This window comes from Triticum urartu, chromosome 5 (genome assembly GCF_003073215.2).
Source record: "Triticum urartu cultivar G1812 chromosome 5, Tu2.1, whole genome shotgun sequence".
NCBI classification, from domain to species: Eukaryota; Viridiplantae; Streptophyta; class Magnoliopsida; order Poales; family Poaceae; genus Triticum; species Triticum urartu.
This window is the reverse complement of record NC_053026.1, coordinates 284341734-284485912: the sequence shown is the minus strand read 5'-3', so window position 1 is coordinate 284485912 and position 144179 is coordinate 284341734. Positions and strand designations below refer to the sequence as shown.

Here is a 144179-nt window from a genome sequence, read left to right as displayed (position 1 = left end):
TAATTTTCTCATAATCCCTATCGTCAACTACTGTTTAGTTTATTGTTTCTATCAAAATGCATGTTCGCAACAACTATAAGTTCCAAGTTTTACTTGTAAAACCAAATTCCTTATTAATACCATGCACATTACTCAATACTCCGTGTATGTATGCTTGTTTTGTGGATCTATAATACAGTGTGTGGTGAAGTAGCCCACGTTTGCACCTTCTCATCTCCTGTTTTATCTTACTGACGTGGTTGATGATACGAACAACATGCCATGCACATTAACCAAAATAGATACAATGATTGTCTTGGGCCTTCATCTATGCTTGTTTTGTTGACATGGTAATCCAGTAGTGTGGTGAAGCTCCCTGCATTATGAACAACGCCAAATTATGTTATTGATATTTTGAACTTACTCTTTATTTTCTAATTTGAAATTGGATGGAATTGAGAGCACAATTACCATCTTTGTTTATACATGTGCAAAACATGTCATCTCTCTGTTTGTTTCAGGGTGATATGCCTGATGGCATGCACAAGTCTGCTGAAGGCTGTGAGATAAACCCAACATATATTGCAGCAAAGAAGGCAAAACATCTTGAAGATAGTGAGACAACCCCAAAGTCTTGTCTTGATGTAGTGTTCAAGTTACTTGAGACTAGCAGTTAGACAAGCTCACGGAATTCACTGTCTGAATCACTTCGACTTCTTCAGTCCCAAGTTCTAGCATAAAGGCATTCTACAACTCAACTTTGACTTGAAGTCCTCAGGCCTTAGTTGGCCCACTGATATCATGGGCCTTTAAGAGGCCGAAAGCTTAGTACAGGCATCAACGGGCCGAATTATACGGCATGCCTTTAATAGGCCCAAAGTCACGTGGGCTGAACTGTTGCCACCTTGATCACGGGCCGTTAGAGGGCCGGATGTCGCGTCGGACCATATATGGCCCATGGGCAACACAGGCAATTCCCGGGCCAAAAGACACACCGGGCTGAAATGGGCCCATGTCTACGTTGGGCCTCTAACAGGACGAAATGTCACTGGGCCATAATTGGGCCCAAATATTCGGCGAACAATTAACAGGTCAGATCTGGCTTCGGGCCGTAAATGGGCCATGTTTAACAGGCCGTTAGTGGGTTGTCCCACTAGTACCTGAGTAAATACTATGGGCCTTTGACTGGGCCGCCTTTTTAACCTATATGGGCCTCTGTTGGGCCCTGCCATGTGTCGACATATCATAGGCACGTCTCCTCAATTGGACAGACGACATCTGGCCCACCGAGGAGCCGACACGTGTTTCCTCCAACCAATGATGATTTTACACGTGGAACATCCCCATTGGTCCGGGTTGTTAATGGGCTATCAGATCTAAATCAGAACCCAATAGCTTAACGGCGACCCATTATGGTGGATGCCACGTGTGGGTTACCCTTGATGAAAGCACTTCCATGACGCGCCATTTATCGTCATGGAAGTGGACACTTCTGTGATGATAATTTTGGCATTGTCATGGAACACTTCTACGACAACACAGGTATGACTATCTTGATTCTGTCATAAAATCATCATGGATGTACATGCATGACAAAAAACGTGACCTACTATGACCAACACGTTTCATCACGAAAGTGATTTTTTTGTAGTGCACCTTGCTGAAAACCACTTGTCATTTCCTTCTGCTCCTCGTTGGGTTTGGCACTCTTACTTATCAAAAGGACTACGATTGATCCCCTATACTTGTGGGTCATCAAGGCTCTTTTCTGGCACCGTTGCCGGCGAGTGAAGCGCTCTTGGTAAGTGGAAATTGGTAAGGAAAAATTATTACTACATGCTGAAATTTATTGTCACTTGTTACTATGGAGAATCATCCTTTGAGGGGTTTGTTCGAGGTATCCTCACCTTAACCAGAACCACAATTAGTTGTCCCTCAACGTACTGCACCTACTGCAAATATTGGTTATGAAATTCCTTCGGGTATGATACAACAACTGCTAGCTAATCCTTATGCAGGAGATGGAACTGAGCATCCTGACATGCACTTTATATATGTGGATGAAATTTGTGGATTATTTAAGCTTGTAGGTTTGCCCGGATATGAAGCTAAGAAGAAGGTTTTCCCTTTATCTTTGAAGGGAAAAGCATTGGCATGGTATAGGCTATGCGATGATATTGGATCTTGGAATTGGACTCGATTGAAATTGGAATTTCACCAAAAAATATTATCCTATGCATCTAGTTCATCGTGATCGGAATTATATATATAATTTTTTGCCTCATGAAGGAGAAATATCGCTTTAGCTTGGGGGAGGCTTAAGTCAATGTTATATTCATGCCCCAACCATGAGCTTTAAAGAGAAATTATTATTTAGAATTTTTATAATGGGCTTTCTCGTGATGATCAATCCATGCTCGATACTTCTTGTACTGGTTCTTTTATGAAGAAGACTATTGAATTCAAGTGGGATCTTTTAGAAAGAATTAAACACAACTATGAAGATTTGGAACTCGATGAAGGTAAAGAGTCAAATATCAAGATTGAATTTAATTGTGTTAAATCTTTTATGAATACCAATGCTTTTCAAAAGTTTAGCACTAAATATGGACTTGATTCTGAGATGGTAGCCTCCTTTTGTGAATCATTTGCTACTTATGTTGATCTCCCTAAGGAGAAGTGGTTTAAATATCACCCACCTATTAAAGAAGAAATTAAAGAACCAGTCATAGCTAAAGAGGAAACTATTATTTATAATGTTGACCCAGTTGTTCCTACTGCTTATATATTGAAAAACCACCCTTCCCTGTTAGGAAGGAACATGCTAAGGTTTCAACTGTGGTTCGCAAAAGCAATATTAGAGCACCTAAACCTGCTGAACAAATTAAAGTAGAACCTAGTGTTGCTACGGTTAAAGATCTCTTGGTAGAAAATATTGATGGGCATGTTATCTACTTCTGTGATGAAGCTGCTAGAATTGCTAAACCCGATGAAAAAGATAAACATAGACCTGCGATACATCTCCATCGTATCTACTATTCAAAACTCTTTTGCCCTTGTTTTGGACTCTAATTTGCGTGATTTGAATGGAACTAACCCGGACTGACGCTGTTTTCGGCAGAGTTGCCATGGTGTTATTTTTGTGCAGAAATAAAAGTTCTCAGAATGACCCGAAACTCCATGGAGATTATTTTTGGAATAAATAAAAATATTGGCGAAAGAATCAACCAGAGGGGACCCACACCCTGTCCACAAGGGTGGAGGGCACGCCCACCACCCTGGGCTACGCCCTCTGGTCTTGTGGGTCCCACAAGGCTCCACCGACCTCAACTCCAACTCCATATATTCATGTTCAGGGAGAAAAAATCAGAGAGAAGGATTCATCGCGTTTTACGATATGGAGCCGCTGTCACCCCATATTCTTCATTGGGAGGCCAGATCTGGAGTCCGTTCGGGGCTCCGGATAGGGGAAATCATCGCCATCATCATCACCAACCTTCCTCCATCACCAATTTCATGATGCTCATCACCGTGTGTGATTAATTCCATCGTAGGCTTGCTGAACGGTGATGGGTTGGATGAGATTTATTATGTAATCGAGTTAGTTTTGTTAGGGTTTGATCCCTAGTATCCACTATGTTCTAAGATTGATGTTTCTATGACTTTGCTATGCCTAATGCTTGCCACTAGGGCCCGAGTGCCATGATTTCAGATCTGAACCTACTATGTTTTCATGAATATATTTGTGTTCTTGATCCTATCTTGCAAGTTATAGTCACCTACTACGTGTTATGATTTGGCAACCCCGGAGTGACAATAGTCAGGACACTTCTCGATGATGACTGTAGTTTGAGGAGTTCATGTATTCACTAAGTGCTAATGCTTTGGTACAATACTCTATTAAAAGGAGGCCTTAATATCCCTTAGTTTCCAATAGGACCCCGCTGCCACGGGAGGGTAGGACAAAAGATGTCTGCAAGTTCTTTTCCATAAGCACGTATGACTATATACGAAATACATGCCTACATTATATTGATGAATTGGAGCTAGTTCCGTGTCACCCTAGGTTATGAATGTTGCATGATGAATGCCATCCGACATAATTATCCATCATTGATCCATTGCCTACGAGCTGGTTTCACGTTGATCTTTGCTAAGTTACTTCTCCGTTTTCTCTGTTACGATTGCTATGAAACTGCTACTATTACTTTTGCCACTGTTACCGTTACTTCCATACTACTTTGCTACTAAAAACTTTTCTGCAGATATTAAGTCTTTCAGGTGTGGTTGAATTGACAACTCAGCTGCTAATACTTGAGAATATTCTTTGGCTCCCCTTGTGTCAAATCAATAAATTTGGGTTGAATACTCTACCCTCGAAAACTGTTGCGACCCCCTATACTTGTGGGTTATCAAGACCTTTTTCTGGCGCCGTTGCCGGGGAACATAACTCTATTCTGTGATTCACTTGGGATTTATATCTGCTGATCACTATGAGGATTTTGAAAGATCAAAGAACCAAGATTTTTTCCCTCAACTACGAGGGGAGGTAAGGAACTACCATCTAGCTCTGCACTTGATTCACCTTCCGTTTAAGTAAACTTGTGACACCTACACGTGCTATTGATTCTGATATGTCACATTGTTATTGATGATGCCACTTCTGCTATGCATGATGCTTATGATGATACCACTTCTATGCTTGATAATACTGTGCCACTAGGTGAATTTCTTGATGAACAACTTGCTAGGGTTAGAGAGAATGAAATTACTGAAACTGATGATATTATTGAAACTGAAGATTATGATTCTCCCCCTAGATATGAATTTCCTGTTGTAGCTGAGGGTTATATTATGGATGAGGAAACTGCTAGAGGCTTTCTTGCTTGTAATGATAGGGATGATCTTAAGAAACTGTTAGCTAAGCTGAAAGAAAAGTCTTTGAATGCTAGAATGCAATATGACCCTATGTTTGCTACTTCACCTATCTTTGTTACTGATAATGATTATGAATTCCCTGTCGATCCTAAGTTAATTACTTCGGTAGAATCTGATCCTTTCTATGGTTATGAATCTAAAACTGTTGTGTCACATCTTACTAAATTGAATGATATAGCCACCCTATTTTCTCATAAGGAAAAATTCGCTATTACTATATTCTTAAATTGTTTCCGTTCTCATTAAAGGGTGATGCTAAGTTATGGTTTAATTCTCTTGCTCCCGGTTGTGTGCATAGTCCTCAGGATATGATTTACTACTTCTCTGAAAAATATTTCCCTGCTCATAAGAAACAAGTTGCCTTACGAGAAATATTTAACTTTGTGCAAATTGAAGAAGAGAGTCTCCCACAAGCTTGGGGGAGGCTTCTCCAATTACCTAATGCTTTGCCTGATCATCCTCTCAAGAAAAATGAAATACTTGATATCTTTTATAATGGACTAACTGATGCTTCCAGAGACCACCTGGATAGTTGTGCTGGTTGTGTTTTTAGGGAACGAACTATTGAGCAAGCTGAATTGCTATTGAATAATATATTGAGTAATGATAATGATTGGACACTTCCTGAACCAACTCCTAAGCCAACTCCGAAGAAAAGGGGTATTCTATTTCTCAGTCCTGAAGATATGCAAGAGGCACAGAAATATATGAAAGAAAAAGGTATTAAAGATGAAGATATTAAGAATTTACCGCCTATTGAAGAAATACATGGTCTTGATAACCTGACACATGTAGTATAGGTGAAATCTCTCCATAGATTTGATGAAGGTGATATTCCTCATAATAAGCCTGCTAGTTAATGCTTGGATGAGTTTGATAATTTTATTGTTAAACAAGAAAACTTCAATGATTATGTTAGTAGACAATTGAAACGTAATGCTTACATGCTTGACCACTTAGGTGATTATATGAGTAGAACTATTATTGATCTTAAGCTTATTAGTAAACATGCTTCTATGGTTACAACTCAAGTAGAACAAGTACTTAAGGCACATGATGGTTTGCTTAATGAGTTGAATAGTAAGAATAATGATAATGCTGTTAGGGTTATGACTAGAGGTGGTAAGATGACCCAGGAACATTTGTATCCTGAAGGCCATCCTAAGAGAATTGAGCAAGATTCTCAGAGAGTTAATATTGATGCACCTAGTCCTAAGAAAAAGAAAAAGAAAACTAATAGGACTTTGCATGCTAGTGAACCTGCTATAGACACACGTGAGAATCCCAATGATATTTTTGTTTCTGATGCTGAGACACAATCTGGTAATGAACATGAACCTAGTGATAATATTAATGATGATGTTCATGTTGATGCTCAACCTAGTAATGATAATGATGTAGAGATTGAACCTGCTGTTGATCTTGATAACCCACAATCAAAGAATCAACATTATGATAAGAGAGACTTCGTTGCTAGGAAACATGGTAGAGAAAGAGAACCATGGGTTCAGAAACCCATGCCCTTTCATCCTAAGCCATCCAAGAAAAAGGATGATGAGGATTTTGAGCGCTTTGCTGAAATGATTAGACCTATCTTTTTGCTTATGTGTTTGATTGCTATGCTTAAAATGCCTCCTTATGCTAAGTATATGAAAGATATTGTCACTAATAAAAGAAAGATACGGGAAGCTGAAATTTCCACCATGCTTGCTAATTATACTTTTAAGGGTGGAATACCAAAGAAACATGGAGATCCAGGAGTACCAACTATACCATGCTCCATTAAAAGAAACTATGTTAAAACTGCTTTATGTGATCTTGGAGCCGGTGTTATTGTTATGCCTTTCTCTTTATATCGTATACTTGAATTGAATAAGTTGATACCAACTGAAATTTCTTTGCAAATGGCTGATAAATCAACTGTTATACCCATCGGTATTTGTGAGGATGTGTCTGTTGTGGTTGCAAAAGTTACTATCTTAACATACTTTGTTATTCTTGATATTCCTGAGGATGACAGTATGTCGGTCATCCTTGGTAGACCTTTTTTAAATACCGCATGCGCTTTTATTGATTGCAACAAAGGCAATGTCACTTTTCATGTTAATGGTAATGAGCATACGGTACACTTTGTGAAGAAACAACCTCAAGATCATAGTGTCAATTCTGTTGGAAAATTTTCAACTACTACTATTGGAGGTTTTGAATTCCCTCTTCCCACTGTCAAAAATAAATATGATATTCTTATTGTTGGGGACATGCATATCCCCGTTGAGGAAACCTAGTGTTATTCGAAGGTTCTCTGATTTCATGTTATTCGGAAGAAGTTTGTTCATAAGACTTGATCAACCTTGTTAATGGATTCCATTTGATGGGCATGAGATGGATGAATTTAGAAGGCACAACTTTCTGTACCCACCTTTTACTTTCTATTATTTAGAATAAATAAAGCAGAGATAGTATTTTCTATCTATTTTCTGAATTATCCATGCAATAAAAAATGTCCCGAAAATAAAAGTTCTCCACATGCCCTGAAAATTTAGTATGATTTTTTATAGAATATTTGTGAATTTCTGGCACTGAGAACACACCAGGGGACCCACCACCTGTCCACAAGGGTGGAGGGCATGCCCTCCTGTCTTGTGGGTCCCACGTGGGTTCCCTCCACTTATTCCAACACCCATCCACTTCGTCTTCCTCCAGAAAAAATCATCCCGTAGCTCAAACCCATGCTCTAGCTCATTTTGCTGCCATTTTCGATCTCCTTGCTCAAAGCTCCATTCACAAAACTGCTATGGGGGATTGTTCTTTGGTATGTGACTCCTCCAATGGTCCAATTAGTTTTTGTTCTAGTGCTTTGTTTATTGCAAATTTTTGCTGCTATGGTGACCCTGTTCTTGAGCTTGCATGTCAAATCTATATGCTCCAAAGTAGTTTTGATGCATGATTTAGCCTCTAGACACTTGTAAGAGTAGTTGCTATCAATATTCTTGGGTTTGGTTAACTTTTATTTTGAGTCACTAAAATTTCAGAAATTTTTCAGAGGAAGAAAAATGTCTAGGAGAATGTACCAAGGTGGTTCTTCGAGGAAGCAAGAACTGAGGTTCGCGATACATGAGCTGGACCTTGAACCACCAAGGGAAGCTCAAGTGTGGCCTTGTGAATGCCTGTCAGATGAATTTATGGTTCAGGCAGGCTTCAAGGATGAATTTGATGCGTATGCACAGAATGCCAATCTTGAGGACTTCGTATCAGATCGAAGGAAATATGCCCTAGAGGCAACAATAAAGTTGTTATTTATATTTCCTTATATCATGATAAATGTTTATTATTCATGCTAGAATTGTATTAACCAGAAACTTAGTACATGTGTGAATACATAGACAAACAGAGTGTCACTAGTATGCCTCTACTTAACTAGCTCATTAATCAAAGATGGTTAAGTTTCCTAGCCATGGACATGAGTTGTCATTTGATGAACGGGATCACATCATTAGAGAATGATGTGATTGACATGACCCATCTGTTAGCTTAGCACTATGATCGTTTAGTTTATTGCTATTGCTTTCTTCATGACTTATACATGTTCCTATGACTATGAGATTATGCAACTCCCGAATACCGGAGGAACACTTAGTGTGGTATCAAACGTCACAACATAACTGGGTGATTATAAAGATGCTCTACAGGTGTCTCCAATGGTGTTTGTTGAGTTGGCATAGATCAAGATTAGGATTTGTCACTCCGATTGTCGAAGAGGTATCTCTTGGCCCTCTCGGTAGTGCACATCACTATAAGCCTTACAAGCAATGTAAATAATGAGTTAGTTACGGGATGATGCATTACGGAACGAGTAAAAATACTTTCCAGCAACAAGATTGAACTAGGTATGATGATATCGATGATCGAATCTTGGGCAAGTAACATACCGATGACAAAGGGAACAATGTATGTTGTATGCGGTTTGACCGATAAAGATCTTCATAGAATATGCGGGAGCCAATATGAGCATCTAGGTTGCGCTATTGGTTATTGACCGGAGATGAGTCTCGATCATGTCTACATAGTTCTCGAACCAGTAGGGTCCGCACGCTTAGCGTTCGATGATGATCGGTATTATGAGTTTATGTGTTTTGATGTACCGAAGGTAGTTCAGAGTCCCGGATGAGATCACAGACATGACGAGGAGTCTCGAAATGGTCGAGACATAAAGGTTGATATATTGGAAGACTATATTCAGACATCGGAATAGTTCCGAGGTGTATCGGGTATTTTCCGGAGTACCGGGGGGTTACCGGAACCCCCTGGGGGGTTATTGGGCCTCATGGGCCTATTGGTGGAAGAGAGGAGGCAGACCAAGGCAGGGCACACACCCCCTAGCCCAAACCGAACTGGACTAGGGGGCCGGCCCCCCTTTCCTTCTCTCCTCCCTCACCTTCCCCTTCTCCTTGTTGGAACAGGAAAGGGGGGGCGAATCCTACTTGGAGTAGGATTGCCCCCCCCATGGCGCGCCTCCTCCCCCTAGCTGGCCTCCTCCTCCCTCCCCTTTGTATACATGGGAGGGGGCACCCCAAAGGCACTCCAAAGTTTCTCTTAGCCGTGTGCGGTGCCCCCCTCCACAGAAACACACCTCGGTCATATCATTGCAATGCTTAGGCGAAGCCCTGTGCTGGTAACTTCATCATCACTGTCGCCACGCTGTCGTGCTGACGAAACTCTCCCTCGGCCTCAGCTGAATCAAGAGTTCGAGGGACGTCACTGAGCTGTACATGTGCAGATCGCGGAGGTGCCGTGCTTCGGTACTTGATCGGTTGAATCGTGAAGACGTTCGACTACATCAACCGCGTTACTTAACGCTTCCGCCTTCGGTCTACGAGGGTACATAGACACACTCTCCCCTCTTGTTGCTATGCATCTCCTAGATAGATCTTGCATGATCGTAGGAATTTTTCTGAAATACTACGTTCCCCAACAGTGGTATCAGAGCCAGGTCTATGGGTAGATGTTATATGCACGAGTAGAACACAAAGAGTTGTGGGCGATAATAGTCATACTGCTTACCAGCATGTCATACTTTGACTCGGTGGTATTGTTGGATGAAGCGGCCCAAACCGACATTACATGACCATGTTCATGGGACTGGTTCTACCGACGTGCTTCGCACACAGGTGGCTAGTGGGTGTCTGTTTCTCCAGCTTTAGTTGAATCGAGTGTGACTATGCCCGGTCCTTGTTGAAGGTAAAACATCACACTTGATGAAAAATCGTTGTGGTTTTTGATGCGTAGGTAAGAACGGTTCTTGCTAAGCCTGTAGCAGCCACGTAAAACTTGCAACAAGAAAGTAGAGGATGTCTAACTTATTTTTGCAGGGCATGTTGTGATGTGATATGGTCAAGACGTGATTATATAAATTGTTGTATGAGATGATCATGTTTTGTAACAGAGTTATCGGCAACTGGCAGGAGCCATATGGTTGTCGCTTTATTGTATGAAATGCAATCACCATGTAATTGCTTTACTTTATCACTATGCGGTAGCGATAGTCATAGAAGCAATAGTTGGCGAGATGACAACGATGCTACGATGGAGATCAAGGTGTCAAGCCGGTGACGATGGTGATCATGATAGTGCTTTGGAGATGGAGATCAAAGGCACAAGATGATGATGGCCATATCATATCATTTATTTTGATTGCATGTGATGTTTATCCTTTATGCATCTTACTTTGCTTAGTACGAAGGTAGAATTATAAGATGATCTCTCACTAAATTTCAAGGTACAAGTGTTCTCCCTAAGTATGCACCGTTGCTATAGTTCATCGTGCCGAGACACCATGTGATGATCGGGTGTGATAAGCTCTAGGTTCACATACAACGAGTACAAGCTAGTTTTGCACATGCAGAATACTCGGGTTAAACTTGACGAGCCTAGCATATGCAGATATGGCCTCGGAACACTGAGACCGAAAGGTCGAGCGTGAATCATATAGTAGATATGATCAACATAGTGATGTTCACCATTGAAAACTACTCCATCTCACGTGATGATCGGACATGGTTTAGTTGATATGGATCACATGATCACTTAGATGATTAGAGGGATGTCTATCTAAGTGGGAGTTCTTAAGTAATATGATTAATTGAACTTTAATTCATCATGAACTTAGTACCTGATAGTATTTTGCATATCTATGTTGTTGTAGATAAATGGCCCGTGCTACTATTCTGTTGAATTTTAATGCATTCCTAGAGAAAGCCGAGTTAAAAGATGATGGTAGCCACTACACGGACTGGGTCCTTAACTTGAGGATTATCCTCATTGCCGCACAGAAGAATTACATCCTGGAAGCACCGTTAGGTGTACCACCCGCACCAGCAATTGCAGACATTGTGAATGCCTGGCAGACGCGTGTTGATGACTACTCGATAGTTCAGTGTGCCATGCTTTATGGCTTAGAACCGGGACTTCAATGTCGTTTTGAACGTCATGGAGCATATGAGATGTTCTAGGAGTTGAAGTTAATAGTTCAAGCAAATGCCCGGATTGAGAGATATGAAGTCTCCAATAAGTTCTACAACCGCATGATAGAGGAGAATAGTTCTGTCAGTGAACATATACTCAGAATGTCTGGGTACCACAACCACTTGACTTAACTGGGAGTTAATCTTCCTGATGATAGTGTCATTGACAGAGTTCTTCAATCACTGCCACCAAGCTACAAAAGCTTCATGATGAACTATAATATGCAAGGGATGGATAAGACAATTCCCGAGCTGTTCGCGATGCTAAAAGCTGCGGAGGTAGAAATCAAGAAGGAGCATCGAGTGTTGATGGTCAACAAGACCACTAGTTTCAAGAAAAGGGCAAAGGGAAGAAGGGGAACTTTAAGAAGAATAGCAAGCAAGTTGCTGCTCTAGTGAAGAAGCCCAAGTCTGGACCTAAGCCTGAGACTGAGTGCTTCTACTGCAAAGGGACTGGTCACTGGAAGCGGAACTGCCCCAAGTATTTGGTGGATAAGAAGGATGGCAAAGTGAAAGGTATATTTGATATACATGTTATTGATGGCTACCTTACTAATGCTCATAGTAGCGCTTGTGTATTTGATACTAGTTATGTTGCTAATATTTGCAACTCGAAACATGGGCCACGAATTAAGCGGAGATTGGCTAAGGACGAGGTGACGATGCGCGTGGGAAATGGTTTCAAAGTTGATGTGATCGCGGTCGGCATGCTACCTCTAGATCTACCTTTGGGATTAGTATTAGACCTGAATAATTGTTATTTGGTGCCAGCGTTAAGCATGAACATTATATCTGGATCTTGTTTGATGCGAGGCGGTTATTCATTTAAATCAGAGAATAATGGTTGTTCTATTTATATGAGTAATATATTTTATGGTCATGCACCCTTGATGAGTGGTATATTTTTATTAAATGTCGATAGTAGTGATACACATATTCATAGTATTGAAGCCAAAAGATATAAGTTTAATTATGATAGTGCAACTTATTGGTGGCACTGCCGTTTAGGTGATATTGGTGTAAAGCGCATGCAGAAACTCCATGCTGATGGGCTTTTGGAATCACTTGATTATGAATCACTTGATGCTTGCGAACCATGCCTCATGGGCAAGATGACTAAGACTCCGTTCTCCGGAACAATGGAACGAGCAACAGACTTATTGGAAATAACACATACTGATGTATGCGGTCCGATGAGTGTTGATGCTCATGGCGGGTATCGTTATTTTCTGACCTTCATAGATGATTTGAGCAGATATGGGTATAACTACTTGATGAAACATAAGTCTCTGAAACATTTGAAAAGTTCAAAGAATTTCAGAGTAAAGTGGAAAATCATCATAACAAGAAAATTAAGTTTCTACGATCTGATCATGGAGGTGAATATTTGAGTTATGAGTTTGGTCTTCATTTGAAACAATGCGGAATAGTTTCGCAGCTCACGCCACCTGGAACACCACAGCGTAATGGTGTGTCCAAATGTCGTAACCGCACTTTATTAGATATGGTGCGATCTATGATGTCTCTTACTGATTTACCGCTATCGTTTTGGGGTTATGCTTTAGAGACGGCTACATTCATGTTAAATAGGGCACCATCAAAATCCGTTGATATGACACCATATGAACCGTGATTTGGCAAGAAACCCAAGTTGTCGTTTCTTAAAGTTTGGGGCTGCGATGCTTATGTGAAAAAGCTTCAACCTGATAAGCTCGAACCTAAATCAGAGAAATGTGTCTTCATAGGATACTCAAAGGAGACTGTTGGGTACACCTTCTATCACAGATCCGAAGGCAAGATAGTTGTTGCTAAGAATGGATCCTTTCTAGAGAAGGAGTTTCTCTCGAAAGAAGTGAGTGGGAGGAAAGTAGAACTTGATGAGGTAAATGTACCCTCTCCCTTATTGGAAAGTAGTTCATCACAGAAATCAGTTCCAGTGATTCCTACACCAATTACTGAGGAAGCTAATGATGATGATCATGGAACTTCTGATCAAGTTACTACCAAACCTCGTAGGTCAACCAGAGTAAGATCCGCACCACAGTGGTACGGTAATCCTGTTTTGGAAGTCATGTTGCTTGACCATGATGAACCTACAGACTATGAGGAAGCGATGATGAGCCCAGATTCCGCGAAATGGATTGAGGCCATGAAATCTGAGATGGGATCCTTATATGAGAACAAAGTGTGGACTTTGGTTGACTTGCCCGGTGATCGGCAAGCCGTAGAGAATAAATGGATCTTCAAGAAGAAGATTGACGCTGGCGGTAATGTTACTGTCTACAAAGCTCGACTTGTTGCAAAACGTTTTCGACAAGTTCAAGGAGTTGACTATGATGAGACCTTCTCACCCGTAGCAATGCTTAAGTCCGTCTGAATCATGTTAGCAATTGCCACATTTTATGATTAGCAAATGGATGTCAAAACTGCATTCTTTAATGGATATCTGAAAGAAGAGTTGTATATGATGCAACCGGATGGTTTTGTCGATTCAAAAGGTGCTAACAAAGTGTGTAAGCTCCATCGATCCATTTATGGACTGGTGCAAGCATCTTGGAGTTGGAATATACGTTTTGATAGTATGATCAAAGCATATGGTTTTATACAAACTTTTGGAGAAGCCTGTATTTACAAGAAAGTGAGTGGGAGCTCCGTAGCATTTCTGATATTATATGTGGATGACATATTGTTGATCGGAAATGATACTGAATTTCTGAATAGCATAAAAGGATACTTGAATAAGAATTTTCAATGAAAGACCTCGGTGGAGCTGCTTATATATTAGGCATCAAGATCTATAGAGATAGATCAAGATGCTTAATTGGACTTTCACAAAGCACATACCTTGATAAAGTTTTGAAGAAGTTCAAAATGGACCAGTCAAAGAAAGGGTTCTTGCATGTGTTACAAGATGTGAAGTTCGGTCAGACTCAATGCCCGACCACTGCAGAAGATAGAGAGAAAATGAAAGTCATTCCCTATGCCTCAGCCATAGGTTCTATCATGTATGCAATGCTGTGTACCAGACCTGATGTGTGCCTTGCTATTAGTTTAGCAGGGAAGTAACAAAGTAATCTAGGAGTGGATCACTAGACAGCGGTCAAGAACATCCTAAAATGCCTGAAAAGGACTAAGGATATGTTTCTCGTTTATGGAGGTGACAAAGAGCTCGTCATAAACGGTTATGTCGATGCAAGCTTTGACACTGATCCGGATGACTCTAAGTCACAAACCGGATATGTATTTTTATTAAATGGTGGAGCTGTCAGTTGGTGCAGTTCTTAGCAGAGCGTCGTGGCGGGATCAACGTGTGAAGCGGAATACATAGCTGCTTCAGAAGCAGCAAATGAAGGAGTCTGGATGAAGGAGTTCATAGCCGATCTAGGTGTAATACCTAGTGCATCGGGTCCAATGAAAATCTTTTGTGACAATACTTGTGCAATTGCCTTGGCAAAGGAATCCAGATTTCACAAGAGAACCAAGCACATCAAGAGATGCTTCAATTCCATCCGCGATCAAGTCAAGGAGGGGGACATAGAGATTTGCAAGATACATATGGATCTAAATGTTGCAGACCCGTTGACTAAGCCACTCTCACGAGAAAAACATGATCAGCACCAAGACTCCATGGGTCTTAGAATCATTACTATGTAATCTAGATTATTGACTCTAGTGCAAGTAGGAGACTGAAGGAAATATGACCTAGAGGCAATAATAAAGTTGTTATTTATATTTCCTTATATCATGATAAATGTTTATTATTCATGCTAGAATTGTATTAACCGGAAACTTATTACATGCGTGAATACATAGACAAACAGAGTGTCACTAGTATGCCTCTACTTAACTAGCTTGTTAATCAAAGATGGTTAAGTTTCCTAGCCATGGACATGAGTTGTCATTTGATGAACGGGATCACATCATTAGTGAATGATGTGATTGACATGACCCATCCGTTAGCTTAGCACTATGATTGTTTAGTTTATTGCTATTGCTTTCCTCATGACTTATACATGTTCCTATGACTATGAGATTATGCAACTCTTGAATACCGGAGGAACACTTAGTGTGCTATCAAACGTCACAACGTAACTGGGTGATTATAAAGATGATCTACAGGTGTCACCGATGGTGTTGTTGAGTTGGCATAGATCAAGATTAGGATTTGTCACTCCGATTGTCGGAGAGGTATCTCTGAGCCCTCTCAGTAATGCACATCACTATAAGCCTTGCCAACAATGTAACTAATGAGTTAGTTACAGGATGATGCATTACGAAACGAGTAAAGAGACTTGCCAGTAACGATATTGAACTAGGTATGATGATACCGACGATCGAATCTCGGGCAAGTAACATATCGATGACAAAGGGAACAATGTATGTTGTTATGCGGTTTGACCGATAAAGATCTTAGTAGAATATGTGGGAGCCAATATGAGCATCCAGGTTCCGCTATTGGTTATCAGAGATGAGTCTCGATCATGTCTACATAGTTCTCAAACCCGTAGGGTCCACACGCTTAATGTTCGATGACGATCAATATTATGAGTTTATGTGTTTTGATGTACTGAAGGTAGTTCAGAGTCCGGGATGAGATCACGAACATGACGAGGTGTCTCGAAATGGTCAAGACATAAAGATTGATATATTGGAAGACTATATTAGGACACCGGAACTGTTCCGAGGTGTATCGGGTATTTTCCGGAGTACCGGGGGGTTACCGGAACCCCCCGGGGGTTTATTGGGCCTATTGGTGGAAGAGAGGAGACAGGCCAAGCCAGGGTGCGCCGCCCCTAGCCCAAACCGAATTGGACTAGGGGGCCGGCCCACGTTTCCTTCTCTCCTGCCTCACCTTCCCCCTCCTCCTTGTTGGAATAGGAAAGGGGGGGCCAATCCTACTTGTAGTAGGATTGCCCCCCTGAGGGAGTCCTGGATTAGGGGGTCCTCAGATAGCCGAACTATATACTTTGGCCCGATTGTTGGACTATGAAGATACCGGATTGAAGACTTCGTCCCGTGTCCGGGTGGGACTCTCCTTTGCGTGGAAGGCAAGCTTGGCAATTCGGATATGTAGATCACCTCCCTTGTAACCGACTCTGTGTAACCCTAGCCCCCTCCGGTGTCTATATAAACTGGAGGGTTTAGTTCGTAGGACAAGAACAATCATAATCATAGGCTAGCTTCTAGGGTTTAGCCTCTACTATCTCGTGGTAGATCAACTCTTGTAATACTCATATCATCAAGATCAATTAAGCAGGAAGTAGGGTATTACCTCCATCGAGTGGGCCCGAACCTGGGTAAACATTGTGTCCCCCGCCTCCTGTTACCATCCACCTTAGACGCACAGTTCGGGACCCCCTACCCGAGATCCGCCGGTTTTGACACCGACATTGGTGCTTTCATTGAGAGTTCCACTGTGCCATTACGTAAAGGCTTGATGGATCCTTCGATCATCGACAACGATGCGATCCAGGGTGAGGTTTTTCTCCCCGGACAGATCTTCGTATTCAGTGACTTCGTACTGCGGGCCAACTTGCTTGGCCATCTAGAGCAGAATGAGAGCTATGCCCCTAGCCATCAGGTCAGGTTTGGAAGCTTGAACTATACTGCTGACATCCGCGGAGACTTGATCTTCGACGGATTCGAGCCGATGTCAGGTGCGCCGCACAGTCACGACGAGCATGACTTTGCTCTGCTGGCGGATGGTGTTAGGGAGATCACACTTGTGACTACTCTGGCCCTCAATCCGGCGCAGATCGTGCCATTCGAGGACGGGTGGATGGACCCTGCCATGGAGGTCGCACACTCAGCGGTGATAGAGCCGAATACTGACTTCACCTCCTATGAGACCTGTGTTGCCGGACCCTTGGATTCGTCCCCGGCCACAGGCTCCGAACCGCCTGCGTCCGTGCCTATCGAATCTGATTGGGCACCAATCATGGAGTTTACCTCCACGGATATATTTCAGCACTTGCCCTTGGGCGACGTGCTAAATTCATTGAGGTCTCTCTCCTTGTTAGGAGACCCTTGACCGAACTATGTTCGGCTCGAGTGGGAAGCGGACGACGAAGAAATTCATTCCCCAGCGAAGGATAGTCCCCTCGAGAAGCAACCAAAGCGACGACGTAGGTGCCGCTCCAAATCCCGCCTCAGCAAAAACAACGATAATACCCCGACCGACTCCAAAGGAAACGACGACCACATGGACCCAGCGATGGAGCAGGATGAGCCGGCGGACGGCGAACATAATACAGAGCCGCTGTTCGATCACGGGGACATCGAGGGTAAAGCTCATCAACCTGTCTCCAGAGAGGAGAACAGTCTGGACGACGATGCACACATCATCCTGGAAAGACACTTGGAACAAGAGAACCTCCATAGAAGGCTTATCGCCACCGTGAGGAGCCTGAAGAAGCAGAAGCAAAGGCTTAAGGCCGCGCAGAATACGGTTAACAGCAGATGGAACAAAGTGCTTGACACTGAAGAAAAGTACGGCGGCAGTCGCCACACAAAGAACTATCCAAAGCGCAAGCTGCTGCCTGAATTCAATGACGAGGCTTTAGAGCCCATTCAGCCGAAAAATAAAATGGCCGATCAGCCGGATTGACCACCCCGTGGTCGCGACAGGGCGGCTAACAACGTCGCACACAATTCAGCGCACGATTTACGTGAAGACCTGCAGAAAAAAGCCGGTATGGCCAGGTCCATCTACGGATCTAGGAAGCGCGCTCCAGCATAGAATCAAGGCTGCCCAAACGACTATACTGACCGAATAACAGCTCGGAACTAAAACCAAACGCTACAACCATCCGAAGAATGCCATGACACATCCAAATACAGGGGTGCTGCGCACCCCCTATGCTTGACCGATGAGGTGCTGGACCATCAATTTCCAGAGGGATCCAAACCCGTGAACATAGAGGCATACGACAGAATGACAGGTCTGGATTGAGGACTTTATCCTTCACATCCACATGGCTCACGGAGATGATCTCCATGCCATCAAATACCTGCCCCTAAAGTTGAAAGGACCAGCTCGGCACTGGCTGAAAAGCCTCCCCGAAAACTCAATTGGAAGCTGGGAAGAGCTTGAGGATGCTTTTAGGGCCAATTTTCAAGGGACCTATGTCTGACCTCCGGACGCAGACGATTTAAGTCACATAATTCAACAGCCCGGAGAGTCAGCCCGGAAGCTTTGGAACAGATTTCTCACGAAGAAGAATCAAATCGTCGACTGCCCGGATGCCGAAGCCTTAGCGGCTTTCAAGCATAGTGTCCGGGACGAATGGCTCGCCAGACACCTCAGCCAAGAAAAACTGAGGACAATGACAACCCTAGCAAGCCTTATGACCCGCTTTTGCGCGGGCGAAGACAGTTGGCTGGCCTGTAGCGGCACCAGCAACCCAGGCACATCCGAAGTCAGGGATGGCAACGGGAAACCGCCACGCAATAAAAGCAAGCATCGAAACAACGAAGACAGCCCAGACAACACGGCGGTAAACGCCGGATTCAGGGGCTCTCGACCCGATCAACGGAAAAAGCCATTTAAAGGCAGCAGAGATGGACCATCCAACCTAAACAAGATTCTAGACAGATTATGTCAGATTCATGGCACCTCCGACAAACCTGCAAATCACACCAACAGTGAATGCTAGGTCTTCAAGCAGGCCGGCAAGCTAAACACCGAACACAAGGGGAGGGAAACACCAAGCGAAGACGAGGATGAGCCTCGCTAGCCGAACACTGGGGGACATAAAAAATTCCCACCAGAGGTCAAAACAGTGAACATGATTTACGCAACCCACATACCGATGAGGAGGCGCTAGCATGCACCCCGAGACGTATACGCCGTGGAGCCCGTCATCCCCAAGTTCAACCCTTGGTCGGCCTGCTCGATCACTTTTGATCGCAGGGATCACCCGACTAGTATTCGACACTGAGGATCGGCTGCCTTGGTGCTAAACCCAATAATTGACGGATACCATCTCACCCGAGTCCTTATGGATGGCAGCAGTAGTCTTAATCTGATATATCAGGACACCGTCCGCAAAAAGGGGATAGACCCGACAAGAATCAATCAAAGCAATACTACCTTTAAAGGAGTAATACCAGGCCCAGAGGCCCGCTGCACTGGCTCTCTAGTACTAGAGGTTGTATTCGGATCTCCCGACAACTTCCGAAGCGAAGAATTAACCTTCGACATTGCTCCATTCCGAAGCGGCCACCATGCACTACTCGGAAGAACGACCTTTGCTCGTTTTTATGCAGTACCGCATTACACTTATCTTAAGCTTAAGATGCCCGGTCCATGTGGCATCATCATAGTTAGCGGAAACACAGAGCGTTCCTCACGTATGGAGGAATATGTGGCGGCTCTAGCAGCCAATCACTAAACGGCCTCTCCAACCAGAAGAAATGATCGGTTGTCAACACCGCGGACACGGTTAGACGAGTCCGGCGCACCACTAGCTGTAATAGCTCAGATAAACCTGAGATTGGGTCGATGGATATATCCCCATAGGTGGTGCTAGGGGCTTCCCGCATGTAAAAAGGGCTACCGTTCGGCTTGACCCTATTTAGATTGCATTTTAATGATCCATTAAAAATAACCAATTTTTTGCACGAAGACTCTCACCTGCATTTTTCTCTTTTACAGATGATCATCGTGCTACACCCTTCCAGAATACGGCACAACAGAGACACAGGCGCAGACGTGCAGCAGGGCCCCGCTCAGAGGCTTCTTTTTAGATTAAGACCCTGTGTAAACCTTTTTTACTATCTCTTGTTGATTCACCCCTCCGGATACTCAACACAGCCGAAAGTGATGCTGGCGTTATAGACATTTCATCACGTCAGACTAATGCAAGTACCTGGAAATTCAGGGCTCGTAATCGAGGGTGTTACTCAGCCCTGTATATGTTGTCAAGTCCAAATACCGTAGGGAGTGTTCGGCGTCGCGAGTTTGGCCTTATATGCATCAGCTCCGAATCATGTCTTTGGTCAATAGTTGGGTTTTCCCGGCTCCCTCTTTTTACCTTACGTTCCGCTCTATCGGCTAAGGTGGCACCGGGAGAACTACTGCGATTGTGCCCTGGTTCATCTGGATGAGCACCTCAGTAGAGAAAGCTGAAAACTAACTGTCATGATAAAGCGCGAGACTGGTCAACCACTCGATGACTCAGCGGAATCTTCACGATTCCTCCGCATTAACGAAGGACCGGTTTCCCGGTCATGTATGTACACGCACCGTATTCAGATGAGCGCGGAAGTACCAGGGGCTATATAGTAGCCCCACCATCAAACTCCTATGGCTAAGTGAAAGTGTTAAAGCTATATAGTCCAATTGCCTTGTTCGCCGCGCTATCACCTCCTTAATGGACCAAGACGTTGGGTCAAGTGTGAATACGCGCTTTTCCGAACACCCCCGCATTATGTGTGTGGGGGCTGAAGCCGACGACTGCAAACTTTCAGGTTATATACATACATAAACAGCCGCACATGAGGCATCATAATACTTTCACGCAAAAGTATAAACACGGCCTTTATAATCCAAATAGCATTGTTTTTACAAATGGTATACATGTCACTCGAACATGATACTCTTTGAGCACTGAGCCTCTATTAAACGAGCGCCTTCTAGGACTTCTTCAAAATAGTGCTCAGCTAGGACCTGGCCTACGGCCAGATCCCGGGTTGCAATAGCGGTGGCCTCCATCTCTGCCGAGTATGTCTTAACACGGGAAAGAGACATCCGTGCACCCTCTATGCACGCCGACCTCTTTACAGCGTCGATATGCGGCACAACACCAAGGAATCGTTGCACTAAACCAAAATAACTATTCGGCCTTGGTCCCTTCGGCCAAAGATGATCCACGACAGACCTCATGGCAAGTCCGGACAACCTATGGAGCTCGGCCCACTCGGCCATTTGCTCATTTAACAGCAGCGGACGCGTTGGAGCACTGAACTGTGACCAGAACAATCTTTCCACTTCATGATCTTTCTGATCTTTGAAAAACTCAGTCGCATCAGCAGCACTCATTGCCAAGTCCAAGTATGCGTCTGCAGCACTCCATAATTGATCCAGAGGGGCATACTTCGGATCTCCGAACTTCGTCCGCAACAAAAAGGGCTTCCTAGCCGTGATATCTCCGGCTTGATGGAGCTCCTCCTTCGCCGCTCTGATTTGAGAGCGGGTTTCCTTGGCTACTTCCACGGCTTTTTTCAGGTCAGCTGCTTTCGCTTGGCTTTCCTTTTCAAGAAGATCATATCGGCTGGCGGCATCTTTCAGCTCAACAACCATCTTGGCTATCTTATCTTTGCTCTGGCGATGAGCAGCCTGTTCGGCTCTTAAGTCTTCGGCCGCCTTTAGGGCGGCCGCATCACTTCTCCTGGCTTGTTCCTTGGCTCGGGCAAGTTCCGCCTGAAGAGTCTCCACGGCGGCAGCTCCATCTGCAGTCACAACATATTATAGATACTAGCATCATGCTCCTCTCAATATTTGTTGACCACCCGAAAATACATACCCTGTGCCTCGTCAAGCCGCTTGTTCACAAGCGCAATGTCGGCATCTGCCACGTCAAGTTGCCGACTCATTCCGACAAACTCAGCAGTCCGGCCAGCCACCGGACCCTCAGCCGCCTACACATGAAAGCAGCGCGATCATTACCTGGGACTATGATCCTCTGTTTGTCGCCTCTAGACAACAACCAGAGTCTCAGGGGCTACTACCTGTATAGAGCACACCTAGCGTGTGCGGTACCATCAATTATATATATATATATTACTTTGCGTACCTCAAAGCCTCTTAGCAGGCTCGTAAAAGCCTCATGCAACCCACTTTTGGTGGATGAAATCCTCTCAACCACCGTACCCATTAAAGTATGATGCACCTCTGAGATAACCGCTTGCTCCAAAAGACCCATCAGTGCGTCCAGTGGTGTACCGGACAATCCCAGACTCTTTCTATTGCTCTCCTTAGAGGCCAAATACTCCGGACTTTGGGTGGCCGAAGGGTTACCTTCTGGCCTTGGCGGATCAGGAGAAATCCTCCGTGATGACACCTCAGGGTCGTCCGCCCCAGCAGGCGGGGAGATAGGGGGAGGCGTTTCACTCTCCATCATCTCTGGAAGAAGATCCCCCGAAGATGAATTTTGTCGAGAAGGGCTACGAGCCGGACTTCAAGATATATGTCTCGGTTATTGTCCTCGGAGATAAAGTAGGATATATTTACCAAAGGTACTCTTGTTAACTTATAGCTCGGTGGAGGGCTGGACCCCTTGCGGGCACTGTGCGGTAAGGACGCCCTTCGGGGCAAAGCCCCCTGGCGAAGGTTTCATCCCTCGTTTGGAAACCTTCGTTTCCAAGTTTCAGAGGCGGTCCTTCTCCTTCCTTGGGAGAGGGGATTCTAGATTCTTCTCCCCGATTATCCTCCTTCATGGAGACACTAATTCCCCCGGTTTGGATGAGTAATGCGTGAAGCCCGCTTTCGGCTTCTTTATTCCTCCCTTTATCTTCCCCCGATGGCACTTGATAAGGTGCATGCTCAAGCATCCTGGCTAGTACAGGATCTGGTGAGCCTTCGGGAAGGGGGGCCGAACACCTGATCATCTTCGCCTTTCTTATCCAGTCCTGGACGAGAGCAATTTTTTTTAGAATGATGTTGTGACAAATATAAAGACAACATGTTTGGCCGCAGAATTACTTGCGTGGGTATCTGGACAGTTGCAGTTGAGACCCGCATCCTCGGTGGTGTCCGTACACTTTATTCGTGATCTGAAGAACAATCCATACATCTCTTCAAGCGTCAGGCCGAAGAATTGCTGAATAGTTCGCGGTCCTTCCAGGTTGAACTCCCACATACGGAGAGATCGACGTTGGCATGGCAGGACCCGACGAACTAGCATAACTTGTATTACCTTGACAAGACTAACATCCCTCTTGAGGAGATCTCAGATGCGGCTTTGCAATGTCAGCACGTCATTAACTGGCCCCCAGTCCAGCCCCTTGTTGACCATGATGCCAGTTGTGGCGGGGGGAGCAGAAGGCGGGGGGAGCTGCCACTTCATACTTCGGGGAGCTGTGATGTAAAACCACTCCCACTGCCATAAGTTGGGCACCTCCGGGAAGGAACCCTTTGGCCATGGAGCATCGGCGCCTTTGCTTATTATGGCACCTCCGCATTCTGCGTGTCGCCCATCGATCATCTTCGGCTTCACATTGAAGGTCTTGAGCCATAAGCCGAAGTGTGGGGTGATGCGGAGGAAGGCCTCACACACGACGATAAACGACGAGATGTGAAGGATGGAATCTGGAGCTAGATCATGGAAATCGAGCCCGTAATAGAACATAATCCCTCTTACAAAGGGATCAAGACTAAAGCCTAGCCCTTGGAGGAAGTGGGAAACAAATACGACACTCTCATTGGGTTCGGGAGTGGGGATAACCTGCCCTTGAGCAGGCAGCCTGTGCGAGATTTCGGCGGTCAGATACCTGGCTTCCCTTAGCTTCTTGATGTCCTCCTCTGTAACAGAGGAGGCCATCCACTGACCTTGAAGGTTGGATCCGGACATGGTTGAAGGTCTGAAGCGCTTAGCCCGAGCCTTGGGTGTTGGAACTCGAGGTGGGGGAGGGGAAGGATCGGGCGCGAGAAGAAAAGGATAGGCCTTGGCCTCTTTATAAAGAGGGTGAATATCAAGCATCCTCCGCGTGGCCGTTTGGAACTTGCCTAAAATCGAGGAGTCATACTAACAAGCACGATTAGGTTACCCACACCCGAATTGATGAGAATCCCATGATAAGGGGAACACGATCTCTGCTTTGACAAGACATGCCAATAAAACCGCCTCGCAACACGTGCAGTGGCAGGCTGGGAAAAATGGTTTGTAATGACCAGACCACGGCAGGATGTCATGTTATGGAAAGTTGTCAGCAGCTTAGATTTGTGGAATATTATACTCTCTACAGTGCTATGTGGAATTTGTTTTGCAGAGCCGGACACAATCCTTGTGTTCAAAATCTTCTATGGAGTATTCGGAGAAGGAACCCGCCTTGCAATGACGAAGACAATCTGCGCGCCGGACTCATCGTCATTGAAGCCTGGTTCAGGGGCTACTGAGGGAGTCCTGGATTAGGGGGTCCTCAGACAGCCGTACTATATACTTTGGCCGGATTGTTGGACTATGAAGATACCAGATTGAAGACTTTGTCCCGTGTCCGGGTGGGACTCTCCTTTGCGTGGAAGGCAAGCTTGGTAATTTGGATATGTAGATCTCCTCCCTTGTAACCGACTCTGTGTAACCCTAGCCCCCTCCGGTGTCTATATAAACCGGAGGGTTTACTCCGTAGGACAAGAACAATCATAATCATAGGCTAGCTTCTAGGGTTTAGCCTCTACGATCTCGTGGTAGATCAACTCTTGTAATACTCATATCATCAAGATCAATCAAGCAGGAAGTAGGGTATTACCTCCATCGAGAGGGCCCTAACCTGGGTAAACATTGTGTCCCCCGCCTCCTGTTACCATCCGCCTTAGATGCACAGTTCGGGACCCCTACCCGAGATCCGCCGATTTTGACACCGACACCCCCCATGGCACGCCTCCTCCCCCTGGCCGGCCTCCTCCTCCCTCCCCCTTTATATACATGGGAGGGGGCACCCCAAGGACACACCAAAGTTTCTCTTAGCCGTGTGCAGTGCCCCCCTCCACAGAAACACACCTCGGTCATATCGTTGCAGTGCTTAGGCGAAGCCCTGCGCCAATAACTTCATCATCGCCGTCACCATGCCGTCGTGCTGACGAAACTCTCCGTCAGCCTCAGCTGGATCAAGAGTTTGAGGGACGTCACCGGGCTATACGTGTGCATATCGCGGAGGTGCCGTGCATTCGGTACTTGATTGATTGAATCGCGAAGACGTCCGACTACATCAAATTTGTTACTTAACGCTTCGCTTTCGGTCTACGAGGGTACATAGACACACTCTCCCCTCTTGTTGCTATGCATCTCCTAGATAGATCTTGCATGATCATATGATTTTTTTTTGAAATACTGCGTTTCCCAACACAGATAAGTGCCAACAATACTATTACCTCACAGACTCCTTTGTGCGGAGGTTTGAATTTTCATCTAAGCACAATACCCATACTGTTTTATTTGATCTTATGATGAATCATATACCATGGACCTTGAAGATTTTAATACTGTTTGCAAAATCCCATAGTGGGGCCTTCTTAGTGAGCCTCACAAATCTGAATACAATGATTTTCTTGCTAGCATCACTTTGGGAGAAACTAGAAATATCACACAAGCCTCCATGGGGAGCATTCATTTCCCTGCCATACATTATTTTTGCTATCTTTATAGGTAGATGCATTAATGGTAAACATGATCATAGCCACCTTTGTGCATCGGATCTTAGTATCCTCAAGTGTGCAGTGTTGGGTGATAAGCGATATAATCTAGAGGCTATTACTGCTAGGAGGTTACACCTTAATGCTAAAGATGGAGAATTATTTGGTGGGATTTATGCAACTCATTTAGCTAATTATCTTGGAGTACCCATAAGGGGGAATGACATAGAGTTGCCACCTTCTTTTCTTGATTATAATACTTTGGTGCACTATCAGTTTCTTGAGAGGAACGAACAGTTCCTTCAGTACCGACTAATCTTTGGCAGATGGTGTGTCGTCCATATTACCCTTCCTGCTCCTGCCTTCTTTAACTTTCAGGTAAATGGGAGATATTTTATAACCAGAGAGGAGGCAAAAGAGTATGAGAGAAAAATGGAGGCAGCTCGCCTCTAGGAAGCAGAACAATATGACCCCAACTATGATTTTATATATCATCTGGGCCAGTGGTGGCCTTAGAACAACATAGGTCAAAAGCCTAAGCTTGGGGGAGTACGTATTTCTCATCGACATTACATTCATGTTCACACACTCACTTCAGTTGTTGGTGTTCATACTTTTTCATTGTATATCCCTGTTAGTTTATTTCTTTTTCCTGCTTTCTTCTTGTGTGTTTGAAAAACTTTAAGAAAAACCAAAAAAATTACTTGTAGTTTAGTTGACCTTCCATGTTTATTTAGTTTTAGTATTAAAAGAAAACCCAAAAAGATTTATTGTTCCTGTCTTGCTTGTTGGGAGCTTTCCCGTGTAAATAGTTTTTCTCGTTCCTGTTTTGCTTTCTTCAAAAAAACAAAAACTCCAATAACATTTCAGTGTGTTTCTTTGAAATTCTTTTCTTTTGTTTGGGGGTCGAGAGGAGAAGACCACGATGAAAATGTTGAGTGGCTCTCATATGCATTGTTGTTGATCTAATATAGAGCCCATATTACCTTGTCTTCTCCTTTGAATAAATGTTTGCAGATTCCAGCTTATTCCAATGCACGTGCACTATTATTATTATTATCCACACCGTTCGGTCATGCAAGTGAAAGGCAATAATGACGATATATGATGAAATGAGTGAGATGAGGAAAAGTTGGCATGAACTCAACCTATCTTGTTTTTGTAAATATGATTAGTTCAGCATTCTTGATTCGGCCTATTATGAATGGAACATATTTGCAATGACAATTAGAGATTTTAGTTACTCATGCCATGCTTAATTAGCTAGGAGTTTATAATGGTTTAGTTTGCGAGCCAACATGCTTTTAAAATGGTTGTGATGTAGTATAATAGGTTGGTATCCTCCTTTGAATGATTCGAGTGGCTCGACTTGGCACATGTTCATGCATGTAGTTGAAACAAAATCAACATAGCCTCTATGATATTTGTATTCATGGTGATTTATATCCTACTCATGCTTGCACTCAATGTTGGTTAATCTCAATGCATGTTTATAACTTTTGTCGCTCTCTAGTTGGTCACTCCCCAGTCTTTTTCTAGCCTTCACTTGTACTAAGCGGGAATACTGCTTGTGCATCCACTTCCATAAACCCAATGTTGTTCCATATGAGTCCATCATACCTACCTATATGCGGTATTTACCTGCTGTTCCAAGTAAATTTGCATGTGCCAAACTCTAAACCTTCAAATGATAATCTTTTTTGTATGCTCGAATCGCTCATGTCGGAACTAGGGCTGTCAATATATTCCATGCTAGGTGGGTTATTCTCATCATGAGTGGACTCTACTCATCATTCACAAGAAAATGGCTGGTAACCGGGATTGTCAAGACCCCGATTCCAAGTCACGTCGATCTAGCCGGTAACACCTCATATCACTTTGCGGCCTCACGCACGGTATTTCCACGGGTGTCGCCTTACCATGGCCCGGGACCGTTTGCGTCTTTTGGCTCACGTATATGATAGTGTTGCTAGCATCCATATGACAGAGAACCCGGGCCGACATGGCTAGTCGTGAACCCAAAGCGGCACTAACCTATGGGGACAGGCATACATGAATCACATCGAGCATGTCGGTCAGCAGCATGTAAATCCGGGCTGTAGCACTGCGCTAACAGGACTCCGGGAACCCGGGCTGTAGCAGGCTAGGCAGGACTCCGGATGTTACCGCGTGACATTTCCCCGAAGGGACAGACACAGGAACGAAGTGAAACACATGCCGGCCAGTCAAGTGTCCTGAGCAGTAGTGGTGGGCTAACAGGACTCCGGTGAACCGGGCTGTAGCGGACTACTATGGCTCATGGAAGCACAAGACTACATTTCCCCATAAGAGAGGCTGCCAAGGATAAACAACTAGATTGTCGGATCCCACACATACCAAGCATTTCAATCATACACACAATATGCTCGACATGTGTAAATACAACATGGCATCACAACAAGACTCTACGACTCAAAAATTTATTCATTAGGCTCCGAGGAGCGAGATATTACAAACATGGGTCTCATGACCCAACAATCATAGCATACAAATCAAGCACATGCGGAAGCTTAACATGTCTGAGTACAAACATCTACAAATGAAAAAGGCTAAGAAGCCTGACTATCTACCAGATCCTGCCGAGGGCACAAGATCGTAGCTGAGGTATCAAGCTAAACGTCGAAGTCCACACGGAACTACTAGCGAGACTGACGTCTCTCTACAAAAACATAGAATAGGCAAACGTGAGTACAAATGTACCCAGCAAGACTTACATCAGAACAAACTACATATGCACCGGTATAAACAAAGGGGTAGTGGAGTTTAACTGCAGCAAGCCAGCTTTGACTTAGTGTCTAACCTGAACTACGACTGCAAGCAACTCTTTGAGGTGGTGCACACGAGTCCACATATTCACCATATCAATACACCACTATGGGTCTGCTCCCGTCTCCCTACGAGAACGCCATCCATAGCACTCACGCTTATCTTGCAAGTATTAGAGTATCCACTTTCACTTGTCTATGAACTATTATAGGCAACCCAGAAATCCTTTACCGCGGACACGGCTATTCGAATAGATCATTTATAACCCTGCAGGGGTGTACTTCTTCACACACGCTCTCGCCACTTACCACCATGTACACGTCGTGTAACTCGGCAACCTTCAAGCGGAAGCCTGGCGAGGGAGTCGACCACGACTTGACTAACCACACAAGTCTCTAGTCCAGGTTTATCGCCTATTCGGGTTCCATCCGCGAGGAGATCCGGCCGAAGTTTCGCTCACAGCCCCAAACAATGTGTGCAGGGTTCTCGAGACACCAAACGGGCGCCCGGTACACCGTGCCATGGTGTATCTACCGCATCATAGCCCACCCCTAGGGTCAGCGCTACGCACGGCCGCCAACACATATCCTACAAACACCAGAAACTAGTTGCAACTCCTGGACAGAGGGCAAGGGCAGTTAATAAGTCAAGAGGGTCCATTGGTTTTGGGCCCAATGCGTGGTAGTAGCTGTTTCATGGATCACAAACACAGAACCCAGTTCATGAGGACGGCTTCAATGAGACAACCCACCATGTACTCCTACATGGCCTCTCACCGCTACCTTTACCAAATCGTGTTCACACACTTAGCTCACACATAGTAGGACATGTTCATCACCATTCCAATTCATTCCCGATGAATCAGACCTGACTCAACTCTAAGCAGTAGCAGGCATGACAAACAAGCACGAATGAGTGGGCACATCAGGGCTCAAACAACTCCTACTCATGCTAGTGGGTTTCATCTATTTACTGTGACAATGACAGGTCATGCAAAGGAAAAGGGGTTCAGCTACCGCAGCATGTAACAGTTGAATCATTGTTGTCCTAATGCAGTAAAAGAGAGCACGAGCGAGAGAGTGGGATTGTATCTGCATGAACAAGGGAGTTTTGCTTGCCTGGCACTTCTGAAGATAATATAGTTCTTCATCGGTGTCATCGATCAAGTCATCGGAACCACGTCTATCGAGAGGGCACAATTACCGGCAAGGGAACATAAACAACATTCAATTAATGCAATGCACAAGCGGATGAATGATATGACATATTAAGGTACTGAATTGACCTAATGCAATATCTAGCCAATCTAATTGAAGTGGAACTCAAACAAGATCAAATTCCAATTCCAAATGTTATTTCATAAGTTGCCCTAATCATAATTTGTCCTATTCACTGAGGTTAACTTGTTCAAACATGCATGATCATGGCATAAATAGATTCTTCATATTTTTCTGATCATTTTTCATATATAATTTATTTCATTTGGATTTATGGTTTAATTTCTATGAATTTTGGATGTTTTGGGCATTTTCTGGAATTTCCTGATTATTTTTAAAATCAGAAAATCATTAATTGCGTCAGCACTGCGTCACTGTGACGTCAGCAGGTCAACGGGGGTGGTCCAGGTCAAACTGACGTGTGGGACCAGTTGGGTTAATAACTAATCTAAACAGAACATTAAGTTAAACTAAACAGGCACTGGGCCCACATGGCAGTGGCTCTTGGGAGTTTTAGCAAGGTCATTAGCACTAATTAAGTCAGCGCCACGTCAGCTCGCCAGAGCTTGGCTGGCGGCGACCAAATACGCGGCGGGGTTTCGCCGGAATTGCTCGGGTTTCTTGTGCGGGTCACCGTTTGGCGCACTGGGGACACTAGGAAGAAGCCCTCGCTCGGCCGCATCGAGCAGAGGCAGCAGCAGGGCGGAGGGTGGCCGAAGCTCGCCGGAGCAGAGCTCGCGGCGGCGCCGGAGTTCGGGCGGAGAGGGAAAGAGGGCTACAGTTCATGGCAGGGCGAGGGAGTGCGTGCGTTAGGCTCCTGAGGACGCGCTGAGTGCGGTGGTGCGCTCGAACGCGTGCTTGCACGGCCGTAGCCATGACGGCGACATGGCCGGCGGCGAGGAGCGCTCGGGCTCGAAGGGGGCGGTGCCTACGCGGCATAATCGAGCACGGGAAGTAGAGGGCTAGGTAGAGGAGCTCACGAGGATCCAGGGAGCTGGTCGGCGACCTTGGGGAAGCGCGGACGGTGGCGAACGACGGTGGCGATCTCCGGTGGCCGAGGTTGAAGAAGACGACGCCGAGGACGAAGCAGGGCTTCCCGGCTCGCTTGGCTCGATGCAGAAGGCGTAGGCGACAGTGGCGGAGCTTCCACGCAACACGGGAAGGCGAGAGTGGGTCGGGGAGCGCGGTGGTTCACGGTGGCGCTTCCATGGCCGCGTCGGCCGTCACGGGAGAGAGCGAGGGAGAGGAGGGGAGAGTGAGCTGCGTGAGAGGGGAAGGACCAGGGGGCTCGGGCGTTTCCAAGCGCGTCCGATCGGAGTGGGGAGGAAGCAGGAGGTGGCTTCGCCTCCTGTGCGTGCGCCACGCCATCGTCCTCCTGGCAAAGGAAGGAGACGACTGGCGCCTGGCTCTGGTGGTCTGGGCCGTGCTGGGCCGTGTCAGGTGAGCGCCAGGTGAGCTCTTCTCTCTCTCTCTTTTCTAATTCTTTCTGTTTGGCATTTTCTGTAATTTGTTTTGATTTAGTTTTAGACACTAAATCATTTTTGTTGCTTCTGATAATTCTTGTAGGGACTAGTTGGATTATTCCAAAGCCCTTCACCAAAGATCAGAATTATTGGACATATATTAATTAATTAATAAATATATATCCAATGCAAATAGTTATTGATTTAATTCAAAGGCCCAAAATAAATATCTCTGAGATTCCAAAAATATTGTTTTAAGTTTTACCTCTTGCCAATATTTTCAGAGACTAAGAGGAACATTTTCTTGGACTTCTTTGAAAAGATTTTAATGTTGATTATTTTTGAAGTGATTTATGAGGGTTTCAACTAACCTCAATTCAACTTTCAGAATTTAGACATGATGCATGATGCTCACTCAGGTAATTAGCTACAAGCAAATTCTAGGGCTGTGACAGGGATGCCCAGTCTGATGCTCAAATCAAATCAAAATATAATTGCATACAAAACTCCCCTAGGGCTATTGTTAGTTGGACGGTACCCGTTGTTTCGGACCAGCCATGGAATGTGCTTGTTGGTGGTGGGGGAGTATAAACTTTACCATTCTGTTTCGGAACCGCCTATAATGTATCTAGTATGGAAGATGCTGAGATCTCTTGGTTGTTATGTTGACAATGAAAGCATACTACTCAAGATATTATTTATCTCTGTTTCAAAAACTCGAGCTTTGGCACCTCTGCAAATCCCTGCTTCCCTCTACGAAGGGCCTATCTATTTACTTTTATTGCTGAGTCATTATTCTCTTATAAAAACACCAGTTAGAGAGCACCACTGTCATTTGTATGCATTGTTATTAATTTATATTGAGTATGACTGTGACTGGATCTCTTTTACCATGAATTACAATGTCTAGTCAGTCCTTGATCTTCAGGGGTACTTTGCATTTATGTTTTGCGGTCTCAGAAATAGCTAGCGAGATACCATATTGTTATATCATATCATGATTGTTTTGAGTAAGTGTTGTCATCCAAGATTTATTATTATTGCTCGCTAGTTGATTATGCCATTGATATGAGTAAATGTGAGACCTAAATGTTATCGTGAATATGGTTAGTTCATAATCTTTGCTGAAAACTTGAATGCTGGCTTTACATATTTGCAACAACAAGATCAAACAGAGTTTGTAAAAGTTTTTATTTATCACATTCAGTTTATCAACTGAATTGCTTGAGGACAAGCAATGTGTTAAGCTTGGGGGAGTTGATACGTCTCCATCGTATCTAATTTTCCAAACTCTTTAGCCCTTGTTTTGGACTCTAGCTAATTTGCATGATTTGAATGGAACTAACCCGGACTAACGTTGTTTTCTACAGAGTTGCCATGGTCTTATTTTTGTGCAAAAATAAAAGTTCTCGGAATGACCTGAAACTTCACGGAGATTATTTATGGAATAAATAAAAATATTGGTGAAAGAATCAACCAGAGGGGACCCACACCCTGTCCACAAGGATGGAGGGCGCGCCCACCCCCTGGGGCGCACCCTCTGTTCTTGTGGGTCCCACGAGGCTCCACCGACCTCAACCGCAACTCCATATATTCACGTTCGGGGAGAAAAAAAATCAAAGAGAAGGATTCATCGTGTTTTATGAAACGGAGCCGCCGTCACCCCCTATTCTTCATCGGGAGGCCAGATCTGGAGTCCGTTCGGGGCTCTGGAGAGAGGAAATCGTCGCCATCATCATCATCACCAATTTCATGATGCTCACCGCCGTGCGTGAATAATTCCATCGTAGGCTTGCTGGACGGTGATGAGTTGGATGAGATTTATTATGTAATTGAGTTAGTTTTGTTAGGGTTTGATCCCAAGTATCCACTATATTCTAAGATTGATGTTGCTATGACTTTGCTATGCCTAGTGCTTGTCACTAGGGCCCGAGTGCCATGATTTCAGATCGGAACCTATTATGTTTTTGTGAATATATTTGTGTTCTCGATCCTATATTGCTTGCAAGTTATAGTCACCTACTACGTGTTATGATCCGACAACCTCGGAGTGACAATAGTCGGGACACTTCCCGGTGATGACCATAGTTTGAGGAGTTCATGTATTCACTAAGTGCTAATGCTTTGGTCCGGTACTCTATTAAAAGGAGGCCTTAATATCCCTTAGTTTCCAATAGGACCCCGCTGCCACGGGAGGGTAGGACAAAATATGTCATGGAAGTTCTTTTCCATAAGCACGTATGACTATATACGGAATACATGCCTACATTATATTGATGAATTGGAGCTAGTTCTGTGTCACCCTAGGTTATAACTGTTGCATGATGAATGCCATCCGACATAATTATCCATCATTTATCCATTGCCTACGAGCTCGTTTCATATTGATCTTTGCTAAGTTACTTTTTCCGTTTCCGTTGTTACGATTGCTACAAAACTTCTATTGTTACTTTTGCCACTGTTACCATTACTTCCATACTACTTTGCTACTAAAAACTTTGCTGGAGATATTAAGTATTTTAGGTGTGGTTGAATTGACAACTCAGCTGCTAATACTTGAGAATATTCTTTGGCTCCCCTTGTGTCCTATCAATAAATTTGGGTTGAATACTCTACCCTCGAAAATTATTGCGATCCCCTATACTTGTGGGTTATCAACCTGTTATTGGCACGCCTGTTGTCTTAGTCAAAATAGGAGATCATTGTTACCATGGTTTATGTGATTTAGGTGCTAGCATGAGTGCTATTCCTTTTACCTTATACCAGGAAATTATGAAAGATATAGCACCCGTTAAAATAGAAGATATAGATGTTACTATTAAACTTGCTAATAGAGACACCATCACACCACTTGGGATTGTTAGAGATGTTGAAGTCTTGTGTGGGAAAATAAAATACCCTATTGATTTTCTAGTTCTTGGTTCCCCACAAGATGACTTCTGTCCCATTATCTTTGGTAGACCCTTTCTGAACACTATCAATGCTACTATAGATTTTCATATACAAACTGTCAGTGTTAGCTTTGGTGATGAATCTCATGAGTTTAAATTTTCCAAGTTTAATAGACAACCTCACAAGAAATAATTACCTAGTAAGGATGAAATAATTGGTCTTGCTTCTATTGCTGTGCCTCCTACTGATCCACTAGAACAATATTTGCCAGACCACAAAAATAATATGCATATGCATGAAATAAATGAGATAGATAAAATTTTGTTTGAACAACGACCTCTGTTTAAACATAATTTGCCTATTAGAACTCTAGGAGGTCCTCCTCCACCTAAAGGTGATCCTATGTTTGAATTAAAACAATTGCCAGACACTTTGAAATATGCTTATCTTGATCATAAAAAGATATATCCTGTTATTATTAGTGCTAACCTTTCAAAACAGGAAGAAGAAAGATTATTGAAAATTCTGAAGAAGCACCGAGCTGCTATTGGATATACTCTTGATGATCTTAAGGGCATTAGTCCCACACTCTATCAACACAAAAATTAATATGGAATCGGATGCTAAACCCGTTGTTGATCATCAACAACGTTTGAATCCTAAGATGAAAGAAGTGGTAGGAACTGAAATACTAAAGCTTCTGGAAGCAGGTATAATCTATCCCATAGCTGATAGTAGATGGGTGAGTCCCATTCATTGTATCCCTAAGAAAGGAGGTATTACCATTGTTCCCAATGATAAAAATGAACTCATTCCACAAAGAATTGTTACTGGCTATAGAATGGTAATTTATTTTAGAAAATTAAATAAAGCAACTAGAAAAGATCATTACCCTTTTCCTTTTATTGATCAAATGCTAGAAAGATTATAAAGCACACACACTTTTGTTTTCTTGATGGATATTCTGGTTTTTCTTATATACCTGTTTCACAACTTGATAGAGAGAAAACCACTTTTACTTGCCCTTTTGGAACTTATGCTTATAGACATATGCCTTTTGGTTTATGCAATGCACCTGATACCTTTCAAAGATGTATGACTGCTATATTCTCTGATTTTTGTGAAAATATTGTTGAGGTTTCCATGGATGATTTCTCTGTATACGAATCTTCTTTTGATGATTGCTTAAGCAACCTTGATCGAGTTTTGCCGAGATGTGAGCAAACTAATCTTGTCTTGAATGGGGAGAAGTGCCACTTTATGGTTAATGAAGATATTGTCTTGGGGCATAAAATTTCTGAACGAGGTATTGAAGTGGATAAAGCTAAAGTTGATGCAATCACTGGTACAGCGAGGTGCTATACAAATGGTTTTTAACCCTTTTCCGTGATGGCATTTGGAACCGTCGCCAAGTGAGTGATTGCGATAGGGGGGTCCTTCCCACATGACCCAGAACCGTTGGGGATATGGAGCCATGATCCAAAGGCCTTGCGAAATGTAATCGTGTGCAATGCAGCACACACTAAATTCTTTCGCACATGTGGAGTCGGTGATTAAACGTTTCTAATGACGTAATGAAATCAAACGGTGTGTTGTAATGAACCGTTTGGGAAACAGTATGTAAGGCACATGGGCGAACATATGAACTATGTGCGATATGTGCCCCATCGCACACGAGTTTTCCGCGGAACCCGTCTTCATGTAAGACTCCATCGCACACGTTTCCCAACAATTACCGTGTGCAATAATATTCTATCACAAATGGTTCAGGAGCCTCTTCACACACATACAAGTGTTGCAAACTATTTGTGATTTGTTGTGTATCACCGACGGTTGCGGCAAGAGTGACGTTTGTTTTTCGTTTGGGATCCCACACGTTTCCTGAAAAAATTACGACTAGGATTGTATTTTACATTGGGCATGGTTTACTCTGAGATCTTGTGTGTGATAACATGATATCACGAACGGTTCCAGAGACCCTACGCACACGTAGTAGCGCTGCAAATCATTTGCGATCTGTTGTGTATCACCAACGGTTCTGCTATGGTTGACATACGCTTTCCGATGTGGATCGCACACACTCATTTAGTTGAACCATGTGCGGAGCAGTTGCCAGGTTAAAACAAAAATATCCCATTTTGAATCGGCATGCAAAAAGAAAATTTGCCACAATATTCAATTGAACAAATAGTGTCCACAGGAAGAACATTCATAAGATTTCGCAACAATTGCAATTGAACATATGGTAGCTAAATTCCAATGATTTGTCGACACATATATGCATTACATAATTAATCATAGTGTACGAAATACGAAGACCTCATCAGATGGAAAACAATGGATCCATGTGTATATGTTTAGCGGCTAACTCTTACTCAATGTTTCAGGAGAACGCATGCTAAAATCTTCATTATCACCAGTGGGATTGATGTAGTGATTCAGGAAGAAGTCACTGATAAATCTCTAAACCATCAACAATTCACCAGCAGGGAGCGGTTCAGGGGTCCTCGATTCTAAGATGAGCTGCAGTATTTTTAAGATCAGAATGTGCCATATGAGTGGAGTAGAAGATATTAATTAAGATAGACTTACTGGTACTAATTCATGAGGACCTTCACAACTATCAGCAGATTTGCAGATGGAGATCATGTGTGTGCAAACATAGTATCCACAAAGGTTGGAACCTGCTTGTTGCTGAGGACAATGAAATTTTTTGTACATAATTAGTTATGTATTTGTCCTTTTAGGAACAACCTAACCGGTATTAGATGTATTTTTTCTTTGGAAAAAAATAGAAAGAGGTTTATTTATAAGCTTGAACATTTGACTAGCGTAAGAAAATGTATTTGCAGACTATTGGATAAATTTTATGAAAATAACGGATTTTGGTGTGTTACCGGAGAAACGATCTCGTGCTGCAGAGGTAGTTCCCTCTTGAATAGGTTCCCTGGTTTAGTTTTCCACAATGCGAGCACACTGCAAATGAAGATGAATTTTGAGAACATAAATTATTGAACTAGATATGAATGCAAATTAATTTCAACATCATAGAATTCAATACCTATCCATGAATTGCTGAAGATGCATTAGATCCTGAGCCTTTGTTGACTCTCTGAGAGAATCCATGTAGTAAACTGTGTTCTTGTTTGTAACAACAAATACCAATATCCAGTGAATGCTACATATTAAGAAAGCTATGAACTTACGAATTATGTTGAAATCTGAAAGACAATCAGTGTATGCGTGGTTGTTTACTTGACTTACTGTTCATGATATGGCTAGAGAAATGATTCTGCATGGGACGTGTTTTCGAGGATACAAACGACCGTGTTAATGGCCCAGTCCCGTAGGTCCTTACCATCTAATGTTGTGCCATTTGCTAGTGCAAGATCTATGAAATACACACTCTACATTTTTCTTCTCTGCTCGTTCAATCCCCTGAGAGGAATAAAATGCAGTTAGCTATTTATCATTTACAACCTTGTATGGAGAAGTTGATCAGAGTTTGTTAAGTACTTACAAAATCAGGCATCTAACAAGAGTGTCATCGAGCTCGTTGAAGTTGAAGAAGAGATGTAAGTCCTCGAAACTCACATTGATGGAACCAGCATCGTGTCGAAAATGATCTCTGTTGTGGTGGACTAGCAGACCATGATGACCTGCTAACATTTGATCCATGCATTATTCATGTAACTCGCGGCAACTGGAGCTGCACTCATCAAAGTATTCACCAACAAGAAATGGCTGGCCATGGACGTAATTGTGTGCTTCAAGTACGCCTGCTTTATTTTTAGCAAGCACCAAATCTATTTCTGCATCATTCATGCCGTCAGAAATAATATTACTCTCCGTTTCGAACAACTTGTTGTTAATTTGGTTCTGGGCGGTGAGTGCTTTAAGTAAGAGGCAATCATTCTCTTTCCTCTTTGCTCTCCCAACACGCTTCCTCGGGGGTGCAACCTTTTTGGCCGCTTCCTTATTCGTACTTGAAGCATTTCTGGTAGAATGTCTGGTTGGCTGAAAGGTAGCCTGCGGAGCATACGGTGAAGCTTCGACGGACTGCTTAGCAGACGGTTTAGCTATGCGGACCGCTAAGCTGGCAGTGCTGCTGTGATGGACTGTTGGGCTGTAGGAGCAGAGGCATTGACTACTGAACATTCATTGAAGCTATGTCAGGTTTCTGCGCAGCTGGTACCAACTTGTTGGTGTGCTGAGGAGGCCGTGCCAACGTGTTGGTTTGCTGAGCAGGAAATGCTGACGCATTAGTATGCTGATCACGTGGCTATGGACCGACAAACTGATCAGCAGTTGGTTCTGGACCTACAGACTGCTTAGCAGGCGGTTCCGAAGCATCATACTGCTTAGTAGTCCGTTCCACCAGGTTGGTCTGATGAGCATGTGCTACAGCTGGGTCTCCCCCCGCTGCTTCAGCGGCCGACATCTGAACCGGTGGTGCATCTTCAGCAGTTGTAGGCTTGCCACTGGCTGCTCTGGGGCGGACGATGACATGGCCTATACGGCACAAAGTCAGGCCGGCTTATCACAGGTTGATGCATCAGCCGTTGCTTTACGGGTATTAGGTTCTTTGGGGGAAGCACGCGAGAGCTGCTATGGCAAGGAGAGTGTCACCAGTTGAGGGGCAACATTGGTTGCTCTTGGCAGGGCTTCAGGGATCTCATCGATGAACTCTATTTCCTTTCGTGGCCACTGGATGTGATGTAACATTGTTCTCCCAAGGTCCTTTGCTCATCAAAGTCTCCTAGGGCATTCTTCAGGGAAAATTCATTGAATCCAGGCTTTACTTCAGTCACGTAGCACTTCACATAGCCCACCTTCAATGGCACATTGTGCAACAAGAGGCCCTCTTCCAAGAAGGGTGGGCAAACCCAAGCTGTTGCACATTTTAATGTACCTTCATAATGTGTAAGCACGCCCTTTAGTCTATCTTTCATTCCAGATGGATCAGATATAGCATCATAATGAGCAGCTGCAGTCTTAGTGTCGTTGGGGTGAGCTGATGCACAACTACTCTTGTGAGGTGTTGTCGCGCAATAAGCAACATCCTCCATGCCCACCTCCCCTCCAATCTGCTAGCTATCTGTCAGTGTGAGAGTCTTCTACGTCATCATTGACTCCTCAATATCTTTTCAAACAGCCAGATACATGTCCTTCCTCAACCTTTCATACAATTCATTCTGCTTCATTTCACTCCTAGCTTTTTTCATGTTGAGCCTCTCTTCTTTGCTGAGTGTGAAAGCCCTCTTGTGCGGACAGAATGTCACATGGCCCTGAGTTCCTGTAGAACCTTCCAGTGATCTTGGAAGCCTTTAACATCACGCGATATAGTTCTTCGTCACGTGAGTTTTCAAAGTAATAAGTTCCATCATCACGCCTCCGTGCACGTGCCCGCAAGTAGTCTCTAGCGCGTTTGCCCCTGATTTCACAAAAGGCCGGTTTCCCACCCGCCGCTACTACTTCTTTGTCCTCCTGGTCCCATATAGGTTTCATGCCGTAGTATCCTACCACACCCATAAGGTGGGGATGTGTGTTCCTCTTCTGAAGTTTCGATTTCTTGGCACTCTTCTCAGCAAACTCTGTAGTTGCCCTGACCCTTTTGAATTCTGCCCAGTCTGCCTTTGTAATTTGGGGGTATGCAGGGATTGGGTCCTTGCCTTCACTCAAGTACTTCTCGTACAACGCATGCTTCCAGTTTCTCCAAGCATCCCTAGCCGTCTTCAGTGCACGTGTTCCACCTACATCCTCCACTGCTCTGGAACGTTGAAGGGATCCATGATCTCCCGGACTATCCTTTGCCGTGTTTCTGTGTCAGCCTTCTGAAACCTCAGCAGATTAATGTTAAGCCTTGCCCTACCAACAAATCCACACACACTCCTAAACCTCGTGTGTGCTTTATCTGGTTTGGTTGGAGACCAAGACTTTAAATTGATCTCGGTTACTTCATATACACCTTTTGTAACATCCCAAATTTTCAATTTGGAATGTTATACAATAGATCATCATTGCATACCATATTTTATTGCATTTTGGTTGATCCTCGAAATTCTACGCAACTCAAGGACCCTCGGAGAGAGTTGGGGATTTCGTTATTTCCATATTTGAGTTTTCTCAAAATTTGAAAATAGGATCATTTGATTTTATTTATTTTATCTTCAATTATTTCTATTATCAAAATATGAGAGAGGGAATAAAATGACTTTCCCAAAATAAAGAAATATTGAGGATTTAATAAAAAAATCAAATAAGGTTTTATTCTGGAGTTTTTCGTGGTTTATTTGAATTTAGGAAAAATTGCACGTTTTCAAAAATTGCATTTAGGGCCAAGAAAATGTTCATCCTGTTCTAAATGTTTTATTTAGGCGGTGAAAATTTGTTTTGGCAATTTTAGATTTTTATTTATTTTTATATAATTTTTCTTAGTTTCGGCGAAATTGTTTTGTTTAAAACCCCACGCCCGACTGGGCCAAAGGCCCAGCGGAGCCAGGCCGGCCCGCCAGGCCACCGCCTCCCTCGCCGAGCTGCCGCTGGACTCAGAGTCCGAGCCGGGCACGCGCCACCGACCCCCTCCCCAAGCAAGGCCGCCCCCTCCCTCCTTAAATAGCCACTCGGGCCCCCCTGGAGCCCCGAGTCGCCGCGCCGCGCCGCCCCGCACCGCAAGCTGCCGCCGCCCCGCTGCCGCCCGGAACCCCGCCGGAAGCCCCGTCCGACCGAGCCGAGGTAGCCGCCCCGCCGCCCGGTTTTCTGAGAAAAACCAATTCGTTTTTTTTAAACCCTAGTTTTCGTTTTTTAAATAGATCGGTTTTTTTCCGGTTTATTTATTTAGCGAGCATTCGCTCGTTCGTTCGTTTTAACGAACGCATTCATCGTTTAGTTCCAGAAAACGAACGTTCGTTCGTTATTCTGTTCGTCGTTTTTCTTTTTCTCGGATTATTCTGGGATTATTTCTGATCCGATTTTCGTTCTAGTTTAACTTTTCGCTCGTTTATCAGAATCAAGCGATTCAAGCGCGTGGAGTTTCGTCTCGAAACCCTCTTTCCGTTTAACCAACTCAAACAAGTTTTTGCATTTGTAAAATTTGACCTAGATCCAGAATAGTAAACGAAGCTTGTTTCTTTCGCCGTTTGTCTTTCGTTGCTTCGTTTGATTTGATTCTTTTTGCCAATCGGAGTTCTTAAGTTGAACTATCTGGTTAGATCTCTTATTCGAGTTTTACCTGTGCATTAGATGAGTACTTATTGTATGCTTGTTTGTTTGCGATAGAGTACCCGAAGTGTGCCGCTTGCTACTTCGAATCGCTAGGTTTCACGGATCATCAGCAAGGCAAGTAACACTTTGATCATACTTCCTACTACCAAGTTTTTATTGCATTAGATCAATCCTCACAGATTGCATGATTAGGATCTAATTAAATTGTGGTTTTGGGAAGTAGATGAGGTAGTGCCTATTACCCGTTTTATTATCAAACCCTTGGGAGTTACTTCTACGTTTGCTCATTATGCCATGCTATGCTAGTAGACGTGGATTGGATGAGTGTATCCATGACAGATGTGAGATTGTTAAATTAATGGTTTATCTAAGGTGGCAACTTAAACACACATCTGGGTGGATTGAGGCACCTAGGTATTCCAGTGATTGCCTGTTTTCTTTTGGACCACCACCCAGGCTCAAAGGGGTCATGAGATTATTCATACTAGAAACTTCCGTGTGCAGCCACAACCTACTATGGGCTCTAGCATAGTTGACTAATTTGTGCGAACTCTTTCAATGGTAGACTAGCAGATGTAGGGGATGTAGGTTGGTACGGTCTACCCGTTCGTAAGGTGCTAGCAATTCTGAAAGACTATGTCTTGGTCATCCGTTTCTCAAACACCATGTAGTGCGAGAATCCCAATGGAGGAGATCGAGTCTTGTGGGGAAAAGTGCGCAAACCTCTGCAGAGTGTATAAACTAATCATGCTTAGCCGTGTCCCCGGTTATGGACATCTTGAGTATCTAGTACTTGGATTATCATGTGAATCTCATCATGTTACTCTAAATTAATTTTGTTGGGTTTTAATGTTGATGCTTAATTGGGATTGAGAGGGTGTATACACTCTCAATATTTAACGACTACCATGATAGTTAAATAAAATTTATTCCTTTGCAGTAGGGAAAATTTGGCTTTACGCAAAACTGTAACCATAGAGCTTTCGGCCAGCCAAATATGCATGTAGTATAGTCTTATTCTTTCATTGCTCTCTATGTGTTACATTGCCAGCATATTCCATATGCTGACCCGTTTCGGGCTGCAACGTTCATGTTGCAGACTTTTCAGACGACGAGTAAGGAGCCTATAGGTCGTGGTTCTATACTCAGTGATGCCGTTGGAGTTGATGGACTCACTTTTCTTCCAAGCCTTCCGCTTTTATCGTTATTAGATGGCCTTAAGCCATATTCATTGTATTAAGTTCTCTTTAGAGACCCTCGATGTAATAGGTGTGTGATTGCTACTCTGTTATAAATCCTTCAAGTACTGTGTGGTGTCAGCATTACTGATCCAGGGATGACACCGGAGCACAGAGATTGGACCGTTTGAGGTCTGGTCGCTACAAGATGGTATCAGAGCACAGCTGACTGTAGGACACGACCACTAAGCTAAAGACCTAAATCACTACTCACTCTTCTCATTTCTGACTCCTCATCTTTTCTACGATTTTAGGATGGCGGATGCAAGGAACAAGTTCACCCAGCCGGATGAAGATACACCCTTTGGACGTCACTTGAAGGAAGTCACTAGATACCTTAACATAGGAGTACCAAGCTTCACCGAAACCTACAACGCCACTTTACCGAAAGAGGAGCGCCGGATGATTCAAGTTCAAGTTCCAGGAAGGACGTTCATGCCAGTCACTAAGCCCATAGAGTTTTCCTTTGATGCACCAACCTGGAGTCTAGGAAAGAGCATGTCAGCTCACATCGCCACAGGACGCATTGGAGAAGTTTACCGCAATGATCTCAAGGATATTATCTACTAGATTTGTGGGCGCCGAGATGAGCACTGGGAGATGATCAGCACCAAGAGGGATAGATCAATCACAGCTTTTATCCAGGAGTTAAACCAGCACATTCGACATCAGGAGAATCAGATGTGCGCCGACATGATAGACCTAAAGAAGGCGAGGACAAGAATCAAGGAACTGGAGGAAGAACTCAAGGCTACACGTGAAGATTATGAAGAGGAAAGAAGTACTAGTGGACAAGAATGCTGACCTAACAATGAAGATCGGAATATTTATGGGAGGCCCTACACGAGTAGAGGAAGACGAAGAACCCAAGGAGATTCGCCTGGAAGACTACATCATCATCGACGACACCGACTCGGATCCAGATGATAGTGATGATGGCTATGTTGATGAAGCTGGAGCAGATATCATGGAGTCGGCAACCAAAGAATATTTCTAGTAGACCACCCCAACAGTGGTAGTAGTCCACCATGTAAATATATTAGTCCAAGCACTTTTTCGATAGTTAGACCGATTGTATGCCCTTGTTTGATTGAATGAAGTGAATTGTTTGTTTTGCCTCATGTGCATATGGGTAGTGTTTTCTCTTTAGACCCCCTCTATTCTTAATTCTCATCTTTTCTAAACCCCTCAGATGCCTCCGAGACGTGACCCCGGATTTACCTTCCCACCGGAGCTCATTCAGTTGATCCAGCAGCAGAATACTTTGATGCAGTTGCTAGTCCAGAATCAGAATCAGGGGAACAACAACAACAACCCACCACCACCACCTGTTGATCACTTAGCCTGTTTTCTTAGGCTAAATCCTTTGGTGTTCTCTAGTAGCACCGAGCCAATAGTAGCAAATGATTGGCTCCGCAAGACAGCTAGGGAGTTGACCACGGCAGGACGCACAGATGCGGAAAAGGTGAAGTTTGCCGCACATCAGCTTGAAGGACCCGCAGCATCATGGTGGGAGAATTTCACAGCCACTTTCCCTATCGACACTGTCACATGGGACCAGTTCCAGCAGGCTTTCCGTACTGCCCATGTTTCAGCAGGAGCCATGGCCATGAAGAAGCGTGAGTTTCGCAACTTGCGCCAAGGAGGGCAGACAGTTGGCCAGTATGTGGAGGACTTTAGTAAGCTAGCACGTTATGCCCCAGATAATGTTGCTACGGATGCAGCTAAGCAGGAGAAGTTTCTGGAAGGACTGAATGATGAGTTGAGCATGTAGTTGATGGTAGCAACCTTCAACAACTACCAGGAGTTGGTAGATCGTGCTCTTATGATTGAAGGGAAGCAGCAGCAGATTGAGAACGGCAAGAGGAAGTATGGACAAGGGAAGTACAATTTTGGAGCTCAGCAAAAGCCACATTTTACCCCTAGACTAGGAGGACACTTTCAGCATACCCATGGAGGAGGTAGCTCGCATAATCATAATGGCCCCAAGAACGGTAATGGGAATGGAGGAGACAACGGCCAGAACCGTACAAACCCATCAACCCCAGCCAAGAGAGACCTGAGCCAAGTCACTTGCTTTAAGTGCCAAAAGACCGGACATTACGCAAATGAATGTCCTGAATCCCAGAATGAAAATGGCAATGGAAGCTCTGGAAAGAAGCCGAACCCTTTCAATAGGGGACAGGTGAACCACGTAAACGTGGAGGAGGTTGAAGAGCAGCCGGATGTAGTAATCGGTAAGTTTTTGGTTAAGTCATTTACTGCACTCGTTCTTTTTGATACTGGTGCATCGCATTCATACATATCAAGGGGATTCATGGATAAGTATAAACTGCCAACCCAAGCCCTTAGGTCTCCCATGTTAGTAACCTCACCTGGAGCAGAGTATATGGCTAGTCTATGGTGTGATCGGTTACCATTAAGGATTGGTAACTATGTATTTCCCTCAAACCTAATAGTATTGGAATCTCAAGGATTGGATGTGATATTAGGCATGGATTGGTTATCAAAGTATGAAGGGAATATTGAATGGGCCAGTAAGTCAATTTTGCTTACAACGCTAGAAGGAAGAAGGATCAAGTATGTATCCCGGCATATGCCGAAGAGGACTCAAGTAAATTCCTTAACAGGAGTTGTGCAGGAGGAAGTACCAGTGGTAAAGGATTTCCCTGACGTATTTCCAGAGGAGTTGCCAGGCATGCCACCAGATAGAGATATTGAGTTTTTGATTGAGCTTTTGCCAGGCACAGGACCAATATCTAAGAGACCATATAGGATGCCCGCAAAGGATTTGGAGGAGATTAAGAAGCAGATTAAGGAGTTATTGGATAAAGGTTATATTCGCCCAAGTTCTTCACCTTGGGCATCGCCGGTACTTCTAGTGGAGAAGAAGGATGGAACATTAAGGATGGTTGTTGATTATAGAGGATTGAATGAAGTAACCATCAAGAACAAGTACCCACTACCGATGATCAATGATCTGTTTGATCGATTGCAAGGAGCTAAGGTATTTTCCAAGATCGATCTGCGATCAGGATACCATCAGTTGAAGATTCGAGAACAGGATATACCTAAGACGGCTTTTACCACCAGGTATGGGCTGTACGAGTATACCGTTATGTCTTTTGGTCTGACTAACGCACCTGCATATTTCATGAACATGATGAGCAAAGTATTTATGAAGTTTTTGGATAAGTTCGTCGTAGTGTTCATTGATGATATTCCGGTTTACTCAAAGAATGAAGAGGAGCATAAGGAGCATTTGTGTTTGGTACTTGGAAAGCTCAGAGAACATCAGTTATATGCCAAGTTAGCAAATGTGAGGTTTGGTTGAAGGAAGTTGGATTCCTTGGACACGTTATATCCGGAGAAGGTATAGCAGTAGATTCCACCAAGGTTGACACTGTGACAAATTGGGAAGCGCCAACAACAGTTGGAGAGATCCGGAGTTTTCTTGGACTCGCGGGATACTACCGGAGATTCATTGAAAATTTCTCGAAGATTGCGAAACCTATGACAGAGTTGTTGAAGAAGGACGCCAAGTTCAAATGGACTGAAGAATGTGAGGCTAGTTTCCAGGAGTTGAAGAAACGTTTGGTCACATCACCAGTGTTGATTTTGCTAGATCAGACCAAGGATTATGAGGTGTATTGCGACGCTTCACGTCGAGGACTTGGAGCAGTGCTTATGCAGGAAGGAAGAGTTGTTTCATATGCCTCACGACAGCTTAAGCCTCATGAGTTAAATTATGCCACCCATGATTTGGAATTAGTAGACGTAGTGCACGCCTTGAAGACTTGGAGACATTTTCTCATTGGAAACCATTGTGAGGTGTACACGGATCACAAGAGTTTGAAGTATATTTTCATGCAGAAGGAGTTAAATCTCAGGCAAAGGAGATGGTTGGAGCTCATCAAGGATTATGATATGAGATTGCATTATCATCCCGGAAAGGCTAACGTAGTAGCTGACTCGTTGAGCCGTAAAAGTCATGTAAACACCTTAATGACGGGAGGTTTACCAAGAGAGTTAGCCGAGATTCTTCGTGAGCTATGTTTGGAGATAGTTTCGAGAGGCTATGTAGCAGCATTGGAGATTCAGTCTACTCTGATGGATAAGATAAGAGAAGCTCAAAGGACTGACAAGGAGATTGCTTCTATTAAGGAGAAAATGAGGAAAGGAAGAGCTAAAGGATTTCGTGAGGATGAACATGATACCTTATGGTTTGAAGACCGTGTTTATGTGCCCAATGACCAAGAGATCAAGAAGTTGATTCTGCAAGAGGCCCATGATTCACCATATTCGATTCATCCAGGAAATACCAAGATGTATTTGGATTTGAAGGATACTTTCTGGTGGACCGGAATGAAGAAGGATATTGCGGAGTATGTAGCAGTTTGTGATGTATGTCAGAGAGTAAAAGCAGAGCATCAGAAGCCAGCGGGATTGCTACAGCCATTGCCAATACCTGAATGGAAGTGGGATAAGCTAGGCATGGATTTTATTACAGGATTGCCCAGAACTCATTCAGGCTATGACTCGATTTGGGTAGTAGTCGATCGTTTGACCAAGGTAGCTCATTTCATCCTAGTGAAGACTACCTACACCAGTTTACCTCAAAGTTCTGGAATCAGTTGCACGAAACTTTGGGTACCAGGCTAGAGTTCAATACAGCTTTACATCCGCAGGCAGATGGACAGACCGAGAGAGTCAATCAGATTTTGGAGGATATGCTGAGAGCTTGTGCGCTAGATTACGGATCTAGTTGGGACGAGAATTTACCATACGCAGAGTTCTCTTACAACAACAGTTATCAATCTAGTTTGAAGATGGCCCCTTTCGGAGCCTTGTACGGAAGGAGGTGCAGAACCCCATTGTCATGGGATGAAGTTGGAGACCGACAGTTGTTTGGACCGGATTTGATTAAGGAGTCTGAACAAAAGGTGAAATTGATTCGCGATAGGCTCAAGGTAGCCCAGTCCAGGCAGAAGAGCTACACAGATTCTAAATGCAAGGAGATTGTTTACGAAGTCAGAGACCGAGTTTACCTTCGAGTATCTCCACTTCGAGGATTTAAGCGCTTTGGAGTTAAGGGAAAGTTAGCGCCATGTTTTGTAGGACCATACAAGGTTTTGGAGCGCATGGGAGAAGTAGCTTATAAGTTGGAATTGCCTGAAGGATTGTCAGGAGTTCACAATGTGTTCCATGTTTCCCAGTTAAAGAAGTGCCACACAGAGATGGCTGATATACCGCTGAGAGATACAGTGCCACTGGAAGCGATTCAGCTGGACAGTGATTTGACCTATGAGGTGAAACCAGTCAAGATTCTTGAGTATGCCAGCCGAGTAACCCGTAGCAAGGTTATCAAGTTTTGCAAAGTTCAATGGAGCCACCACACGGAGGATGAAGCCACCTGGGAGCGAGAGGAAGATCTGCTGAAGGACCACCCTCACATATTTTCTAGCCAACCCGAATCTCGAGGGCGAGATTCATCTTAACGGGGGTAGGTTTGTAACATCCCAAATTTTCAATTTGGAATGTTATACAATAGATCATCACTGCATACCATATTTTATTGCATTTTGGTTGATCCTAGAAATTCTACGCAACTCAAGGACCCTCGGAGAGAGTTGGGGATTTCGTTATTTTCATATTTGAGTTTCTCAAATTTTGAAAATAGGATCATTTGATTTTATTTATTTTATCTTCAATTATTTCTATTATCAAAATATGAGAGAGGGAATAAAATGACTTTCCCAAAATAAAGAAATATTGAGGATTTAATAAAAAAATCAAATAAGATTTTATTCTGGAGTTTTTCGTGGTTTATTTGAATTTAGGAAAAATTGCACATTTTCAAAAATTGCATTTAGGGCCAAGAAAATGTTCATCCTGTTCTAAATATTTTGTTTAGAAGGTGAAAATTTGTTTTGGCAATTTTAGATTTTTATTTATTTTTCTAGAACTTTTCTTAGTTTCGGTGAAATTGTTTTTTTTAAAACCCCCGCGCCCGACTGGGCTAAAGGCCCAACCGAGCCAGGCCGGCCCGCCAGGCCACCGCCTCCCTCGCCGAGCTGCCGCCGGACTCGTAGTCCGAGCCGGGCACACGCCGCCGACCCCCTCCGCAAGCAAGGCCGCCCCCTCCCTCCTTAAATAGCCACCCGGGGCCCCCCTGGAGCCTCGAGTCGCCGCGCTGCCCCGCCCCGCAAGCTGCCGCCGCCCCGCCGCCGCTGCTGCCCACCGTCGCTGCCCGGAACCCCGCCGGACCGAGCCGAGGTCGCCGCCCCGCCGCCCAGTTTTCTGAGAAAAACCAATTTGTTTTTTTAAACCCTAGTTTTCGTTTTTTAAATAGATTGGTTTTTCCGGTTTATTTATTTAACGAACGTTCGCTCGTTCGTTCGTTTTAACGAACGCGTTCATCGTTTAGTTCCAGAAAACGAACATTCGTTCGTTATTCTGTTCATCGTTTTTCTTTTTCTCGGATTATTCCGCGATTATTTCTGATCGCGATTTCTGATCTGATTCCTTCTAGTTTAACTTTTTGCTCGTTTATCAGAATCAGGCGATTCAAGCGCGCGGAGTTTTGTCTCGAAACCTTCTTTCCGTTTAACCAACTCAAACAAGTTTTTGCATCTGTAAAATTTGACCTAGATCCAGAATAGTAAACGAAGCTTGTTTCTTTCGCCGTTTGTCTTTCGTTGCTTCGTTTGATTTGATTCTTTTTGCCAACCGGAGTTCTTAAGTTGAACTATCTGGTTAGATCTCTTATTTGAGTTTTACCTGTGCATTAGATGAGTACTTATTGTATGCTTGTTTGTTTGCGATAGAGTACCCGGAGTGCGCCGCTTGCTACTTCGAATCGCTAGGTTTCACGGATCATCAGCAAGGCAAGTAACACTTTGATATTACTTCCTACTACCCAGTTTTTATTGCATTAGATCAATCCTCACACATTGCATGATTAGGATCTAATTAAATTGTGGGTTTGGCAAGTAGATGAGGTAGTGCCTATTACCCGTTTTATTATCAAACCCTTGGGAGTTACTTCTATGTTTGCTCATTATGCTATGCTATGCTAGTAGACATGGACTGGGTGAGTGTATCCATGACAGATGTGAGATTGTTTTGATGGTTTATCTAAGGTGGCAACTTAAACACACATCTGGGTGGATTGAGGCACCTGGGTATTCCAGTGATTGCCTGTTTTCTTTTGGACCGCCACCTAGGCTCAAAGGGATCATGAGATTATTCATACTAGAAACTTCCGTGTGCAGCCACAAGCTACTATGGGCTCTAGCATAGTTGACTAAGTCGTGCGAACTCTTACAATGGTAGACTAGCAGATGTAGGGGATGTAGGTTGGTACGGTCTACCCGTTCGTAAGGTGCTAGCACTTCTGAAAGACTATGTCTTGGTCATCCGTTTCTCAAACACCATGTAGTGCGAGAATCCCAACGGAGGAGATCGAGTCTTCTGGGGAAAAGTGCGCAAACCTCTACAGAGTGTATAAACTAATCATGGTTAGCCGTGTCCCCGGTTATGGACATCTTGAGTATCTAGTACTTGGGTTATCATGTGAATCTCATCATGTTACTCTAAATTAATTTTGTTGGGTTTTAATTTTGATGCTTAATTGGGATTGAGAGGGTGTCTACACTCTCAATGTTTAACAACTACCATGATAGTTAAATAAATTTTATTCCTTTGTAGTAGGGAAAAATGGGCTTTACGCAAAACTGTAACCATAGAGCTTTCCACCAGCCAAATATGCATGTAGTATAGTCTTATTCTTTCATTGCTCTCTATGTGTTACATTGCCAGCATATTCCATGTGCTGGCCCGTTTTGGGCTGCAACGTTCATGTTGCAGACTTTTCAGACGACGAGTAAGGAGCCTTTAGGTCATGGTTCTATACTCAGTGATGCCGTTGGAGTTGATGGACTCACTTATCTTCCAAGCCTTCCGTTGTTATCGTTATTAGATGGCCTTAAGCCATATTCATTGTATTAAGTTCTCTTTAGAGACCCTCGATGTAATAAGTGTGTGATTGCTACTCTGTTATAAATCCTTCAAGTACTGTGTGGTGTCAGCATTACTGATCCAGGGATGACACCGGAGCACAGAGATTGGACCGTTTGAGGGCTGGTCGCTACACCTTTAGGCTGGTGTGCGGGCTTCCTTGGAGCGTTCCTTTGTATCCAGATCAGAAGGGTAATTGCTACAGCTCTATCCCGTTCAAGATTACTTGATCCCTCACCATCTGCTGAAGACCTAGGGTTGTCGGAATCAGATGAAGATACATCGCCTGAAGCATGAGTGCCATTGCTGCTACTCAGCATCTATAGAGAACACATGCGAAACTCAGGAAAGGAGGATAAGCATAAAACTACCAACTTGGTATCAAGCTGTCTAAATATGTCATGCAATAATTTAGAAAATGTATGACTTATTTGTTAAGTTTGTGTGACTCGGGCGCCCGTGATCTGTAAATCGGTAGTAACTTATTGGAACAAATAAAGCTTATATGTACTAGTTAGTAAGGTAGATAATGAACATATATACGCTCTCCGTTATTTTATAGCCAATTTGGGAAGATATGAAACAAAATAGGAAAAGGGATTGCGAGGAAATGTGCCTCACCGTGATGGAGAGCAGTAACTAACAGGTTTCTTAATGCAAACCCGGCCAGACCACAGGAGAGGCGAGGGTTACATGATCGATATGCTCGAGGGTGGCTGGCGAGCAACAAAGACGGCGGGGCACGGGCATCCGCGTGTTGGGAATGGTAGTGTAGGTAGGCTTGACGCCGAAGAGCGGGCACATGGCCAGGATGAGCATGCCAGCACCGGAGAGGGTTCTGCTGTGGATCTGGGGGGGGGGAGTTGGCGATGGAGATTGGGTGGATTAGTTGAGTGAAACGCGAGCGGGCGGTGGGGGTGTTGGTGGCCTACGTGAAAACGGTGAAAAAGTATCCCTGGTCGGCGGCTGGAAAGACCTATGCAAACGGTTGCCTCTAAGCTCGTGTGCACAAAGAGAATAATTTCGTTTGAAATGAAGACGACTAATTTTGGAATGAAGACTTGAGTTCATCATTTCGCCTCTAAATTTTTCCCACGTTAAGCAATCACCATTATGCCATGGGTTTGATTTGCTGGCGCATTTCAGGTTTCGTGTGTTATATTTAAGACATTTTTTGGCATTTACCGTGCCTTTTGGCATATAAATCAAATCCTAGCCCGACTACATTTGCTGTCGAAAGGGATGAGGGTTGTCGTTCGATCTGGGAGCATCCAACAGTGCAGATGTATGATCCATGGGGTTTGGGTTCTGGCCAATCAGAACGCACGAGTTAGATTGTGCGCGGAGCAAGGGGGGCATCGGCCACGGTTTGGTAGGCACACAGCTTTCGTGAGTGAATCGTGTGCTATTTAAAAACATTTACATGAACTAACAACATATTCTCGTTTGAATGAAAACAAGAGTTCATCATTTCGCTTCCAATTTTTTTTCCATGGTAAGAAATCACAATTGTACCATATGGTTCGATTTTCTCGTGCATTTGAGGTATCGTTTGCTATATTTGAGTCATTTGCTACAGTCGCAACTATAGATGGGTGCTAGCTAGCAAGATCATGTGTCGCTTTGGGAGTTTTCATTCATTGTTCGAGAAATAGGAAAAAATTCAAACAGTTCGGCCGCAGGGTGCGGTCAGAGGCGTAAGCCTTGTTGATATTCTAATTACAGGAAATGCATATAGAGTCCGGAAATAACAAAAATCGGTGTATTAGTGTTGTGTGCTCTCAGGATCCCATGGAATTTTTTTGGTAAAGATGGCGCAAGTTTTGATGCTCACACCTTCCAAATCGGAGCATCTCACAAGAAGGATCATAGTTTCCAAAAGGAGACGCGACACTTCGGACTCCAATCGTCAGTGACTACATCATTCCGCCTCAAATTTTTTTCACGGTAAACAATCACGTATATACCCTAGGTTTGATTTTCTGGCTCATTTTAGGTCTCGTCTGCTATATTTAAGTCATTTTTACACTTACCTTGCATTTAGTGCATATAAATTCAAAACTGTTCTACAACTACATCTGGGTGTTAGTTAGCGGAGAAGGTGTACAAATCATTTGTGCATCGCTTTGCGAGTTTTCATCCGTTTATCCGAGAAGTAGGGAGAAGTTCAAACATTTTCAGCCATGAGGTGCGACCACTGGCATAGGCCTAGTTGGTATTATAATTACAGGAAATTCAGATGGAGTCTGGACATCATCAAAATCGATGTGTGCCTGTGGCATGCTCTCACGACCCCGTGGAAAAAAATTGGTAAAGTTTGGCACAAGTTTTGATGATCACTCCTTCCAAACCGGAGCATCTCACATGAAGGATCATGGTTTCGAAAAGGAGACGTGTCAATTCAAACTCCAGTGGCCGGTGACTTCATCGTTTGGCATCATAAAAAATTTCATGGTACGCAATCACCATTATACCATGGGTTTGATTTTCTAGCGCATTTCAGGTATCGTTAGCTATATTTAAGACATTTTTTGAGTTTAACATGCATTTTGTGAATAACAATAAAATTACAACCGGAACTGCATTTGCTGTCGAAAGGGATGAGGATTGTCGTTTAATCTGGGAGCATCCAACAGTGCAGACGTATGATCCGTGGGGTTTGGGTTCTAGCCAATCAGAAATCACGACTCAGATCGCGTGCGGGGTTTGGTCGGTACACGGTTTTCATGAACGAACCGTGTGCTATTCACAAACCAGATTGCATATTTTTGTTCACACATACTATAGTGAGATCAATTGAGTGTGCTACCTCTATGATGATGACGATGATGATGATGATGATGATGATGATGATCATAATAATAATAATAATAATAATAATAATAATAATAATAATAATAAACAGTTCATATTCATTGCCTGAGCTGACACCATATTAAGGTCAACATATTAACGGTTCTTACATCAACAGAAAATTGGGCATAGCTCACAAATTCAGTACACGCGACAGTTCTAAATTGAGTGAATTAAGTTGCGGGGTAGGCATAAAGACTAGTCTTACGGCTTAATTCCCATGTACATGGGGGAACTAGGGTCATTACGTTGACCCCGAATGAACTTGGGTTTTCTAATGATTTTACGCTTCTCTGTTACATGGGTGCGTGATCCCTTGGCTGGCAACTCAACAAATTCATCGTACTCGTCCTCATCGGCAACATCCTCGACACGCAGTACCCTCCTCTTCCCATGCATCACTACATGTCAGTTCTTATGCAAGGGGTCTTCCGCATAGAAAATCTGGGTAGCATCACTAGCAAGAATGAACGGGTTTGCGTGATATGCCATCGTTGTCCTATTAACACAGGTCTTCCTGTAATCATCAACCTTTACATGACCAAGAGGGATCCATGTGCACCTGAATAATGCTACCTTAACTTTCACATAGTTAAGCTCCCAAATCTCTTTGATGGTTCCATAGTATACCCTTCTATCAGCTTCATATATAGTCATGCATTCTATTCGAACAGAGTTGTTCTGATATGAGGTCTTCTCATCACGTTCCTCAGTGTAGAACGTGTATCCATTTATGTCATATGCTTGGTACGTGAACACCGTAGGTGATGGCTTTTGTGCAAACCACGTAGCATTGTCATCGATGGATCCTTGTGCCAAAAGATTCTTCTACCATTCGGCGTAGTTATTAGTGTGCTCCTTCATCTCCACATCTGATGAGGGCACCATTGGTAAGAAGTTTTGGCATATCTCCGCCAAGTGTTCTTTGGCATAAGCGCTGAGAACTGGGCTGTTAAGCAAGGACCGGCTTACCTTTTAGCCTTCCCTCGTGGCGAGAGAGGGGCAAACCTATAGGTCTTTGTTTCATGTATTCGCTGCAAAACTCAACCACCTCCTCCGCGATATAACGTTGTAGGATACTTGACTCTAGATGGTGTCAGTTCTGACAAAAGAGCTTTAGTATTCCCATGAACCGCTCGAAGGGATACATGTTGCAAAGAAACACAGGACCATAATACTTTATCTTATCGACAAGGTGCATAGTGAGATAGACCATGAAATATGAATGGCGGTGTGAAAAACATCTCTAGGTTGGACAATATTCTTCCAATATCATCTTGCATATGATCCAACTCTTCAGGATCTACAACTTTCTGCCATAGTTGGTTGAAGAAATCAGAGAGCTCAATGAGTGTGTTTCTTATATCTTTGTCCATCAGATTCCTGATGGCCACCGGGAGGATTTGTGTCAAAATTATGTGGCAATCATGTGACTTCATGTGTCCCAACTTCATTTTACCTGAGCTCACATCCACGAGACTTCTGATGTTTGCGGAGTAGGAAGAGGCTGTCTTAACTGACAACAAATAGGTGAAGAACTGTGTTGCTCCTTTTTGTACTGAAATTCTAACTCTGGCGAGCTTTGATGATTTGTCATCATCTTCTACTTCACTCTTGCATTTTGATTGATCAGCAAGCATATCAAGCCGTGAACCATCCCCATCCTTTCTTTTACCTTTAATCTTGAACAGAGTACCAAGGATGCTTTCACATACGTTCTTCTCTAGGTGCATGACATCGATGCAGTGATGTACACGTAGAGCCTCCCAGTAAGGTAATTTCCAGAACACCGATTTCTTCTTAAACACTTGACCCTTGGGTGTTTGTTTCACCGTCAAAGTGTGCTTCTTGCAAAGCACAACATTAATTTGTTTAGCCATGTTGTGGACCACCTCCCCCTCATAGGGTTTTGGGCCCACATCTTCCTCTGCTGTACCATCAAATTCAGCTTTCATCTTTCGGTATATGTGATTTCTCCATAAGAACCTACGATGACACAAATACACGGTTTTGCGCAAGTTGGGAAGAAATCTGCTAGCTATCTTATCCATGCATGTAACACACCCTACATCTCCCTTTGTTTTCTGCCCCGACGTGTTGCCTAATTCCGGCATATCTTGAATTGTGTGCACCAGCATCGCATGTAGATCGAAAATCTCCTTCCTATAAGCATCAGCAGGCGCATCTATCCACACTATCAGTAGTTCTTCTACCAGTAGTTGAAAGTAAATGTCGATGTCATTTCCAGGTTGTTTTGGGCTTTGGATAATCATTGACAACATAATGTATTTGTTCTTCATACACAACCAAGGAGCTATGTTATATATGCACAGAAGCACCAACCATGCTGTGATTGGTGCTCATATCGCCAAAAGGATTCATCCCGTCAGTACACTCCCCGAGCCTTATACTTCTAGGATCCTTCGAAAAGTCTTCAAACTTGTTGTCGATTAATTCCCACTGAGCCCCTTCTTTCGGGTACCTCATATACTTATCCGCAGTTCGCTCATCATGATGCCACTGCAACCTATTTGCCTCTCTAGGGTTTGCAAACAAACGCCTCAACCTTGGAATTAAAGGCAAGTACCAAACAACCTTGAACGGGATCCCTATCTTGATCTCGTTGTCCAATTTGTACTTGTCCTTTGCTCTCCTACACTTGTATCGTGCATGCTTGCATGTGGGACATGCACAGAAATCTTTGTACTCACCATGGTACAATATACAATCATTCACACAAGCATGTATCTTCTGTACTTCAAGTTCCATTGGGCAAACAATTTTCTTCACTTCATTCGTGCTTCTGGGGAGCACATTATCTTCCGGAAGAATTTATTTGAAATGAACTAACATCTCTGTGAAGCCCTTGTTTGATAGACCGTTTGCCGCTTTAAATCTGAGAAAAGCTAGGGTGGCACTCAACTTGGAATATTTCTTTTTGCAACCTGGATACAATTCTTTCTTGGAGTCCACATCAACGGTTGGCAGATCCTTGTACCCAATCATATCTTTTTTGGGGCCCTTGAAATCTGCAATCATAGCAGCAAAATCTGGCATATCAAGATTGTTGTCATCTCTGTCGACGTCTTGGTTTTCCAGTGGGCGTTTCGGCTTTCCGTTGTTCCATTGGTAGCTTGAAGCCTCTGCCCTTATGTTAGATTCATCATCCATGTGACACTGATCGGGGTTTGGCATCTCGCAGCCCTGGGTATATTCATCCATGGCATGCTCTTCACCGTGGCTGGTCCAACATGTATATCCATCCATGAATCCTCAAGAGACTAAGTGCCACTGGACATCTTCAACTTCACGTGACTTTGTATTGACACAATCAGTACATGGACACAGGATGTAATCCGCATCACCAATTCTCCTCTTTGTACTTTCAGCCAAATTCATGAACTCTGTCATGCCACTAATAAAATATGCGGTTCTCCAATTCTTCATCCATTGAGATTGTTCCATCTGCACCACACGAGTGGTAATTTAGAAAACAACAATATTAATACACGGATTAATTGTTTCCCAAAGATGCATGCATAAATCACAAGGTTTTATTTAAAACTATAATGAAGCTAGCCAACTCACCTCCACAAGGCTCCCTCGATTGGAGGTTCGTCGGCCGTTCGATCTGCCTTTCTAGCGCGCCTAAGCCATTGGATCTTCACAGCAGTTAAAATCAATTTTCACCTCGTGGTCGTTTTCGTTGTCCAATGGCTGGTGGGCTCATGCCGCACGTTGGTTGGCTGGGTTGCCCGTTCGCAGGTGCAGGTGGTTTTGCCCAATCAGCTCGGTGCGCCCGCACCCAATCACCCGCGTCTCGCCCCACTCCCACCCCAGCCGCCAAACGAACCCTAGCCCTCTTTCTCTTTCCCCTCGATCCCCACGAGCCGCCGCACCCCTCCCTCGATCCCCACCATCGTCTCCTCGCCAGCAGCCTCCGGCCGACCTCGTCTCTCCACTCGCCTCCTCCTCTCCTCTATCATGTCGCCGTCGATCCCACTGCCAGCCTTCTCCTCTGCTCGCCTCCTCCTGTCCTCTTCCATGTCACCGTCGATCCAGATCGGACGTAGGTCGTCTTCGCGATGTGGGTGCGGATGTAGGGGAGGTGTAGGATGCGGACGACAAGGGAAGGAGGAGGCCGGCGAGGAAGGCAAGCACAGCGGGGGAGGAGAAGGTGAGCGATCCTAGCATGGGGAAGGGGCAGGGTGAGGCCTCGCTCACCTGTCGGCAGCCGGCAGGTCGAGTTGTTGCGCCACCGCGTCGTCACCTCCTCTGCACCATGAGAGGCGCCACCTCTGCCTCCACCCCCCCACTGGGCAAGGAGCTCGAGGCAGGCGGTCTGGGAAGGCGAGAGGAACCAGGAGCTCATCCCTCCTCCCATGGCTGCCTCGTGGATCTGGAGGTGCCTGTTGCAGGCGGCGCGAGCGATGCAAGCCGGCGGCGAACTAGGTGCTCCACTCTTTCTCTCCCTCTCTTAATTTCTTCCTCACACGTATTTTACTTTGCTATTATATGGATTTTTAAACTTGACGTGTGCAGATCTGACATAGAAGAGAGGAAGAATAATTTTAGCTAAGAGTGGAATTTAGAGTTCAAAGAATCAGTTGATGCTATTGACCAAAGAGCGATTTTTGTTACAGTTCCTCTGAATTAGTAAACCGGAAGGACCAAAACATCATCAGTCAGCCATTGTTGTTAGATTGATGTTTCCTTGATTACCACTTTGTTTGGTGGCTACACTATAAATTCTTGAGATATAGTGCAATGGTTGATAGTTTGTTGCATAATGATATTGATTCTGCGGAACTAATACTCTCTTTGTATATCTAGGATTCCTACTAGAACATGTCATTCCAAATTGCGACAATGATCTTTCTACTCATGAGTAGTCCTTTTTATACTGAATTTTGATGCATACTCTGTGGCTGGGCGATCCGCTCACCTGAAGCTCCCTCAATTTCCATTCGATTCTACCCATTCGATCTACACAAGTCAGGTCAACGCTGCTCTGCCGGACGTTAGATTTTTACTGCTTTTATTACCTGATGTTCTTTCGTGGCGTACTATGACTGGTGGGCTTGGCTCAGGCCTCCATCGGCTAGGTTGGATTTCGTTGGGTGAGCCTGTCCCTGCCGCGTCGCACGTCATGTCGTACGCTGACCGCGTCGTGTGTGTCGTGGGAAGCCATGGAGAGGTTGGCCGACACATGCGCACCCGGCTTGTGCGCCCGAGCTTGTGGTCTCGCAATGACAGGTCGGCCGGTGCTGCTCCTGGTCCCGCTTGTCGGCTGCCCTGGGTTAGGATAATAGGGCATGGTTTATATTGTCTATTCTTTCTGCTTGATCAGCTTACAATCAGATTGGTGTAGTGGAGCTAAAAATACATTGGCTGGTTGTGTCTCTTAGTTTGGCAGAAAGCGCAGCATGTCAAATTGATCGGTGTCCATCTCCCTCAATTTCTGCATATTTATATTTGGGAAGTGAACCAGGCTACTCATCGATTAATAAAAGCTTTATAGTTCTGTTCTCCTTCCATTATTTCTTCATTATTATTCATTTATGCTCTTAGATTAAAGGTATTATTGTGATGATGTCCTGTTGTTCTGTAATGTATTTTTGATTTTTTTTCTGTGATTGTACTCAATGGTGATTGCAGGTCCATGGACATTGTCATAATGGTCACCTTATCGCAGTGTATTATTTTTGGATCTCATATTCCTCAAGGTAATGGACAAGAATTTGTGTACTCGCTTGGCTAATGTTTTACTAGACCTAAAGATTTTCCCTGCTCTGCTCTGTTAGGCGCTCCATCCTCTGATTCAATGTCTGACGATCTAAGAAATAAGAGGAGGAATAATCTAGCAGAAGAATTTGGTGAAGAAGAACAAGGTGGTATTTCTCTCGTGTGAACACAATCAATTGTTTTCTTGATGTTATCACCCATGTGTTAATGTTGTAGAAGATTTATCATTTGACTTCTTCTTTTAGGTTTAATTTGTGTTTAATTAATGCCCACAGATTGTGATGTCCATATATGGGGATTTTTTTGTCAATTTTGTTGCTTCAGTATGTAGGTGCTACTGTCCATGTGGGATATCTAATAGGTCAGACTGGTTTGCTAGCTTAATTTTTTAGCTTGATGTTTTCATTTAGGGGTGTCCTCTTCAGCTGCATCTTTTGTGCAGCTACAAAATTCTATGTTTCAAAGCACTTATTTCCATATTCTGTTTATTATTTTTAAGTCATGAAAACTCTTTTCGGTCTGCTTGATCACTCCACTTCCATGTTTATCCTTGCAGAAAAGAATACCTTTATCCTGATAGGCATGGAAACACCGGTTCGCATTGAGTGCATCATCGCTAATCAGCTACTATGTATGGTCAGCGGACATGCTTGCTTATTCCTGTAACATATCATTACTCTATTTGCTTAGCCTTTCTAACTTTTAAGATTTGATCAATTCTTTAGAAGTTCATACAGATCTGGAAGTATTTGGTTTTGTTGGTCAAATCCGTTACATGTATGTCCTTATTTATTTTATTGTTCGAACAAGATATCAGATCACCTACATTCATTATTCTTGATTACAGTCTCGTACTGAAGTAATCTAAAATGGTCCGAATAGTTGTAGTAATTCCTAAATATTTTCAGTGTAGTTCTTATTTGGTTTCTAGGCATAGATTTTACTTCAAACTTTTGATCTTTATTTGGTTAGTAAGGCTCTAGAATAAAACAGACCAATGATATATATACAAATAGACACAGTACCTAGCTTTTGAAACCTCTGATATATACAAAATATTATTTGAGTAGAACAGGAGAGATGCAATCTTATGGATATTTCTGCATTTGTAAGAAACTTTCCAGCTTGGCAAGAGGGCTTGACTAGCCATGTGTAGGACTCAGCCATGCTGCCTTCCAAATGATTAGTCATTGGTGTTTTCTTATGTTCCTGTTAGCCCAAGTGCAACAGATAAGTAGACTGTTATGTTGAAAAAAGGAAAGAGACTACTCTTTTGTTACTTACAGTACAGATATAAGCTATAACATCAGAGAGCAGTGGATATAGAAGAAATATGTAAACAGTTGTCCCTAGAAGAAATATGCAACTACTTATTCAGGTTACGTAATTAATAACGCATCTATATCATTACATACACTTACTGAATGTGCCTTTTGAGAGTGAGCTTCTGTCAGTACCTCACACTTATCTTATATGCCATTCCAACTATCTGTTGCAGTAGAGAGCAAGGGACATATAAGAAATCTCCAGGTAGCTTCACTTAGATGCATCATCTTCTGCTAGGAGTCAGCTTGAAGAACGACCTTCTCAGGTTAATTCTTGGGTCAGTGTTTCGGCTTTTCTCCATTGGTTCGTAAAAACCGCATGGTAACTTGAATTTACAGAGAACCTGCTGCACTATAACTTTGGTTTAATCTGTCGATAATGCCCATGGGTATATTCTTAGTGTATGTTTGACCAGATTGTTTTAACTTGTGTTGTTCTTATGCTTCAGGAGACTGCAACTGACATGCTGGATGGGGAATAACCAAATTTGTGGACAAAGACAAAGAGTTCATCGCAAGGGGTGGTGTTTAGGATATATACACAAAAGAGGAAACTTTTTTTTGTACAGAACCAAATTATATGATGTAATTGACCACTATTTCTAAGAAATGTTCATCATGTATTAAGTACATTTTATTGTGTCACTTTTTTTGAGGGGTAGCTTTATTCATCAAACATCACAAAGTGTGTGATAGAGTTCATCAAACCAGGCTTTATTGTGTCACCTATGTTTACCTTTGTTTTTACGGTGTCGCCTATGTTTACCTTCTTTTTAGCATAAGCTATTTGGACTTTCTAATTGCAGGCTCAGTTATTTGACCCACCGATGTTCTAATTTGTTGCATAATTACATTAAGCAACTATTTACATTTCATTCTTTGTTTGTATTTTTTTTAAAACTTATGCCTCCCTATTCCTGAATAACATAACAAATTATGCATGCTCAAGTATATATTTTGAAGGACAAGTCTATTCTTCTTTATAAAAATAGTTACAATTCATGTCCTATGTGATTGCTCAAGCCTATAGTAACCTATTCATGTCACACAAATATTTTCTCTTTCCAAAACCATTGCCAAAAAAATACAACCATGCCAACTTTACTCTCTCATCATAGTGGGCATATTTTCAAACTGAACATATTCATATTGTGCAATTTCCCTTTTCCCAGACTATTATTTCACAACGTAATAAACATGTTTAAAAAATAGCATGATTTAGCATAAGGTCCTTGCAGCATGAAACTATTTTCATCGATAGCATGTCTTCAGCGGGTCTCTGCGCCATTTGGCGCAACGGGTCAACTAGTTTTCATAATTACTGAGGGCGCTCCATATTTTTATCCAGACGTGCAATGACAAAATTAATGGCCAGTCAATTTACACGCAGAGTACTAGTACATCACTACCCTTAGGAATTGAATACCTTAATCAAGCCACTCATTAAAAGAATACCTTAATTAATTAGCTGCACGATGACCTCCACCCAGCAGACAGAGAAGCGCGATGCGGCGGCACACCGAGACAGCAGGGTCAAGGAGCAAAGCTTAGTGTGGCTGCCGCCTGAAGTTCGACCTCCACTATCCCGCCATCGACTACGATGGATGTGCCCGAATCACGCCGTCGCTGACCTTGATGGTTGAGCTCCTCCTATCTCTCGCCATGGACCGAGGATTGACCTCCTATGATGCCACCACCACCCACCGACCGAGGATTGAACTCTTCTCCGGTAGCCGCTGCCTAGGCCGCCGCCGCCATCTCTATATGCAGAGCGGCTGTTTTATTTTTTGACGGATATCCGCAGAGCGGCTGTTTACACGGTATCACTTTAACTCAATTATGTGTACAGGATAGTGCATCACATACAGGGCCGGTCCTGAGATTTCAGGGGCCCGGGGCGAACTTAATATTCGGGGCCTGGGGCGAACTAAACATTGGGGGCCCTCAATACACAAGTCATTATAGTATAAGTATATATATAAATTTATCTCAAAAATAATGTATATATAAATTATTATCAGTAACACTTCAATGCATCTAAAATCAATATGTGTATCAAATAATTTATACATATTACCTTAAAAATTCATTCTAACATTTCTTGATGCAAAGTCACTTATGGTGGGGTCGATGTCAATCTCATCCAATAATTTCTTCTCAATGCATAATGTAGCCAGACCATTTAACCTCTCTTGAGTCCTCAAATAATTCTTCAACAATTTCAACTTCAAAAAGCTTGTTCCATCCGATGCAACCGTCACAGGCACAGTAAATAAGATGCGATAGGCAATGGAGATATTAGGACAGCAGTCAACTTCTCTCACATGCCTAAAAATCTCCATAGCAGACATTACGCCATCTGGCAAAGTGAATCGCATAATCTTCAATTCAGAAATAAGATCATATACCTCAACATCAGATAAACCATTAAGAGAGAAAGTTTCTGCAAATTTTGTGCAACATTCTTCAAGTTCATTGTCACTTAATGACTTCAGGGTGCGCGAGCTCAATAAAAATCTGAATATATCTTTAAACATGATCAGTTCTTTAAATCTATCATTCAAAGAAGTGGCCTCCATATCAACCAAAACATTAAAATATTTAACTTGGAAAGCCTTCTCAGCTTCTAGAATTCCTTCTTATTTTTCCTTTTGCTGCTATGTGATGGATAATTCCTCTTACTGGAGGACTTCATAATAGCACACACACAATGCTGGAAAAAAATTGTTCTATCAATTATTGAACATTGCTGGCTATGCATCAAAGAAATTTTTTGTATCGGTATTATATGAATATACCAGAATACCTGATGGAGTGATGGTCGGTCAAACTTGAGTGCGTGTGCATATACAATACAATACACAGGGGATTGGCTGATTGCACAACGCATAGAGTCTGCAAAGGATTGAGAAGAGAACAATTGAGCAAATGCCAAAGGGGCCCCAGAATTGAAATCAACAGCGAACATATACATATTAGGAAGAAAATTAGCAGGCGACGGCGAGGCGGGAGTGCGTGCATGCAGCGTGCCTGTATGACGGCATCGGCGGACAACATCTACGACTAGGACTTGGGCGTTGTGTGACTCCGTGTGATGGAAGAGTCGAACAGAACATGAAGGAAATCGTCCAGGCCGCTGATTGATTGCTCTTTTTCTTACGTGAAAGGAAATACGGATGATCGCTCAAAACATTATGTCGCGGGAAACCACGGCCACCTATCAGGAGGTCCCTTGCTGGTTCGGCAGGGGGCGGCGCGTTGCACAAAGAGTAGACGAGCGTGCGGCAGCACATCAGATATCACACATGCAATTTTACCCAGGTTCGGGCCGCCGCGAGGCGTAAAACCTACTCCTGCTTTGGTGAATTGATGGTGGAAAGGTGGTGGTGGTGCGTAGTACACTTGCGCGGCAAGGGTTGCCTCAAGCAACAACGACTATGCGCGTATGGAGGTGTGAGTTATCCAACCTTCTAACCCTTTCTACGGTTTCCATGTGCCTCCTCTCTGTGGGCTGACAGGGTGCATTAAATGCACCGCTCAATGTCACATCATTGGTTGCATGACAAGGCTTGCCGAGCTATCTTGCCAGCTCCGCACCTGCTCGCTTGACACGTCGCAGGACGGGTGTCATCATCTGCGGGTTTCTCCTGTAGGAAATGGCTGCCATGTTGCGAATGACTGCCACTTAATCATTTTGCGGCTTGATACTGCACTGATCGATGATGTGGGTTGTGGTAGAGTTGTTGGTGAGGTGTTTTGGCCTCCGTGAGCCCCGGCAGGCCCTGCCGGGGTGCTTTGGTTGTCTGTTTCTGGGGGTGGTCTCGCCCCTTGCCGGGCTCGCCTGCCCGGCAAGGGAGGCTTTTCTCTTGACAATACCTTGCTTCTATGGCTTGAACTTGGTCCTTCTGATCTGCATGTTGGTCCTTCGAATCTCTTGGTCTCTTGCACTCTGATCTGGGCTCGTGTCTCAATCTCGTTCCCGTGCATGTGCATAGTCTAGGCAACAGACCCAGGGTTTGTTGCACCGACGGAAGCCCCCGGGCCTGCCCCGAACGCACTGCCGAGCGTCGTCGGGGTAGGGCCTAATAAGTGCACAGGCGAGGGTTGTTGAAGAGGCTGGTTTCTTGAAGTCTTCCTTGCTTCTTCATTGGCCTTGATTCCGGGCCAATTTCCGGTTTCTCCATGTGTCGTGTAAAGCCAATAGTGGTGGGACCGCTCCAGTAATGGCCCGTGAATGACTTTAACACACGGGTTAGAAACAGCCAATTCACTCTTCCCAGCATGCCCTTATCCTTGGCCACGTATGATGCATGCATCACGCGGGGTAGGTAACGGAGGCACGTGGCGCGGGAGAGCATCATGGTGAAGGCCTGGTCGTCTTGAATTGGCGGAGGAGGGCGGTGGTCGCTAGTTGATCACTACAAAAAAATACACTTCTGTGATGATACGTGTTTGTCACAGTAGGTCACTTTTTTTGTCATGCATGTACATCCATGACAAATTTATGACAGAATCAAGATAGTCATATCTGTGCTGTCGTAGAAGTGTTCCATGACATTACCAAAATTATCATCACGGAAGTGTCCACTTCCATGACGATAAATCGCGCGTCACAGAAGTGCTTTCATCAAGGGTGACCGACACGTGGCATCCACCGTAACGGAACGCCGTTAAGCTATCGGGTCGGGTTTTGGATCCGGTAACCCGTTAACAACCCCGACCAATGGGAAATTTCCACGTGTAAAATTCTTATTGGCTGGACAAAACACGTGTCAGCTCGTCAGTGGGTCAGATAGGCGCCTATGATACGTCGACACGTGGCACGGCCCAACAGAGGCCCATTCCTGTGAAAAGGCCGGCCCGTTTGACTTGGTCAAAAGGTGGCGGGCCAGCCCATGGAAAGCCTGTTAACGGCCTGTTCGCATATAGCCCATTTACAGCCCGCTAACCCAAGGCCCGTTATGCCCTATCCAAATTAGGACTAGTAGCGTCATCTGGGCCATCCAATATGATTCCAGTCCGTTTTCACTTCTGGCCCATGTATGGCCCATGACGTCTTTCGGCCCATATGAGGCCCTATGTAACTCTTGGCCTATTAACGGCCCGTGGTGCAACTGGCCCGTAATGAACAGTGTATCACTTTATACCCATTAACAGCCCGTTATTCCGTTGGGCCGTTTCCAGCCCATGTTATCTTTCGGCCTTCTCAGAGCCCATTTATTCTTGGGCTCATTTCCAGCATTCGTTTACTTACGGCCCGTTACTGTCATTTTCTGCTTGTGGACCAAATTCAGCCCGTGGTTACAGTCGGCCCGTTTGTGGTCCGTTAATACGTTGGGCCATTTTCATAGCGTCATCAAATACGGCCTATTAACGGTGGCCCGTTACGGTCGGCCCATGAACGGACTATTCCAACTCTAGCCCGTTTACGGCCATAATGCGGCCTGTTATTGGCCCATGTTTGACCAATCGATCATACGGCCCGTATAAGGCCCATTGATGATACGGCCCGTAGAAGGCCCATTGTTTCTACGGCCCATAGAAGGCCTACTGTTTCTACGGCCCATAGAAGGCCCACTGTTTCTATGGCCCGTAGGAGGCCCAGTGTCACTACAGTAAATATTAGCCCATGGTTATTGTGGCCTAGTTTTAAAAAATAGGTATTGCAGCCACTAGTTAACCGCAGAAAAAGAACTGCAATGACTATAAGCAAACAAATAAACAAGACAACAAGGAAATAAATAAGCAAGCAACTAACGCTAGGCTATCACGGCTATTACACATATTACATCCACTGGGCATCAAAGTTCGCCACGAGTGCAAATATAGGGAACAAAGCAGCATATCATATACACTGGCCGTCAAAATTGGCCACCAGTGCAAATAAACGCGGCAGCAAAACAAGAGCATAACTGAAACAACTTCATAAGAGCTCAAGAAACGTTATCCTGGGTATCCACCATGCTGGCAATAAGCTTAGCAAGCTGATTAGCTTTGTCCTGTTTGGCGCTAAAATCCTCCAATGCTTGTTGTTGCACCAGAAAGTATGCATTTGAATGCTCCAGGGACTTCCGCAGTCCTTCCGCATGTTGTCGCAGCACAGCTGAACGATGTCTTTCAGCTTGTAGTTGAGACCCAAGAAACCAAACTGATTCAGACAGTGAGTTTGAATAGCTTGTGCAAGCGGTAGTGGCCAGTAACTCCAACACTAAACCAAGATAGGATGTGTCACTATCCTGAACCTTATCTGCATGACTTCCTTTACCGTTGCTTAATACGGCACTCTTCCCCAATATTCTGTCAGCATTCTAAAAGAAGAAACAAGAAGACACATAAAAAGTTTAGCATGTACTAGTATATGAAACTCATTTCGGTGAACCAGTTCATTAGTAAGGTGGACAGGATTAAACTACCAAGTCTTCTATTGCCAAGTACTAGTACATAATAAAAGCATCAAACAAACATATATCTATGTCCTATGGTAGCAATGGAATCTTAAATTAGAACAATTGTTCTTCAGTTTTAGGCACTTGTTCTACATGAACAGAGTACAGTAAGACGCAAGAATATAATACTTAAAAATAGAAAATGAGCTCATAGACCTTACCACATTCTTGGTTCGGGACCAGTACAGAACAAGGCGTTCCCAGTCATCGTCCAGTAAATGTGTCTCAGGAGAACGTAAGGGAATTTGATGAGTTTCTTTGCCGGTGAAGTACGTTTTCTTCAGGTAATTCCGATACTGCCACCAAGCATTCTTGAAGATAGCAGAGGTATTAGCGCAGGTTACCTCATCCTGAGTTTCCAAATCGGTCCTTCTCTATAGAGAAAAATGGGAAAATTTGCTGTATTATAACCATCATGGAGGTAGGATGTATGGGACGAAGCAAAGTAATTACCATGAATAACATTACTTACATATAACTCCTGGACAAACACCTGCAACTGGCATTTTCCTTCATCTTCAGTATAATATTTCCAAGATGGGAAGATACGCACATACGATTTAACAACATCAAATGCGATAGATGCTAAACTACGACTAGTTGGTTGTGCTTCCTCCACAGGAATAGGCGTACTAACTGGTGGAGTTGGGGTTCGCCGTGATAGTACTGGCCCTTTGGGCACTGGAGCTGCCTTACTAACTGCTCTTGTTTGGGAGCTCTGTGGTGGAGATGGTGCTATGTCAACAGGAACTGGGTTACTATCGGCTGGGGTTGGGGTTAGATTGGGTGACGCTGGTTCTCTGTCCATCGTAGTAGCGGTACAATCTACGAGAGTTTGGGTTATGTGTGGTAGGGCTGGTTCTTGTGCATGTACAACCGGGGTGCTATCTCCACCAAGAGGTAGCACTGTTTTATTTGAAGACCGTGTTTTTAGTCCGCTAGATACTGGCATCACCCGCTCCAATTCAAATGGCTGAGAAACAGGAAACATAGTTGAATGTACAGACATTGTATGAGAGACAGATGCAATAGATAGTGTGGGAAAAAGAGGGCATGAAATAGTTGACATGTATATTGTTTAACTAAAACGGATAGCATGACATAATTTCACATATATGATGTCTATCTAAACTGGATAGCATAGCATGACATAATTCAAAGATATGATGAATAACTAAACAGGATCGCATGACATAATTCACCTACATGTTATCTAACTAATCAGGATCGCATCATTTAATTCACATATGTGATTTATATGCTAAACAGAGGGCATTCGATATGATGTCTGAACTAAGAATATGGTGTTGAATATTGTGTATATGATGTCTAAACTATGCAATGCAAGACACCGTATGCATGATATGAGCAGTATAACCGTGCCAAGTTAGAGCATACACCTCAGTGGGGGAATAGGACTGGTCATCTGTCTCTGAATCCATCTCTGAGGAGCTATCGGGACCCAACAAGAGATCTGCTTCGACAGGTAGCACTGTCTGCTCTGAAGGCCTTGTTTTCACTCCAGATTTTTCCATCTCCCACCCAAATGGCTGATTCATAGGAAGAGTAGTTTAATGTACAAACATTGTCGACAAATGGAAATGTATTGAAGAAAAGGATGGGCAAGATATCATTCAAATATATGATGCCTGGTTAAACAGGATGGCATTGCACATTTCACATATATTATGGCTGGCTAAAAGACATGAGACTGCATAATTCCCATATATGATATAGAAACTAAACAGGTGGCATTACAGAACATGTCTAAACTAAGCAGATGACATATATGATGTCAAAAGTAGGCACTGCAAGGCAACATATGCATGATATGACTAACATCATCATGCCAAGGTAGAGCAAACACCTTGGGGGGTAAATAGGAGTGGTCAGCGGCGTCCGAATCCGCCTCAGAACTGATATCTTCCTCTGGATTACAATCTGGAGAGGGGTGGGGAGGGTTTTCCATTGAACCCACCATGGAGCGATGTCTGCATGACATTGTATTGCCGCGCAAAACTCTTCTCCTTTTCTCTACATGTTCAGCATGACTGTGTACAATATCTGACATGCATACAAAAAAATATGGTGAGATTATGTAAGGAGAGCATGCAGAAATTTAGAGTGATGGTAACAACCAGTGGATCGATGTTTTTCTGTTGAACCAAAATAGCCCTAATGGATCGACGTGAATGTATAGTAATAAGTGATGCAACAAGTGTACAACCTCTTTGCCGTAGCCGTGTCGACCTCAGCATCATTGGGTTGGTCGATGAAGCAGTTGAGGCAGAGGTGGCTGTCGGAGGTGTGGAGGAAGATCTAAGGAATCTGTAGACGGTGTCCAGGGCACTGCTCTGTTGTGATGGATCGTTCTGTCGTTGGAGCAGCTCCGGTGAGCCATAAGACGTCAAGGCTGAAGCAGCACAAGACAGACATCGTCAATCTCAAGTGGGATTCTAATAGCATCTCCAATAGATGATGTAAAATGGATGTAAAATTAACATCACCAAAAACCACCCGACTACAACAGATGAGGTAAAAACTGTTGACTCTGAACTTAACTGTCGAAACTGAAATTTACTATGGAATCTAAATGCTACTATCGAAACTGAACGCAATGGTAGCAGAGAGGCACTTGACATGTAGTTTAGGGAGGGCCTGCAGTTCATCTTCAACCTGCACCCCCCTAAGCCGCCAGCCACCACCTGCCGAACCGCAAGCCCCAGCGCCGCCTCGCCGCCCCGAAACAACTCGCCACCGCCGCCCCGGCCAGAACTCTAGGCCCCCCGCCCCCACCCTGAACCCTAAGATAGATAGTGGGGTACCTCTCCGGCGAGATCCCGTCCCCGCTGCGGGTGGTTCTTCCTTCACTCCGGTGAGACCCCCCTAACCCCTGAAAATCGACTGACCCAAAAGTCGATTCAGTCGACTGAAGTGTGGCTTAATCGGAGCAGAGCAGCAGCACGAGCGAGGGGGAGAGCAGCAACAGCAGCTGGGCGAGCGAGCGATCGAGCGAGAGCTGGAGCAGCAGCAGCAGATCCGACTGGTATGGACGTCGCCGCCGAAGGGGCCTCGCACTAGGGGAGAGCCACCGTGGAGATGTCGCCCGCGGCGCCGGCTTCAAGGTAGCCGCTCCGTGGGGGTGCGGGATGGAGCACCGTCGGCGCTGGGAGGTCTAGTTAAGGAGAAGGTGCGATGCAATGAGTGTACAACCTCTTTGGTGGCGCCGAGTAGGCCTCGGCTTCGTCCGAGGAGTCGGTGAGGATGCTGCGGTTCTGGTGGAGCAGGTTAAGGCGGCGCTGTGGGGATGGAGCAGCCGTGATAGACGAGGCGATCGTTGGAGCAGCTCCTTGGAGGTGGAGGACGGGGCGGCTGAACTGGCGGGACGGTGAGATGGACGACGGATCCTCATCCGGGGAGGTGGACGAGGGACGTCGAGCTGTTGCGGTGGACGACGCCGTCAAGGAAGAGGCTCCGGCTGGGCAGCGGTGACGTGGCGGACACAGGAGGATGGGGTTTCACGGCTGGAGCAGAGAGGTTATGGCGGCCTGGGATTTTGAATGGCGAAAAGGGGGTGATGGGAGGGGGTGAAGCATGACTTAGGAACGCGCTTGTCCAAAATGTAGGGTCTGTTACAAAAGTACGCCCCACCGATTTGAACTAGCGGCCCTTTCGGCTCAGGGTTAGAAGGGGGATTTCACGTGTCGGGATTTGGCAGCTGGAGGGAGTTTTCGCGCGCGTTGTAATTTCGGGACAGGAAGGCGCGGGTTGTGAAGGCGCCAGTTTTGGGAGCACGATATCTGAATTTTCGGGATATAACAAGACGTGGGTTGAATTTTAGGGACAAGCCTAACATGTAGTAATATTGTACTTGTACGTACCAAATCAATTCGCACTTCCCTCAACCAAAAAGAAAACGAAAAAAATAAAACTATTCACACCACACAAAGAGAGAGTCTTGCCCCGTTTTACTATACAAATGCTATTTAAAGCTACTCCCTCCTTCCATCTATATAGAGCCTAATGCGTTTTTCAATGCTAACTTTGACCAAATATTAGAGCAATGATATATGACATGCAACTTACACAAAGCACACCATTAAATTCGTCTGTGAAAGGTTCTTTCAATGATATAATTTTCACATTGTGCATGTCATGTACTATTAATCTTGTCAATAGTCAAAGGCGGTCTTAAAAATCTCATTACGTTCTATATAGATGGAAGGAGGGAGTATGAATCCATGTTATGTCCGATTAATTTTTTTCGCTTGATGTATAATGCATGTAACCTACTCATACCAACATTTTAGTGCATTCCAAATGTCTATACTACCGCTGCAATTCGAACTAAATTTGAATTCGTTTCTCTATTTCAATAAGAATCTACAATCATGATTGTTGCCAATTTCAACCATCATAGTTTCCTTGCTATCCGCCAGATATAAATCAGACGGCCTATAATGCAGGATGGCAAGCACAACATCATCAACAACCTCGTTTTTTATAAGAGTAGAGATAAAATATATTAAATGTAGTATACCATGTTCATAACCACACCATGTGTATCACCGTTATATATATTCACACATCCGTCGGTTTGAAACACTATGATAAATTCTTCAAATATCCAAATTCGCTTTTTATAATGAAGTATATATGATCTCTATTCGTCTTTTACACCCACACAACCCTCTTATCTTTGTACCTGGCGCTAACTTTCTCTTATGCATGCACACGCCCGCATCCCTCTCACCCTCCCTCAGCATTCCCTAGCTCCATCGTGCAAATTCGTCTTTTCACTTTAGGTCGTTCACCCACGGTGTGTGTAGGCCCCCCCAGCTCCTTCTTTACGGCACACATCGATCGATATGCCTCTCTAGCCAGGTGTGCCTAGCACAAACACAAGCTTCCCCTCTTCTCTTGTCACCGTCCATACCTCACTCCTGATAACCCACAAGTATAGGGGATCACAACACCTTTCGAGGGTAGAGTATTCAACCCAAATTTATTGATTCGACACAAGGGGAGCCAAAGAATATTCTCAAGTATTAGCAGCTGAGTTGTCAATTCAACCACACCTGGAAACTTAGTATCTGCAGCAAAGTGTTTAGTAGCAAAGTAATATGATAGTGGTGGTAGCGGCAACAAAAGTAAAGACAGCAAAAGTAATGTTTTTGGTATTTTGTAGTGATGGTAACAGTAGCAGTGGAAAGTAAATAAGCGTAAACCAGTATATGGAAAACTCGTAGGCACCGGATCAGTGATGGATAATTATGCCGGATGCGGTTCATCATGTAACAGTCATAACATAGGGTGACACATAACTAGCTCCAATTCATTAATGTAATGTAGGCATGTATTCCGTATATAGTCATACGTGCTTATGGAAAAGAACTTGCATGACATCTTTTGTCCTACCCTTCCGTGGCAGCGGGGTCCTATTGGAAACTAAGGGATATTAAGGCCTCCTTTTAATAGAGAACCGGAACAAAGCATTAGCACATAGTGAATACATGAACTCCTCAAACTATGGTCATCACCAGGAGTGGTCCCGATTATTGTCACTTCGGGGTTGCCGGATCATAACACATAGTAGGTGACTATAGACTTGCGAGATAGGATCCAGAACTCACATATATTCATGAAAACATAATAGGTTCAAATCTGAAATCATGGCACTCGGGTCCTAGTGACAAGCATTAAGCATAGCAAAGTCATAGCAACATCAATCTCAGAACACAGTGGATACTAGGGATCAAACCCTAACAAAACTAACTTGATTACGTGATAAATCTCATCCAACCCATCACTGTCCAGCAAGCCTACGATGGAATTACTCACGCACGGCGGTGAGCATCATGAAATTGGTGATGGAGGATGGTTGATGATGACGACGGCGACGAATCCCCCTCTCCGGAGCCCCGAACGGACTCCAGATCAGCCCCCCCGAGAGGTTTTAGGGCTTGGCGGCGGCTCCGTATCATAAAAAACGATGATTTCTTCTCCCTCATTTTTTTCTCTCCGAAAACAAATATATAGAGTTGGAGTTGGCGTCGGAGGGCATCCAGGGGGCTCACGAGGTAGGGGGGCGCGCCCTAGGGGGGGCCCACCCTCATGAGAAGGGTGTGGGACCCCTGGTCTTCATCTTTGGCGAGGATTTTTTATTATTTTTTCTAAGATGTTCCGTGGAGTTTCAGGTCATTCCGAGAATATTTGTTTTCTGCACATAAAACAACACCATGGCAATTCTGCTGAAAATAGCGTCAGTCTGGGTTAGTTCCATTCAAATCATACAAGTTAGAGTCCAAAACAAGTGCAAAAGTGTTTGGAAAAGTAGATACGACGAAGACGTATCAACTCCCCCAAGCTTAAACCCTTGCTTGTCCTCAAGAAATTCAGTTGACAGACTGAAAGAAAGAAAGAAAAACTTTTACAAACTCTGTTTGCTCTTGTTATTATAACTATGTCAAGCCAGCATTCATGTTTTCAGCATAGATCATAACTAACCACATTTGCAATAATTCTCAGGTCTCATAATTACTCATATCAATAGCATAATCAACTAGCAAGTCATAATAATAAATCTCGGATGACAACACTTTCTCAAAACAATCATAATATGATATAACAAGATGGTATCTCGCTAGCCCTTTCTGAGACCGCAAAACATAAATGCAGAGCACCTTTAAAGATCAAGGACTGACTAGACATTGTAATTCATGGTAAAAGAGATCCAATCATAGTCACACCCAATATAAATTAACAGTGATGAATGCAAATGACGGCTATGCTCTCCAGCTAGTACTTTTTAATAAGAGGGTGATGACTCAACATAAAAGTAAATGGATAGGCCCTTCGCAGAGGGAAGCAGGGATTTGTAGAGGTGCCAGAGCTCAGTTTTGAAATAGATATAAATTGTATTTTGAGCGGTATACTTTCATTGTCAACATAACAACCAAAAGATGACGATATCTCCCATGCCACACACATTATAGGCGGTTCCCAAACAGAATGGTAAAGTTTACACTCTCCCTCCTCCAACATGCATCAATCCATGGCTTGCTCGAAACAATGAGTGCCTCCAACATACATCGGGTCCCAGGGGGAGTTTTGTTTGCAATTAATTTTGATTTAGTTTGCATAAAGCATGGGACTGGGCATCCCGGTGACTAGCCATTTTCTCGTGAGTGAGGAGCGGAGTCCACTCCTCTTGAGAATAACCAGCCTAACACGGAAGATAAGGACAACCTTGGTTGATACATGAGCTATTCGAGCATACAAAACAGAATGTTTATTTGAAGGTTTAGAGTTTGGCACATACAAATTTACTTGGAACGGCAGGTAGATACCGCATATAGGAAGGTATGGTGGACTCATCTGGAATAACTTTGGGGTTTAAGGGATTGGATGCACAAGCAGTATTCCCGCTTAGTACAAGTGAAGGCTAGCAAAAGACTAGGAAGCGACCAACTAGGGAGCGACAACAGCCATGTACATGCATTAAAATTAATAAACATTGGATGCAAGCATGAGTAGGATATAATCCACCATGAACATAAATATCGTGAAGGCTATGTTGATTTGTTTCAACTACATGCGTGAACATGTGCGAAGTCAAGTCACTTAAATCATTTAGAGGAGGATACCACCCTATCATACCACATCATAACCATTTTAATAGCATGTTGGCACGCAAGGTAAACCATTATAACTCATAGCTAATCAAGAATGGCACAAGCAACTATGATCTCAAATTGTCATTGCAAACATGTTTATTCATAATAAGCTGAATCAAGAATGACGGACTCATCATATTTACAAAAACAAAAGAGGTTGAGTTCATACCAGCTTTTCTCATCTCAGTCAGTCCATCATATATCATCATAATTTCCTTTCACTTGCATGACCGAACGGTGTGAATAATAATAAGAGTGCACGTGCATTAGACTAAGCTGGAATCTGCGAGCATTCAATAAACAAGAGAAGACAAGGCAATATGGGCTCTTGGTTAAATCAACAATAATGCACATAAGAGACACTTCGACAATTTAATTATGATCTTCTCCTACTGACCCCCAAAGAAAAGAAAAGAAATAAAACTATTTTGTAACATCCCAAAATTTTAAATTTTGGAATGTTATAATAAATAGATAGATTTGACTGATTGTTTGATTGATTGTCTGAAAGTGAGTGAATTCGAAACTCTTTGAAAGTTAAATGAGAGGGAATAAAAGGACTTTCCCAAACTTTCATATTTGCTTTCTGATCTCCATGAATTCAAATTCTTTTCACCACAAAACCTTGGAGAGAAGATGACATGACTTCTTCCATTTATTTAAATGACAAGGGGTGTTGAAAATATTTGAATTTCATTTGAAAATATTTCCGAATCTGGAACTTTATGCAACTCAATGATTTTCATGAGAGAAGATAAAATGACTTCTTCAAATTATATGAAATATGAGTTGGGAGTTTCAAAGAATTAAATTCAAAGTTCTTTTGAATTTATTTTCAATTTGGAATGTTATACATTAGATCATCATGCATATCTTATTTTCTTGCATTTTGGTCGATCCTAGAAATTTCACGCAACTCAAGGACCTTCGGAGAGAGTTGGAGATTTCGTTATTTTCATATTTGAGTTCTCTCAAATTTTGAAAAGAGGATCATTTGGTTTATTTATTTTATCTTCAATAATTTTTCCGATGTCAAAAATATAAGAGAGGGAATATGACTTTCCAAAAATATAGGAAAAATGAAGATTTAATAAATAGATCAAATTTCGTTTTCCGGTGTTTGTTTGTTTTCTTTGGATAGGGAAAAATGCGCGTTTTCGAAAATTGCATTTTAGGTCCAGAGAAAAGTTCATTTTGTTCGGCTCATTTTTAGGAGTCGGGGAAAATTTACTTTAGTAATTTTGGAGCTCGTTTAGATTTTCTTTTCTGTGTTTTCCTACGCGCGAAATCTGTTAAAAAATCAATCAAAGTCCAGCGCCTTGGGCCAAAGGCCCAGCCGGCCAAGGCCAAAGGCCACCGCCCCCAGCCAGCGTTGCGCAGCGCCAGGCGCAGGAGGCCGCCGCCTCTTCCTGTACCGAATCCTAAAAGGATTCTAGGGTAGCCCCTTGCCTTTCCTTCTTTCGTTTATTCTTTCCAATTCCTAGTCTAATTCTTGTCCCCTACCCCAAGTAACCCCCCCTCCCCAATATAAATACCCAAGCACCCCCCCTCTAAATCATCAAACCCAAAGCCTAGAGCTCCACCACACCACACCCCGCGCCGCGCCACCCCTCACCCGCCCGCGCCCCACCCCGCGTCTACACCGCCGCCGCCGCCCCTCGCCCACGCCGCGCCGCCGCCTTGTGCCCTGCGTCGCCGCCGCACCTTGCCGCCGCCGCCCCACGCCCACGCCGTCGGAGCCCTCGCCGGAGACCTCGCCGGAGGTAGCCCCACGTCGCATCTCTTCTTTTCATCGGATCATTTTCTTCTAATCGTTCTGATTCTTTTCTTTTCTTCCGATTCGTTTTCTTTCCGGTTTTTCGCCAAACCGTTCCGGTTTTCTAGGTCGGTTTTCGTTCTTCTTTTGGACCGTTCGTCTCAAAGAACGTGATCACTGGATTCTTCTAGGTTAACGACGTCCGTTCGTATAACCGTTCTTCTTTTTCTTCTCGTCGGATTTATTCCGCGATCGCGATCTCAGATCCGATCTTCGTTCTAGTTTATCTTCTCGCCTGTTTATCAGAATCAGGTGATTCAAGCGCCTGGAGTTTCATCTCGAAACCGCCGTTCCGTCTAACCAACTTAAACAAGTTTTTGCCCCGGTAAAATTTGACCTAGTTTCAACTTGCTAGAACCGAGTTGTTTTCTTCCGCCGTTTGTTTTCCGTTTCTTTGTTCGGTTCGTTCTTTCTTTGCAACCGGAGTTCTTAAGTTGAACCTTCTGGTTCGTTCTCTCGTTCGAGTTTTACTTGTGCATTAGATGAGTACTTATTGTGTGGTTACTATTGCTTGCTTATGATAGATTGGCCGGAGTGTGACGAGTAGATCTATCAAGAGTTTTAAGTGCGAATCATCTTCATCTACACTGCAGGCAAGTAACACTTTGATCATACCTTTTCTACTACCCAGTTTTATTGCATTAGATCAATCCTCTCACATTGCATGATTAGGATCTAATTAAACTGTGGGATGGGAAGTAGATGAGGTAGTACCTATTACCCGTATTACTATGAAACCTTTGGGAGTTACTTCTACGTTTGCTTATCATGCCATGCTATGCTAGTAGACGTGGATTGGGTGAGTGATATCCATGACATATGTGAGTTGATAATTTTAATGGTTTGTCTAAGGTGGCAACTTAAACACACATCTGGGTGGATTGAGGCACCTGATGTCTATCAGGACTTGCCTGTTTTTTTTCGGACTGCCACCCAGGCTCAAAGGGATCATAAGATCTTTCATGCTAGAAACTTCCGTGTGCAGCCACATGCTACTATGGGCTCTGGCATAGTTGACTAAGTTGTGCGAACTCTTACGGGGTGGACTAGCAGATGTAGGGGTTATAGGTGGTATGGTCTACCCCACATGTAAGGTGCTAGCGCTTCTGAAAGACTATGTCTCGGTCATACGTTTCTCAAACACCATGTAGTGCGAGAAAACAAACGGAGGCGATCGAGTCATGTGGGGAGAAGTGCGCAAACCTCTGCAGAGTGTACAAACTAATCATGATTAGCCATGTCCCCGGTTATGGACAACTTGAGTATCTAGTACTTGAATATCATTGTGAATCTCAACATGTTACTTCTAATTAATGTTGTTGGGTTTTAATTATTTTTAATTGGGATTGAGAATGCTGTCAACCATTCTCAATGTTCAACAACCACCATGATAGTTAAATAAATTTATTCCTTTGCAGTAGGGAAAAATTGGCTTTACGCAAAAACCTTATAACCATAGAGCTTTTCCACCAGCCAAATATGCATGTAGTGATAGCCATTTGTTCATCATTCTCTATGGTGTGAATTTGCCAGTACATTCAATGTACTGACCCGTTTCGGGCTGCAACGTCTCATGTTGCAGGTTTCTTACAACGAGTAAGTGATACGTTAGGGTTATGATTTCTACACTCAACTTTGCCGTTGGTGTTGATGGGAATCCACAACCTTGTTGCTTCCGCTATATGTTTGGATTGAGGTAATAGTATTTACGTTACTTTATACATGTGATTTACCTCTGTTATAAATCCTTCGAGTACTGTGTGTGTCAGCATACTGATCCAGGGATGACACATAAGCACAGAGACTTGATCCATTTGGGTCGGGTCGCTACATATTTACACGGGAAAGCTCCCAACAAGCAAAAGAAGAAGGGGAAATATTTTTGGGTTATCTTTTTAATTATTACTACTGTAGCAGAAAAATAAACTACTACTAATTTTTTTTGGTTTTTCTTAAGGTTTAACAAACACACAAGAAGAAAGCAGGAAAAAGAAAATAAACTAGCATGGATATTACAGTGAAAAAGTATGAGCACCGACATCTAGTAATGAGTGTGTGTGAGCATAAATGTAATGTCGGTGAGAAATACGTACTCCCCCAAGCTTAGACTTTTGGCCTAAGTTGGTCTATGGCCACGGCTGGCTTGGCGGATATCCATAATAATAGTTGTTGGGGTCGTACTGTGACGAGGAAGAAGAAGGCTCTGATTTCCACTGGCTGGCAATCATCTCCAAATCCCACTGATAGTTAGACTGCCGTGAAGGGTCAAATTGTGGTTCTGGTTCTGGCTCCTCGGCTGGTGCAGGGTTCCGGTAGGCGTGAATAGCCGTCAACGGAACAAGGTACGTGCCTACAGTCAAATCAAACAAAGAAGGAGCAGGCAAGGTAATAGTCTCAGGATGATGTTATTAAAGAACAATTGATATTTAAGCTCCCCTGCCCTATTCTTAACAATAAAATCATGTGCCACCATACTTTTATGATCTAGATAAACACAGGGCAGCACCTTTTCTTCCTTCTCAGCATGCCTAATAGGTATGTTAAAATGTGCGGCTAGGCGTGTAGCATAGATGCCTCCAAAGATGGGGCCCTTAGTATGGTTCATATTTAACCGTCTTGCAATAATACCGCACATACTAAAAGTGTTATCACTGTATAAACCTTGGAGCAGAATAATTATATCAGGGATACTAAGGTTTCCACAGTTTCCGCGTCCAATTAAACAACGACTAGCAAATAATGCAAAGTAACGTAAAACAGGAAAATGTATGCTAGTGACTCGTGCATCGGAATCCTTCCTGGTTTCTCCTACAGTGATATTATTGATAAATCCCTCCACATCATCATGATGTGGTTCTTCTGTCTTGCCCTCAAAAGGGACTAAACAAATCTGACAGAAATCATAAAGTGACATCTCCTTATGCTCATCATATAAATGAAACTCCACCGTAGGTGGTGAGTTCCTAGAATGAAAATGAAAGTTTTGCACAAAGGTATTTGTGAGTAAGAGATACTGATCACATTGGTAGTGGAGGAAAGAGGTGAGGCCTGCATTGTGAGCCAATTCATGAAAATCTTCATAGATACTGGCTGCTCTCAAGAAATCATCAGAAGGCCATTCACACGCCCGAATCTCCGCGGTGCGCGGCAAATTATACTTAGGCTTCGGTGCCTTTTCCTTCGAGCTTTGGCTCGATGAGCCCCTCAAAAATCTCCTCATTATATTCTGAAAAATTCTGAAATTTTTAGTAACTTCAAGCAAAAGTAAACCAACTTTAATAAAACTGATAGCAACTACTCCTACAAGCGCCTAGAGCCTAAATCAAGCATTAGAACTACTTGGAACCATATAAATTTGACATGCAAGCTCAAGAACATGGTCACCTATGCAGCACAAATTTGCAAAGAACAAAGCACTAGAACAAAAACTAATTGGACCAATGGAGGAGTCACATACCAAGGAACAATCTCCCCAAGCAGTTTTGCGAGAGGTGCTTTGAGCAAGGAGATCAAAAATCACAGCAAAAGTGGCTGGAACTCGTGCTTGAGTTGGTTTTTCGGGTTTGTGTGAGACAGAGGAAGAAGATGGGTGCTGGGATAAGTGGAGGAGGGCCACTGTGGCCCACGAGGTAGGGGGGCGCGCCCTAGAGGGGGGGCGCCCACCACCCTCGTGGCCAGGTGGCAGCTCCTCCCGCGGTAATTTTTGCACAGCAAATTCTCAAATATTCCCGAAAAAATCATATTAAATTGGCATTTCATTCTGAGGACTTCTATTTTTGGGATATTTTTATATTGCACGGATAAGTCGGGAAACAGAAGGAAAAATACTATTTTTACTTTATTTAATATAAATAACAGAAAGTAAAAGTGGGGTACAGAAGGTTGTGCTTCTAGTTTCATCCATCTCATGCTCATCAAAAAGAATCCACTAACAAGGTTGATCAAGTCTTGTTAACAAACTCATTCCGATAATCATGAAATCGGAGAAATTTCGAATAACACTAAGTTACCTCAACGGGGATATGCACATTCCCAATAATAAGAATATCATATTTCTTCTTGACAGTAGGAAGAGGAAATTCAAAACCTCGAAATATAATCGATGTAATTTTCCAATAGAATTGATACTATGAACTTGAGGTTGTTTCCTCGGAAAGTGTACCATATGCTCATTACCATTAACATGAAAAGTGACATTGCCTTTGTTGCAATCAATAACAGCCCCTACAGTATTAAGAAAAGGTCTTCCAAGAATAATAGACATACTATCATCCTTGGGAATATCAAGTATAACAAAGTCCGTTAAAATAGTAACGTTTGCAACCACAACAGGCACATCCTGACAGATACTGACAGGTATATCAGTTGATTTATCAACCATTTGCAAAGATATTTCAGTAGGTGTCAACTTATTCAAGTCAAGTCTACGATATAAAGAGAGAGGCATAACACTGATACCGGCTCCAAGATCACATAAAGCAGTTTTAATATAATTTCTTTTAATGGAGCAAGGTATAGTAGGTACTCCGGGATCTCCAAGTTTCTTTGGTATTCCACCCTTAAAAGTATAATTAGCAAGCATGGTGGAAATTTCAGCTTCCGGTATCTTTCTTTTATTAGTAATGATATCCTTCATATATTTAGCATAAGGATTTGTTTTAAGCACATCAGTTAATCGCATACACAAAAAGATAGGCCTAATCATTTCAGCAAAGCGCTCAAAATCCTCATCATCCTTTTTCTTGGATGGTTTGGGAGGAAAAGGCATGGGTTTTTGAACCCAAGGCTCTCTTTATTTACCATGTTTCCTAGCAACAAAGTCTTTCTTATCATAACGTTGATTCTTTGATTGTGGGTTATCAAGATCAACAATAGGTTCAATTTCTACATCATTGTCATTACTAGGTTGAGCATCATCATGAACATCATCATTAATATTTTTACTAGGTTCATGTTCATTACCATATTGTGTTTCAGCATCAGACATAGATATATCATTTGGATTATCAGGTGGTTCAGCAATAGGTTCACTAGAAGTTTGCATAGTTCTATCATTTTTCTTCTTCTTCTTTTTAGAAGAACTAGGAACATCAATATTATTTCTCTAAGAATCTTGCTCAATTCTCTTAGGGTGGCCTTCAGGATACAAAGGTTCCTGAGTCATTCTACCAGTTCTAGTTGGCACTCTAACAGCATAATCATTTTTCTTACTATTTATTTCATCAAGCACTTCTTTTTGAGCCTTAAGTACTTGTTCTACTTGAGTGGTAACCATAGAAGCATGTTTGCTAAAAAGTTTAAGTTCACCTTTAATATCAGCCATATAATCACCGAAGCGTCTAATCATATAAGCATTTTCTTTTAATTGTCTACCAAAATAAGCATTGAAATGTTCTTGTTTGACAATAAAATTATCAAACTCATCAAAGCATTGCCTAGCAGACTTATAGTGAGGGATATCACCTTCATCAAATCTATAGAGAGAATTTACCTTTACTACCTGTGTCGGGATATCGGGATCAGGAGGTTCTTCAATAAATAAAGAATTGAGATCATATATTTCTTCAACAGGCGGTATATTAAGACCATGTATTTCTTCAATAGGCGGTAAATTCTTAACGTCTTCAGCTTTAATACCTTTTTCTTTCATAGATTTCTTTGCCTCTTGCATATCTTCGGGACTGTGAAATAGAACACCTCTCTTCTTCGGAGTTGGTTTAGGAATAGGCTCAGTAATTGGAGCAGGAGCTGGCTCAGGAGGTGCCCAATTATTTTCATTTGTCAACATATTATTCAATAAGATTTCAGCTTCATCCGGTGTTCTTTCCCTGAAAAGAGAACCAGCACAACTATCCAGGTAATCTCTGGAAGCATCGGTTAGTCCATTATAAAAGATATCAAGTATTTCAGGTTTCTTAAGAGGATGATCAGGCAAAGCATTAAGTAACTTGAGAAGCCTCCCCCAAGCTTGTGGGAGACTCTCTTCTTCAATTTGCACAAAATTATATATATCCCTCAAAGCAGCTTGTTTCTTATGAGCAGGGAAATATTTAGCAGAGAAGTAATAAATCATATCCTGGGGACTACGCACACAACCAGGATCAAGAGAATTAAACCATATCTTAGCATCACCCTTTAATGTGAACGGAAATATTTTGAGTATATAAAAGTAACGTGATCTCTCATCATTAGTAAACAGGGCAGCTATATCATTTAACTTAGTAAGATGTGCCACAACAGTTTCAGATTCATAGCCATAAAACGGATCAGATTCAACCAAAGTAATTATATCAGGATCAACAGAGAATTCATAATCCTTATCAGGAACACAAATAGGTGAAGTAGCAAAAGGAGGGTCGGGTTTCATTTTATCTCTAAGTGATTCTTTGTTCCATTTAATTAATAACCTCTTAAGCTCATATCTATCTTTGCAAGCTAAAATAGCGGCAGAAGATTCCATATCAAAAAGATAACCCTCAGGAATAACAGGCATATTTTCATCATCACTATCATCATCGTATTCAGATTCAATAATTTCTTTTTCTCTAGCCCTAGCAATTTGTTCATCAACAAATTCACCAAGGGGCACAGTAGTATCAGGCATAGAAGCAGTTTCATCATAAGTATCATGCATAGCAGAAGTGGCATCATCAATAACATGCGACATATCAGAACGAATAGCACAAGCAGATGTAGGTGTCGCAAACTTACTCATAATAGAAGGTGAATCAAGTGCAGAGCTAGATGGCAGTTCCTTACCTCCCCTCGTAGTTGAGGGATAGATCTTGGTTTTTGGATCTCTCAAGTTCTTCATAGTGTCCAGCAGATATAAATTCCAACTGACTCAAAGAATAGAGCTATGCTCCCCGGCAACGGCGCCAGAAATTTGTCTTGATAACCCACAAGTATAGGGGATCGCAACAGCTTTCGAGGGTAGAGTATTCAACCCAAATTTGTTGATTCGACACAAGGGGAGCCAAAGAATATTCTCAAGTATTAGCAGCTGAGTTGTCAATTCAACCACACCTAGAAACTTAGTATCTGCAGCAAAAGTGTTTAGTAGCAAAGTAATATGATAGTGGTGGTAGCGGCAACAAAAGTAAAGACAGCAAAATTAATGTTTTTGGTATTTTGTAGTGATGGTAACAGTAGCAGCGGAAAGTAAATAAGCATAAACCACTATATGGAAAACTCATAGGGACCAGAGCAGTGATGGATAATTATGCCGAATGCGGTTCATCATGTAACAGTCATAACATAGGGTGACACAGAACAAGCTCCAATTCATCAATGTAATGTAGGCATGTATTCCATATGTAGTCATACGTGCTTATGGAAAAGAACTTGCATGACATCTTTTGTCCTACCCTCCCGTGGCAGCGGGGTCCTATTGGAAACTAAGGGATATTAAGGCCTCCTTTTAATAGAGAACCGGAACAAAGCATTAGCACATAGTGAATACATGAACTCCTCAAACTATGTTCATCACCGGGACTGGTCCCGATTATTGTCACTTCGGGGTTGCCGGATCATAACACATAGTAGGTGACTATAGACTTGCAAGATAGGATCAAGAACTCACATATATTCATGAAAACATAATAGGTTCAAATCTGAAATCATGGCACTCGGGCCCTAGTGACAAGCATTAAGCATAACAAAGTCATAGCAACATCAATCTCAGAACATAGTGGATACTAGGGATCAAACCCTAACAAAACTAACTTGATTACATGATAAATTTCATCCAACCCATCACTGTCCAGCAAGCCTACGATGGAATTACTCATGCACGGCGGTGAGCATCATGAAATTGGTGATGGAGGATGGTTGATGATGATGATGGCGACGAATCCCCCTCTCCGGAGCCCCAAACGGACTCCAGATCAGCCCTCCCGAGAGGTTTTAGGGCTTGGCGGCGGCTCCGTATCGTAAAACACGATGATTTCTTCCCCCTCATTTTTTCTCTCCAAAAGCAAATATATAGAGTTGGAGTTGGCGTTGGAGGGCATCCAGGGGGCCCACGAGGTAGGGGGGCGCGCCCTAGGGGGGGGCGCCCCCACCCTCGTGAGAAGGGTGTGGGCCCCCTGGTCTTCATCTTTGGCGAGGATTTTTTATTATTTTTTCTAAGATGTTCCGTGGAGTTTCAGGTAATTCCGAGAATATTTGTTTTCTGCACATAAAACAACACCATGGCAATTCTGCTGAAAACAGCGTCAGTCCGGGTTAGTTCCATTCAAATCATACAAGTTAGAGTCCAAAACAAGGGCAAAAGTGTTTGGAAAAGTAGATACGACAAAGATGTATCAACTCCCACCACTCTTTTCATCGTTCTCGTACTCGCACACTCCTCCCCCTCGATATAGTATGCCTCTTGTACCACCTCCTACATGCATCCCTCTCTCTCTATCCTTCTCCTCATGCCTCATTTGCTTCTAACACACACATGCATGTGTACCGATCGATCTCCCCAACATATACCTAGATCGACTTTAACTACCCCCCATCGATCGACGTACCTCACAACTTATGTCTCTCCTTTCTCTTACAAAGGGCGATTGATCTTCCTATGTAGTTACGTCTACTTACCACAGCCACATCGTCCCCCCTCATCATTCGTGCATGCCTCCTGACCCGTCTCTCACACGCACGTGCACAGACAACAAGCAGGCATCTCCTCTCTTATTGATATTGCGGGCGTGCCCTCCGTTTGTCTAGCAAGCCTATCCCACCATTTGTTAGAAGCAACTCCACTACCACCCCCTCCAACACTCTAGCTCTGTCTCTCCCCCAACCTTATTCATCTCCTGCACATATGCACGGATGCCGATCGATCTCCCTTAATACACAAGGCAGACCGATCTCCTTAATACATGAGGTAGGCCTCTCTCTTCCTCCACACATATACCAGCCATTGTACCTCTATAGTTAATTGGGCCTCCCTCTTCCCCCACCACACACCGATAGTCGAGCGCTGCAGGTAGGTATCCATGCCACAGAGACAAACTGCACATGTCCCATCTCACATTCCAGTAGGCCAACCACTCTATATCTTTGATGTGGGCACACACAAATTCGATGGCACTCTTTATCGATCGTGCGCGTGCGCACACACACACATCATCCCTCTCTTCGATTCTATGGACACCTCAAGCCGATGATACCTCCATTCTCTTCTCGTGGATCGCCCCCTCTATATATATGTTATATCCAGGACTCTATTTCACACACATTGCATATGTTAAATTTTTTGATTGACCCCCCCCACACAAAAAAACTCTCAAGAACCCACACACTATATCTCTCTAGGTTTGTATCTCTCTCACACAACCCCATGTTGGCGGTGTACGTATACAAGAAGAGAATAGGTGCACCGTGCATGTACTCACGCTTCGTGCCCAGCCACACCCGCGCTGGTACATGGTGGAGCTCATTTCTTTCCAAAATGGCAGCCCATGTGCTAATTTGAACGCCTATAGCGGTTGTTTACCTAGGGAGGTCATGTACCATGCGTGCACGAAACAAAGTTTGACTTGACGCGTTGCCGCGTTATTTTTAAATAAAGTTATAGCGCTCAATGGCACGTACACAGAATATAAACGATTTTTATGGAGGAAAAGGTAGTCCGCTCTTTAGAGTATCTCACACAAGGCTCCGGTGGCCTCTCTCTCTCACTGTTGGTCACTGATCCGGCCGCATCCCGTCCGCCCGGGGGAAAGGGAGTGCGGTGGCCTCTCTCTCTCTCTCACCGTTGGTCACTGATCCAGCCGCATCCCGTCCGCCAGGGGAAAGGGAGTGCGGTGGCCTCTCTCTCTCTCTAACCGCTGGTCACTGATCCGTCCACATCCCGTCTGCTGAGGGAAAGGGAGGAAGTGCATCGTTTCTCCATTCGACGGTGCAGAGGCAGCACGTCCCGATCTGCGGTACACGCCGTTCTCTCTGACCAAGCTCCGGCGCGGCAGGGCCTACGCCACCTGCTCGCAGATTCCGCCCGCCGCCGCTCACCTAGTTACATCCCGACAACCTCCAGGTATCCCCTCCGGCCTTGCTCCACTGCCCGTTTTCCCACGTCGCTGCATGTGGATCTTCCATAGTTCTTTGCCCAAAACGTAGCTCGTCCGGCGTACTTTCCATATTGCATTCTCGTCCTCAAACTGTTTTAGACATACACAACCGTGTTGTTATCTTCCCTTAGGACAAGGAATATGTTTCTTTTTTGTCATCGCATGTGTCATCAACTATTATTGGCCAATAATTGTTTCATTTCTACCTCTTTTTTGCAAACAGGGCTATCCATTTCACGTCATTGCTATTGCGACCTTTTGGTGAACTGCACAAATCACTTTTTTCTTGAGAGTGTTTTGTGCAGTTGTACTAAAATGTCACACGGGCAACGTCTCTACATTTCAGTGCGACTGCACAAAGGGAGATTGGTTTTGCTCTATCCTCCTCATCCAACTCCGAGCCTAATCTTCTCCAACTAGTTAGTCTTAAGAGAGACTGCAAAGGTGACCGGCTTCTATTTGTGTGTTTATTGTTTCATCAGCAGTCCTCTATTATCGTAATCACACTTGATATCTTTGGAACAGGGACGCTCAGCTCTATTTTAGTGGAACTGCACAAAATGATCAGAATGTTGCATGCTCCAGACAGCTACTTTTTTCCCAACATGCCTTGTTGATTTAGACAGAGCTGGGGGGACGTTGCTGCCAATGAAAGCATGGATCAATTTTAATTTAACACCTTCTCACAACTTTGTCTTCAGTTGTGATGTAATTATTAGCTTTGATCTGCTAATAATTGACATGCATTAGCAAGGAAGTTAGTTTTTTATTGTTTCCGGAAGAGCATCGATAGCAAGACACGCGAAACAAAAGCTGAAAGCTCACACCATTGTACAATTTCATGTCGCTGGAAAATTATTTGTATAGTACGTCAATTATTTAAACAAATGATGGAAGCTTGATAGCATTGCCAGAAGCCTCTTCATCATCCGAGTCCATGTGCCATGCACAGAATTATACTCCTTCATTCCTAAATATTTGTCTTTTTACAAATTTCAAACGGGCATATTTTAGAGTGTAGATTCACTCATTTTGCTTCATATGTGTACTCCATCCGTTCCTAAATATTCTATTCGTCTTAACAAAGATTTCAACAAGTGACTACATACGGAGCAAAATGAGTGAATCTACACTCTAAAATATGTCTATATACATCCGTATGTGCCAGTCCATTTGAAATCTCTAAAAAGACAAATATTTGAGTAGTCACTCGTTGAAATCTCTAGAAAGACAAATACTCCGGAGTATATTTAAGAACCGAGGGGGTAGTGCACAACCGCATGGGAGACTCAGCCCGGTCGTTGCGCCACATTAATAGTGAGTAATGAGCAGCCAAATCATAAGCCCCACCTTTCCCACTGTAAGTTGCTCTGAAGAAGCAACCATCAATACGCTCTTCTTTGAATCTGCTCATACTACTCCATCCGTCACTGTTTATACAATGCGCTTCAGAAAAAAGAAAAAATATCTGTGGGACCAAGGCGACTAGCGATCGGCCTAAAAAATAGCATTGGTAGTTATAGCACGGCGTCTATTACTAGAGGGAATAATGCGTACACACATGCATGCAGTGCTTCCACCCCGGGTACACACATGCATGCACTCCATAGTAGTACAGTACATGGAGAGAAAATTGTGGACTTGATTGCGGTTACCACGCCCTAATTAATTGAGCATTAAACCAAACGCGTCTAAAGTCTCTCTGGTGGTGGAAATGCATTGAGAGAAATGCATCATAATGAAGCGCGCCCTGTAAATTGTGACGGGGGGTGGAGTAGTATGAAGGTGCAAAACCAAGTACGCATACTACTGCGCTTGGCTCTTCGCCCCTTCGTGAAGTCGAACAATGATGGTACTCCGCATGTTGGGTACTACAGTGTAGGACTTTGCCTCTGACAATCTAACACCGAATGGACTAATGCATGTCCACCGAGGGTAGGTTGCATTAGTCAAAAGGCGTAAGCGAGCTTCACCTTGTCCTGCAAGCTTCTCCTTGTTCTGTGAGTTGACGGGACACACCAAAAAGTAGTGCTAGTCCATACTCCCTCCTTTCCGGTTAATATGGCTTAATGTTTTTTGCGGGTAAATGAGAGCGATTTATTCATATATAAGTATTCTTAGGACGATCAGCCAAGACACTGGTCACTAGGAAGCGAGGTACCCCGCAAAAAAAGAAGTAGGAAGCGAGGTGTTTCATCAAGCCAGCTCTTGGCCACATTCAAAGTGCAGCAAGCACGGTTCACACGAAGATGCGCCGCAAGGTTTGCTGACCTGTTTACATGCTGAATAACAAAAAAAGAGGAAATATTACTGAGCGCTACTATTTGTAATAGGATATGAGCCAGAATTAAGCGAGAATTGTGGCGAGTGTTCCATGCAATGAACTTCCATTATCACATGCGAGAACCCTCGAAGAGAACCAATTGTGTTGAAGATTGCTTTATCACATTTTAAAATTATAATAAGAGTGCAGACGCTCCTCCATCCGGTTCCTAGTACTAGTATAGTATGTACCTTTATGGACTATAGTAGTAGTACTAGTAAACTTTGTGCTTGGCTGTTCGGGAAGTCGAACAATAATATCACTAGTAGTATAGTGTATGCTTCTGGCAATCTGACACCGAATTAACTGTTGCACGTCCACCGCCTGAGCGAGGGAGAGCTTGCATTAGTCAAAAGTTTCTCCTTGTCCTGCGAGCCACCGCGCGCAAGCTTCTCCCATCCTGCAACCTTCTCCTCGTTCGGCAAGTTGACGGGACACAGCAAAGTAATGCTAGTCCATGCTGCCTCCTCTCCGGTTAATATGGCTTAATTTCAAACGAGATAAATACACTGTCTGTCACTGTATATTTGTAAAAATACGATCAGTGGACTTCATAACACGCTCATTGCGCTCATTATATATATTCCGGTATTCATACGGCCACTAGCTCACCCTAACTGAGTATGTGTGTGCATGCACGTGAAGGTTGAGCACTTGAGCGTGACCGTGTGTGTTCCGTCGTGTGCTCGGACATGCATGCATTAGGGCGTCGCGCGCGTTTTTGCGTCCATGTGTACGTGTGACTATTGCGTACACATAGGGGGAGTACGTGTAGGGGCCACTAAGGAGCAGTCAAATCACACAGTAATTTCGTCGGAAGAAGCAACCATCATTTCACTCTTGAATGACACATACGCAATATAAAATGGTTGATATGGAGAGAAAAAGAAAACCACTATATAAAATGGTCTCACCCTCCTCCACGGCTCGACCCCACACGGTCGCTCGGCATGCCACTCACCGCAAACCGAGTAGTATACCATAACTTTCGCGCCTGCTCGTCGATGGATCGCGCCATGGAGTACTAGCACTACTGGAAGAGATTGACGAGTTGGGGGAGGACACCTAGCTGTAGCACGGACTCCCAAGAACTTACTATTGGAAGAGATCGCGCATGTTGTAGCCGGCTATTGAGACCTTTGAATGCGGAGCAGCTGCGTGCACTCGGAAGCGGCGCGGGCAACGCTCTCTTGGCCGGCGTGCCGCAATCAATGCCGGCGCCAGTGAGAGGCCGCATCCGCTCTGGCCGGGCATGAATGCAGCACTAACCGTTTCGAGCGGGAAGCACGCACGGGTGATGAAGAGGGTTCGGGTTGGTCAGGACCGGCCGTGGCAGCGGTCCGGACATGCGCAAACAAGAGATGTTGTACGTTAATATTGCTGCGTATATAATTAACAACGTAAATAATGTGCCAGTTGGACAAATATGATTGGAGATGGAGATGGAAATGGAATTTTACATAAACACGGATATGCATGTTTATGTCTATGTGTGTGTGCGCGATGACTCTCGCGACCTGGAAGCGGGGGCGTGTTTTTGATCGAGTTTTCTTTCTTGGTACGTTAGAAAATCAGTTTTTCTAATTCACATCTAGATGTTATTTAAGGATATCACATCTAAGCTCCCACAAGTATATAATGTAGCAACAAGAAACAATAAAAAACTAGGAAAAGACCACAAACAGAGTGGACATCAACTTATATGTGACATAACTATGTCACATCTAGATGTGTCCTAGACAGACCCTTAAAAAATTGTCCGCCAGTTTTCGTTTCTTTTTTCCGGTAATGCGCGTATTCTATTTAAAACCACTGCTATGGAGAGATTTTTTACTCCATTATAGCCTCTTGTTTGATAGAGTTTCTTGCGTCTCGCTCTCTCACCCTCTCCATATCAAAACAAGATGATAGTGTCCACTCTATCTCTCTCCTCACCGGTGGTCACAGATCCGGCTGAATCCCGTCCGCTGCGGGAGGTGAGGAGGTGCAGCATTGACGTTGTCACCGTCGGCGACGGAGGAAGCCAATGCGCACCGTCCTCTCGGAGTCGGCGCTGGCGCGGACGAAGAGCCTCCGCGCCCTTGTTCGCTGCCGTCGTGTGGGCAGATCCCGCCCGCCTAAACGACATCTCGCCCACCTGAGGTATAAATTCTTTTACTGGTCGAGCTCCCCAGGTCGCTGCGTGCGAGTTTTCTTCTATGCGACTACGCCCCAGCTCCCCATGCATAGTAGCTAGGGTTCGTCGGTTGGTCCAACATCACCTACTAGTACTATTATAGAGGAAATGCCACTCAAAAAGTTGTCATGATTTAAGCCTCAGTGGAGGTATACATGTTGTTTCGACAAAAAGTACATGGTGGTTGTGCGGTCATTGTCCATATGGTGGTAGTACTATCACTGGTTAAATGAAGAAATGCTTTTTTTCTCGGGTATCCTGGTTTAGTTCCCATCAAGATAATTATGATGCTTCTATTTGTTGGTGTACTTTTCATTAATTCTTATTGACAATTGAGATGTCGTTGCTAACCCTTTTTTATATTTTTGGAAACAGTGATGCGTGTCTCCATACCCGGGCATGTCTTCCTCAATTTTAGTGGAACTGCACAAAATTGGATGGCCATTGTTGTTCCGCCTCACTGTCCTCTGCCACGTGGTTCTTCCTTCCTCGAGCTTGATTACTGAGAAGAAATAGACCACAGTGAGGATTTGTCGAACTTCTTAGGTGCCTCACCCAAACTTGATGCCAAATGGATGATGCATCACCACGATGACCTATCGATGCTCATGGTTGCGCCTCATGGTTGCGTCGGCTGGTGAAGATGATCGATTTTCGACGAAAAACAAGCTGTCTTCCATCAGTGCTCTTTGCTTGTTACGCACAAAGATGATATCCTTCGTCAGTTCACCTTGGTTGCGTTGGAGACGCAGTCGTCTTTCACGCTGGTGCAATTTTCGCTAGGGTTTTACGATAGGTGGGCCCAAAATGTGGATGGCTCACCTGTCATACAGCCAAAAGCAGGTGCAGTGAAGGCATCGGAGCTCAGTCCGTACTATAGTAGTATATATATAAGCGGGAGCCTCAGCGCTTGTTCGCTAGGGTTTGCACTCTCCACACGCTTGCCGCACTACATATATGTTACACGCTGGAGGCTCAGCGTTCATTTGCTAGGGTTTGCTATATTCCGTCTCTCACCCTCTCTTCACCAGATCTAAATAAGATTGCGCTGGCCTCTTGTCTCTCTCTCCCCCCTCACAGCTGGTGAAGGAGGCGTCTGTATCCCGTCGCACCGAGAAGGGGAGGAGGTGCAGCGTTCACTCTATCGCCTTCGGCGAGGGATGCAATCCACTGCGGGTTGCGCTGTTCTCTTTCACCTAGCGCCTGTGCGGGAGGGCCACCGACCCCTTCTTCCCCGCTGTCGTACGTAGTGTGGGCAGATCTGGCCTCCCACCGCATGCCTTGCCACATCCAGACGACCCTAAGGTATAAGTTTCTTTGAAACCGTCGTTGCTCTAGCTGCATGTGGATCTTTTTCGATCTGTAGTCGAATCTAGGTCTTGGTTCAAAGAGGAAAGGAGGGTGCGGTGGGCTGGAGCAAGAATCTAGGACATGGTTCAATGAGGAAAGGAGGGGCGGAAAGTAGTATAGACTGGCTATCCAGCCGCTTTGTAGGTCGAAAAGGGAAAAAGGGGGTAACCCAGTACACACATCTGTAAGGAACCGATCTCTTTGTTGAAAAGGGAAATAAACTGGGGGGTCGGATAGTTTGTGCATGACTAGATTTGCTGCCCTCACATAGGAAGAAGGTTCAAAGAGAACAAATATGGGACCAGCGCATATATGCTGCTTGGCTACATACTCTGCATCACCCATTTATACGTGTGGACGCACATGGTGCTGGCATGTCCCATGCAGCTATTTTGCTGTTGTTAATCTCAGAATTAACTATTGATCTATTTTAAAAGAATTTCTCTGTTAATATGAATCAATGCAACCGTTTTAGAAATGCTATTGTCCTATACTTTGTTTTCCATCAAGATAAGGTAGATGCTTCTTTTTGTGGCCGCATGTTTCATCCTCCTTTATTGGCCAGTAATTGTTTTCTTTTTTGCCTCTTAAAACAGGGATATCTATTCAACTTGTTGATATAGAAAACTTAAATGTCACACCGGCAACTTTGCTTGATTTCAGTGCAACTGCACAAAGCTTGATTGGATTTCCTATTCGTGTTGGTAGATTCGTATTTTATGTTGGTCGTCTCATGAAAGGTCAGTACAGGCCTTCATCCACATGATTGTGTAGTGTGCTTTGAGATGTTGTGCTACTTGTATTGGTACTGTTTTAAATAAATGATGAATTGAAGCTATTGTATTGCTGTATTTTCCCATTAAGTAGTGAACAAAAATGGGACCAACCCAGACATGATGCTTGTTGCTTTGTTGCAACAAATTCGGCATCACCCCCTTTATAAGCCAGTAATTGATGCCACTCTCAGAATTAACTACTGAATCTTATTTCAAAACAGCAACACTTGTTAGGGATTGGCGGGATTACCATTTTTGTGGCCGCATCTTTCATCCCCCTTTATTAGCCAGTAATTGATTCCTTTTTTGCCTCTGTTTATACAGGGATATCTATTAAACTTGTTGCTATTGTGACATTTTGCTTCACTACACGAAACACTTTGCTTGATTTTAGTGCAACTGCACAAAACGAGATTGGATTTCCTATTCGTGTTGGCAGATTCGTACGTGATCTTGTGTGCATCATGACAGGTTGGTACTTGCCTTATTCCACATGATCGTGCAGTGTGTTTTGAGATGCTGTGCTACTTGTATTGGTACTATTTTAAATAAATGATGAATTGAAGCTATTGTATTGTTGTCTTTTCCCATTAAGTAGTGAACAAAAATGGGACCAACCCAGACATGATGCTTGTTGCTTTGTTACAACAAATTCAGTATCACCCCCTTTATAAGCTTTGTCGTTCTTTATACATGTTGAAACAAGGCATTGTTAAGATAATGTCTCAGTCAATATGAATGAATCACACTGATGGAGAATTGCTACTCTCCTGCTTTGTTTCCCATTAAGATAAAGTAGATCAGTAGATGCTTTTCTTCTGAGAGTACAAGTCATCAACCGTTATTTCTTAGTAATTGTTTCCCTTATACCTATTGTTGCTTACACGGATATCAAAATTAAAGCTCGGTTTTATTCCGACTTCGATTTTAGTTGAACTGCACAGAAGGAGCCAATGTGTAAGGCAAACTGCTGCATTACTGGGTCTAGTTGGTCGTTCAACTTTGCAGAAAGAAGCAGTCACTGTTTGCGCTACATTACAGAAGGAATGACCGAGAAGATTTACAGAGTATTATTAGACACCGGTGACATGACTAGTCTGCAGAGACCATTGGCAATTTAACAACACGTGGAGTGCCCTGGGCAAAAAGTGCCTAAACAAGTACAAAAGCTACGACAGAACTCCACGATCATAGGCATTACATATTTTGAATGGGAATAGCTTGTCAAAGTTTAATCATTGATGTTAGCAAGAAGACGTTAGTTTAATATATTGGAATTGGAAAACCTTGTGGAAATTTGCTCATTGATGTTAGCCAGAAGACATGCATTTGATATTTTTGAGTGGGACGCACTTGCTGTGAGCAGCGTCGAGTGTTTTTTCCTATTCATGTGTTCAGTTTAGAAGTAAATAGTTACTCTGCTGAGATATTCCTGTGTTAAGAGTTTATTCTGAATATTGTCTATGTAATGCCAGGCCTTGTGTTTGATTGCAAAGTTGAGCTTGGAATGTTGTGGCTTGTGGCATCACGAGCTGTTCACCGTGCCTCCTAATAATAATGCTTCGTATTGTTTTGCATGTCGATCTAATGCCGGTGATTTGCTTGTTAAGAAGATCATCCTCTTTTGTTGTTTACGTGCTTAAGAAGTTCATCATCTGATGTTTCATTCATAGCCTATACGACAAGTCGGGTAGGTTAGACGTGAAACCATATGATCTTCCGACCAACTCATGATATTAGGCCGTGATTGGATCGTCGTTTTCCAACCAAAACCGCTTGTAAAACTGACGCTTGTAAATTAAAACAGATGGTCTCGGGCGAAGGCGCTTGGTTGGTCGATTTCGACTAGTAAAATATCGGAAGTACTTGACACATGATAAAAACGCTGAACGACACTCGAACGATTGCTAATCCAGCCGTTAGCTGCTGTTTTAGCCTTGCCCATGGATGGCATGATACGCACATCGTGCATGTATCGCCTGGTAATGTCGTCCATATAGGAGTGCTCATAAAATATACACTAGTCTCTCAAATTACACGCGTAACCCACCGGTTTTACTTACAGACCTCGGGCCCTTGGTTTCATTACGCCTATTTTTTACGCGTTGTTTTCGATGACGAGTAATTACACTTGTATCTTAATACAGGTTTGAAATAAACCAGAGCTCCCAAGCGCGGCCTTACCATTTCATGCCGTCTCAGTTTCTCGAAGGTGCTCATAGGTGTCCGATGATCCTGGCTTCCTGAATGAGTAGCGGGCATTGTATCAGACCATCCGTAGGGCCCGCGAGGCCCTCTCCATTGTCCTCCGAGTTGTTGCGCTCGCCATGGCGCCGAGCATTGTTAACATCGTCAACGAACTTGAGGATTCAGGAGATGACTTTATTTTGACTAGATGACACTAGGGACCCACTAGGGCCATAGCCGTACGTACGCAAGTGCCTCCTTATTATGTACAACTATATATTTTTGCTTTCTCCTGGTTTCTTGACATCACGGTCCCATACCATTATCAACCTATGTAGTCAATATAAACGAGAGAATTGCACAAGGTGCGGCCGACAGCTGGGACCGAGCAGCTCGAGCAGTATTTGTGTTTTTGAGGCGTGAGCACTGCAGAGTTTTTCTTGGCGATGATTTCGTCGTTGTTCAGAGGAGAGCAGGGTATTAACTGGGCGGGCTGTGGCCCGTCTAGCCCAGGCCAGATATCCAGCCCAGATACTAATTTTTTCAAGATGAAAATGGCTAGCCCAGCTATACGTCTTTTTGAGGAATACCCAGGCAAGGTCAACTTGTTATTCTCCGCCCCGCTGGGCTGCAAATATTTCCTAGTAGGGATGCATTAGGCTTAACAGGAAAATGGGCTTTAAAAAATAATAAATGGGATGTAATTATAAAAACTGGGCAGTAACTATAAAAAAATGCACCAAATACGAAATTAGTTTATAAAAAATTAATTATGGATTTTGAAAATCTTAAATTTTCATTGTTGCACGCGCAATGTTTCATTGGATTTTTACGTAATACAAATTTATATTTAATCTGACTAGAAATTTCGGGATAAAAATATTTCGGAGCCCATCAAAATGTGGGAAATTTTATTGAATTCTGTCTTCAACGGTTGGTTCAAATTATTAATCATTGTCCTAGCTAGAAAATGGGCTGTACTTTTAACAAACTGTAAATGGGCTGTTGTAAATTCCATTAGAATTCCAAAATGGGCTGTACATTCTTACAAAACGCAAATGGGCTATAAGTTCTCTGCCACACACTTGTGGGCCTACTAAGTGACGCGTCCCCTAAAAAAAATAAGTTGACGCGTATGCAAGGCTTTGCCAACTTATTATAGTCAACACACGGTTCTAGTAGCAGTGGCCGTTGGATGTCTATCCAACGGATGTCGTGCTTCTTCTTCAATCTCGGATATTCTTAGCTTCGGCCGCCCAAAAAATGATTCCTCCCCCTGACATCTGGGGCGCACCGTTTCGGAGGCTGACCTATGGGCCTACTAAGTTGGAGCGTACCAAGGGCTTTGTCAACTTAGTCAATAATAAACGTTTCTAGCTTCAGTGACCGTACGATGTCCATCCAATGGCCGTAGTGCTTCTTCAACCTCTGGTCTTCTTGGTCCAGCCGCCCAAAGCAGCGCCGGTCATGCCGCCTGCTCCCGCCTCCCGTGGCCGGCTGTGCTGCCACGGAGGCCTCACCACCCCCATACTACTCCCATCGCTCGCCAGGCCATCCCTCCACTCACCCACACCCCATGTTATTCTGCGGCGACGGCAGCCTCACACCGCAGCTGAACCAGTGAACCCTCGTACTCCTCTCCGCGTGGGCTTCCACTGCTGCGTCTTCCCCGGCTCCGCGTCGTCCCCTTCCTAGGCCTCGCCGTCGTCCAGACCACCGCCCTGGTGCTCTCGGCGCGGCATGGTCAACGGCCGACTTCCATCGGAAGAGTACTGTACGTGGAGAGGCTGACAGCTGGGTCCAGATGGCTGCAAGGAAGTGCCTCCTTATTACGCGCAAAATAATTATTCCTCCACCTTACAGCAGGGACCCACCGGACGGGCCACCTTATTTCATGAAAAAAACGTTTCCCCCCTGACTGCTCGGACCCACCGGACAGGCCAGCGTATTTCACGAAAAAAATGTCCCCCCCCGCTGTCAGCTCGGACCCACCGGAAGTGCCTCCTTATTACGCACAAAAAAATGAATAATCCCCCTGCTAGCTGGGACCCACCATGGTGGGAGGCTGACTTGTGGGCCTACTAAGTTGACTGGGACGGGGGCCTTTGTCAACTTTAGTCAATATGAACGATTCTAGCTCCAGTGACCGTACGATGTCCATCCAATGGCCGTAGCTGTGACACCCCAAGGCCGGAGCTTCAGATGCCTTCCAGGGTTTCCGGGTTTTCGTCGTGTGAGTTGTTGGTTTGTTGCATTCATCTTTGCATCATGTGCATTGCATCATGTCATAAAACTTTTGCATCTCGACTAAATAAATTGCATAGATCGTTGATCTATTTAAATCGAGGGAACTCACATGGTGTTTTCTCTTTAAAACATACCCTCCCAATATTTAGGGAGCTATATAAAATATTCCATTAGTTTGGAATTTACCGCAACACACATGCATATTAAATCCCTTCCTTTCCTGCTTCAAGTTTGGACTCTCTAACTTTGCCAAATTCTTTTCCCATCTATCGAGGCTCTTTTCTTTAATCTCAACATTTTTAGCACTTCTAAAACCTAGCCCCAATTCAAACCCATTTGAATGATATTCAAATGAGTTCGAATTTAAATCTTGCATTTGCGCCAACTTCTATCTTCTTGGTTCCAGCTCAGTTTTGTGGGTCCAGAAATTTATACGCGTGTCCTACTTCTTCCCCAATACCTCCTTTGTTCTCCTTTTCCTTCTTTGTTTTTTTCTGTTTATAGAAATCAAGAGAGGGAGAGAAGGGAGCCCAGCAGGCCATTTTGGCCCAGCTGCACCTAAACCTAGCCGGCTCCAAGGCCCACTCCCCCGGCCCACCTAACCCTCTAACCTAGCCCGCACCCTGCTCTCCTCCCTTGCGCCGCCACTCCCTCCTCTCGATCTCACCCTCTCTCTCCCGCAGCGCCCGCTCCTCATCTCTCCCTCCTCTCGCTGCACCGCTCGCCCGATCCATCGCCTCGCCTTCCTCCCCAACAGCGCCGTCCTCCCAGCGCCCCTCTCTCTCCAGCTAGCGCTCATCCACGCCGGAGTGTCTGCCTCCCGCGCCGCCTCTCCTCTTGCTTCTCCTCGCAGAGCACCCCCGCGCCTCGGCCTCCTTCTTCCTCGACTCCAGCCGCCCCTGCCGGCGACCAGTAGGCCGCTGCCGTCTGTCTCCTCCGCCTCTCTGCGCCGCTTCGCAGACGCCGAGGAACGATGGGGACAGCGTCTTCCGGCCTCCATGCTCCCTCGCGCGGGCCGTGACCACCCTCAGGGCCAAGCTCCACCGCCCTCTCGTGCCTCTGTTGCGCCGGTCTGCGAGTCCGCCGCCGAGCTCCACCAGGCCCCCGCCGGCGACTTCGACCTTCAGGCCGTCACCGTGCCTCCACCGAGCCTCCTCTGGTCGCTGTAGGCCGAGCTCAAAGCTCCACTGATGCATGCTGCTTGCTCGTCTCGCACCACTCCTCCATGCCCCTTCGGCCTCCTCTGCTCGCCCAGCAGCGTCCCACCTTCGGCCGATTTTGTTGCTTCACTATTGGGCATGAGTTGCCTTGCTGCTGCCTCGAGAGTCCTTTTGTCGTGCTTCATTTTGGGTCGGCCAGAACGAGAACACCAAGTACCGTCGCCAAGACCCCGTGAACATCTACACGACGACCGCCAAGTACCTGTTCGCGAGTACCACTACCATCGCGTGGATCCACCAAGACCGTGGAGTAAACGAACATGTACCCCTACGCCCGGAGACATCGGATCCATCAAGTACGAAGACCCTTAGTACCACGACAACCCCGAAGGGATTTGTATTCGCCAAGTTCCTCCACCGATGACTCGAATGGCTACAAAACGTGAACCACTACCGTCGACCCTTGAAGACCCCGTGGACGTCAAGTTCCGTGTCGTTGACCCCGAACCTCTACGAAAACGTGTACGACTACTTCCTTCTCCGAAGAACCGGGTAACGGAACCGTCAAGTTCGTCTCCCGCCTACATGTACAACTACCATCGCCGAGATCGCGAGAACCTGTTCCGTCGACTCTAGAGCATGTGAGAATGACTACTTCCTCTATGAACCGATGCGCTCCAAAACGGATGCTTCAAAGGTATAACCCCGAGTCGACTGCCCGTGAACGAATGCATGTTTGCATGTTGTATCTGCCCGTGAACGTTAGTTGTTTCCCTCGCTTGGCACCACCGTCGACCCGTGGGAACCCGGTTACCGGGATCACCCTGCCATCTTTTGCACGCTCCTGTCACTTCCTTTTGCACCGGTATCCCCGTGGGCTACCGGATAACCGATATGTTGCTGTGGCATCTTTTTAGTATTCATCGCCGTGGCACCCCTTTCCTTTCCACCACGGTGACAAATGCTTCATAATGCTCTTGCAACTTTTAATAAAAATGGCATAAGCTTGCACATGTCATCCGCATCATGTTTATAACATTTAAATGGTTAAAATTGTTGTTTGCATTAAATTGCTAAATGCACATGAGGATTTACCAGAATTGTTGTTTGATGTTTCCGGCCTCATTTAAAATGCCTAACTGTGTATTTTACTCATGTTTCACCTCTTGCCATGTTTAACAACATTTAATATTGTTGGGTACATAAATGAGAGAGAACTAAATAATTGATGTGGTGTTCCATCAATATGCAACTCGTTGCATATTGAGCTCCACTTAACTTGTAGTTTTGTTTGTACCCTTTGCCATGCCATGCATATTTAAACCAGACATGCATCATACTTGGTTGTGCATCATGCCATGTTGATGTGATGGTTGTTTACTATGTTGTTTGCTTTCTTTCCGGTGTACTTCTTCTCGGTAATCCGGTAACGTCGCGTTTGTGAGGACCCGTTCGACTATGTCCGTTTGTCTTCTTCATGGACTCGTTCTTCTTCCTTGCGGGACTTCAGGCAAGATGACCATACCCTTGAAATCACTTCTATCTTTGCTTGCTAGATGCTCGCTCTTTTGCTATGCCTATGCTACGATACCTACCACTTGATTATCATGCCTCCCATATTGTTGAGCCAAGCCTCTAACCCACCTTGTCCTAGCAAACCATTGTTTGGCTATGTTACCGGTTTGCTCAGCCCCTCTTATAGCGTTGGTGGTTGCAGGTGAAGATTGGAGCTTGTTCCATGTTTGGAACATGGATATTTTGTTGGGATATCACAATATCTTTTATTTAATTAGTGCATCTATATACTTGGTAAAGGCTGGAAGGCTCGGCCTTTTGCCTGGTGTTTTGTTCCACTCTTGCCACCCTAGTTTCCGTCATATCGGTGTTATGTTCCCTGATTTTGCGTTCCTTACGCGGTTGGGTTATAATGGGAACCCCTTGACAGTTCGCCTTGAATAAAACTGCTCCAGCAAGGCCCAACATTGGTTTTACCATTCGCCACCTAGCCTTTTTTCCCTTGGGAGTCGCGCATCTCGAGGGTCATCTTTATTTTAATCCCCTCGGGCCAGTGCTTCTCTAAGTGTTGGTCCAACCGAGCAATGTCCGGGGCTACCAGGGGCAACTCTGGGCTGGCCTACCTGACGTCTTGCTCATTCGGTGTGCCCTGAGAACGAGATATGTGCAGGTCCTATCGGGATTTGTTGGCACATCTGGGTGGCTTTGCTGGACTTGTTTTACCATTGTCGAGGATGTCTTGTAACCGGGATGCCGAGTTTGATCGGATTGTCTTGGGAGAAGGAATATCCTTCGTTGACAATGAGAGCTTGTGATGGGCTAAGTTGGGACACCCCTGCAGGGATTTGAACTTTAGAAAGCCGTGCTCGCGGTTATGGGCAGATGGGAATTTGTTAATGTCCAGTTGTAGAAAACTTGAAACTTAACCTTAATTAAAATACATCAACCGCGTGTGTAACCGTGATGGTCTCTTCTCGACGGAGTCCGGGAAGTGAACACGGTGTTGGAGTTATGCTTGACGTAAGTAGACTTGGATCACTTCTTGATCATAGTTTATCGACCGTGCTTTTGCCTTCTCTTCTCGCTCTCATTTGCGTATGTTAGCCACCATATATGCTAGTCACTTGCTGCAGCTCCACATCATACCTTTACCTTACCCATAAGCTTAAATAGTCTTGATCGCGAGGGTGTGAGACTGTTGAGTCCCCGTGACTCACAGATACTTCCAAAACCAGTTTGCAGGTGCCGATGTTACCGAGCAGGTGACGCAATCAAGCTCAAGGAGGAGCTCGATGAAGATCTTGTCCTTTGTGTTGTTTCGTTCTAGTTGATCAGTAGTGGAGCCAAGTAGGAACGATCGGGGATCTCTGTAGCTTTTGGGGTAGTCTTCTTTTATTTTGGTTCCGTAGTCGGACCTTGATTGTGTCTGGATGATGTAATGCTTTATTCATGTATTGAGTGAAGTGGCGATTGTAAGCCAACTATGTATCTTTCCCTTATGTATTACATGGGTTGTGTGAAGATTACCTCACTTGCGAGATTGCTTTCGATGCGGTTATGCCTCTAAGTCGTGCTTCGACACGTGGGAGATATAGCCGCATCGAGGGCGTTACAAGTTGGTAATCAGTGCCTTCCCCGACTTTAGGAGCCCCCTGCTTGATCGAATCGCTGGCGTTATTGAGTCTAGAAATGTTTTGAGTCATTTAGGAATTATATATATCGGAGAGTTAGGACTTCTTTTTACTCCTCAGTCCCTTCGTCGCTCTGGTGAGGCATCCTGACGTAGAGTTTTGACTCTTCTCTTCTCAAATTTCACTAAAAAAATTTAGGATCACGCGGGTATCTTGGAATCATTCCGATGGTTTTGTGACGAGAACATTGTTCTTGGTGCCTCCTGACATTTAGGGGTTGTGGCAGTGTCCCGGGAAGTTGAGCTCCGAGGTGTTGTCGTCACAATTTTATCGTTGCAGTTCTGGAATACCTGAGTTTAGTTTCGCCGACATCGAAAATCTCTTTTATGCAGTTGTTGGTGAGATAACCTCGACGCCACCCAGTACTGGGGCGGGAGTTCGGGAGTATTGCCATAACTCATATAATGGATGCTTTTCGAAGGTTGAGGTAAACGATTTCCGAAGGTTTCTTGGTTATGTGTTGAAGGATGGATACAGTTGGATGTAGGATTTGCTAGTTTTGGGTGAGATATTATGCTTCCCCTATATCCCCAACACCTGATTGCATAACCGGAAAGTTTTGGGAGTTTATAAGTGGGAATTCAAGTAGCTCTTAGGATATCTTTCCGACAGATGTATGATATGAAATTAGGGTTCGACGTCTAGTGGTCCGCCTATCCACGGTTGGTTTTACAGTGGTCTCGTTGTGTCTTAAAGAGTCCTTGGCTATGCCGACTCGGGGACGCTTCGTATGTCATGTGCACTGCCTTGTACATGATGGTGTTGTACGATTGAGCCCGTGTAGGCCCCACCACGAAAACTTCGGACGAAATCTCTATCATATGTTTGTTCTGGCTTATTCTGCAAGCCAATCCTTTGTTTTGTTTTTGAGTTGTGGTATTCGAGTTGCTTCGAAGTCAAATGTTGATTCCATACCTTTCCTAAGTGGTGTTCTCATATTTCTATGTGGATACTAATCATTCTTGATCATCGAGAATGTCATGTCAATCCTTTTCAACCGGCGTGTTTCTCTTCAAGTGGATCCGATCATTTCAACATCTGCAAGATCAATTATTAGTTCTTCTCAACGATGTTTGTTTCATCCATCTCCAAGTTGCTTTTGTTTACCCGCCCACCCACCCTTCTTCTTCAAGGACTCAGTTTTCTTAATCAAATATCCATTTTATTCATGTGAAGTCTCTTCATTCTTTTCAGTCAATGTTTGTATCCGGTGATTGTCATGAAGATTCTAATGGAGCTTCTAGTTTATCATTCTTCATTCTTTTTCTTCTCCGGTGGATTCAAGTCAAGCCTTGTCGAGCATATCTTTTCCTCGTTCCAAATGTTTTCTCTTGCCGGTGCACCTCATATTCATTCACCTCTCGCTATCCATTTGTTCTGGAGTGCTCAAGATATCTCGAAGATTCGTGTTTCCACTCTGCATTCGTTCCAGCTCTTTCAAGGATGTTATCTCATTCAAGCCATTTAATTCAACTGGTGCAATCTCTCTTTTCAAGTAATCATTCTACGGTGTTTATTTTGAGTGGGCCCTAACCCACAGGTCTTTTCCCAGGATCTTACCTGACTCTTCTTATTTTTTCCGGAGTTATTCTCAAATTCATTTCAAAATTGACGTAAGAATGAATTGTCATCAGTCAATTGCCTTTCTCCAAGATCTTTCAAATTCTTTTCATCGTTGGTCCAACCTTTCCATTTTTCATCCCGGAGTATCTCAACAATTTGATGGTGTTTCTCATCGTCATTCCTAGATATTGAAGACCGAAGAAGAGTTTCTCTTTAATCTTGCTCCATTCTCTTCAAGATTCATGATTCTAGCTTGATGCCTTCCTCTCATAATTGTTTTCGATTGTGAGAATTCTTTTCACCCATCCGGAGTAATTCAGAGTATTTTTAGTTTGATTCGCCGAAGGCCATCATTTCGGGATTATTCATTACAGCTTTCAGGTCTCATTTTCAATTCTTACTGGTGCATCCTTCAAGTGTTCTCTAATCAGTATGTGATCTCTTCGTTCTCTTGTATCTAAATTCCCTCAAGCATCTTCATTCATTTGCTAATTCTTCCCGGTGTTTCTCTATCTTTCCTTTGTCCATTTTCAATTCTTACGGTGGTTTGCTCAAGATTCTATTCCATGGTTATCATATCAACTCATTAGTTGTTTTCCAAATCCTACCGATGGATTGTTGAAGACCGTCTCAAGTTTGTGATATATCTATCTTAATCCTTTCTATGAGAATAAGTAGTAGGCCAAATCCATTGCTTGTCATCAATCTAAATTGGTGAAGGATGAGGATAACATAATTCTTATTCTGGATTCACCCAAATGATCAATTCTTTATTCCGGAGGCTCATCAAATTCTCGGTTCGAGATGCTTTATCTTTCATTCCGGAGTTCCAAGATTTCACTTTATCTCGTCGCAAAGCTTCATCTAATCATTGCAAGGCTTCAATCTTATTCTTTTCATCCTTCTTGTCGTTTGATCATCATTTTGTTTACCGGAGTTCTTCATGGAGGTTCTACATGATGGTTCATAAAGGATTTAATTCCTTCTCGAAGTTTTCATCGAGATTCTTTTCTAAGGAGCTCAAGTATTCTTCATCTTGCAATCCGGAGTGCAATTCTTTTTACCGTATCATTTGAGGTGGTGCTATGGCATTCTTCACAACTTGAGTTCATGTTTCATGATTCACATGTTGTCAAGAATGAGGTATCTTAAATCCATCAATCTCTTCATTGGAATTATCTTGGGTTATTCTTTCACCTAAAGCTTTTCCCTAAGGATTGTTGCTAATTATGGTCTTTATAAATGACCCAAGTTCTTCATTTATCCTTCTGGTGAAATAAGCTTCTCATCTCCTTGTTCATATCAAGCAAATCTTTTGTCTTCCGTTAGTGGCGGAATTTCACCTCATAATTTCGAGATGTTATCTATAAGCCCACAACAAGCTTACTCTTTTAGTTGATGGTTTTCCAACAATTTCGTTTGACCCTACTCCTAAATATGATTTTCAAAGGTAGAAGTTGTTGTTCTTCTTCTCCGTTCTTTTGTTCCGACGATCTATCTTCTATTCTTTCTCCAAGAGGCTTTGTGATGTTGCTATTTTCAATCATCATCTCGAAATGGTGAGGGTCGTGTTTTTTCCATTGCTTATCCATTTAACCGGAGTGTTGTGTACTCTGTTCAAGTTCTTTTCACCTTATCAAGTCTTGCATCTCTTCTATCGGGGTGCTTTCAACTTTGTTATTCTTCGTTGCATTCTTTCTTTCAATTTGTTCAACCTCTCAAGGTTCCTTGGTTTCACTCATTGGTCAAAGAAGCAACTTAGTTTTACCTCTTCTCTTCCTCTTCCGCTTTCCCTCCGGTGCCATTCTAGATCTCGGGTCGAGATCCTCTCGTAGTGGTGGAGTGTTGTGACGCCCCAAGGCCGGAGCTTCAGATGCCTTCTAGGGTTTCCGGGTTTTCGTCGTGTGAGTTGTTGGTTTGTTGCATTCATCTTTGCATCATGTGCATTGCATCATGTCATAAATCTTTTGCATCTCAACTAAATAAATTGCATAGATCATTGATCTATTTAAATCGAGGGAACTCACATGGTGTTTTCTCTTTAAAACATACCCTCCCAATATTCAGGGAGCTATATAAAATATTCCATTAGTTTGGAATTTACCGCAACACACGTGCATATTAAATCCCTTCCTTTCCTGCTTCAAGTTTGGACTCTCTAACTTTGCCAAATTCTTTTCCCATCTATCGAGGCTCTTTTCTTAAATCTCAACATTTTTAGCACTTCTAAAACCTAGCCCCAATTCAAACCCATTTGAATGATATTCAAATGAGTTTGAATTTAAATCTTGCATTCGCGCCAACTTCTATCTTCTTGGTTCCAGCTCAGTTTTGTGGGTCCGGAAATTTATACGCGTGTCCTACTTCTTCCCCAATACCTCCTTTGTTCTCCTTTTCCTTCTTTGTTTTTTTTTCTGTTTTTCGAAATCAAGAGAGGGAGAGAAGGGAGCCTAGCATGCCATTTAGGCCCAGCTGCACCTAAACCTAGCCGGCTCCAAGGCCCACTCCCCAGGCCCACCTAACCCTCTAACCTAGCCCGCACCCTGCTCTCCTCCCTTGCGCCGCCACTCCCTCCTCTCGATCTCACCCTCTCTCTCCCGCAGCGCCCGCTCCTCATCTCTCCCTCCTCTCGCTGCACCGCTCGCCCGATCCATCGCCTCGCCTTCCTCCCCAACAGCGCTGTCCTCCCAACGCCCCTCTCTCTCCGACTAGCGCTCGTCCACGCCGGAGTGTCTGCCTCCCGCGCCGCCTCTCCTCTTGCTTCTCCTCGCAGAGCACCCCCGCGCCTCGGCCTCCTTCTTCCTCGACTCCAGCCGCCCCTGCCGGTGACCAGTAGGCCGCTGCTGTCCGTCTCCTCCGCCTCTCTGCGCCGCTTCACGGACGCCGAGGAACGATGGGGACAGCGTCTTGCGGCCTCCATGCTCCCTCGCGCGGGCCATGACCACCCTCAGGGCCAAGCTCCGCCGCCCTCTCGTGCCTCTGCTGCACCGGTCTGGGAGTCCGTCGCCGAGCTCCACCAGGCCCCCGCCGGCGACTTCGACCTTCAGGCCGTCGCGTGCCTCCACCGAGCCTCCTCTGGTCGCTGTCGGCCGAGCTCAAAGCTCCACTGATTCATGCTGATTGCTCGTCTCGCGCCACTCCTCCATGCCCCTTCGGCCTCCTCTGCTCGCGCAGCAGCGTCCCACCTCTGTCACCGTGTGCTGGACCCCAAGTTCACCTTCCTCAACGTCACCGCACCATGGCCGATTTTGTTGCTTCACTGTTGGGCATGAGTTGCCTTGCTGCTGCCTCGAGAATCCTTTTGTCGTGCTTCATTTTGGGTCGGCCAGAACGAGAACACCAAGTACCGTCGCCAAGGCCCCGTGAACGTCTACACGATGACCGCCGAGTACCTCTTCGCGAGTACCACTACCATAGCGTGGATCCGCCAAGACCGTGGAGTAAACGAACATGTACCCCTATGCTCGGAGACATCGGATCCATCAAGTCCGAAGACCCTTAGTACCATGACAACCCCGAAGGGATTTGTATTCGCCAAGTTCCTCCACTGATGACTCGAATGGCTACAAAACATGAACCACTACCGTCGACCCTTGAAGACCCCGTGGACGTCAAGTTCCGTGTCGTTGACCCCGAACCTCTATGAAAATGTGTACGACTACTTCCGTCTCCGAAGAACCGGGTAACGGAACCGTCAAGTTCGTCTCCCGCCTTCATGTACAACTACCATCGCCGAGATCGCGAGAACCTCTTCCGTCGACTCTAGAGCATGTGAGAACGACTACTTCCTCTTTGAACCGATGCGCTCCGAAACACACGCTTCAAAGGTATAACCCCGAGTCGACTGCCCGTGAATGAATGCATGTTTGCATGTTGTATCTGCCCGTGAACGTAAGTTGTTTCCCTCGCTTGGCACCACCATCGACCCGTGGGAACCTGGTTACCAGGATCACCCCACCATCTTTTGCACGCTCCCGTCACTTCCTTTTGCACCGGTATCCCCATGGGCTACCGAATAACCGATATGTTGTTGTGGCATCTTTTTCGTATTCGTCGTTGTGGCACCCCTTTCCTTTCCACCACGGTGACAAATGCTTCATAATGCTCTTGTCAACTTTTAATAAAAATGGCATAAACTTGCACATGTCATCCGCATCATGTTTATAACATTTAAATGGTTAAAATTGTTGTTTGCATTAAATTGCTAAATGCACATGAGGATTTACCGGAATTGTTGTTTGATATTTCCGGCCTCAATTAAAATGCCTAACCGTGTATTTTAATCATGTTTCACCTCTTGCCATGTTTAACAACATTTAATATTGTTGGGTACATAAACGAGAGAGAACTAAATAATTGATGTGATGTTCCGTCAATATGCAACTCGTTGCATATTGAGATCCACTTAACTTGTAGTTTTGTTTGTTCTCTTTGCCATGCCATGCATATTTAAACCGGACATGCATCATACTTGGTTGTGCATCATGCCATGTTGATGTGATGGTTGTTACTATGTTGTTTGCTTTCTTTCCGGTGTACTTCTTCTCGGTAATCCGGTAACGTCGCATTTGTGAGGACCCGTTCGACTACGTCTGTTTGTCTTCTTGATGGACTCGTTCTTCTTCCTTGCGGGACTTCAGGCAAGATGATCATACCCTCGAAATCACTTCTATCTTTGTTTGCTAGATGCTCGCTCTTTTGCTATGCCTATGCTACGATACCTACCACTTGCTTATCATGACTCCCATATTGTTGAGCCAAGCCTCTAACCCACCTTGTCCGAGCAAACCATTGTTTGGCTATGTTACCGCTTTGCTCAGCCCCTCTTATAGCGTTGGTGGTTGCAGGTGAATATTGGAGCTTGTTCCATGTTTGGAACATGGATATTTTGTTGGGATATCACAATATCTTTTATTTAATTAATGCATCTATATACTTGGTAAAGGGTGGAAGGCTCGGCCTTTTGCCTGGTGTTTTGTTCCACTCTTGCCGCCCTAGTTTCCGTCATATCGGTGTTATGTTCCCAGATTTTGCGTTCCTTACGCGGTTGGGTTATAATGGGAACCCCTTGACAGTTCGCCTTGAATAAAACTCCCCCAGCAAGGCCCAACATTAGTTTTACCATTCGCCACCTAGCCTTTTTTCCCTTGGGAGTCACGCATCCCGAGGGTCATCTTTATTTTAACGCCCCCCCGGGCTAGTGCTTCTCTAAGTGTTGGTCCAACCGAGCGATGTCCGGGGCTACCAGGGGCAACTCTGGGCTGGCCTACCCGACGTCTTGCTCATCCGGTGTGCCCTGAGAACGAGATATGTGCAGCTCATATCGGGATTTGTCGGCACATCTGGGTGGCTTTGCTGGACTTGTTTTACCATTGTCGAGGATGTCTTGTAACCGGGATGCCGAGTCTGATTGGATTGTCTTGGGAGAAGGAATATCCTTTGTTGACCGTGAGAGCTTGTGATGGGCTAAGTTGGGACACCCCTGCAGGGATTTGAACTTTCGAAAGCCGTGCCCGCAGTTATGGGCAGATAGGAATTTGTTAATGTCCGGTTGTAGAAAAACTGAAACTTAACCTTAATTAAAATGCATCAACCGCATGTGTAACCGTGATGGTCTCTTCTCGAAGGAGTCCGGGAAGTGAACACAGTGTTGGAGTTATGCTTGACGTAAGTAGACTTGGATCACTTCTTGATCATAGTTTATTGACCGTGCTTTTGCCTTCTCTTCTCGCTATCATTTGTGTATGTTAGCCACCATATATGCTAGTCGCTTGCTGCAGCTCCACATCATACCTTTACCTTACCCATAAGCTTAAATAGTCTTGATCGCGAGGGTGTGAGATTGCTGAGTCCCCGTGACTCACAGATACTTCCAAAACCAGTTTGCAGGTGCCGATGTTACCGAGCAGGTGACGCAATCAAGCTCAAGGAGGAGCTCGATGAAGATCTTGTCCTTTGTGTTGTTTCATTCTAGTTGATCAGTAGTGGAGCCTAGTTGGGACGATCGGGGATCTGTGTAGCTTTTGGGGTAGTCTTCTTTTATTTTGGTTCCGTAGTCGGACCTTGATTGTGTCTGGATGATGTAATGCTTTATTCATGTATTGAGTGAAGTGGCGATTGTAAGCCAACTATGTATCTCTTTCCCTTATGTATTACATGGGTTGTGTGAAGATTACCTCACTTGCGACATTGCTTTCGATGCGGTTATGCCTCTAAGTCGTGCCTCGACATGTGGGAGATATAGCTGCATCGAGGGCGTTACAGTAGTGCTTCTTCAACCTCTGGTCTTCTTGCTCCAGCCGCCCAAAGCAGCGCCGGTCGTGCCGCCTGCTCCTGCCTCCCGTGGCCGGCTGTGCTGTCACGGAGGCCTCACCTCCCCCATACTACTCCCACCGCTGGCCAGGCCATCCCTCCACTCACCCACACCCCCTGTTATTTTGCGGTGACGGCAGCCTCACACCGCAGCCAAACCAGTGAAGCCTCGTACTCCTCTCCGCGCGGGTTTCCACTGCTGCGTCTTCCCCGGCTCCGAGTCGTCCCCTTCCTAGGCCTCACCGTCGTCCAAACCACCGCCCTGGTGCTCTCGGCGCGGCGTGGTCAACGTGGTCAATGACCGACTTCCATCGGAACAGTACTGTACGTGGAGAGGCTGACAGCTGGGTCCAGGCAGCTGCAAGGAAGTGCCTCCTTATTATGCACAAAATAATTATTCCTTCACCTTACAGCAGGGACCCACCGGATGGGCCACCTTATTTCGCAAAAAAATGTTTCCCCCCTGACTGCTCGAACCCACCGGATGGGCCAACGTATTTCATGAAAAAAACATTCGCCCCGCTGTCATCTCGGACCCACCGGAAGTGCCTCCTTATTACGCACAAAAAAATGAATACTCCCCCTGCCAGCTGGGACCCACCATGGTGGGAGGCTGACTTGTGGGCCTACTAAGTTGACTGGGACGGGGCCTTTGTCAACTTTAGTCAATATGAACGATTCTAGCTCCAGTGACCGTACGATGTCCATCCAACGGCCGTAGTGCTTCTTCAACCTCTCGTCTTCTTGCTCCAGCCGCCCAAAGCAGCGCCGGTCGTGCCGCATGCTCCTGCCTCCCGTGGCCGGCTGTGCTGCCGCGGAGGCCTCACCACCCCCTACTATTCCCACCGCTGGCCAGGCCCTGCGGCGACGGCAGGCTCACACCGCAGCCGAACCAGTGAACCCTCGTACTCCTCTCCGCGCGGGCTTCCACTGCCGCGTCTTCCCCGGCTCCCCGTCGTCCCCTTCCTAGGCCTCGCCGTCGTCCACCGCCCTTGTGCTCTCGGCGCGGCGTGATCAACGTGGTCAAGGAACGACTTCCATCGGACGTGGACTGTACGTGGAGAGGCTGACAACTGGGTCCACGGCCGCAGCATGGAAGTGCCTCCTTATTATGTGCAAAATAATTATTCCTCCACCTGACAGCGGGGACCCACCGGACGGGCCACCGTATTTTGCGAAAAAAACGTTTCCCCCCTGACTGCTGGGACCCACCAGCTACACCTTCGCACGCAAGGAAGTGCGCCTGGGCAAAAAAAACAAAACGATTCGCCCCCTGACTGCTGGGACCCAACAACTACACCTTCGCATGCAAGGAAGTGCCTGACAGTCGGGACCCACCTGGTCAAAGCGTACGTAGCGTTGTCATTCTGGTCGCAAACGTGTACGTACATATATACTGGTCGATGTAGAGGCGTGCACGTGTCGTAGTAGAGGCGCGCATGTAGCATGTACACGTATGTACAGCGGTCAGGGTGCAAGAAAGAAAAAATGACCACGTATGTGTACATACGGGCGGGGTCTCGAACGCCTACTCACGCATACGTACGGTGAGGGCTCGTGTACATGGTTGGGTCGGAACGGAGAAACAGTGTCGTCGTCATGTTCATGGGGAGGCAACGGAATGCGTCGTGTTCATGGGGAGGCAACGGAATGCGTCGTGTTCATGGGGAGGCAACGGAATGCGTCATGTTCATCGGGAGGGCTTGGACAGAACAGGCGATGGAAACAAGGCCTGGCGTACCACAGAACGGAGGAAACGGCCTTGTGTTTGACCGACCACATTCGAAACGGGATCCTGTTCATCGGGAGGGGTGTGGTGTACCGTAAAACGGAGGAAACGGACCTCCTACGATCGAAACGGGGGTCATGTTGATCGGGAGGGGTGTGGCGTACCGCAAAATGGAGGAAATGGACCTCCTGCGGTCGAAACGGGGGTCCTGTTGATCGGGAGGGGTGTGGCGTACCGCAAAACGGAGGAAACGGACTTGTGTTGGAGCGCTACGGTCGAAACAGGGGTCTTGTTCATCGGGAGGGGTGTGGCGTACCACAAAACAGGACTCCACGGTATACTTTTCATCTCCACCGTCGACCTCCTCCAGCCTCCACGGGCTCCTGTTCATCCAGCCTCCACCGAGCGCTACTCCACCGGCTACTATTCAACCACCCCTCCACCGTCTACTATTCATCCAGCCCTCCACACCATGGGGTCCTGTTCAACCACCCCTCCACCATCTACTGTTCATCCAGCCCTCCACACCACGGGGGCCTATTCAACCACCCCTCCACCGTCTACTGTTCATCCAGCCCTCCACACCACGGGGTCCTGTTCATCCACCCCTCCACGGGCACCCCTCCACTGTCTATTGTTCATCCAGCCCTCCACCACACCACGGGGTCCTGTTAATCCAGAGGCAACGGCATCGCTCACTGTTCATCCAACCCCCCCCCCCCCCCCCCCCCCCCCCCCCCCCCCCCCCCCCCCCCCCGCAACGCTCACTGTTCATCCCATCGATCAGCTTCAGTTAGCAGTAGTAGCGAAGGAATCGCTCGGTCGGGTTCAGTTAACAGCCATGGATCGATCGCTCGGGTTCAGCAACGCGTAGCGTGTAGTGCAACCTCTCGGGTTCAGTTAGAGCTCAACGCCTCGCTCGGGTTCAGTTAGAGCCAACGCCTCGCACACACGCGCGTACGTATACGAGAGAAACGTGCATCCCTCGGCCCCGACCTCCCACCGTAACCGGGAACTCCCCGAAATTTTCCTCCCCCTCGCTTCTACCATGGTTTTTTTCCGTCATGGACGGCCCAAAGAATGTCATGCAGCTGCATCTCCGGCCCGCCTAGGACGAAAAGCCCATTTTCTGTCATGATTTTTTGTCATAGAAGTAGGAGCCCACCACATCTATGATGATACCGGGTTTTTTCACAATTATCGTCATAGAAGTGTCATGTATGACAGAAAAAAATTCGTTCGGCCCAAAATGTCACGGATGTGTCTTTTTTGTAGTGGATGGAGCAGCTCCCCTCCTTGCCCTGCCTATAAAAGGGAGGCGCAGATGAGGGCGAAGTCACTCATGCTCGCATTCCTCCTCTTCTTATCTTCTGGTTCTGCTGGCGATGTCGAAGGGGTGAGTCTGGGCCAGCCCCCGGGCTCCATCTCGAAGCCTCCCTGGATCTGAAAGAGGGACTCGGGCGGCGCAGCGACAATTCCGGGGGTGGCAACCCTGGCGGGCTTGCCGCTGGGTCTCCCGTGGCCTTGACCTCAGTGGGAGGGGATGCGAACGACACCATGTCATGGCTTGAAGTGGGCATGGCATGTGGTAGTCGATCACTTCCCATTCTTCTTCCCTTCGCGGTGCCAGGGAGGAGTCATGGAAAAGATTCGCCGCTAGTAGGGGCGAATCTGGCTCCTCCTGGGCGTCGTCCTTCTATCGTGCCGGAAGGCTCCCTGCTCTTACATACGTCTCCGGGACGTGCAGTGGCTTCTAACGTTAGGGCCCCTAGGGACGACCATGCTCTCTATGGGAAGGCCCAGAGAGCATGGTGTCCGGCGTGATGGCCGTGCCGAGGTCTTCGGGTGGTAGTGATGCGGACGGCAGCGGCGACCCACGACGCGCCAAGAACGGGGATGACCGTTCTGACGAGTCGTGTTTGCCGCTGACTCCATGCCTCCCATCTGGTCCTCCGGCAGCGTCACCATCCACGCCTGCCCTCCGGTTTCTTCCTCTTTGCTGGGGAGTGGCGTTGTCCTGATCCTAGGGAGGTGTCGAATCCTAGCTGTGCCCGCCTCCGGCCTCTTCGACCTCTTCCTGTAGGAGATGGACAGGGGCAAAGGCATTACGGGGCACTTATCTTTTTTCAATCTAAAATCTCCCGGCACTTGCCAAATTTTAATTCAAATAATGTAACCTCTCGTGTCTATGTTTGTGTTCTGTAATGCTTGTACTTGTATCAGCATATTAATGAAAAAGATGAACCCTATCAGGAACCCGTGCATGTGTATGTCCATGCAGAGGTGGGATGCCTATTTAATATCAATAAACGAGTTTTTCCCCGACAGGCTATCCTGCTGGTACCGTCTTCGTCTGCCAGAGAGTTGCGTCTGCCAGGGAACAGACAGAGGGACCGCCCCCCGCCAACTTCTTTTTACCAAAGGCCACTATGACCATCCTGACCGAAGCAACATTCGAGTCATGGATGGGAGCACCTAAGTCTCAAAAGGGTGGCGAGGCTTTCTAATGCACACGTTATAGCTTACAGAACACTAACAGACAGGAGGTAGAACTTATCTACTTGGCTTGCCGGGGATCACTGTGCCGGGCAATCTTCTCAACTCTTATCGAAGCCAAGTTCACTGCAGGAACCTGCAACTTCATGCAGATGAGAATGAATGCAGGATGCGATCCTATCTATATGCATATCCAAATGCTCATGAAATGCTTATGCAGTGATCTTGGAATGTTCATGCATGCATGCAATCTTGGTCGCCCCCCCCACAACGCTTCTTTATTTTTTCTTGCACGGGGTCATCGCCCCGGCTTTGTACAGGGGGTTACATGTAGTTGAGGCAAGGCATGTACAAAAGGGTGGCTGCCGGGCAGGGCCCAACAGCCGCACCTTACAGGTGGAACTTGTGGAGATGCTCAATATTCCATGAGTTTTGCAACTGAGTGCCATCTCACGTCTCTAGACGGACTGCGCCAGGTCTGGTGACTCGTACTACCCAGTAAGGGTCTTCCCACTTCGGTGGCAACTTGTGTGTATCCTTGGCGGACTGAACGCGCCTAAGGACAAGGTCACCTTCCTCAAAACACCGAGCATGAACCCTGCGGCTATGATAGTGACGAGGGCTTGCTGGTAGCGTGCATCACGTGTAGCAGCCCGGAGACGGTTCTCCTCGAGTAGCATAGCGTCGTCACGCCGATGCTGATCTTGCGCTACTTCATCATAGGCAAGCACTCAAGGCGACCCGTAAATGAGTTCCGTGGGGATAACTACTTCTGCCCCGTTGACCAGGGAGATGGGAGTCTGGCCGGTAGCTCGGCTTGGTGTCGCTCTAAGGGACCAGCGAACTACCGACAGCTCCTCGATCCACCGCCTGTCGTGCTTTTGCAACGTATCAAAAGTTCTCGTCTTGAGACCACACATCACTTCAGCGTTCTCCCTCTCTGCTTCTCCATTGCTCTGGGGGTGTGCCACGAAGGCAAACTTTGATCTTAGATCTGAGGGCATGAACATATTGCATGAAGGCGCGGCTCGTGAACTGGGTGCCATATTCGGTAATGATCCTTGCCGAAACTCCAAAACGACACACCAGATCTTTCAAGAACTTGATAGCTGACTGAGCAGTCACCTTTCTCACGGTAGTCACTTCCGGACACTTTGTAAACTTGTCGGTGGCAACGAACAAGAATTCAAAGCCCCCGATTGCTCGGGGGAAGGGGCCGAGGATATCGAGCCCCCAGACCAAAAATGGCCATGACAGAGGGATTGTTTGAAGAGCTTGGGCAGGCAAGTGTGTTTTCTTGGAATGGAACTGACAGGCTTCACATGTCGTGACTAGCTCGACTTCATCTTGGAGGGATGTGGGCCAATAGAATCCTTGTCGGAATGCTTTCCCAACTAATGCCCTTGATCCAATGTGGGAGCCGCACATTCCTCTGTGAATCTTAGCCAGCAGTTCCTATCCTTCCTGGCAGACACACTTCAATTTCACACCATTGGGCCTCCTTATGTACAGTGTGTCATCGACAAACTGATACATACTATCCCTCTGGGCTACTTTTTCAGCTTCATCTTGGTTGCCGGGAAGCTCTTCGGTTTGGAGGAAGTGGACAATGTGCCTTGCCCAAGTTGGAGCCTGGGGCTCGACAACGAGGACTAGAGGCACCTCCCCTGCTACGGGAGCACCAGCCTCGTTCGCAGGGTTCAAGGACCCGGCTGGAGGGGGTGGTCCGGCAGGCTGTGAGGAGTTGTTTCCTGCAGGGTCTCTGCTGGGAGCGGATGGCTCTACTGGGAGAGGCTTACCGTAGTCGAACTTTCTCCTCTTCCGGGCCATTGTTGCTGGGCATACGAAGGGTTGAGTGAGATGGAGAACAAAAGTTCCTGGTTCCACAGGAACCTTCTGTGCAGCACACTTTGACAGATGATCAGCTATGTTGTTTTCTGCAAGGGGTACGTGCTCTGTTTGCAATCCGTCAAAGCGCTCTTCCAATCTGCTCACTTCCTCGACGTATGCCTCCACCAATGGAATTTTATAATCCTTGTTGACTTGTCTCACCATAAGTTGTGAATCTCCTCAAATGATCAGCTTCTTAATTCCCAATTCAGCTGCAATCCTGAACCCGGCAAGGAGCCCTTCATACTCAGCTATATTGTTGGTGGCTTCTTCCCTAGCAAAATGCATTTGGACGACGTACTTCAAGTGCTCCCCGGAGGGGGTGACAAGAAGCACGCCAGTTTCTGCACCTTGTAGGGAAAAAGCACCATCAAAATACATAATCCATTCTTGGGGTGATTCCTTGTCGGGAATAACTGTTTCTGTCACTTCCTTATCAGGGGTTGGCGTCCATTCTGCAATAAACTCTGCCAACGCCCTACTCTAAATAGTTGATGTGCTCTCAAACTTCAAACCAAAGCCGGTAACTCCAAAGCTCACTCCACTATTCTGCCAGTAGCCTCAGGGTTCTGGAGTATCCTTTGCAATGGAAAACAAGTAACAACCGTGATCTCATGGTCTTGGAAGTAGTGGCGAAATTTCGTTGAGGCCATAATGAGACCAAAGAACAACTTCTGCACGCCAGAGTACCTCGATCTAGCCCCCTGTAACAAGGAGCTGACGAATTACACTGGGCGCTGCACCACTTTCTTCCTTGCGACGTCCTTGGGGTTGTTCTCGTTGCCGTGCTCATTGCAGTCCTGATCCTTCTCTGATTTTGCTGGTCTCTGCTCACTTTCTGCCTCATCCACTTCTCTCTACGCCACCAAGGCCGCACTAACCACTTGGTTGGTTGCCGCCAAGTATAGCAACAACGGCTCCTGGGTTTGGGAGCAACCAAGGTAGGCATAGAGGACAAGTAGGCCTTCAACTCTTGCAAAGCTGCATCTGCTTCTGGGTCCACTTCATAGGGCTGGCCTTCTTCAAGGTTTTGAAGAATGGCAGGGCGCGCTCGGCAGACTTGGAGATGAATTTGCTTAGCGCGGCAACACATCCTATCAGACGCCTCACATCTTTGACTGTCCTTGGTGCCTGGATTTGCTCAATGGCCCTGATCTTGTCAGGGTTGGCTTCGCTCCCGCGATGGGATACAAAGAAACCAAGCAGCTTGCCGGACGGAACACCAAGCACACACTTCTCCGGGTTGAGCTTCAGATTGATCTTACGCAGATTAGCAAATGTCTCCTCCAAATCCTGAATAAGGGTGGCCTTATCCTTGGTCACATGGAGTGATGAACGACGTCTTCTCTTCGTCTTCCTTGGACATGAAGATTTGGTGATACCCAGAATATGCATCCAAAAAGGAGAGAAAATCACAACTTGAAGTGGAATCCATGATTTGGTCGATACGCGGCAAGGGAAATGGGTCCTTCGGGCAAGCCTTGTTGAGATCTATGAAATCTATGCAAAGCCTCCACTTCCCGTTAGCCTTCCGGACTACCACTGGATTTGCCAACCATGTGGGATGCAGCGCTGCTCTGACCAAACCAGCTGCCTCAAGCTTCTTGATCTCTTCGGCAATAAACTGATGCCTCTCCAAGGCCTGCTTCCAGACTTTCTGCTTGATATGTCAGGCATGTGGGCAGATAGCAAGGTGGTGCTTGATTACCCCCTGGGAACACCGGGGATATCAGATGGTTGCCAGGCAAACACATCGATATTCGCCCGCAGGAAGGCAAGGAGCGCGCTTTCCTATTTGTCATCGAGGGTGGCGCCGATAGTGAAGGTACCATCAACGCCAGCCAGACCTACCGGGACCTTCTTCACTTGGGGTGCAGCGACCTTGGATCTCTTGCTACTAGAACACTCTGACACGTCATCAATGGGTGCCGTGCACTTGGTGGGGGCACGCTTCCCAGACTCTTTGCCGGTGTCCCTATAGCCTCTCTTCTTTCCTTTACTTTCCTTGGCGGGGGCGGCCGCCGCCTCTGCTATGACTGCGTCCTGGTACATCTTATCCACACAAATGATTGCATCCTTCTCATTTGATGGGATAGTTATCACTCCCAGTGGCCCAGGCATCTTCAAGGTGTTGTAGGCATAGTGGGATGCTGCCATGAACTTAGCCAGAGCCGGGCGTCCAAGAATCCCATTGTACGGCTGGGGGAGATCAACCACATCAAACACAATCCTCTAAGTCTGGTAGTTTCACTCTCCCCCAAACGTTACCGGAAACGAGATCTTTCCCTTAGGATGGCTCCTACTAGGATTAACTCCTTGAAACATGTCGGTAACCTCTAGTTATTCTTCTCCCATTTGAAGCTTGCTGATAACTGCCGGGGAAATCAGATTCAACTCATCCCCATCGTCCACCAGGATCTTTGTGACCTTGAGGTTGCGAATTGTTGGAGAGACCAACAATGGCAAATACCCTACCATAGTGGTACAGCTAGGATTGTCCTCCTCGTCAAAGATGATGGGCGTATGGGGCCATTTGAGCGGTTTCTGGGCCTTTGGCGCTGGTTCCACGTCATTGACTTCTCTTGCCCACAGTTTGAGCTGGCAGTAAGAGGCGTGCAGAGATGCACCTCCGTCAATGCACAGGGCGTCTGTGGTCTTCTGAAACTCCTGCTCACTGGTTTCCTCTTCGTCCCCTCTATCACTCTCATCATCACAGGTTTCCTTCTCTCGACCTCTAGCGGGCTTTCCATGGTTCCCAAAGGGTTTGCCGGGGCGGTTTACTTCACCACCTCGGCCCTTACCGCCAGCAACATTCGGACCCTTTTCCTTATCTCGCTTCTCATACTCTGCTCTCTGTTTCTTGACAAGCTGCTCAACCTGATGACACTCTTGAAGGTCGTGGCCCTTGGTCCGATGAATCTTGCAGTATGGCCCATCACCCTTCCCGGTTTTCTCGGCAGCAACGGCTTCCCGGCAGTCGGTGCACACGGCAGCTTCCTTGCCGGGGGCCTCAGCTTTGGCCTTCTTGCTGGTACTAGGCGTACTAGAACCTTCAATGGTCATCACTGCCTTATCTCTCTGCTTCTTACTGCGCTTCTTGCTCTTCTTCTGACTAGTTGATTCATCCTCACCCTCTGAATCAACATTGGTGTAATCTTCCCCTCCAGGCAACTTCCTTCCCTCCTCCATCCGGGCACACTTATCCACCAGCGTGTAAAGCTCCTTCACAGTCTTGGGCAACCGTACGTTCATCTTGGAACGAATATGATGGTTGTGTACATTGGACTGGAAGGCAGCTATTACTGCTGCCGGATGGATATTTGGGATATTTCTATGGACTTTGCTGAATCTCTGTAAATACTTACGGAGGGTATCTCCTTCCTTATGCTGGAGAAGTTGCAAATCACTGGGCCTGCCAGGTTCTTGATGACCGCCAGTGAAAGCACCAATGAACTCATGGCACATGTCAGCCCATGACGAAATGGAGTTCTCCGGTAGGTGCATCAGCCAAGACCTCACATTGGACTTGAGGGCCAAAGGGAAGTAGTTGGAAAACACCTTCTCATCTCTTCCCCCGACAGCATGAATATCAATGGTGTAGATGCTCAGGAACTCTGCCAGGTTCAACCTCCCATCGTATTTCTCAGGTATCTCTGGCTTGAACGTGCGAACGGACGGCCAATGGACTTGCCGCAGCTCTCGTGTATAGGCAGGGAAGCCAACCTCGAAAGGTAGGCACCCGCCAACACCAAGCGTAGGCTCGTCGACGTTGAGGTCGTCGCACCCGTCGGTCCGGCGGAGGTCATCGCGGCGTTGCTCGATGACGCACGCGTCTCTTCTCCGCCTATCCTCCGGGGCTCGACGTTGGCCTAGACGTGCTCGAGGGTCAGAAGATCCATCAAGACGTCGTCGGGGTCTTGATTTTTCTCCGCTCGTACTAGCTACCGCGGAGGGGATTGCACCGTGGGGATGGCCCCTTCTGTACGACACTACAAAAAAAGACACATCCGTGACATTTTGGGCCGAACGAATTTTTTTTCGGTCATACTTATGACACTTCTATGACGATAATTGTGACAAAACCCGGTATCATTATAGATGTGGTGGGGACCTACTTCTATGAAAAAAAATCATGATAGAAAATGGGCTTTTCGTCATGGGCGGGCCGGAGACGCAGCTGCATGACATTCTTTGGGCCGTCCATGACTGAAAAAAACCATGGTAGAAGCGAGGGCGAGGAAAATATCAGGGAGTTCCCGGTTACGGTGGGTGGTCGAGGGCCGAGCGATGCACGTTTCTCTCGTACGTACGCGTATGTGTGCGAGGCGTTGGGCTCTAACTGAACACGAGCGAGGCGTTGGGCTCTAACTGAACCCGAGCGATTGCACTGCAGGCTACACGTTACTGAACCCGAGCGATCGATCGATCCCTTGTTGTTAACAGAACCCGAGTGATTCCTTCACTACTGCTGCTAACTGAAGCCGATCGATGCTACCTCTGGATGAATAGTGAGTGTTGTTGGGGGGCTTGGATGAACAGTTCCCGATGGGGGTTGGATGAACAGGACCCCGTGGTAGTAGAGGCCGTTGCCGCTGGATGAACAGTACCCCGATCGATCGAGCCAGTGGATGAACAGGACCCCATGGAGGGCTGGATGAAAAGGACCCCGTGGAGGGCTGGTGGAACAGTAGCCGGTGGAGGGCTAGTTGAACAGTAGCCGGTGGAGGACTAGATGAACAGTAGCCCGTCGAGGGGTGGTTGAACAGGACCCCATGGAGAGGGCTGGCTGAACAGTAGCCGGTGGAGGAGCGGTGGAGGTTGGATCAACAGGAGCCCATGGATGAACAGTCGTAGGTGGAGGTTGGAGGAGGTCGATGGTGGATGAACAGGAGCCCGTGGAGGCAGTCAACGATGGATGAACAGTAGCCCGTGGAGGCAGTCGATGGTGGAGATGAACAGTATCCCGTGGAGTCCCGTTTTGCAGTACGCCACACCCCTCCCGATGAACAGGACCCCTGTTTCGACCGTAGCGCTCCAACACAAGTCTGTTTCCTCCGTTTTGCGGTATGCCACACCACTCCCAATCAACAAGACCCCATTTCGACCGTAGGAGGTCCATTTCCTCCGTTTTGCGGTACGCCAGACACCTCCTGATGAACAGGATCCCGTTTCACCGTGGCCGGTCGAACACAAGGCTGTTTCCTCTGTTCTATGGTACGCCAGGCCTCGTTTCCATCGGCTGTTCCGTCCAAGCCAGTTGGCTCCCGATGAACACGACGATGCATTCTGTTCCCACCCAGTCGGTTGCCCCCCCATGATCACGACTACGGCGCAGCTTCTCCGTTCTGACCCAGCCATGTACACGAGCCCTGGCCGTATGTATGCGCGAGTAGGCGTTCGAGACCCAGCCCGTATGTATGTACGTGGCCGTATTTTCTTTCTTGCACTCTGGCCGCTATACATACGTGTACATGCTACGTGCGTGCCTCTACTACGACACATGCTCTTCCTTACACGGCCACGGTTCATCGCTGTAGCCTGCAGACAGACTGATCGTATGTACATACACGTTCATGACCAGAATGACAATGCTACATACGCTTCGACCAGGTGGGTCCCGACTGTCGGACACTTCCTTCTGTGCGAAGATGTAGCTGGTGGGTCCCAGCAGTCAGGGGGCGAATATATTTTTTTGCATGTAATATGGACGCATTTCCTTCCGTGCGAAGATATAGCCGGTGGGTCCTAGCAGTCAGGGGGAAATGTTTTTCCGCAAAATACGGTGGCCCGTCTGGTGGGTCCCTGCTGTCAGGTGGAGGAATCATTATTTTCCGCGTAATAAGGAGGCACTTCCTTGCTGTGGCCGTGGACCCAGCTGTCAGCCTCTCCACGTACAGTACTCTTTTGATGGAAGTCGGTCGTTGACCAGATTAACCACGCCGCGCCGAGAGCACCAAGCCGGTGGACGACGGCGAGGCCTAGGAAGGGGACGACGCGGAGCCGTGGAAGATGCGGCAGTGGATGCCCACGCAGAGAGGAGTACGAGGGTTCACTGGTCTGGCTTCGGTGTGAGCCTGTCGTCGCCGCAGGGCCTGGCCAGCAGTGGGAGTAGTAGGGGGCGGTGAGGCCTCCGCGACAGCACAGCCGGCCACGGGAGGTAGGAGCAGGCAGCATGACCGGCGCTGCTTTGGGCGGCTGGAGCAAGAAGACCAGAGGTTGAAGAAGCACTACGGCCGTTGGATGGACATCGTACGGTCACTGGAGCTAGAATCGTTCATATTGACTAAGTTGACAAAGCCCTCCGTCCCCGTCAACTTAGTAGGCCCACATGTCAGCCTCCTACTAAGCTGGGTCTCAGTTAGAAGGGGGGGTATTCATTATTTTGTGCGTAATAAGGAGGCATGTCCTTGCATGCGAAGATATAGCTGATGGGTCCGACCAGTCAGCGGGGAGAATGTTTTTTTCGTGAAATACAGCGGCCCTTCCGGTGGGTCCCAGATGTCAGGTGGAGGAATCATTATTTTGCGCGTAATAAGGAGGCATTTCCTTGTGTGCGGCCGTGGACCCACCTGGCAGCCTCTCCACGTAAAGTCCACGTCCGATGGATGTCGTTCGTTGATCGCGGCGCGCCGAGAGCACCAGGGTGGTGGATGACAGCAAGGCCTAGGAAGGGGACGATGCGGAGCCGGGGAAGACGCGGCAGTGGATGCCCACGCGGAGAGGAGTACGAGAGTTCACTGGTTCGGCTGCGGTGTGAGCCTACCATCACCGCAGGGCCTGGCCAGTAGTGGGAGTAGTAGGGGGCGGTGAGGCCTCAATGGCAGCACAACCGGCCACTGGAGGCAGGAGCAGGCGGTCTCGCCGGCGCTGGTTTGGGCGGCTGGTGCAAGAAGAGCAGCGATTGAAGAAACAGCAGGACCGTTCGATTCAAATCCAACGGTCACTGCTGCTAGAATCGTTTGTTGACTAAGTTGACAAATCCCTGCGTACACGTCAACTTAGTAGGCCCACAGGTCAGCCTCCGAACCGGTGCGCCCCAGATGTCAGTGGGAGGAATCATTTTTTTCATGTAATAAGGAGGCAGTTGATTGCGTGCGGCCAGGCCAGCGGAGGGAGTATGGTGGGCCGGTGAAGCTTGCGCGTCATGAGAGCGAGCCACAAGAGAAGGGAGCAGGCACTCCTGCCGGCGCTGGTTTAGGCGGCTGGACTAGGAAGATCAGAGATTGAAGAAGCACGTCGGGCGTTTGATGGACATCCAACAGTCACTGCTGCTAGAATCGTGTGTTGACTGACAAAGCCTTGCGTAAACAAGTCAGCCTTGAAATTTGTGGCGTGTACAGCCCATTTGCTATTATTTTTATAATTTTTAGTCATTTTCTAATTCATATGGAATTTATCACAGCCCATTTTCCATTTTTAGAATTGCTGCCCATTTTCTGGTCAGTACCAGGGTTAAAAAATTGAACTAAAAATGTGCGAAATTTTGAAAATTCGCAATTTTTTGCTGGGGAACAAAATATTCTTAATCCAAAAATTATTAGCCATACTAAAACAAATTAAAAAATTAAATATACTATATCATGTTAAAATACCAATAAAATATAAAATATTAGTGAAGAAAAAAACAAAAAAGAAACTAATTTTCCCATTTACTTTTAATAGATACTGACAAAACTCTTTGGCCAGATCGGAATGCATCCCTCCTCGTCTTCAAAGATTTGCAGCCCAGTAAGTCGGAGAAAACAAATAGGCCTAGCTTGGGTATTCTTCAAAAAGAAATAGTGGCCTATCTATTTTCCCAAAGAAACAACTGCTGGGCTGCTCATGTTGTTAGACGGGCCACAAAGACCGCAAAACCCAGTTTATAGCCTGCTCCGCTGAACAAATCCTCAAAAAAAATTGTGCAATTCTGTTGTTAATTGACTATAGTTGAAAATGATGTGGGTCCCAGATATCAGCAGGGTGGATTAGAGTAAAAAAACGACGGGTGCATCTGAGTAGTAAAAGAGGCTCTTTGCTTGTGTTCGGGAGTGGACCTAGTGGGTCCGTACTGTCATACTCACATATACAGTCCTCTCCCGATTCACTATGTTGATAGGGCCGGACGGTAGCGCCATGGTGAGCGCACCAAGGTGGAGGGTAAAGTGATGTCGCCAATGTGCTGGGCTGGGTTGGACATTCTTAAAAAATAAAAATGGACCGGAACTATTTACAACGTTGACTACGATTTGCATGGGTCCGCTGGTTGCAGGAAGAAAATGGTGGGAGAATTAAGACTGGTCGCTATCTTTTCCTAAGAATTATATCGACTGAATGTAACGACACTATCATAGGAAATAATATCCTCATGTTAAATCGTGAATATAAAGAACTGGTGCATGAGAATTTAGCTTTATTTATTTACTTGTTTATGTTTAGGGGACCATGAGCATGTACCTGGGCCAGATTCATGTGAGAGCCTCCCTTCTAGTTAATTATGGGATCCTCTATTGGGCCTTCATCAGTGGGCTGCATGTTATCGACAAGTGGAAAATGTGTTCCTACGAAAAATAGTATGCGCTACATACGGTACGGGGCACTAAAGGATCGGACCGTGCAACGACTTCCAAAACATTGTGTTTGTCGTTCTAACAACACATTTGTTCAACCAACACATGAAATATACTACTGATTGTACATTGAAAATAGCAGCAGCAGCAGCAGCAACTAGGGATGGGGGTGCAACAGAAGCAGTAAGCAGGCCAGAAGAGTAAAGACGCAGCTCTCTCTTCCAAACCAAACATCAGCCATCATTACAAAAGGGCTACCAAAAAAGAACAAGTGTATGCATCAAACTAAATAAAGATCCTACTACACCAACTGTACGCATCTAACTAACTGGCTTAGTTAGACGTTAATATTTATTAAGCTATGGAGATTGGCTGACAGCATGAACCAGATGGGTGCCTGACGGGGGAAACTCCAGCCAGCAGGTCGAAGTCTGATACTTGCGACCCTCTCTCCTACTTTGGGCTGCAGTGCGTGGCGGCACATATCAGGGTATGGTGCATGCAGAGACGCATGGTATGCTGTGTACACACAATTTTGCCTGATGAACAAAACCGCGCTTCCATCATGATCCTTGCCATCGGTTATCTCCTGGTTAACGGATAATTCAGTCCGAGAAACAGAGAGCGTGTACCATGGCTACTTACCAGCCTCCAGTCAAAAATTCCTGAAGGCCCAAAGAAGCTGGGATCCTGCTCAAAGACCTTGCAGTGACTGTGATTGTATTCCGTGAAACAACACATCCGGTATGTGCGAACAATCGTCAATCGTTTGCCGTCGTCTGATCGAACTAGGAACCACCTGCAACTGCCATGCCGCTTTTCTTTGAAAGGTTCTGGGATTAGGAAGGGTAGGGACACCAGGCGGCCTACAACATCATATCAAGTTGGAGTCAAATAAAAAAGGGCTCTTAATGTAGTCAATCTTAAGAATAGAATGTTATGAGCATGAATATTTTTTCAGTAAATGTTGACAGTAATATAGGAAAGCCATCATGATATCATAGGAAAGTAACATGCTGCTATAACAGCTGTTTGCAGCGATGACTGGAGTAGGCCAGCAATACGTCCAGCCATAGAAGGAGTCGACATCGTAAATGAAGCCCTTGTGTTCAATGGCATCAGAGAACCATGGAGGATGTATGATCCTGCGATGGACATGCAGATTTATCCACTTACCGCAGTGACCTGTCAGATAGGCGAGACCGCGGTTGAAGAACCCAATTAGCTTGAAGTCTTTATAATTCACAGATCTTGTGGGCACCTGGCAGATTACAACCTTGAGCAAATCAAACTTGGTATCATGTTGGCTACTGTAAGATTCCGAGTATTCTGGGCCATGGTGCCAAAGCAGTGCAGTGTTAATCGAAGGAAGGGGGATCAATCACCGGGTGTAGACCTCCATGAGCATCCAGCTACCGCCACCGTTGACGAGCACCATCTAAGATGTGTTCATGCCGACCTAGTACATACCGTTAATGTAGTTGAGGGTGACGGGGTTGGATCGTAGTCAAGAGGGTTGATGCTCGCCACCCTACGATCGTTATGCTGCGTGACACGCTATTTCTAAAGATCAGGCGGCATCAGCAAGCAAGGAGCTGGCTTAAAAAGCTCCGGTCTGAGGGCTTTGAGTAAACGGTACAGCCCCGACGAGCATGTGACGAGTGGCATGGTACTGATATTGTCCACACGCGAAACAATGAGCTTGATTACCTCTATGGGGAGCGAATTCCAGCCACTCTTTTGGCGGACGCTGTTCGGTTCTGCCATTGTTAGTGCTTGGGTTTCGAAAGAGGGGGGAGGCGCCTTAGCGGGGATGGAAGATTGGATGATTATGTGCGGGCAAGGATGGAGAAGTGAATATGTGCTGCGGGAAGTGGACAGGTGATGATGACTACAACACGATGCTTGACTTACGAGACACGTACCAGCAACGTAGGGTCATATCGATGCCAGACAACTTGCTTGAGTGATCACAATACTGGTACTCCCTACAATACCTACTACTATGCCCTAACTTACTTGACTATAGTAGTAGTGGAGCAGGACTCTGCTCTACTACTAGCACCTTAGGATTAGTATATTCTAATCTAAAGTAGTTACAAACTTCAATGCAAGTAATGTACACTATACTGACAGTGGAACCCACAGAGTACTTAGAATACAAGATTAAGGATGCAATTAACTTTTTATAGAGGGAGAATCATACATGCAATTAACTCAAATGGATTGGACGTGACTCTATTATTCTCCAACGGCAACCCACAAAAAATTTCCTCCCACGGGCCGGAGTAGGTTTCTTGGTTTGCATGCAGGTGAGGGGTTTGATGGAGGCGAGGAGGCATGTTCAGCCGGGCGTGCAGTGGGCGGGGCAGTACTATTCGATTTGGCAGCTACTACTCCCTCTCTCTCAGTTTACAGGGCATGCGCGTACCCCTAGGTCGTCAATTTGCCCAACCTAATACAAATCATATATTACAAAAAATATACCAATATAAACTTCCGGTGTTCTATTTTTGAAATGTATAATTTTTGTGTCATATAGTTTATATAGGGTGATAAAATTGGCAACCTAGGTATACGCGCAGGACTTGTAAACTGAAACGGAGGAAGTAGTATATTATAAAAAAAGAAAGAAGAGTAGTAGAGATAGAGATTAGAGTAGAGATAGAGACTAGGGAGTAGCACCATCTACTGCTTCGTGTGCTACTCCTGCGCTCCATTCGGCGGCCGCAATGTCCCCTACATCCACTCCCTCCTGCGCTCCACACGGTGGGCACTGTTGAAATTTGGGGATCGCACTCTCGCGACTGCTAGCAGCGACGACTTCACCGACGATGACTTCTTCCCCGACCTCGGCAACCTCTTCCTCAACGACATGAGCGACAACCTCAACGCCAACGGTGCTTCTCCCGTTGCACCGTATGTGTTTCTGTCCTTCCCGTTCGAAATCGTGGTAGAATTCATGTTTCTAGTATGTGTCCTAGATTTGATCTGTTCATCTACTATGCTAGTCCACATGATTAGTTTAATCTCTGTTATAGGCGCCATGATTTATTTTGTGCTTATTCAGACTAAATCTCGTAGTAACTTGCTCACATATTCAACTGGCGCACCGTCCCCTACAACCACTCTCGTTTCATGGACGGCCTGGTCGATGCCTCCAAGGAGCCCTTTGTCTACTGCTATGAGTGTCTGATGCCGTTTTGGGGCTCGCCGGCGGACCTCGTGCATCACCTCACGCAGTCGTCCATCTATCGCTACTGGCCCTTGGCAGAGAACATCAAGTACGAGAAGTGCTACCTGTTCACCGTGCCGGAGTCGCTGGAGGATCACCACCACCTGCTAGTCTTGGAGGAGAACGGCAGCGTCTTCCTCTTGATCATGGGCACCGGCGAGGCCCGTGCAGGCCGCCGCCCCGTCTCTGCAGTGTGCATCAGGGGCGACACCACTGACGCTGACACTGACATGAGGCTGATGTACGGGTGCATGCTCACTATTACTACCCCTCGGAGGTACGTGGGCGGCGACACTAGCTACGTCAAGCTGACTAGGACTGTGCCGAGCTGGGACCTTCCCGCTGATGTGGACATGGAAGATGCATGGTATGATTTGATCCCCAACGATGTGCACGGGGACTCCAAGGAGGTTCACCTGGACATATGCATTACCAAGTTAAATGTTGATCATTAGTCTTCGCTCAATGTAATCCGCTGTCTAAGCATGTGGAGACTTCCATGCATGATCTTGCTCTATTGGAGTATCGCGCATGAATAAAAGTGTATCCATTTATGGTTTACTCTAGAATCTTCCATGTATGAAATTTTTACTGCATTACTGGTGAAAGACTTATGATGAACCATTTCTTACATCTCCTCTACCCCCTTCCAAGTCATCCTGATTTAATCCCTCCGTCTAGGTGTATAAGAGCATGGTTAATACTTAATAGTATATCCAACTGTTGACTATATGAAAGTGCCATGTCATCTGTAGCCAACATGTATATCAACCGATACTCAAAAACTAATTCTTAAAGATCATTTCTTGCAAAGCACAGTAAGTGTTATTTCTTCACAAGTTTTGGATGCAGGTTGAATAGTTGAACGCTTTTGTTTGCAAAAGATACTTTTTATCTATTTCACCCGGATGTTTGTGAGCTCTAGAGATGAAATAATATCCGAAGAAACCTATCGATACTCGTTACACATGAGATGACCCCCACATCCTTTGTCAAAATAAAAAACTCCCCGATCAATGCATTTCACTATTCCGTGCAACGCACGGGCACCTTACTATAGATTAGTACGACCAAAAATTGAACTAACATTACATATAGTATGATAAATGCTGAAGCATGTCACCTAAAATTATATCATTGAAAACTATGTTCAAATATGAATCCAACGATATAGTTGTTGACATGCACTAACATTTTGTCAGTTAAATCTTCAGTCAAATTCAATGGGGGACTAATAAACCACGACCGATGTAGTACTAGTGTAGAGGGCGGCGCGGCACGCGAGTCTCACCCCACTCATGGTGCGGCAGTAAAGTCGTCATATCACAAAACCCAACCACTCCCAGTAATAAGTGGCCTGGTAAAATAAACGGACAAGCAACCATCACATCCCTCTCTCTTTTTTGCATTTCATCTCTCTGCATTTACTTTCTCCGGTTCATCTCGCACACTCGATCCCTAGCTACTACTCCTAGTATCCCTAGCTACCAATCCTAGGGCCAGTTCTTTTGGCGGCTTAGGAAATAAGCCGTCTCTTCCCCAGCTTTTCCCATAATACTAGTCACAGTGGAGAGTAACATTAAGGTGCCTCACTCATTTATTTGGGCTTCTAAACTACTACAGCTGGTCATAGTGGTGAGTAACTTGGACTAGTAACATGCATATGTTACTAGTCTATGTTACTACCTTTATAGTGGGTAGTAACATATGCATGGTAACATGCAAGTCTTCATTGATTGAGATATAGACTCATTTTACCTCGGGGTGTATTATGTTACAGTAACATATTATGTTACCACAAGCATCTTTTTCCTCATTAACTCCATGCCACATAAGCAATTTTTTCTTGGGATGTTCTATGTTACTACCTAAGTTACTCCCACTATGGCTAGCCTACTAGTACCTCCGTCCTGGTTTATTCGTCAGCATTGTAATTTGTGCTAAATTTTGACCCAAGATTTAACTGCTAAAATGCTAGTGCATGTGACATATGCATGTACTTACAAAATGCATACGGATACACAAGGTTTCAAAACTTTTCCTTTTACACACTTAATTAAGGACGCTAATAATTCTCGAACATTCGGGATTTATCATTTGCATCCCAAAACTAATGAGATCGCCTTACGAAACTAAATTATATTCCTAATAAAAGCCACGACGCTCGCAGGAGCGCTTGCGGCACGCCACGAGTGCCCTGGTGCGCGGCCGTTTCCCAGCGCGCCGACACAACGCCTCTTCCTTAGCCTCACAACTCATGAGGTGCTGATTGGCGGCGGGCGAGCGCGATCTCACTGATGTGGTGATCCGGCGCCAACAGGTACTCCTCCTCGCTGGAAGCGTGCACCCGGTCCACGTACAGCCAAGTGTAGATGAGGCGCTTGGGCCCGACTGTACCCGACTGTACTCAGGGCTTTGGCACGGGCATCCCCCGCCACCCTCACGGCCCTCGCACGAGCCTTCTGCCAAAGAGCCAATTTCCTGACTCTCTCGGACGTGACATAGGCCTGCTAGGCAGCTTGCCCCACGGCGCGCTTCTCTTCCTCGGCCTTCTTCTCCGCCTCTATTTCGGTGCGCTCTGCCGGAGGCAAAGCCTCCCACAAGGCGACATCCATTTCTTTCCAAAGCTCCTCAAGGCTGGGGGGGCTCGGTGGGCGGCGCAATGTTCTCCTCGTAGCAGGGAGCTGACGCGTCCTCCGATGTGCGTGCTGGCAAGATTGGGAACACCGACGCGTCCACCTCGACGCGTCGCGGCGAGGAGCAGAACGCCGACGCGTCCTCCTCGACTAGTCGTGGCGAGGAACGGAACGACGACGCGTCCTCCTCGACTAGTGGCGGCGAGGAATGGAACAGTGACGCGTGACCGTCCACGCGGTGCAGCGAGGGGCGCCTAGGGCTTGGGAGGGGTGATGCCATGGTGGTAGACGTGAGAGGGAGGGGGAGGAGATAGTGATGAACATGAGCATTCTCCCAAATGCTGTGGGAGGCGCAGTATTTATAGTGAGCAATGGCACACCTACGTAATATATGGACTGACCTTCACAGGCTGAATTGCAGGTCCAGTTGAGTCACTGACATGTGGGCCAGATGCCTGTTGGGCCCACATGTCAGTGACCCAATGCACCTACAGTTAAGTAACTAAAGCAGCTACATGGGCATATTTGTTGGAGTAAATTACGGGTGAGGGAAGGGGTGGAAATATTGCCGGTAACAACAGGTTGGACGAGCATGGGGGAGGAGAGTCATGCATGCAGATTTATTCCACACGGGGTGGAGTGGTGGGACTGCTGGAGGGAGAAGGAGAGTCAAGCAAGTGTTCATATTTCAAGGTGCACTAAATTATTGCATGCAATGATTAAGGCTGGCCATAGTGGTGGTAATGTGGTACTCCCCCTTTCCATTTTATAGGGCTTAATTTGAAAATCTCTTCAACCAAGGTAGATGATGAATGGTGGAATTAATTCCGTAGTTTGCAAATGTACTTAATTAGTACTCTCGTTTTTCTCAAAAATTTGTGTAAACCGATGCATTAATTACACCACATGCATGCATGACCACTCCTATAAAAATCTCAGTTGGTGGTGATGGTATGTCTGCCTCTGGACAACGTGAGACATTCGATCTACTTGGAACCAACGGCTGAGATGTGTGTGCATAGAGACATGGCCTTGCCACTGGAGGTACTGTATAGTAGATATTTACCCACCTCTACCACTGTATAAAATACGGAACTACTCATTCCAGCCTCATTTCCTTTCTGGTTCATCTCCTTGCATTCTTGCCGGCGACGGCGAAGGTTCCTGAAGATGGAGTCCAGACTCTAGAAACCACTACAAAAATTATTAGACCGCCTCTATCTTGGTAAGAGTAGAAGGGATCTAGTGGTACTCTAACAGTTAACCTTGTTGTGATGACTAGATAGGACATGGCACGCACCTGGACGGAGGAACTAGTCTACATTGTGCATTTAAGTTTTGTCTGAAGTCATGTACGTCTACTTTGACCAAACTTATAGAAAAATGTACATCAACATTCACAATGTCGAATCAATACTTTTATACTCATTATAAAATGTAGTTTTTATACTCATTATAATCAGTATTGTAGATATTGATATTTTTAGTATAAATTTGGTTATAAACTTTGCAAACGGTTGACGGAAGTAAAAAGGACCAGAGGGAGTATCATGCATGCTGAGTAGGCAAAAATTTTGCTCATTTATAGCCGGTCGAAGTCTCAAAGGGCGCGACCACGCGAGGGAGGTGAAGGTCGTGGGAGGCGCGATGGTTGAGGGAATTAAGTGAAGTTACATCCACATGCTGGCATGGCGTGCGAATAGGCAGAAGCTATACCGTCAGGCCTACGATATGAGTCTAGTAGACATGACATCTAGTGGGTCCCGCATAGTACTCGTGAACTCTTTGGGGGCTTGCAACCGTTTATCCACCGGGCAAGCCAACAACCCACGCCGTTCGCACGCCCTACTTGTCCCCGTATTCTACCTTACAATAGTTCGCTCCCAGTCGTCCCGTCCTTTCACATTACACCAATTCAACTTCTCCTAACCCTCCTCCAAAATCCATGGCCTCCCAAATCTCCATGGTCACCGCTGAGTACCAGGTTAGAGCCATCACCGGCAAAGAGTTCATCGTCATCTACACCCGTGGATCCGCGTTGGTGAAAGGATGCCTTGCTCGCTTCGGAAGCATGTTCAAAAACTCAAAGGATGAGTGGATCGCTGGGCTAGATTTTGAGTACACCACAGTCCTGGAAAGCAAGAAGATTCTAAAGGAGGCGCAGAAGAAGAAGCCCGTTGTGATCTAGGTTTGCGTACATAACATGTGCTTGGTCTACCACATATGCCATGTCGATGTTGAGTGCCAGGATTTCAAGAACTTCCTCAAGGACGAAAGAGTGAAATTCGTTACTCTAGACTTTTGGAACGACAGGGATGTCCTGGGTCGGATAGGCCTCATTGTAGGCCAGCCCTTCGATCTCCAGAAAGCAAGCCTGGTGTCCTCCTCTCAGCCTTCAATGCTGACCCTGGCAGCAGCCATGCTTGATCCTTCGTACGCTAAACTGAAGAAACCTCGCCATGAGTTTCATCATGCATGGGAGTCGAAGACAATAGATGAAGATCACATCCTGTACACAGCAATGGATGCCTACCTTTGTTTAAATATCTACAAGGGTTGGATGAAGAAGTAGAGCCCAGTGTCTGGTTCAAGCAAGGAAGCGGCAGCGAAGATGAAGAGGAAGAGGGACGAGGGTGAAGTCGAGGACGTGGACTCGGACTCCGAGTAAGGTGGCAGTGTCGTCGCTCATGCTGGTTCTACTACAGTGTCAAACGGACTAGTTGCTTAGTTTTATTTCAAGGGTGTGTTGTGCTGAGCCCCCAGCAGAACTATGTTTATGTTCTTTCTCGTTATTTGAACTCTTTAGTACGTACAGTAGTACTAGTACTATGTCTTACTACTGTTCTTCTTGCAGTTGGTACTACTGCTCGTATCTTCGTGTTCCTACTGTACTTAATACATTCATGCTAGTAGTATAATTTGGGTCAGTCGATTTGTGAAAGAAGTTCGACGGAGCGAAGGAAGAAGATGGCAGAGAAGCTACCCCAGTATCTATATTAGGGTGGCAGAGAGCCCATGATCTATCTTATGAGTGTTGGGTGTGGAATGCAGTTCACCGGAAAAAATGGATCGTACCCGAGGTTAAACGGATGGCAGGGGTGGGGGGAGTATGGCGGTGGCAGACGGTTCAGGGGAGGGCAGGGCGGTGGCGGCAGGCGGTTAGGCGTGTGGCGGGCTGAGAAGATGAACAGTGCATCAATTTCGGAGGTTGAAGAAGCCCTTCTAGCCATCCATGTTGCATCCAACGGCTCACAAGAGTCGACTGAACCAAATTGCTCCTTCAGATTGCAGGATCCACGTGGCATTCAAGGTCTCGAAGGTAGATTCCGCGTCCGCACCCGGTTTGCGGGCTCGGTGCGGGCGCAACCGGCTTCCACCGCGACAGCCACCATGCGTGCCTCCTCCGTGCGGGCGGAGACAACAATGACATGCTAGTTCCTCCTCGTCGGCGTGCTGGAGCACGCGCTCGTCCTCTTCTTCATATGTTGCGTGCATAGACGCGGCTCCACCAGCTGCTCGCGTGCTTGGCAGCGTGGCGGCATTATGAGGAGGGACTACAGACGACATGAGCGGGCGAGTCTTCGGCTTCATGCTACAGGTATGGCGGCGACACAGCGGTGATGGGCGAGAAATGGTTGGCCGGAGCAGGCGGGCGCCGGCATGCGCAACGGCGGTGGCATATTCATGAGTGCGCATATGGGAGCTTAGTTTAGTTTTATATAGGGTTGGTCAAACTTAAAAGAAAACCGTACTAGTACACGTAAACATTAGACTGAGGCAGCGCTTATATTAGTTACCACATCCACGATACAGAATCCTATGCAAGTGCATGAACCGCGGCCGCGCAGTCGATCGAACGGTGCGTCACCGTGTCGCGCTCGAAGGACACCCAGCGAACCTTTTTTTGTGTGTGAAAACAATCCCCGAATATTACTCAACTTTTTTTCCTAGAAAAGTTCTTGACGCTAAAATATTTCCATATATTTGAATTTAGCTCCAGTTTGTGTTTATTTGGATTTGAACGTTTTAGGTGCGCCCTAGTTTTTTTAATACTGGTTTTTTAGTACTGATTTTGTGTGTGTGACTGAGAGAGAACGTGTGTATGTGTCCATATGTGTGTTGTGGCGGAAGGGCAATGTGGAGACGGTGTGCGTGTGATAGAGACATAGAGAGGTGTGAATGTGCAAATGATCATGCATGAGTGAGACATAGACATGCGCCGATACATTGTGTATACATGAGAGAACGATCTTCTATTTGTACTTGTGTGTGTGTGTGAGAGAGAGAGAGAGGAGCATCCCTAACACAACAACCATCTCTCTCGATTCGTCCATTCCTCGCACGATCGCATGTAACACATGCATCAACGCACACATTTTGACACCCTCACCCGGCCCCTGCCCACCTCAACGCCCGCACATTGCTCTCTATCTCGCACGCACAATCTCTTCATGAAAACCCTATTTAGCATGTAGCTTTCCGTCACATACACACAGATTTCTCGCCATAGGTTTGATTTCTCTCAATACATGACACAAACACACAAAGCACACATACTTCCCCTCCCCCGAGCACACAATTCATCCCCATCCAAGGCTATATGGCGACCACTCTTGCTTGTGCTTCTCTGCACCCCAGCATCGAGGAGATTGAAGACGGCGACCACACTGCACTAGAGAATGCAGGGCCATGTGGAAGCAGGATGATGTGATGACGGCTGACTGACTCCTCCCCCCTCTCTCTCCTGCACAAAATTACCAATCCCTCTCTCTCCCACACAAAATTATCAATCCCTCAACCCACGAGATCCTTCCCCTCTCGCCCATGTTTTTCCAGTTCTCTCATCAAACCTGTTGTCTCTTCTCCTTCCACGTCTACAGAATCCGGATGCACACACATCTCACGTATATTACATGTCTCCATCTATCTCATAGACCTAACTTCTTCCTCTCTCTCTCTTTCTCTCCATCTCTCTCTCTCTCTCTCTCTCTCTCTCTCTCTTGTTAGGTTTGTCTCCTAGTGTCTTGTCCACATAGACACAATCTTTACCGCCCTATCTGCTCCATCTTCGCAAGCTCTCTCTACACGTTTCATTCACACATTGGGATGTGTTCAAAATGTTGCTTTTATAATGGATGATGTAGAGTTATGGTTGGTTTTGTTGCATCCTACAAAGTAATAACTATGAAATGCATTTAGATTCTCATTTGATTGGGATTATGTGAGTTTGAGTATATAGTGAAGTACTATAGACCTCGTATACATCTTGGAATTCAACAATGATTGTAACTATTGAATTGTATAGACCATTACATTCGAAGTCAACAGCCTAATATATTTATTTCACAATTACAACAAATGATTAATTCACTACAGACTAAGAAAACAAATGTGTACTCCCTCTGTTTTTATTTTAGTCCGCGTATTAGCATTGGTCAAAGTCAAGTTTTGTATACTCTTAGAAAGTTTATAACAAAAATTATTAACATATACAATAACAAATAAATACCATTAGATTCATTATTGAATGTACTTTCACATCATACATATTTGTTATGGTAAATGTTAAGTTTTTCTATAAACTTGGTCAAACTTTAGGAAGTTTGACTTCGGTCAAACCTAATTTGCAGAGTTAATAAAATCGGAGGGAGTACTAGTAGTTACTAGTACTACTCGCTAGTTGCTTAGCCCAATCACCCAACACGCCACACGGGGAGTTCAGTGTCACAAAATTTTGAGGTCGGCGGGAAAATCTCCCGCGTCCCTGATTCGAGCAGTGCGAAGTTACCATCATAACCTTCGGAACAGGTCTACGGATTACGTTTGGTAGGACCCTATTTTCGTAACTTCAGGTTCACCCTACCCAGCCAACCCCACCCCGGCACCTAGAGTAGTACACCTGAATACTCCCCATTTTCTATCCCCACACCAAAATAGACTTTTCCACGGCACCGCAGCCTTCGTGCTCCTCCCCTTCTCCATCGGCACACTCATCCACCGCAGCGCATCTGCCTCATCGACAACCTCGTACACTGGACTAGAGCTGGTCCACCGTCGTCGTCGTACACGGAGCCTCTTACGCGGCACCGTCTTCCACGGTCTCGGATCGGCTTCCCGGAAGCCGACGCCAAGCGCAGAAGCACCACCGTCGTGGACAATGAACTGACTCCCGTTGCCGACCATGATGCACAGAGGCCGCCACGACCGTCGTTCTCCTCCTCGATTGGTAATGTGTGTGTTGAATCACTTAGCAGTACGTTTGCAGTTCCAATTTTGTTCATACCTACCCTTTGAATTTCCTAGTTGCTATTGTTCCCGTAAAAGTAATTGGTTATAGCCTCCATTGTCCAACAGAATATCAGCTTGTAATTGTGCGTCGCTCCTATATCACGTTGTGCTTGGGTAGGTTCTTCATCTGCAACCAGTAGTGTGGCAAATGATGGAAAGTTTTTTAGAACTAGCAAGATGCCCATGCGTTGCACGGAACATCAAGAGGCATTTGTATGAGTAGTTTATCTTGTAGGAGAAAAGGATGAACGAGGGAAGGCCTTATCTACAAATCTGGAGAGGGGTGCAAGTATCTCTTTGCAAAATTGTCATAGTTCGATTTCTATCCGTCAGATATAGATCGGACAGTCTATATTGCAGGATGGCAGGCACACCATCATCACCAACTCGGTTTTTTTATAAGAAGTAGAGAGTAGTGAAAAGAAAAGAAAGTAGAAAAAAAGAGTAGAGTAGTAGAGATAAATATTAAATATAAAATAAATATAACATTAGAGAAGAGAGGATAGATAAGTATTAAATATAAAATAAATATAATAGTAGAGAAGAGAGTAGAGATAGCAAGGACGCCGGGAAAGGATCACGCGCGCGGGAAAAAGCGGCCGAGCGCCCACTAGTTTTGGCGCACGGCGTCCGGCGCGCTTTATAAAATCCAACGCCCTCCCACCAGTCTGTGCCTTTCCACCACTCTCTCCCCGCTCTGTGCCTCGCCACGGCTCTCTCCCCACTCTGCGCCTCGGCACCGCTCTCTCCCCGCTCTTTCTCACCTCGCTGCCGCCGCGCCACCATGCCACCACATCGCCAGGAAACTTGGGGATACCACGGCATTCGCGTGCACCCCTTCGGCGGCTTCTCCACCGAGATCCGGTTCCGTGGGATGCGCCTCGGCCTCGGCAATTTCGACACCGCCAACGAGGCCGTCCGCGTGTATGACGCGGCGGCGTGGCGCCTCCGGTTCCCTCATAGAACATTGAACTTCCCCAACATGCCAACGCGGGAGTGGGCGCAGGATCTCGCGCCTCTGCCGCGGCTTATCACCGACGAGGATCGTCGCGACAACCGGAGGCAGGAGCACCGTCTCGGCATCGCCGAGATGGATGAGGAAGCCATGGCACTGTGGCGCCAACACTTCCCGCAGGATATCATCAACGAGCGCGAGTTCTACGCGCAAAGGAGGGCGGAGAGGGAGAAGAGGAGGGCGGAGCGAGCCGGCTATCGCGAGGACAAGCGTACACGAAAAGCTGACGCTCAATTCAACATGAGGCTAGGAGCAGCGTCACCCTGGGAATCCGACGACGATCGGTATCTTCACACCTACATTTAGACGTCGGAGGAGGACATCACCGTGGAGGAGTCAGACGACGAGGAGTAGTTGAACTATCTATTTTTTATCTATCTATGCTAAGAACTATCTATGTCTCTACTCTCTACTCTCTATCTCTACTTCTCGATCTCAGCACTGTAAACACTTTTTTAAAGCGCCACGCATTGCGCTTCTGCTGGAGATGCTCTAACATGGCAGACGAGTGCTTTAATGTTGCCCACAAGATGCGTGAGTATTACTAGTATATTTTTCTTGCCATGTTGAGATTTTAAAACCACGAGTGTGAACATGCAGAGGAGCAATGAAGACTAAACACGGGATATTGGGGACATCTTCAAGGAGTGTGGCAACTTAAAGAGGAGCTGCACCGAACCTGTAAAACGAGCTTTGGTAAGTAACACCCTTTCAATTACTTTCGTTTAGCCTCGTGTTCTTCGATGTGTATATGTTGTAGTTTCCTGTTTCTCTTAGCCTCGTGTTCTTCGATGTGTAATAAGAAGAGTCTTAATTGTCCTAGTGCTTTCGTTTTTAGCTTGATGTAGGAAGTGGGTGTTCTCACCTTGTAGTCTGTTTTTATATTTTTCCTTTTGAATTCACTTCTCCGAGTCCTATTTACCTGGCTTCTACTAAATGGATCTGGGTTGCTCTGAGTATTGATCTAAAAAAGAAGTTACTTCATGTCAGGATGTAGTTTCTGCGAGGAGGAAAGTATGATCAACCTCGAGATCATGTTTCCAAAATGAGGCTGGATTACACACAAGGTGCCATTTCCCTATTGATGCTGGATTAGACACAAGGTGCAAATTCCCATATGATGCTGGATTACACACAAGCCAGGTGGGGTCGTCAACTTTTCGTGTCCTCATGGCTCTAGTAAAGGCTGAAAGAAAGAGTGTAGTAGCCCTTGAGAATGTAGCTGAGTTCTTGAAGAAGCGAAAAGAGCAATCAGATGCTCTCTTCACCCAAGCCAAAGAAGAGATGGAAGAAGCCAGAAAGAAGCTAGCAGAGGCAAAGCAGGCTAGGCGTCTCCTACTATCTAAAATTGTTGTCAATACAAATTTCCCTTCATAATAGCTAGGTTCAAATGTTTATCCAGTCAGCATGCCTGTTGTGATGTTCGTGCATCTATTGATGTGGCACAAAATAATTTTTTTTCGGGTCATGTAATAACAGCAATTACTTTCTAAACAAAAACAGACAAAGCATTGGACATGGTATAGTTCACGCGCAAGCCCAACATTCCAAGTTCAACTTCCACATCAAACTCATGTTCACAGATATCTGCACATTCATAGATAATGTCCACAACCATGATTCACTTCAAAGCCAAAAACATGTGAGGATAGTTATGAATAAAGAATAACCTCTAGTTCCTACTACCAGTGCGAGCACAACAAGTCAAGACCATGCGTAATTAATTATATTTTGGTCATTTTTTGACTAATCGCGAATAACTTCTGGAAGCAGGTATAATTTCTAATACTGGCCGCGGCTAGGGTCCATGATGTTTTGAGCCAAACCGGGCAACACACCGGGTGTCTATGCCGGTGACGCGGTGGTCGTAGAATTCGTGGGTTTAGAGCGGCGGTGGCTCCCGTGGTCTACTATTCCTCGGTGTCGGCGATGGCCGCAAACGTGTTGGCCACCTCTGCCAGCATGCCGCGGTTCTGCCAATGTTTGTGTTGGATGGCGCGGCCAACCATGGTGCATTGGACGTCGTGGTCCCCCGTGTGCCGGCGTGCAGCAACTGGCTACTCCTCTACAAGCACGCTTGGAGCATCGAGTTGATGCACCAGGGGCCATCTTGGAGCGGCTGCTTGCTCCTCCGCTTGCCCACCTGCAGCCTCGCCCATCGTATTGACGGCCTGGGGCAAGGAGGGAGGTGGGGCAGCGAGTTGCCTGGCTTGTTGGGGCACCTGACCGGCTTTTATGCCGGAGAACTCGTCTTCCTACTCACCGGATGTTATGGGGAGTGTGGAGAAAATGGTGCAAGGAGGATATGGGGAGCAGCGGTGTGGTGCGGTTCTTGCGAGGCGTCTGGCCTCGTTTAAATAGCGAGCGTACGAGAGGAGCCAGCCGACGTTGTGTTCTAAAATGACAGCTGGCTCGCGGAAGGACGTGTTGCCGGCACACACGCGGATTCAATGGAGGCAGGCGGGGCAGTCTGAAGCCGGTTGCATGTGGTGAGGAGGCGTGTTCAACCTGGCCTGTAGCGACTGGGGCCCTCTTGGCCGACGCGCCGATTCAATGCCTGCGCTATGAGAGGTTGCGTCTGTGACAGAGCAATCACTCCCTCCAGTCCTTTTTTGTTTGGGTATAACAAAATCTCGTTTTCCATTCACATTTTACAAGTAAAATTCGTGGACAAACTTTGACCCAAAATATGATGGGGACTAGTAAACCAGGACGGAGGTAGTAGTTTTTTTATCAAAGAAGGGTTCCCCCTTTCGATTTTCATTACTAAAAACCAACATCTAAACCATAGTATTAGCCCTAGAACTACCAGGTTCAACATCTCGCAACATAAACCCATACAACCATACACCAAGGAGGTAGTAGTTATGAATTCCATTTCCACTCCATACCAATCATTCTAAAAACTACTTAAGTACTTATAACGCGCCCTTGAAAATCGGAACTCTCACCCCGCTAAAAAAATGATATTTTAAACGTGGCTACTCGATCTGTGGCAACTGGCGAGCCACTGCCTCCAGGTCGTTCACCTGTGGTCCCGACCATCAACTCCTACGAATCAAATTATCACGCGAGCTGACTATTCCTACAAAGGTGCACTCCACCACGTACCCGGTACCCGCGCATGCAACAATCACGCACCTATGGTTTTAGGGTTTATTTGTTAACGGTGCCTTTACGTAACTTTCATGCGTGTGAGACAGCGAGAGACCGACTGCGTGCGTGCGCCTCTTCTCTTTGTATATGTACTCCACCGTTTGTCTGGTGTCCAAAAACTTATACAGTAGTAATAACTACTAGCAATGTGCCAATGCGTTGCCACACGGTCAAAGTAGATTAATACATATTCACCGATTTGATAAAAAAAGAGTCTAGTTTTGAAATACGTGTATCACTAAGAATATCTTATGTTTCACTCAAAATATATTCCTTTGGTGGTTTTGATGAGATAAGGGAGGGATGTTGTTGGTTTCAAGATTCGAGAAGTGGTATATCTCTAATTTATATTCTTACTAGCAAGATGCCCATGCGTTGCACGAAACATCAAGATCTTGTGGGAGAAAAGAATGAACGAGGGAAGGCCTTATCTGCAAATGTGGATAGGAGTGCGGGTAAATTGCCATAGTTTCCTTCCTATCCGTTAGATATAGATCGGATGGCCTATATTGCAGGATGGCAGGCACACCATCATCACCGACTATGCTTTTTATAAGAGTAATATATAATATAATATATATATATATGCACTCTTATAAAAACAGAGTTGGTGATGATGGTGTGCCTGCCATCCTGCAATTTAGGCCTTCCGATTTATATCTGATGGATAGGAAGGAAACTATGGCAATTTTGCAAAAAGGTACCCACACACCTCTCCACATTTGCAAATAAGGCCTTCCCTCGTTCATCCTTTTCTCTCACAAGATAAACTAGTCATACAAATGCATCTTGATGTTACGTGCAACGCACGGGCATCTTGCTAGTCAGAGATAAAAAACAGAGTTGGTGATGATGGTGTGCCTGCCATCCTGCAATAGAGGCCGTCGATTTATATCTGACGGATAGGAAGGAAACTTTGGAAAATTTGCAAAAAGATACCCAGACCCCTCTCCACATTTGCAAATAAGGCCTTCCCTCGTTCACCCTTTTCTCCCACAAGATAAACTACTCATACAAATGCATCTTGATGTTCTGTGCAACGCATGGGCATCTTGCTAGTTGTTGCAAAAAGCCCATGTTTGTGTGTGTGTTGTGTTTGTGAGAGAGAGAGATGGAGAAAGGAGGAGGACGGAGTGCATGTGTGACAAAGACATAAAGAGTGTGTGTGGGAGAGGTATCAGCTTAAAATGAGGCGATAGTGTGTGTGTGCACGATCGAGAGGGCGTGTCTCAAGAAGGGATGAAAAATCTACATAGATACAAGGAGCATGAGAGAGACATGTACTCGATAGTGGAAGCACGAGTGTGCGGGTGTATAAACCTATCTGGAGGCTAGTAGATCAATGATGTGAGAGAAATATGAGTCGGGGGTGCGAAAGCGAGAGTTATGTGTGTGTGTGTGACGATAGTCGGAAGGGGAGTGGAAGCAGGAGTTGTGTGTGTGTGAGAGAGAGAGAGTGGGGGGGAGTTTGTCTGATCGGTAAACAAATGAATAACGTCAGTTTATAATTGGGATGGAGACTGAAAGGAGACCGCAAAAAATGTTGTGTCTGCAGGAGAGAGTAATTTTAGTGGTATGAGTCATATCTAGAGACATATAGGGTGTGTGAGAGAACCCCATAGAGAGAAAGACAAAGTGAAAGACCAGTGAGACTGTGTGTGTGGCGGTGAAAAAGAAAGCTTAGGTACCTAGTGATACCAGAGAATGGTAGAGATGTGAGAGATAATGAAAACCGTGTAATGTATAATGATAGGGAGAGTGTGACACTTCTCAAGGGAGACGTCGAGAGACCATGTTTGCAAAGATAGGAGAAACATGAGGTGAGCGTGCGGGTGGGCTAAAGAAAAGAGAATGATAGCTACATGAAGGAGCATGCCAGAGAGAAGGGCGTGAAAGGAGTCAACATAAAAGGGATTCAAATATTTGAAATCGAGATGATGATACACGTAATTCATACTCGAAACAAAATTGATCAATCAAACATGCATACTCATATGAATTCATGCGCATCTATGTTATTTAATATGTAGATATTACTGATCCATACATTTTAGTAGAACATAATTTGGTTTGATTTTTTTTGAATTCAACCTTATGATTTTGAGATCATTGTATTTGTAAATCATATTATATATATAAAGCAGCAGAATTCTTTGTTGTCCTTTTGAAAGTATATAAAAAATGTATATATAATTTTACTCGAATCGCAAATGGATCCTAGCCGAACAAAAATAGAATACAAACTGGATTCAAATTGAGTTGGCACGGTAAACGTGCACTCTTGCTCTGCAAAAATATGAACGAAGCGGGGAAAGTCGCAGTAACCTCCCAAAACCAAAATCTGCGAGATGGAAATTACTGCCTATCCCTCACACGCAAAGCATATTGGCTTGATTTCTATAGGTTTCAATAGGGGTAGGTTTTTAATTTCACTCAAACGTGACATAACCGCCTCTCACCCGGATTCATAAACGGTGTGCGCCAAAACACAGTGTCTCCTCAGCCGAAATCGACTCCCTCCCCGATTCATACATGGTGGGCGCCAAAAAGAAACTCTCATCGGCAAATATTCGGTGTATGCGAGATTACCGTCCTATCCCCAACCGAATAATATTGTTGTGATGTAGGAAATTTTAAACGGGGGCTAAGTTTGTAAATTTCCTGTCATTTGGGACAAGCGCGCCCTGAAGACATGGTTCCCCCTTCCTCTCTACCTCCATTTCCCCATTCGTACTCCGTGGGCGCCAAAATAGCCTCTCCACCCCAGCCTCCTCCGTCCACCACCCCATCCTCCTCCACCATGCCGGAGCTGATACCCCGACACCGTCGTCCATTACAAGAGATCGACCTATCTCATCCGCAGCTTCGGACCAGGATCCTTGCATCTCGTCCTCTCCCTTCATCCCCGTGTCGTCCACCTTGCCGGCGCCGCTCCTACGACTGTCTCGTCCACCGCACCCCACCGCCACCGTCTACCCTCCTAGACCTGCTTCCACGCTACCGACGGCCATCGCTACCGCAGCACCGTCAAATTCTTAGCAGATGCATACACGGCGCGCACCAGAGGCGGTACTCTTTCATATCTCCTCAACTTATTTATCGCAGCAAGAAAATAGATCGCCACTGCTTTACTCTGATTTTCTTGTCCATCACTTACTTGCTAGTTGAAAGCAAACATTGGTTGCGAAGTTGCCTTTGTCCGATTTGCACCTTCAGATCCGCCATGGCACGCTCAACACTATACTTGCAATGCTTATGGTTTTCCCCTTTTATATTCCACCCTAGTTAAATGACAGTAGACTAAATTTCAAAAT

General features: G+C 45.4%; 1 long non-coding RNA gene across 1 annotated transcript; it reads left to right on the top strand.

The window, feature by feature from the left end:
* Positions 1 to 60628: 60628 nt before the first annotated feature.
* LOC125555897 lies at positions 60629 to 61298 on the top strand. Its single transcript, XR_007304941.1, has 2 exons — positions 60629 to 60847; positions 61019 to 61298. It is a non-coding gene; the product is annotated as an uncharacterized LOC125555897 (long non-coding RNA).
* The last annotated feature ends 82881 nt before the right edge of the window (positions 61299 to 144179 follow it).